This window comes from Lynx rufus, unplaced genomic scaffold, assembly GCF_022079265.1.
Source record: "Lynx rufus isolate CCGP_SWC_20201006 ecotype Redwood Valley unplaced genomic scaffold, mLynRuf1.p SCAF_2, whole genome shotgun sequence".
In the NCBI taxonomy this organism is placed as follows: Eukaryota; Metazoa; Chordata; class Mammalia; order Carnivora; family Felidae; genus Lynx; species Lynx rufus.
In genome coordinates this window covers 101,681,804-101,825,982 of record NW_025814834.1, presented here as the reverse complement: position 1 = coordinate 101,825,982, position 144,179 = coordinate 101,681,804, and the positions used below count along the sequence as shown (strand labels likewise).

Below are 144,179 nucleotides of genomic sequence, written 5' to 3'. Positions count from 1 at the left end.
CATTAGGAATTTATTGTCATCTACTTGGAAAAGGCAATTGTTAATTGTTCAACACATTGTCATTTAAATCAATCTATTCTTTTTGTGTCAGTGGCAATGCAAGTGGGGGAGGGGCAGAGTGAGAGAGAGAAAGAGAGAGAGAATCCCAAGCAGGCTCCACACTGTCAGCGCAGAGCCCAACGTGGGGCTCAGATCGTTTTTCAGAGCCAAAACCCTTGGAGCTACCCAAGCACCTGCTCCTAAATTTTTCAATCACATACTGGGATAGTTATCTCAGTCTCACTAGGACTATTATAAAAGTAAACTGAGGTACTTTACGCAAAGTGCCTAGTACAAAATCTGAAACACAACAGAGGCATAAAATAGTATATTACTATTAGTAATAATGATAATCATATCTAAGAAAACTCGGAGGAATAATCTGTTGAATAAAGAAGACAAATCTGAGATAGGTGCAGCCACTTCACAGATGAACAATCAATAATGGTGCTCTACAAAGCTTTTTGATCATGCACCTCATAAGTGAAAAAAAACTGCCTTGTGCACCACCAATATACGTATACGTAATTATAAATTATAAGCATGTACAATGGTTTTCATATGCACATTATAAAACTCAAAACTAGGGGCGCCTGGGTGGCGCAGTCGGTTAAGCGTCCGACTTCAGCCAGGTCACGATCTCGCGGTCCTTGAGTTCGAGCCCCGCGTCGGGCTCTGGGCTGATGGCTCGGAGCCTGGAGCCTGTTTCTGATTCTGTGTCTCCCTCTCTCTCTGCCCCTCCCCCGTTCATGCTCTGTCTCTCTCTGTCCCAAAAATAAATAAAAAACATTGAAAAAAAAATTTTTTAAATAAAATAAAACTCAAAACTAGAAATTTCAAAGGGATGAGATGAAGTTTTTAAAGTTCTGGCATTTTCTTTCCACACTGCAGTGGATTATCTTGAACACCCACCACCTTAGGTTCATACATTTCAATTTGAAGATTCCTGATGATAAAATATTCTCAACTGGGCCACCTGGGTGGCTCGGTCAGTTAAGCCTCCGACTTTGGCTCAGGTCATGATTTCACGGATCGTGGGTTCGAGCCCCACATTGGGCTCTGTGCTGACAGCTTGGAGCCTGGAGCCTGCTACGGATTCTGTGTCTCCCTTTCTCCCTCTGCCCCTCCCCCCCTCACTCTGTGTCTCTCAAGAATAAACACTAAAAAAAAATTTTTTTTTAAACATTCTCAACTACAAGATGGCATAGAAATGAGATAGCACAAGGATTTGCAGATCACTAACTGTGCATGGAACTGGGTAGTTCCATTACTGGTTAGTAAAACATCTCTGGGGCATGTGAATACCCACCTGTCTAGCACACACCCAGTTGCTCATTTTTAAGATTTGGTTCTAAGTCCAGCCCCTGCATGAAACTTCTGGCATTTCCAGGCAGAACTGACAACCGCTTCCCTTGGATTCCCCCATGCCTATACAGACAGCCAGCACGTACGCGTCTCTATCACCTGACTGCATTTATTAGCTTCGGGGTCTCTCTCCCCATCTTGACCACCAGCTTCTCAGAAGCAGGGATCGTGTCACGTGTTCTTCACCGATTTCCAAGTATTCATTGTACAGTGTTTGTTATACAGACCTGAATACATAGTTACTAAATGAGTGACCTAATAAAACTAGATCGCCATAGAGCACATAAAGATTAGTATGTCCTAGAAACACACAGAAGAAACAAAAGAAAATGCTATGAAATGTGGAGGACAACCTCTTCGATGTAAGAGTGTGTTTAATTAGATTGTCACGTCTGACTCTGCAGCAAATTTCACAGAATTTCCCAGTGAATTCTCCCGATACTGCAATGGAATTCTTGGTTGCTTCGCTCCTCTGCACAGCTCTCCTCTGCTCTACAGAGGAGGGGAGTTAGGCCTGGATGGGGATGTTTACGTACTTGCTAATCATACGTTTGTTTTCCCTCCAAGCTCAGTTCTGCCTGCCAAGAATAGCTCACGATGACAACCATTTTCATGCTTTCCGTCAAACAAAGGCTCCAGAAGGACATGGAAGAAGGGAACAGAGCCAGAAGTTTCACATCAACAACAGTAAGGGAAAAGAAGAAGAAAATAAGTGTAAATATCCCTCTCTCCCTTTTTTGCTATCCCATCTCAGCATTTTAGTACTCCAGTTCACTTGAAATTGGAACCTTGTGGGTACGTTGGGACCAGTAGACTTTAAATAGCTACAAGAAATAAGAAGGCTGCATTCCACCGTATACTTATGCCCAAGAGTCATTTGAGTTTTTAAATCTTTCTCTGTCTCACCACCCCCTTTGTCTTTCATGTGAACTTGAAGCTACAACTGGAAACTGTTTGCACTATTTATTCCTACGTCTGTTTCTTTCCAGCATTGTTTTCCAAAATGGGTTCCATGAAATGTTCATAGATTCTTCATGGAAAAAGATCCTGTGGTTAAATATTTAGGAAATTCATGGATATGCAAGTTAAACAGATTTCTTTGCCACAGGCCTTCTCCTATCCTTTAATTTTCTGGCGTACCTGGTCAACCTCTAGGAGGTAGCATAGTTCACACCACAGAACCCTTGTTTCCTGGAATCCTTTGGCCAGGCTAGTGTTCTGACTGATGTGCTTTTAGAAATGCCACCCTTTTGGTTTAGGGTTTGGTCTGAACTAGGACCTCTCGTCACCAGAGACAGACACTCAGAACTATCTTGGTCATTTGTATTCACGCGCAGCTCTTGACAATAGAAAACATTGCAAAGGAACTTTCCCAAATACTCATACAATGAATTTCATTCTTCTGAGATTTCTGTGAATTTCATTCATCTCTGTACCCTGGAGCCTGAAATGCCAATCCTGCAGAAAGAGATAGGCTAGAAACATAACAGCTTGCTGGAAAACCAAAAAGTCCTAAACAGGGCACTGTGGTTTTAGGAATGAGCATCTGAGGACCTATTTGTGCATTTAATCTCTCAGCAATTGCTTGTCAGAAAAGGAAATGCCCTTCCCTCTTGGAGTGCTGTCATGGAGAAACCTGTTTTTGTTTTGTTTTTTTTTTTATTCCCACTCACCCAACACAGAGTGTTATACATAGCCTTTGTTTACAGTGTTCCGAGAACATCACCTCTCTGCCTAATTCCCACATAGTCTTCAACCTCCCACTACTGCATGAAGACTTTCCTTTCCGCCCACTTTAACACTCCCTCCTTTCTCTAAATACCCCCACTACTTAATGGCTATGCCAGAGGTAAACAAAGCCCAGTCCTCTAGGCAGATTCAGCCTGCCCTCCATTTTTGTGAATACAATTTCACTGGACACAGCCACACCATTCATTTACAGATTGTCTATAGCTGCTTTCTCTCTATAAGGGCAGAACTGAGTTGATGAGCCAGAAACCGTATAACATGCAAGCCTAATATAATTACTATCTATCTTTTATGGTCAACTTTGCCAAAGTCTATACTGTTTCTTTAGTACTTACCAGATGCAGCCTTGCTCTGTGTTGGGACTCATACTTTGATGTTTCTGTTTGTTTCCATGAGTCTTAAGCCCACTGAGGGCAGGGACTATGATTTGTAACACCTAGCTCAGAATAGGTTATCAACGAACATTAGCTAATCAATAGATTTTCTTATTGATTTTTTTTTTGGAAAGAGTACAATATCCCCAAATTCTCTATAAGATGTTCCTGGTACCAAAAAGGAGGGAGAAAACAGTATCATGTTATTTTCACACCATTTCAGTCTAGTGGTTTGCAGTGGGAAGTGGACACAGGCTGTTCGTTACCAGTTCGCTTCAAGTTTTTTCTGAAAGTAAAATAAAACCTCAGACAGACATTTCTTCCTGGTAGTCTGGAAAATACTATACTTTCTATACACAAATGGCAGAACCTTACTACTTTGCCCATTCTACTATATACCGATTCCAAGTACGCGAAACAGCTGTAAAACGTGTGCACTTGCATGCACGTGCACACGCATATGCACACGAGCGTGCACATATGCACACACACACACACACACACACACACACTACTGAAAGGCTCTGTGAGCACTAGCAGAATGTGGACTGACAGAAGTTGATCAATATAGTTCTCTGATGGCCACCATGTTGATCCTGCTAATGGCCACTTGGTGGAATGAGTGGCCTGCCTGAGACCACTCATGGCTGAGACCATTCTCAGGGCTGGCCTGTCGTTTGAACATTGCAGGTTGCCTACATAAATAAGCCTCAGAGAGATCAGACTGGAGGAGACAAGAATCTCTTTGCACAGCCGTATCATCTATTCTGAAAACTTCTCCCGCTGGCATTTGTCAGGGCAAATGAAAATCCTAAGTTAAAAGTGATCAAAGAAGCCTCTTTTCAAAAGCCAACGAGGTAATCCTACTCATTCTTAGCAGCTCGTACACCCTCAGGGTAAAATCGGCCACTCAAAATGCTTATTTCATTTGTTCAGCGCCAAGAGGTGGGTCCTAAAGTTGCGTGCCTGATTGACACGCCCATATCTGCGTTCTCATGGCTCCAAGTGGTTGCATGTGCCAGGCTGCATGATTACTTTGTGTAAATCCACCTGCAATTTGTTCTCTACCCATGAATCCAACTGGCTGGGGAGAAAGGAAGGAACCATTCTCAGAGATCTCCTGCAGCAAGTCGGCAGCCCCATGACTTCCATTCAGGTTGCTTCACCTTTGTTCCCGAATAAATGTGAGGGCCGACCTGGGGTGAGGTGGGATGCCATCTTCCCCTGGTGTGGCCCGGGTTAGTGGCCCAAGCAGAGAGAGGCCGATTTTTCTATTGTGAGACTGCAGCAGCTGATAAGTTTGAATCTGCAGAAAGTAGCCTTTTTTCAATACTAACAATGTTCTGTAGTTATAATTTTCATGGCGTCTACTGGTTGGGAGATGAGAGGACTTATTCATAGAATTTACACTCTAGTGGTTTGATAAATATATAACATGTTGAAAAGGAGTTTCGTGAAAAAGTAAACGTTATTCATCAGGGCTTTGGCTCCTCTTATATTTTGCCTTCAGCTGAGCAATATTCTAAGTTGTTTGATTTTTATTTGTTTTTCATTTATTTGGCTTTCTTTCTAGATCCTGTACCTAATTGAATCCAAATAAGAACAGCACTGAAACAACCCTAAATATGGCATAGGGGGAAATGTGTATATCCTTTGCTTTATATTATCTTTTGTTCACATCCTGAGAGCTATGGAAAGCAAACTGTGGTGAGGTGCTATTTTATAGCATGTTTAATGCTTATCAGTAATTTTTCCCCCTGACCTTCTGCCTCAGACAATTAATTTTCTTGAACTGCTCACACACCAGAAGAACATTAGGGGGGAAAAATAATGTTAGTACTCGTGAATATAATCTTGGAAGAAAAGCTGTGCAATTATTCAAAGACCTAATCTTATCTCTTGTTTCATTTTTATATCATGAGTCCACATTTAAAAGTATTAGATATACTGTCCTGCTGTCCCACACCTTCAAACCCCAGTAAATAAATGCTGCTAAGTGCCACCAGGAGTGAAAGAGCCTGTAATGAGAAGTGTGGGGAGATATGTGCTCCATTCATCATTCTGTTCAGTCCAATATTGAGGCTCTTGTTATCAGCAGGATTCGTGGCGGTGTCATCGCGGCTGGCATAAATCTTCTGTCAGTGTGGGTCGGACTGATGCCCTATTAAAACTCTGCTTTCACCTAATCACAGAATGACCTTTCGATGTCTTTAATTAACCTCTGACCTGAACCATGCCAATGTCTTGTTGGTAGGTAAATCTATGGCGTGACATTTGCTTATGACACTACATTTGTCTTGGTTTAATCATTGTACCTTTCGGAGTATGGCTTGAATGAAATACAGTTGGGATCCCTGCTAATAGTTGGATTAATTTTTAAAAGGTTAGAACATAATATTTTCCTCTGAGCTCCCAGTGATATCTTTGCGGACATTTCCCCCTGGGGAGGAGGGGGTCCCCCCATTAAAGTAAATTCAGGTGGGCCTTCAATCTCACCAATGATGTCATCTTTGCTACTCAAAGTTATTTCTTTTGAATGGCTGGGAGAGCCAGAAGCATTCTAGATCCTACAGATGACCAGAGGATAAAAGCGTTAAAATATGAGCTATCCTCACTTGTCCAAGACAATAGAGTGCAGCAATAGCATGGGAAGAAAGAAAGAAAGAAAGAAAGAAAGAAAGAAAGAAAGAAAGAAAGAAAGAAAGAAAAAGAGAGAGAGAAAAAGAAAGACAGGTGTAAGGGAAGACCTCCATGTTACTTTGGGAATGTGCTTTTCTATTCTGTAATCTATGTGTGCCTCAGGTCTTGAGACTTCTTTGAATAATAAAATCTCATTCATATCTCATTCCTTTACTAAGAGGAACCCTATTGGTGATCTCCTATCTGAATTAGTAACTATCACAAATGTAAAATATTTATAAAGAAATACACTTGTCTTACATACAACCGTAGTTATAAATTGACTGAAGTGGTTACTAATTCATTTAAACTGAGTAGGTCTTTCAAAATGGCAAGTTGGGATTGGCCTATAAATCACGACATTATATGAATAAAATAAAAGTTTTGAGCTACCTAAGATTTATCTAATTTTATACTCAATCAGAAGCCCCATGAAGGGCTTAGACTAGATGATCTCTCAGGTCTTTTTCAGTTGTAAAAGTCTATGATTCAGTGTCTCAATATTATAAATTCTAGGTTTATTGAGTCTGAATTCAAAAGGTTTTCCTGCCTCTAAAATACAATTTAAAAGTTATATTGTAAAGACTTGAGGAGTTGGAAAGTTCTCAAGTGTCCCACCTGCCTTTGCTCTCCTCCGGGTCCCTTCCTCCTACCTGAGCCTTGTAAGGTGTGGAGAGTAATTCCTACTAGTAGAATAGCTTTGGAGATTAGAGAAAATACATGTATAGCACCTAAAACAGTGCCTGGCATGCAGTGATGCCCAATTCATTTTGGATGCTGGTGGATCTATCAGTATCTGCAGTGTTTGCCAATAGATATCACCTCTTAGATTGATGCACTAGCCCTCCCTAATCTCTTTTCTTTAAAAATTATACAATTTAATAGTTAACATCTTTGGAGTCACCCCTGGGTTCAAATACCCAATTTACTGGCTGTATGATCATGAGCACTTTACTTAACCTTCTACAAATTTCTCATCCATAAAGTGGGGAAAAAATTGTACCTAATTACTGGACCTATTAAATGAGAAAATACACAAAAGTCACCGTGTCTGCTCCATATTTTATATCCATTACCTAGCATACCACCTGGCATACAGTAAGTACTCATTAAATACTAAGATTTAACTACTAGGTAAAATGTTCTATTAGTTTAATTATATATTCATATTACATATATGTTACCTATCACCATCATCATCAATGAACTTGTTCTATTTCTAGCTCACATCTCCTTTGGTTTAGAAGTGGTAGCTACATATTTTAACAAAAGTGGGCTTTGATTAGGTCCAAGGCTGAAGTTGAGAAATGTTGACTACTAACGATATCAACTATTCTGCTTAACTATTTATTATGTAAGAAGTATTTACTGAGCAGCTATTATCTGTCTGGCTCTGGGAATAGGATAGAAAGGTAGAAGACACACAATGTCTGCTATTACAGAGCAGAGTTTATGACAGAGAGATTGACATGAAACAAACAAGGATACTAATAAATGAACAAATGAATCACTTGGCCAAGGACTATGACAGAGAGATATGCAACTCTGCAACTATACGAGTGGGCTTTGACATAGTCAGGGAAGTGAATCAAAGTCTGAAGGAGGAATAGCAGAGGATATAGAAGCCTAACCACGTGGGGATTTATAACATTTTGTTATAAGCTTTTGTTCTTATCCTAATGTGATAAGATGTAGGGAACCGTGCCTTATGAGCTTTATGTTTCCAAAAGCTGACCTTCATGACTACATGGAAAATAAATCTGAGGGAGACAGGGGCATACATGTTAAATGTAAATGATTTACTTAAATAAATAAATAAATAAATAAAATGTAAATGATTTACATTGTATAAGATCCCAAAGCAGTAGTCTCCATTATGATTCTTTCTTTGAATCTCAGAAAAAGTTTAGGTCGATACCTTCTTATTAGGCACAAAAAGTGGAAGAAGAGAAACCCCTGAATATGTAAACCTTTCCTTTTATAGTTACTATCAATACTAAGGACCAAGAGATCCCATATAGGCCTCTGAATTTATCCTCCTGTGCTACTTTTGCTGTGACTACAAGAGAACAAGGGTGTCCATGTTTTTGGACTTATATTATGGGCAGTCACTGGCTCTCTAATTGGAGGGTTGCAGGCCAAGCCAATGACCTAGCGTCATAAAACCTCACTGGTTATTATACCAATGGGGCTGGGCTATAAGGCAATTAGAGTTATGAAACTCCCCTCTAAAACAAAGTCCAGCAAGGGCGGAAGAAAGAAAACCACCTGTAGCTAGAGAGCTTTCAGGGCAACCAGCTTCTTAAAGAGGTAAAGTGACTTTATTTATATTTCCTCCCGCAAATATTTATTCGGTTCTTATTGGCAGCAGGTACCTTCCAGATGTTACATGGTGAACTAAGCCCTGCCTTGAGGAGGCATCTGCTCTGTGATTTAAAGGGAAAGATTAGCATTTACACACCTACCATGTACTTGATATTTTACATGGGTTATCTGATTTGATCATCAAGACAACTCCACAGAGTAGAAATTATGACCTCTACTATGGGAGAGTTAGGATTTGAACCTAGATCCATTGACCACAAAGCCTTTGCCTTTCCATTTACACCATGCTATTTGCCAAGTAGGTGCCCCTTTTCAGAGATAGCTCCCCACAGAGGGGAAACTACCAAGTTTCGCCCTCTCTCCAGTGCTCACTCTTTAAAGCCACAACAGGGTTTCTGAATCTCAGCACCACTGACATTTAGGAATGGATAATTCTTTCTTGTGTGGGGCTGTCCTATGCATTGTAGGGTGTTTAGCAACATTCCTGGCCTCTACCTACTCGATTCCAGTAACACTCCCGTTATGATGACCAAAACTGTCTCTGGACATTGCCAACTGTCTCTGGGGAGTCCAACTATCCCTGGTAGAGAACCACTGGAAGAGAATAAAGGCAAGAGGTCAACCAAAATCTAAAAGGAAGGCAGAGGAAGAGAAGCTAGTGGGAATGACCAAGAGAGGAGACTTTCAAGAAAGAAATGATTGGGAAAGTTAGTTGTTCCGCAGACATTACATGAGATACGAACAGAAAAAAAATTTTTTTTTTAATTTGATGATGAGGATGTTCTGGGTGACTGCACGAAGGTAGTTTCAGAGGATGAAGGGAGGAGGGGGCAGGACCCTGGAGATGAACAATAAATGGAATACATGGGATAGAGTTAGTAAGAATGAACTCTCCTTTCAATAAGCTTAAGAACACTGTAGCAGTGATGCAGAAACGTTGCGCCCAGGGCCTATGAGCCTGGAAATGTCTACTTTCCGTATCTTGGAGTACTCTCTGGAAGCCCCAAGCAGCTATATAACAAGTCCTAACACCCTTGGGGCGCCTGGCGGCTCAGTCGGTTGAGCGTCGACTTCGGCTCAGGTCATGATCTCATGGTTCGTGGGTTCGAGACCCGCATCAGACTCTGTGCTGACAGCTTGGAGCCTGGAGCCTGCTTCAGATTCTGTGTTTCCCTCTCTCTCTGCCCCTCTCCCACTCACTTTCCCTCTCTCTCTCTCTCTCTCTCTCTCAGAAAATTAACAGAAAAAAAATTTCTTTTAATTAAAAAAAAAAAAGAAGTCCTAGCACACTGAGGCCACCATATTATCACAGTCTCAACTGAACACCATCTTCCACCTTCTCTGCCAAGTGGCAGACATGCAACTGAAGTCATTTTGGAGCCTCTAGACCAGCCCACCCACCAGCTGAATACCACTAGGCAACCTAGATCAAAGCCACTTGGGGCAAGACTGCCCAGCTGAGTAAGTCCTGCCTAACTTCCTGCACCACAAAATCATGAGGCAGTACAACATAGACAGTTTTTCGGATGGCTTTTTACCCAGCAGTATGTACCTGGACCACGCTGTGGTGCCCATCCCAGTTGCCTTCTCCCATCCATGAGATTTAAGGAAGAAGGATGTTAGTCTAAATGCCATCCTGTCCCCACTGCTCTTGGACTAACTGCTAAGCATGAGTTTTGTGCTATTAGCATGTGATGGGCAAGCACCTTAGACTCGGATAGTCAAGGCATACAGACCCAAGTTTAGTTCTTAGCTTCTCTACTTCCTAGCTGGGCAACATAGGAGTTATCAAAGGTCCTATTCACAGAAGTGACAAGATTGAGTGAGATGCATTTCTACAAAGCACTCACACAGTGCCTGACACAATAGTGCTTGCTAAATGTTAGCTCTTATTTAAGTAATGAATTTTCCATGAAGGGTTAGTAAATCATCATATGCTTTATAAAATGACCCTGATTTTGACTTTACAAAAGTTTTCACCAAAAGTCTGATGCTATTGGTCTTCTTGGGGCTTTCAAACTCCGGCTCTCACTGTTTGACCTACAAACCTACACACACACACACACACACACACACACACACACACACACCAAGAGAATGCCTCGAAACCGCAAGTTCTCCTGTGGGAAATATAAGTATTAAAGGATTGACTTCTGAATGTCTTCTTAGCAACCACGAAAATTTCAGTTCCAATTTGTGTGACATGTGAATCATTCCTGTTGGAAATAACTAGAAAGAAAGAGAAAACTAGGTGTTGGGAATAGAAAAGAAAGAATAAAGGAAAAGGCACTGGAGGAATAGAGATTTTTGTAATGAAACATTGGGAACTCTGAAAGGAAATTGAAAATAAAAAGAAGAAAAAATACCTATTTCTGCCAGGAAGCAAAGGTTGAGCTATGTAGGAACAGGGTCAAGGACAGAGCTGAGGCTATAATCCTTACTACTGGACAGATATTTCAAATATACCAAATTAGCCATCAAGATAGCCCAAGGCTTTTTCCATATCAGCCACCCAAACTATTCTGCATTTCTGAGCCCAGGGGACCCAGGATCTTGGAGGTGAGAGTTAATAATTGTGAGTCATAAAATTAACAAACATTGAACATTTAGGTAGAGGACAAGCCTCGTAATGTGCATATTATCTGAAAAACCAATTTACAAACATCTCATTGATCTTCTTCAGGAAGGAAATCCTGCAAAGTTGCTAAGAAGCAATGGCTGTTAAGACAACATTAATTATACCGCATCCATTATGATTAATTTGAATAGGTGAATTGTCCACCAGAAATGTATTTAGTGTGTTCTTTACTGTTTTACCTTCCCAAACACAAAAACGTAAGGTAAGTGACATCTCTCTGAGACTTCACCCCAATTTTCACGTTGTCAAAAGTTCCTTATCCTCCATGGGCTTTTCAAGAAGAGGTCTGAGGATAGACATTACCGTGTGTGGACAGTTGGGGGGGGGGTGCCACACTAAGAAGGGATAGACTTAGCAGAGTGTTGGCCCGTAGCTAAGTACTCCATAGGACTCTTCCACTGGGGAATGGGCCGACTTTGTAGAAACAAAAAGAACTGACGCCTTTTGAGTCAAAGTACTTATGGTGTGTCCGCCTTGCTGAGAACAATCCCGCAGAGCACAGAGCGCAGGGCCATGAACCAACTGCTTCACATTTGTAGAGGTTCTTCTAAGCATTAAACTGACTCCGCTGAACCCCATCTAGACCTCCCTCCCTCCAACCAGGGCTCTATTTGGCAGGGTTTGCGTGTGAGTGAGGAATAGGAAGAGGAACAGCCAGACCTCACCTCATCAAAGGCCTGAAATTTAGACTTTTGACATTTTCTCCGAATAAATTTATGTGAACACCCTAATTTTGGAGTTTTAAAATATTAATTTTTTAAATGTAAACATTTAAAATCTATTCCATATGTACACCCTGTCTTGGCACCTCTTCATTTTTGGTATATCTGGTCCTCAAAACGGAGTGGTCTGGGTTCTTTTCCTCTGTGGGGGCCCCTAACCAACCCAGCAATCACCCATGGCTCTTCCCCCAAAATATCGAAACTTCTCAAATGAAAGGAGCTAGATAGATGTTAAGCTGAAAATGGGAGTGATAAATGAATATGCAGTGGGAACATGCAGGTCAAGAGAAAAAGACTAAATTCTATTCCATTAAGCCCAACTAGAAGGTATATCCCTCAAGAGCCTGGGCTCAATCTTTCATCCCTATATCCCTAATTCATAGTACAGTGCCTAGAACACAGTAGGAGCTCAATGCATGTGTGTCAAACGGGTGAATGAATGAATGAATGAACAACACTAGCCTGGACAGACTATTCTTTATGCAATATATGATACTGTCAAATTCAACTGCCTGCAAGGGAATCATTTGTCTATGGAGTAGGCAAATTTTCAATCTGAGGCTGACTTCAAGCCATTGCTCAGACCACATGCCCGGGTAAAGGAACATAAATGATTCTTAATATCTTACCAAGGAAAGCATAAGTGGGAGAAGAAGAGCTTCAGCTGGAAAAATCAGAGCATATTCCAAAACCAAAGAGAAATTCCTTTTGGATTGTCAATTATTTGGGATTACCTGGGCCTGGGTCACAGATCATTGGTGTGGATAATCAAGAATTGACTGCACATGTGGATGTTAAGCCTGCTTGGATGCAGGCATCCCCCAGTGGCCTGATCACAGCCTCCACTACTCCCCACCACACAGAGCTCAGGGTAGGAATGGAGGTGCAAATGCACAGCAAAGCTGGGGGGCAGAGACCTTCTTCTAAGACCCCCAAAGAGCAGAGTTTCCCCCAGAGCTATAGGAACGAAGTGGAGTTTGTTATGCACTCTACAGCCAGATAAAGGTTGACAGGACTGAGGGTATCCTAGAAGATAAAATCAGAAACTGTCTATGCCAGTTGCATTTTCCCAGTTACTACAATCTCAGAATTGTCTGTCCTAATACGTCACATGTATTCAAAGCAGGGACAAGTATGAGCAGGACCGAAGAGTGGGGAATTCTGCTTTGGGCACTGCCGCCATTTTCCTCACTGCTTTGTGCCTGCTACTTGGCCTCTGCTTACGTCCGTGAGCTGCTCAAGCAAGGTCTTTCCCTGACGCAGGCTTCCCCTGGGGATGCTCTACATCCCCAGCTTCTTCAACTGCCCCAAAGTCAATTTCCTGCTCCACATTCTGTTCTGCCAGAGGTCCTCCCTCAGTGCTCAAAGGTTAAAGCTAGGAAAATTTGATAAAATAATCCGGGCTTTCAGAGTAATGTGTTAGTGGGCACTCTTCCTAATACGAATTTTCAGAAGCCCTTTCCCCATTTGTGGTGGTGATCTAATGGAGCGGACCAGAAGGAGGGCAGCATTGGGAGTGGTTGGGTGTTGTCAGAGAGAAGGAGAATCTTTTGGGGAATCTGTGAACTGAAGCTTTCAAGACACTTCCGGCTTCCTATAGATGGATCTGTCTATAGAGGCAGGTAACGACCAGGATTTCCTGACTGAGGGACAAGTATAGAATGTCACTTGCTGGTTTTCTACCACAGGGGCCTCCTGAAAGCATTTTAGATGCTTTTCATTTTATTCTTCTAGTTCCCTGAGAGTATTCAAGCGAACACAAAGAAGGACAATTTGAAAGATTATACGTAGCATCATAATCAGTACGGGGGAAGGGACCCGCCATGAACTGAAAATTCTGTGGCCCATTCTACTGAAGGAGGGCACAGAGAGCTCACAAACAGAGAGTCTGCCCCCACAGTTGAGCTGTCTAAAGGAGTCCTTAGCCTCACCAGAAAGAGTGGGATAATTTATACGTTAACATTTTCTTTTAATGTGGATAGCGTTTTCCTCATTTATAGTTAATTAGGTTAAGCATGCATGGGGAGCGAGGGAGAAAGGCTTTTAGTGATGCTCTAAATGATTAGTAATTTGAATAAAGTAGAGAACCTCTCTAAAAGATGGAGTGCTGGCACATGTTAAACAGGCTTCCTTCTAAGTGCTAGAATCGGCCCACTCTGGTTTGGAAGATATTGTGGTAATTAAAGCACTAAGATTAGAAGATACAGAATGTGCTAAATATTTTAAGCAGGTTTTAAGCCATATGTACGTGTGATATAAATGAGACCAGAACAAATGGCTGAAGGCTGAACATATTGGGTATTTGGTATCCTGGGGGCCAGATCCCCTTGAGTCACGCCAACATGCCAGGGCCCAGGGACAAAGTGGCAGCAACGAGCAAGAAAAATTCCATTTTGAGCTTCAGGTTTCTCATTTGCAAAATGAGAATAAGCACAGTGCCCTCCCTCACCTTGGTGTTGTCATCATGACTAGAGATCGTGTATGCATTTCCCTTCAGTGAAATACTCACTTTAGTGAATAGCACCAGTAAGTTAATAACTGATATTGTTATAAGATCAATACCATCGCTCCTTTGTTTGACTGAATCAAACGTTTCAGGCACACTTTTTTGGCTTCTCCCGTGTAACAAATCCAGGTTTGTGGCAGCCAGTCTCATGCAAATAAGGTGAAACTCCTTATGTATACGGTTCTCCCCCAACATTAATCCAGCTGGAAGAGTTCCGTGTCCTGTGTCCTTACCAATAATTTCCAACGAATAAAAATACATGCAACAGAAAGTTTTTAGTGCAGTTTGCAGGACAACGTTTGTTCCTCTCCCAGGGCATCGGCTTCAGGCAGTTTTAGCACGTCGACCAACCTTCATATTCTACGTGCCGACAGGCCAGTGAGCACGGTGTCATGAAAAGAGCCTAGGGAACTTGGTCTGGTCCTGGCTTCTTCATCCCCCAGATGTGTGACCTGTGGCTGATTTCCAAATTCCATGGACCTCACTTTCACTCTCCGTAACATGGGGACTGTCTTCATGAAGTAAATCAAATTATTTAAGTGAAGAATTAGAAGCCTCAATCCTCAGATCACAGAATTATTTTTCTAGACAGAGTTTGTTTTGTTTTGTTTTTGTTTGTTTGTTTTAAGGAGAGAGAGTGAGCATGGAAGGGGCAGAGGGAGAGGGAGGGAGAGAATCTTAAGCAGGCTACAGGCCCAGCACAGAGCCCGACACGGGGCTCAAACTCACCACCATGGGATCGTGACCTGAGCCGGAATCAAGAGGATGCTCAACTGACTAAGCCACCCAGGAGCCCCTAGACACAAAGTGATAATGGCTTCAAAGGACCGTGTGCTCCCCACATTTCTCTGGTTGGCTCCTCTCTCAACTCTCTCTCCTTTATCAGCCTTCTGGTGAAGGCAATGATGAGGTTCTTTTGGGTGGAAAGAGTGTGGGCTATGGGGCCAGGGAGACTGAAATTCAGTTCTCAGTGCTTCCATGACTGGCCTTGTGAGTTTCAGCACAGGGCTTCACAGTCTGGGGGCCTCAGGGTGTTCCCTTGGCTGAAATGACACAGAGCTCCTTCCCATTGTCAGCATGAGGATAAAATAAGGATAAAGAGGGGTTACTGCATAGTTGGTATGGGACAAATTTTAGGTCCTTCCCTTTCCACAAGCAAACAGGAAAACTGGTGGCTTTTTAACTTCCTTCTCCGCTGGACTCTCACAGAGGCCCCTGAACTAGTCAGTAAAAAGATTATTTTTAACTGTCACACACACACATATACACACACAGACACACACACAACCCGCCACCCCCTAGCCTGTACCTACCCTCTTCTACCTTCCCTGCTTTCCCCAGAAATGGAACCTTCATTGGACCATTTGAAAGCACTGTTCAGACCCTGGTGGGGAGGGGTCATTGCCTTCCAGATTCCTAGCCACCCAACCCCCTGTAGGCAGCTGCCTGCAAGAGGAGAAGGCGATTCTTTTTTTCCATTGTTTTAATTTAATTCTAATTGAATGTATGGCTGGAGATACATGGAGTCCTTAAATGGACTCTTTTTTTTTTCTGGTTAAATTTCCTCGGGGAGTGTACCCCAAGACCTCTCTCTTTGTGATAACTTATTCTGGCCAGGGTCTATTTATTACATCTCCCAACCCCACCCCCCACCCCAAAGCCCTGGCGGAGGTGGGAGGGGGGGCGCTCTGCAGTTGCTGATGACTAGAGAATTACTCAAGTGTGAACTGTTTCACTGTCTGTCACTTTGCTCATTAGGCAAGTGAGAAAATGTATCTATGGCTCTGTCTCACGGTCCTCATTAGCTTAGCGGCACATTTTTACTTCCCTTATTTGTTTTAAAGATGAATGCATAAGAAACAGTACTCAGCCGGTGTTCCTCAGTATAATTTTAAGAAGCAAAAGCCTGGATAATCTTATTATCTTCCCAATAATTGTGTTGTTCAGATGATAGGGATAGGGTAATTGCCTCTATTGCATTTCCAGCCAGGGTATAGGGGTGTAGCTGTTTTCAGTTGTAGTAAAGATGGAAGTCTCAACACTGGGGTAAGATCATGGTGTTCCCAGAAAGACAGTAAACAGGTACTCCAATAAGACAGCTAAATAAAACAATGAGCCTGTACTCTAAGAGTGCTGCTTTTTTTCTTTCCAATACTCCTGTTCCTGTAGGTAGAAAACATACTATCACTATCTTTGTGTTAAATGTAGTTCTATTCCCACCTGGAGATTTAGCGAAAGGTTTCCTGGGGGAGGGGACAATGATATGGGAGGGATTTGGGGGGGGGGTGTCCATTTAAGATTTGATTTTTATGGAGCATTCTTCACAGGTAGTTATGGTTGTTTATCATCTCTAGATTTATTTACTGAGATGATAAAACAGAGCTGAGATCGCCCAGTATCATTCAAGAGTTTGACATTCTGGTTGCCTTCCTGATAGAAATGTGTCAGCCTATTTCTTGTTTGCTGCGCTTGACTCAGGGTGTTTAGGATCCATTTTTGTTCAGCCACATAAATGTTGTTTCGAATTCATTAGCATCTGTGTGGAGTTCCAGCCACAGAAACCCTGTGGCTGAAGATTTAAGCAAGGAATGTCTGTCCCACAGGGCTAAAGGGCGGAATTGCTATGCTCTTTTCTCCACCTAAACTTAAAACTTTTAATGCACATGTAACATGTCAGAGCTGGCATCAGAGGCTAGCATCAGTTCAAATATAGGTCCGCATAATGGAACAAATAGATGAACTAGACGGGCAAATATGCAGGGTATGTTTCTGTTTATTTGCATTTTCAGATCTAGAGTCAAAATTTAAGAAGTGTGGAGAAAGGAGCATTCTCCTATTTTGGGGGGAGAAAAAAACCCCTTGATTCTTTTAGTAACAATGCCAGCTGAAATGCCTGATTTTCTTCTCCCTCAACCATTTTCTTCATTCAGAGAAATGAGAATACACATAACCCATTCAAGGGAAATATAATGCATTATTATAATAGGACTTGGCCTAAGTAGCTAATCACTTTTTATTAACACTTTTTGGCCCAGGGAGTTGGGATTTCTCCAAGCTGACTGTCAGGGCAGGGATTCTGGGAGTCTATATTAGTAATTAGCATTACAAGATCTCGACTCCTGGGGTGATTCAAATTAATACAAAATAAAAGTGCAAATTTCCAAATAGCTTTGAAAGCCTTATCTATTATTAAATTTATGTTATTAAAGCTCTTCCCAGCCAGTATGACAGGAGTCCAAAGCAGAAGTTTTCCTGAAATACCTGCACAACTCATCTCAGACTCTTTAAAATTAAATAAAAGAGCACACAAAGAGAGATCAAAAGAATTTTCTGTACAATTGAGTTACGCCTTGGCAGTAAAGTTTTCCACCAAACCAAATCCCTACAAAGCAATATGAGTTTCATGGTCACAGTTGCTTTTGGAGCTTCCTTGATACATTTGGCAGCTATCTTGAGAGCATCCAAAGATCCGCTGGCAACATCAATCACTCATTTCGTAAGCAGGCACTAAGAGGCGACGGGAGGGCGCTTGGCACGTTACCATCTCTCCACCGTGGAACCCCTCCCAGGCAGGAAAACAGAGAAACAGTGCAGCATAGAGACATTATGGAATTCTCGTCTTCGAATAAGGTCCCACTAATGTGTAAATAACCTGCTTTCTCTAACCATGTCTTTAGCAGACTAAGTGGTTAATTGTTATTGATCAGCTCTGCCCACTGTTCCAATATCAGTCATTATTGAAAATAATCTCAGTATCCTTCATTAAGCATGCATCTGTTTCCATGGGAATGCATTTTCAACTCGGAGAGCTATTTGAGCGTTATTGGTTTCACTGGTTGTGCCGGCACTGAGGGCTGTGGTTGCCCAATCTGTCATAGTTAATCAACTCTCATCTCTTAACACTGGCTGCAGTTATCAATGAGGTAAGGATTAATATTCTGGGCGAAGCAGATGATAAATCATTTGTATATAATTAGTGTACAGCAAGGTTACAGCTGACATGAATTTTTATCTTAATTATGAGAGAAATTTGTTCCATTAATTTAATTTAGTTTGCATGAGTGGCTAGACACCTAACAAAGTTAATCTTACACCTGTCATTACAACATTAAGGAGAGAGCCTCGTGTTGAGGCGCTAGTCTCGGGTCCTCCCGCGATGAGGATAATGTTGTTCATCCTGATGTGAAAATAGATGATCGTAGACAGAAGATGTAAAGTCGACTCTCTTTAAAGATGTCCCCGGGGATTTATGGGAGAATATTGAAGCAACTCAACTGATGTTGCCACACTTTGGGTACCACAGTCCCCTTTCCAAATTGTCTCTCCCCTGCCTTGGAAATCAGACGGAAGACACCAGGCACAAGAAGAGATTTGTTTTGTTTTTAATGTGTACGTGTGAACTTCAGAGCTTTTGGTCGCAGAGAGCTTTGCTTCATGACAAGCTATTGCATTTGTATCAAATGCAATGAATTAAGAAATGTGTGGCATTCAGGCTGTCTATCCTAAGCGCTTCGTGTTTATGTTATAATTGAACAGAATAAATCACACAACTCGGTCTACTGTACAAGTGGTAATTATGCAGGCATCCCGAAGGCTTCAGAGTACTGTGCAAACCTAAACCCTGTCCTAATTATCCAAGTAATTACTAACTCTGATCAATCACACTTGATTGATAGATTAGGTGGGGCTGTTTTATGCAGCAGAATGTGTTTTGTTTTTTTTTTTATTTTCCACATTTAAGATTTTTTTTTTTAAACCTTGCTAACCAGGAATATTTAAAATGGTTTCCTTATAGACTTAGCTCTGTGCTAATTATTTTGCCTTGGATGTGTGACCTGGTGCAGGGGAAATCTTTAAAGGAAAAGGGCCGGAAAGTCACAGAGTCACCATACAAAATCTTTGTATACACTGGCATGCATTCCAGTGATGTTGAAACAGAACTAAACATGGGACCGTGGAAGAGGCCATTTCTGAAATTACAGATTTGTGATACAAGTTCCGAGGTTCAAAGGAAAAGGCCTTTGCATTTAGGAAACCCCCAATCAGCCAGCAACCGAAATGCTAATCACACAGTAACTCAGATTAATGTATTGTGATATTAGTCCACAATTATCACTTGGAGATAGGGTCAAGAAGTGTATAGTTGGTTATTCACAAGAAATGACTGATTTAAAAACAAAGAGCTCTAATGGAATTCAATAGTGCTTTTCAGTCATTCTGCTTGGCATCTCTATTACCTGAGATGATTCACAGTCCATTATGGGAGCTTCCCATGCTAATAGAATGTCTATCTTCTGTAATACAGACACATCAGAGCACTAACTGGGAATCTGTCACAATGAATTTCATCTAGATTTCACTTCATCTCTTCATGGACTGTAAAATTTGCTCTTGTACAATGCCTAAATTTACTGTGGGTAATTGAGAGAGATCTATAGATACAGCAGCACTCGGTAAGAAGCAGTTTTCCAAAGATCTATTGTAAATTGTGCAGCTTTGCCTCAGCTGGGGAAAGATTACGGTGAGCTGAATCTCGCCTTTACTAATGAGATGTTTTGGTGAGTTCAAAAGGGGGGTGGGGGGAGACGCTTTAGGGGATTCTGCCACGTGGAAAAAGGAAAACAAGAGAGGCACCTATCTTTCATTCTCAGGAAAGCTTTGCAAAGGGGACAAAAATAAGTTTGGACACAGGCTTCATTACCTTCCCCAGGAAGGAGAAATCAGAGTTGCAATAGGCAGACTGTTTTCCAAATCTGCCTGCATTTACTTGGCAGGAAAAGAATGTCTCCTGCACGACCCAGCCTTCCAGGAGCTTCCATTTCCCTCTGCTTGCAGCCGAAGGTACACTCCGTCTCTCATTTGCTAAACCTTCTGTTTCACAGATTGTTAATCCTTACTAAAATATTTGGTATTAAGCTATCTGCATGAATTGTTGATAAAGAATTAAGATAACATTTGAGCTATTAAATATAATGTGTGCTCATATTTTTTCAATGGATACTTGGGTTACTGCTCATAAAGTATACACACTAACCTTTTTTTTTTTTCTTCAAACCATTTCCCTTTCTTTATTTTACTTAGCCCCATCAAAAGCTAAACAGAATCGCTGGGTGCCCTTAACAATCGTAGGGTTTAATATTTGTTAGCCAATTAGAATTGTGATATATTCTATAGCTTTTTTCCTAAGCCAGGAACTGAATAACAGCATCATGCTTCACTGGCAGTGAAGTGAGCTGAGCCTTTACATTAGGAGAGAATCAGAATGGTATGACTACAGTTCATTACTGAAATAGGTAACTGATGAACTGAAAAGACAAAGGGCATTGTTAAATGAAATGTCATTATTAGAGGTGCTCATGTTTAACAAATGTACTGTAAGTTAATTCAGTAGTGTTTTCTATAAAGTTCCTCACTGAATGTTCGCTGCTCATTTTTACTGTCTCGGCATACCTAACATCTCCTTAAAATGTTTTAAAGAAACAACGTCAGCTCCCAGTCGTGGGGAGTAATTAAACCTAGGTCGGAACCCTCTTCTGAGCTCAGGTACCTACGCCGCTTTCACTGAAGACCCTGACCAGATGCCATTGTGGTTTTGTTCCTAGACATACATGCGATATGTATTTAAAAAAAAAAAAAAAAAGCACAATCATTTTCCAGAAGACTTGAGAAAAATGTTTTCAGCTTAAAGAGGAAAAAAAAAGGCAATGAAACCCCTTTGGCATCTGTGCGAAACTGTTTGCTTGGCTCTGGAGGTGATAAAAATAATTTATGAAGCTCTACGTTTTTAGCAAGAGGAAATGACCTCAGCTTTTGGCAATCTGATGCAGTTAGTGAAGCCTCTCTCTACTACTTTTATGGATTTCCTTGAGCTGCATATTCTGTGACCTGTATTTCAGATTTATTGGCAGATACATAAGGCACATTAAGTAATATAAAATGCAGTGAATGCATCAAACAACTCAGCAGGGACCGACTGACAGCGGGTAGGAGGCTGCCTCTTCGAAGAAGTTGCTCTGGAATCCAATACCTGTTTATGCATTTGTCTAACCAGGCTCTGAAGTTTTGTTTTAAATAAAGACATTGTTTCAAAACAAGAGTCTCTAGCTGAACACACAGTATAGTGGGTGGCAGGAAGAGGGTGTATGGCCAACTCTAAAATCTAATCAAACCCTCAGGATTTTGAGTGCGAACATTCTTGCCTCCAGTTTGGGGGAAAGCATGACTTCTCAGTAGGAGAAAGGGGACCCTCAGCATATTGTGTGTGGTTCCAAGCAAGACCATAAAGTGGCATTTTGATAAGGGAGATGCACATTGACCAATAATGTCTTTGGGTAACTACCTACCGCCCTGATTAAGAGAAAAAAAGTATCTGAGAGGACATGTGTATTAAACAGGGGCACGCACTCAGCACTTGAAACAGAGCCGGCGGAATTTTCGTAAAACCTACATTCCCATCCCTGTTGCCATAAATGGCCGGGGCCCCAAGTGGCAAGATGGAAAAAGGACCAGTGTGGCAGTGAGGAGGCCTGAGTTCCAGCTGGACCAGCTGTATCATCTGGGGCAACTCATACCCTCTCTCTGGAGTTCACGATGGAACTCTTGGCATCCCTTCCAGCACCCAAATCCCTTGATTTTTAAACAATGAAGTCCTAATGATTGATATAAGAGAAATGGGCTCACAGGATGCAGGGGATGCCTCGACCAGCAGTGAGTCACTTGGGAAAATTCAGGCCCTGGCATAAACTCAAACAGAAAAATGACGGATATGTGGTTTCATGAGGGGAACTTCTAACTCACCTTCTTGTGCCTATTATATTTTACTGTTAACTATTTGCCTTTTAAAAAAATTGCCCTGCCAGACTCAGATAAAGGCACTCCCTGGGTGCATTCCATCCTATGATGGCTTTTCCGTTTTCTAAAAGTAGACTGTTCTTGGGGCACCTGGGTGGCTCAGTTGGTTAAGTATCTGACTCTTGATCTCAGTTCAGGTCTTGATCTCAGGGTTGTGAGTTTAAGTCCCTCATTGGGCTCCACACAGGATGTGGAACCTACTTAAAAACAAACAAACAAACAAAAAAGGTAGACTTAACATTGCCCATAGGAACAAGTAAGTAGAGAGGGTAAAGGCCCAGGTTCTAGAGTCAGATGGCCGGAGTTTAAGTCTACCACTCTTAGCTGTGTGACCTTGACCTTGGGCAAGTCTCCTAACCTCTCTTAGCCCGTTTTCCTCTCCTGCAAAGCAGGAGTGACAATAATAGTGTTCATTTAATGGATTATTGTGATGATGAAATGAGATTCAATTTGTAAAGCATTTAGCACAAAGCATGATACAGAGTAAAATTCTCAATCTATATTAGGTGTGATTATTATTGACATTATTATTACTACTCTGTTCATGCTTTTTCTTAACAAGAGAGCAATTCATTAAAGGCAGAGCCGCAGCAGCCCAGTGTTGGCCTTACATTCTGTTTTTAGAACAGAAGTACTGATGGCTAAAGTCCTGATAAGGTGAAGAAACAGGAAGTAAGCATAATAGTAATAGATAAAAATATCTGTGCTCCTGTTGCGGGAAGAGCAATTCTAATAATGGCTACCATTATTAAACATTCACCTTATGCCAGACAATTTACATAAGTCATTTCCAATCACTACTCTGCAAGATCTGTATTATGACCCTTGTTTCACAGAAACAAAAATTGACTGTCAGGGGAGGTAACATATATTCATGAAGGACACAACACTGAAGTGAAGGAATGAGATTCGATCTCAGGTCCACCCGCGGCCAGTGTCCATTTCTATCATCTAGTCCCTCCACCCACAAAATACTGAACGACCAGACAGAATCTCAACCTCTGAACATGCATTACACTATCTCCTACTGGGGAGTGGTGGGAAGAAATTAGAGATGAGGTGGCCATAGGAGCCCTCAATGCTGAGTCAGAACAAAACGGATGGCCACAGTGGAGAGTCAGTCTTCAGAAACACACGGTATGAAAAGAAACACAGATCAGAGTCGTCTGGGGCTCACACCATATCACTTACCATCACCAGGGTTCTCTTTGAATTCTAACAATTGTCTTAACAGTGAGTTAAAGACAAAAGGTGCTAAACAATTAAGACATTGCATATGGATATTAAATAACAATAATACGATGCCACGTTACTCGGAAATACAATCATGCCTTACACTTACAAAACTCTTCTTCCCTAACACTCACTCCCGAGAATGCTCATCAGCATTAAGCTAGGAGTAATGAGTTGTGGGGGATTCATACTGGCAAAGTTGGGACACGGCCTGAGAAGACAGGATCGGGAGAGGCAGCCAAGACCAGCCGTAAAATCCCAATTGGAAGTGCCAGTACAGGTTGTGGCTTGGACTGGGGCCAAGGGAGAAACATGTGGTCCGCGCGTGACATGTTGGGGGCCATATTGTCAGGGAGGACACGGCATTATGAATGTCTTTGTCTGATGGAAAATATCTGGTCTAGTTAAGCAACCATTTCCAGACATGAATGTTGTCTACCTCCCAAAAATGTCTCATCCTAGACCTGAGTTATTCCCATTGTTTATCCAAATGCTGGGTAGAAATGCTTAAGGATAATACAGCAGACAACACAGGAGTACATCTGCCTTGGGTACATGTTCTTAAGGTGCTTCACAGCAAAGCAGTCCAAAGCTCTGCTAGCTAATTTAATAAGAGGGTTAAGGCAAGAACCACCTCTAATGATTCAAAACTAAAATTAGACATTCACCTGAAAAATTCAGGTAACCAAAACAAAAACGAGGGGCACTCTGTTTATTTAAATTATGAGGGCAATCGCCCCAATTCTCCAATTCCCCTCACTTGGGTAGACTTGGCTTGAGTATATCAGTATCCATGGTGACTCATCTAATAAGTAAACTGCATTAGCTCTGCTACTAGCAGAGAGGAAAGGAAAAGGTCTTGAAATCTATCTTTCGTGGCTTCCTTCCAGAGCAAGGGATTTCATTATATCCTGAAGACATGAGGCAGTTCAAAGCGATCTGAAATATGGAATGAGAAGGAGGAGGAGGAGGAGAGGTTTGGGCTTATACACTTGCTTTTTAGTTTTGTTTTTATATATGAGAATCAGACACTAGAAACAGAGACTCTAGGGGGAGGCTTTATTTTTCTGGTCCAGGATTTTGTTTTGGTTTGTTCTATGGTTGATATCTTTCCAAAGAGTTCCCCCACACAAGGAAGCTTTCACATTTCTCCTCATGTACATAATTTTAAATAAGTACGACAGGGGATCCTTTTAAAACATACACATACGTGATTTTATATTCCATGGCTGGAATGAAACTTGATGGAAGAAATGCATAATGGTACCTGTTTAATAAATCCAGACAGCGTGGAATGATAATAGAAATAATCCCAAAAGAGGCGCCACAGCAGGACAATACTTGCTTTGCATCCATCTACTTTTGAAAACCATTTTATGATTACAAGCATGTAAGCTATTCTAATTATTACTGTAAATAATTAATCATTTCCTTTACAATCACTTATTAATTAGTTGTCATAACACTGTGGTGAGTTAGGTGGAAGACAAGGATTCAATATTTGGTTATTAACACCTAATTAAAATATTCATTGTTTTCCATATGTTGTTTATAGCTTTGCTTCCTCACACTTGATCACAGAATTTCTCTAACAAGGAACAATATCCTCCATTTGCTTAGCGACGTCGCCATCTGTTGTTGGGAAGTGGGAAACGTCTTCTTGGTTTTTGGTTTTTGGTTTTTGGTTTGTTTTGTTTTGTTTTTCACAGAAACAATAGCTTAATCCTCACCTCAGCTTTTATTTGGAATTGACAAAGTTTGGTATACAGTGTTTCTTCCTGAAATATTTTTCTTGACTTTATGGTATTCTGCCGACTGATTTCAACAGCATCGTCTAAGTGGCAAATTAAGCGTGCTCAAGTCACAGTGAAAGATTCGAACTACGCCGACATTCATGAAGTCGAAGAGAAGAAATGAGCTAACTAGTGTGGTTCGCATAAAGTCATAAAAGGGGGAAATTTAAAACTGATCACCAAATGACCTACGGATTCACTCTCCGCTAACTTGTCTTTACAATGAAAGTTTACATTTGTTGAGGGATTGCTGAATGCCCAGCACTGTTCATCCTGCAACAATCCAGTTATGGAGACATTAGTGCACCCATTTTACAAATAAGAAAACAGAGGCACTGAGAGTAAAATCACTTGCCGATGCAGCGTTGGCTATGTAATTTGTGGGGCCCAGTGCAAAATGGAAATGTGGGGTCTCTCATTTCAGTAGCAAGTGGAAAATGTCATTAAAGACACTAAAATACAAAGCTTTTTCCTTTCTCCCCTGGTCTTTCCCCACCTTGCTGTGATTTTTTTTATTTTCTCCTTAACGTCATTCTAAGCAAAGAAAAAAATTATTTTTAAGTTATAAGTATGAATTTTATCATCTGTTTTCATATTGTGCAGTATCAGTTTTAAATGCAAATATAAGAACACTTAACTCATATGCAAAATCACTGAGATTACACAATTTGTTATTTTGTAGCTTATATATGTATTTGACTCTTACAAGAAGAGTGGAAAGGGGGCACAAAATTAACTCGGCTGTGTTTATTTCACCTGATCAGGGCACATTCTACCAACGCTGTCTACCTTTGGCTTGTGGATGAGGAAGGAAGGACTGAAAGGCAAAGGAACGATAATTCTTTTTCTTCCATGTCATCCTTAGCAGCAAAAATGGCTGGCTAATACAGAGAAATAATACGTGGCACGATCCCACAGGGTTCCCTGTCACTCGTGTATCTTGGAATGCCACTGTCTTCTTTCTGCATTGACAGAAAGTCCAGGTTCAAACAGAAAGTTGGTCATAGACATAACAGGCTTACTTTGCATGCATTTTGGGTCTCACCGAGCACCCACATTAGTGTGGGCCCACCAGAACTCTGTGCTCCTGAGGCATCACGAACCCTGTGAGGGAAGGAGCTGGAAAGGCACAGGGGGCACTCATACTGCACACATCTTCTCTACCCACATTCATGCTCCAACAACGCCTCATCGGACTTGACTTACAAAACCTAAGTTCAAACATAAAACTGTCAAGAATGTCAAGACAGCGACAGCCGAGCTTTAAGCCACGTGCAAGGCTCTCCGCACATGGGGTCCTGCAAGACTGCACAGGTCACACACCCACAAAGCAGACCCCGTGATGATGGCCATGTGCAGAACCCAGGCAATCTAAATCCAGAGCTCCTGCTCCTACCCACCATGCTCTACTGCCCCCAGACTGTGACCAGAGGCACCTTTAAGAGGTTCTATTTTATATATCCATTCTTCCTAGAATTAAAGTAAAAATTATAGGAGCTCCAGGGGCCTTGGGAGTCCAGCCTCCTCATTTTACAGACACAAGACAAGAGGCCCAAAGAGCCACGATGGTAGATCTGGTGTCTTGTATCCAGACCTTCTCAATCAAATTATCAAAATGAATGCAATATGCCTTTCTCTCCCTCTCCAGTCTTTCCCTAGCCCACCCTTCTTTGGTTGACCGACCTCTTCTTTCCTATGTGGGGAAAAGAGACACCCTCCTCCTCTGGGATCTTAAGCTGCGCGGACCACGAGATCACAGAGCAGCCAGCGGCCAACTTGTCACCATGTAGAGAGAGACGATGTGACAACAAGGACGACATGGAGGACAGCAGAGCTGAGAGATGCAGAGATAAACAAGTCTCTGAGCAAGTACAGCTTCTGAGCATCTTGGTTGAGCCCGCGGTCACATAAATGAGCTAATAGAGTCCCCTTGTATCCTGAAGTAAATTTGAATCAAGTTTCTGTTTCCTGCAATAAGGAGTCTTGACCTAACACAAACGAAGATCGAGATTTGAGAATCACCCGTACAAACACAGTAACGAAAACCATGGTGAGGGTGGGTGCAGTGCAAGAGGAGAAAAGATAAAGCACTAAGGAATGTTACTGAAGGAGACAGAAAAGAAAGAGAAGCCAGGAAAGAACACTGAGGGAGCAATCAGGGAGATTATAGGAGGCCCAGAACAGAACAGAATGTCCACCAGGCAGGAGTAGGCAATGGGTGTGGGCAAGGCTGGGTAATGCAGAAAATTGAAGCAAGATGAGGACTGAAAAAAGTCTACCAACCTAGGAATTAGGAGATCAGTGGAGACTCGTGTCAAGAATTCCCTGGGTGGTGGGAAACAAGGCTGGGACCTGGGTATGAAAAGAGTGAATGGTGGCGCCTGGGTGGCTCAGTTGGTTAAGCATCCGACTCTTGATTTTGGCTCAGGTCATGATCTCACGGTTCGTGAATTTGAGCCTTGCATCGGGCTCTGTGTTGATAGTGCAGAGCCTGCTTAGGATTCTCTCTCCCCACCCCCTCTACCCCTACCCAGTTTGTGCTCTTTTTCTCTCAAAATAAATAAATAAAACTTGAAAGAAAGAAAGAAAGAAAGAAAGAAAGAAAGAAAGAAAGAAAGAAAAGAAAGTGAATGGAAAAATCTTGTGTTTATAATGGTAGCTTGAGTACACAGATTGATCACTACCTCTTCCCGAGACACAACTAAAATGGTAAGAAAATCATATTAGAAAAGTTTAACCTACAGGGACAACAGAACAAGAGAGACCATGGTGGACGAAAATTGGCACCTGCAAATGGAAAATGCCCACAAAATCTTGGAAGTGGGAAAAGACATGGAGTACTAGTATCTGGCTTTATAAAAGGGAGGAAGAGAGACACTTGAAGTAATGGTGGGAGTGATTTAGCACCAAGAACCCCCAAAACCCCAGGGCTGAGGCACCAGGTGGCTTGGAGAGCAGGAGAAAAGTTCCAGGCTGATAACAGGAAGACTGTCTGAAGCCTTTCTTAGAGCAACTGGACACAGTCCTAATTTCCCACCCCCCATCTGTTACATTTGGGTCACTAACCCTCTGAATTCCCACCAGAAACCAGAGAATTATGCTCTGGAAACAGTGTAAGGGCCAGAGTCTTGACTCTGGAACCCCTAGGAGAGTGGGATCATGGATAAGGTTCTGTACCCCAAACTGAGAGATTAGGGAATGGCTTGTGGATTGTGACTGTGGGCTACAGCCCCTCCTGTCTCCTGCCTTTTACCAGAACACCAGCAGTCAGGTGTATATCCCCAAGCAAGACACTGAACTAACTTCTCTGCAGAAACAACACTGGGTACAAACAACGGTGGTCTGTATCGTGGCACTTTAGCTAAGTGGGAAATACATTTAGCAGAATCCCCTTCCGTGTGTGGTTCTGGATCAGGGTGACGAGAAATCTGGTGAAGTCTGGAGAGAGGAAAAGGGAAGCGGCCTCCTCCATTACGCTCTGAACATCAGCGTGGGGTGCCAGGTGCCACTGCAGCCCCAGCATGTTGTCACCAGTCCCCTGGCCCAGCCTGCTCCTGTTTCTTTGGCAGATCATCTGATTCATCGAGGTTGAGGTGGTGACAGCCCCCCTTGCGGCCCTATCCTCACCCACTTTCCCAGCACACAGACAACATTAAGGAGAAGGAAGAAGTCCTCACATTCAAATTACCCAGAAGACTCTGAAGCGTCCCTCCTGAGCTCAGTCATCGGGCAGCACAGCTCTGATACACATGCAATGACGGTCACAGCATGGCACCTGAAGCCAGTGGCCAATCGCACTCGTGGTGGTGGGACATCTGAGAGGCACATTCTCAAGGGTGCCACAAAGGGGTCATCGGCCACTAGGGTAGTAGGGAGGCTTGTGTTTTTCCTTCTTCCTACTCTATGTATTCGTTTCTGGGGCTGCCAGAATGAAGTACAATAAACCAAGCGGCTTAAAACAACAGAAATTCATTGTCTCACGGTTCTGGAGGCAGGAAGTCCAAGATCAAGGTATCAACAAGGACTTGATCCCTTTGAAATCTGGAGGGGAATCCTCCCTTGCCTCTTCCTAGCTTCTAGTTTGCTGGGAATCTGTGGCATTTCCTGGCACGCATCTGCATAATTGTATATGGTTGGATTTGTGGATTTGCTTTAACGTTAGCTTCATTTCTTTATGTTTGAGGTCCTGATTCTTTATCCATAAAACGAGAGCATTGTGTTAGCTTATAAAAATGATGAACACCAACACCAATAAACATGAAAAAAAATCCATTTTTTCCCACAAAAATTCTGGGTGCCTTCTCTTTGCCAGGCACTGTGCAAGGCCCGACGACCTTCCAGTCAACAACACAGGCACATCCTCTGTGGTTTCGTGAGGTTTACAGAGAAGATGAGAGCTACATATATTGAGAATAAATAAGTTGTGGTATATTCATACAATGGAATATTATAGCAATAAAAGTAAAATGCCCCTAGGGGTTCCTGAGTGGCTCAGTCAGTTAAGCTCCTGACTTTGGTTCAGGTCATGATCTTGTGGTTTGTGAGTTCGAGCCCCACATCAGGCTTGCTGCTGTCAGCACAGAGTCTGCCTCAGATCCTCTGCCCTCCTCTCTCTGCTCCTCCCCCACTTGTGCACTTGCTCGCTCACCCTCTCTCTCTCTCTCAAAAATAAACATTTTCTTAAAAAAAGTAAATTACCACTAAACACGACAGTCTGGGTCTGTCTCACAGCCACAATGTTGAGCATGTGTAAGACGTTCAAAAACAGAAAAACTAACCTATGGTGATAAAAGTTAGAGAAGAGCATCATTTATGGGAAGGCACAGCCTTCTGGGATGTTGGCAATGTTTTATAGCTCAATCCATTGCGGTGGTTCCTCGGATTTATGCACGTGTAAACATTCTTCAAGATTAGGTGCTTTGCTGGGTGTATGTCATACCCCAATACAACGTTAACAAATATCCCCACATATAATTAATCATTTGCAATAAGTGCCAGCAAGAAAAATCACAGTGTTCCACAGGGGACCCTATCTGATCTGGGGGGTCTAGGATGGCCTCTGCGGGAAAGTCAGAAGAAGCTTCAAAGAGGAGTTCACAGAAAAGAGCCTGTGGTAGGTGCTGGGTTGAGAACAGCTGGACCTCTGGGAGAGCTGAAAGGGTGACAGAAGGCCTGGCACAGGGAGCTACGAGAGGGAGGGGTGTGGGACAAGCATGCAGAGGTGAGCCTGGGCTTGAATTGGCAGCCACTTGGAACCTGTGTTAAGGACGTGACACTGAGCTCTGAGACCAATGGAGAGGCTTTCAAGGAGGAAACATATCACAGATTACTTAGAAAAGAGTAGATGTTCGGGGCGCCTGGGGGGCTCAGTCGGTTAAGCCTCTGACTCTTGATTTCTGCTCAGGTCATGATCTCAAAGTTCATGAGCTCAAGCCCCATGTCGGGCTCTGCGCTGACAGTGCTGAGCCTGCTTGGGATCCCACCCCCACCCCTCTCTGTTTCTCTCTCTCTGTGCCCCTCCCCTGCTTGTGCTCTCTCTCCCTCTCTCTTTCTCTCAGGATAAATAAATAAACTTAAAAAAAAAGAGTGGATATTCAATTCAGGTACTTTTTCTACTGGCTGGGTTGATGACTGAGGGTCTCTCTGTAGCAATACTTGACTCTCCAATTTGCACTTAGGGAAACCACTCATTGAATAAAGATCCTAACTCTTCTCCTTACTGCCCATCCTGGCCAAGACAGCAGTGCCACTAAGTCAGTCTCTGCTATACACACAGGATTAAGCACGGACACTCAGACGTAACCTCTGGAGATGGTCTATGTCTAAATACACAGACCAAGACCTTTTTGCATCACCAGCCAGCATGGTTTGCTAGTGTACTATTGCTCAAACAGGCTTCCATGGGAACACCAGGGCTCCGTGGAGCACAAATTGCTATCTGTAGTTAACCACGCTTAAGAACTGAGTGTTGGTGTGGAAGAAAAGGAACGCTCATGCTCTGTTGGTGGGAATGCAAACTGGGACAGCCGCTGTGGAAAACAGTACGAAGGTTCTTCAAAAAAATTAAAATAGCCAGTAATTCCATATGAGCCAGTAATTCTACTACCGGGTATTTACCAAAGAATACAAAAACGCTAAATCAAAAAGATACGTGCACTCCTATGTTTATAGCAGCATTATTTACAAAAGCCAATTATAGAAGGTGCCCAAGTGCCCAATAGATGAATGTATAAAGAAATGGTATATATACATAATGGAATATTACTCAGCCATAAAAGAGAATGAAATCTCGCCATTTGCAACAACATGGGTGGAATTAGATGATATAATGCTAAGTGAAATAAGTCCGTCAGGGCAAGACAGATGCCACATGATTTCATTCATATGTGGAATTTAAGAAACAAACGAACAAAGAATAAAAAGAGACAAACCAAAAAACACACTCTTCACTATAAAGAACACACTGATGGTTCCCAGGGATGAAGTGGGCAAGGGGGTGGGTGAAATAGGTGACGGGGGTTAGTGAGGACACTTAGCATGATGAGCACTGAACCATGTATAGAATTGTGAAGTCACTATATTGTACACCTGAGACTAATGTAACACTGAATGCTTATAATACAGGATTTTTTTTTAATCGAGAGATGTAATAAAGATGTTAGTTTGTACATATAAAAAACAAATTCAACTGGTCACACTTTAAAAAATGCCTGTGAAATAGTTGGTCAAAGTTGGGACAGTTTTTCTATCGCAGGATGCCTCTCAGGGGGTTTCCTACGTTAATGTGCATTACGATCCTCTAAGAGCGGAAAGCAATGTGCAACATTTCCAAACTTGCTTGAGCCACACAGCCCTTTCGTGGGGTAAACTATATTAGCAATTCAAGGAATTACTCAGTGAAACACACTGTGGGAAGTAGTGATCTGAAGTCTGACAGCACGGTGGTCAGGCACTTTTTACTAGTTAGGGACTTATGGCATTATGACAAGCAATAACCTCCTTTATCTTAATTAATTCCTAGCATACATGACAGAAAGCTGAGGTTGTTGTTTTATTCTTGTCTTTCACCAAGTTTTATTTCTTCCTTCACCAATACCTGCTCGTCTTCTGTATTTGTTCTTTGGAAGCTCATTCATCTTCATTGGCTGTAGATTATTCTCTTTTCTGGCAATTTTAGGTACCAAAACAAAAACAAAAACAAACCCCAAAACTTACACTAACTCCTTATAAATCACTTGAAAGAAGCTTTATTGCTTTTTAACCCCTTTCAAAAATTATCATAAAGCTACCTGGGCTCAGATCCCCATCCTAAGCATCACTGTTGGCACGTGAAATAATGCTTTTCATATCTCAAGTCCAAAATCATGTTATCTGTTGTAGACAATTTTAGTGGAACCGACGGCAAAGATCCCTAGAAATGTTAATTCTGCTGCATCTGACATACTGAGAATTTTTGGTATTCAACCCAAGCTTTGCATTTTCTTTGCCATTTTCAAAATGCACAGCCTCACACTCTCTTTCAAAGGCTCTGGTATTATCCAGAAGCAATTACGAAGAAAAACGAAATTACCTTTCGTCATTCTATCTATTCAGGGCCTTGGAAATGCAGACTGACAATGAGCTGACAATTATTTGCAATCCACTTTCAGTTAATTTCACCATAAATTGAGCCTGAGGACTGCTGACAAATAAAATATATTATTCATCTGAAAACATTCTCTTTGGGGCTCCAGATCTCCAATCTATTTCATTAGTGATCACGATCAAACTAAGTTGAGGATTGATTTATGCAATAGTTATCCCACTGCAATAATTAATTAGGAAAATAATAGTTTGGTGGAGCTTTGAAAAGGAGCAGTTTCTAAGGCTCTTTGATAAAATAGAAAACTTTTAAAATAATTATGAGGCAGTGTCCCCAAGGGAGCAGATATGCCTTGCCCTTGCCTATTTCCACAAGTCACTAGACTTGAATCACTGTCAGGGATGAGCTCCTTGAATCTCAATTCAGTTCATCTAACAGTTTTTTAGTGTGCCCTGCAGGCCAGGCCCTGTGTGCTGAGTCTGTGAGTGTTATAGAAACGGAGCATCCTCAATGACTGCACGTGGGCGGGTAACCATGTACGGTATGAAGGGTCCTAATCGATACTTATAATAGACATAATAGCAAAGAGCTTTTGCAAGCCAGGGATTAACTCTGCTCCCATCACTGGGGAATGCTGCATGGGAGAAAGTGGCACTGAGACTTGTCCTAGGATAATAGGTACACTTTCAGTTGCATGAGATGAGGGGCTGTGGCTGGAGGGAATACAAGAGCAATACCAGGCAGAGAGAAGAGTGTAAACAATTGCAAGGCACTAGGACAGTTGCAGGTGGGACTGAGAAAAAGTAAGAAATCTAGGGTGGCTGTGAGAGGTGAGGAGAGGAAGACACGCTGAGATCAGATCGTGACAGGGAAACAAAGGACACAGGCTACTTGTACTAAGTTGGTTTTTAAAATCAGGGGCTGTGGGGGCGCCTGGGTGGCTCAGTCGGTTAAGCGTCCGACTTCAGCCAGGTCACGATCTCGCGGTCCGTGAGTTCGAGCCCCGCGTCAGGCTCTGGGCTGATGGCTCGGAGCCTGGAGCCTGTTTCCGATTCTGTGTCTCCCTCTCTCTCTGCCCCTCCCCCGTTCATGCTCTGTCTCTCTCTGTCCCAAAAATAAATAAACGTTAAAAAAATTTTTTTTTTTTTTAAATTTTTTTTTCCAACGTTTATTTATTTTTGGGACAGAGAGAGACAGAGCATGAACGGGGGAGGGGCAGAGAGAGAGGGAGACACAGCATCGGAAACAGGCTCCAGGCTCCGAGCCATCAGCCCAGAGCCTGACGCGGGGCTCGAACTCACGGACCGCGAGATCGTGACCTGGCTGAAGTCGGACGCTTAACCGACTGCGCCACCCAGGCGCCCCAAAAAAATTTTTAAAAAAATAAAATCAGGGGCTGTGGGGTTCAAATGAGACATCCGAGGGCAGTGTCATAGGATGAAGGAGCGCTGGAAGGTACTGTAATCGTGCTGATGAGACACAATAAAGACTTGCAGAAGAAGAAAATAGGAATGCAAGGAGCTTTGGAATCATTTATTCAACCCCTTGGAATCACGGCACATTGCAGTCGGAGGCTGGAAGGGTCTCATGGGTGCTGAGGTCATGGAAGTTGTGAGCAAGAGAGGGTGAGGAAAATAAACTATGAATTAAGTGCTAAAGTCTTAAAGAGGGTGGGAGTATCTTGGAAGGTGATAGAGGAGGAGGATGTTCCTTCTGTCATTGGTTCATTTGTTCATTCAAAACCCTGTCATTGAAAACCTACTCTACTGGGCACTGGGAACACAGACACCAGTAAGACAATGAAGTCAGCAGCTTTGATCAAAGGGGGACTTAATCGTCTTTGTGCAGGAGAAGAATTCAAGGTTAGTTAACAGAACTGGAAAGTGGGAAGCCATGGAATGGAGAAAAATGTGGATGTACAGGCCAAGAAGATTGTGTAAAGACATGGGGGGAAATGCTGCTCTAACTCCAGCTTCGTGTCACTTTTCCAGGCAGGAAGACAAGAAAGGAAAAGGGTTAATGGTGTGAATGCTCTGGCTTAACCTCTCGGTAGTATTTTTCCTAGGATAGATCCACTGACATTTGATTTCTCAGAAGTAGATCACCTGTCTACCAATCTGCACGAAAGGCTGGGAAATGTAGAAATCAACTGAGCACATTTTTACACCCAATAGATTCTAGAAAGGGTGCAAGAGAGAATGAACATGGCATAGATACCCACAAGTACATTTTACATGTTTAAATGTGTTTTTCTTCTATCCTCCTGGATGATTAAGTCTTATCAGAGGACAGAATTCTAGGGTAGCAATAATTTTTTCTTTAGAATTTGGCTGCATCACTCCATTTGTGTTCTGGCTTCCCATGTTGCTTTGGAGGAATCATGCCAGTCTGATCTTCATTTCTTGTAAGTTGACCTGGTCTTTCTCTGGGTAAGTTCTTGGCATCTCCTCTTTATCTCTAGTGTTCTGAAATATCACTACACTGTGCATGAGTATAGATCATTTTTCCATTATTATACATGGCACTTGGAGGGTCTTTTCAACCTGGACACTTCTTTAATATTTCTTTGAAAATTCTCTCCTGCTGCCTTCTGTTGAGATGTCTGACCTCCTGGGTATTTCCTGGGCTTTGTCTTCCAGTTCTTCTATTGGATTTTTAATTTTAGCTATCACTTTTCTTAAATTTCCAAGAGCTCTAATGATTCTAGTGATTACTAGTTATCTAGTTATAATCTGGAATTGTCTATAATGATAATTATGTAATCATTGTACACAAGGCTGTTAAATGAGATTTGTAAAAATAAATTTGGAGTTTTGGCAGAGGCTTAAAGTCTAGTATGAAACGCACTCCAAAGGAAGATACCAGACCATTCATATAGGATTTGCTATATTACAATAAAACAAGTCCATTAGCCCACCTCCTGTCTGTATCACAGATGTGAAAATAATAAATAAATAAATAAACAAACAAATAAATAAATGAGCAAACAAACAAATAAGGCTGGAGACTCTTTGGAGTGGGGATTTTCTTTTTTTTGAAGCGCTACATGTGGAGGTGGGAACATTTAAGGTAGGTGTTTCTTTTCACCCCTTAGGCCAAGCAAGGGTCATGAACATATTCAAGATCCCGGAATAACCTGTCATGGATAGAGACCAACGTCTCACCGCCCCCCCCACCCCCCGCCAGCTTCTGCTGAGCTGCAGAAGCCTGTGGACCTACTCTATGTTGCAACCTGAACAAAGGGTGGGGAAAACAGTGTCCTTGAGAGAATTAGACCCATACTCTTGGGGAGCCAGGTGGGTGGGGGCAGGGAGATTAGTGCCTTCTACTTACCTGAGGCTGCCTCCTGGAGATGTCTGTATAGAACAAAGAAGGGACCAGAGTGGGAATGACCTAAACTTCCATAATTAGATTAGACAGAGATTCATGAGTTTTCCCCAGAACTAAGTAAGAAATCAGTAAAGAAAGACTGACCTTGAAAAGATCCCACCCAAGAGTTCTACACCAACAGAATGAGCTTGTACTGGGGGGATGTGTAAGGACAATTAAGGGAATATCATGAGATGCCAGGTACATGGTGGTTCACCCAGTGACGTGTGGGAAGAACAGAGCAAGGCCAAAGGCCCCCCAAGGCAGTGGGCAAAAAATCTCGTAAGAGCACCCCCCGATAAAGGGTCAGTCTTGGGGAACCTGCCACACAGAGGCATCAATGCCAAATACAAACAGCCCAGTCAAATACAGTTTTCCTTGTCTCTCCTAATGGGAGGGACAGAGGCATCAGTTAGTAACTGGGGGAAGAACAGGGGTGAAAGATAAAAGTATAGACCATGAACCTCTACTTACATTTTGCAGAATTCAAGGTCAGATCCAAGCTAGGAAAGGGGAGAAGACGTCAATTGCATGAAAGATTGAAGATTAGATTTGGCAGGACTCTTTAATAAAATCTCCTAAAATAGGAGACTCTTTTAATCTACAGAAGTATCCATAAGAGGCTTAGAATCTGCATAAGCTATCATCCAGGTGTGGGTGAAAGGAAATCTAGCAGAACGACTTTAAAGAAGATGAATGGGAAGAAAACCAGGTTGTTCCCTGCTTGCACCTTATCAAGTATAACCCATTTAATAAACTGATTACAATAGCATTTTCGTCTCCCTTTCTATTCTCTTGGTCCTTGTAGAATCATAATTTTGCCATCATTTTACTTGGGTTTCAAAAGAAAGAAAAGATGAGCACGTGTGTTCAGTCTCTTTTAACCACAAGTCAATACAACATACGTTTTTTGCACCAAGAGCTCCTTTTCCAGGAAAGACTAAGGACCTATTGATATCCAAAGTGAGAAGTCAACAAATAGCAGGATGATCTCAAATTTTCACTTAAATATTGAGTATATTCCACTTTATGCAAGTTAATTAAAAAAAAATTATAACTTGTGGCTGCCATTTGAACTCCTTTCTCTGAAAGGATAATCATTGCCTGTCACATCTGCCACCTGGTGGCCACTCTGATAAACACATTATGCTAATATCACCACACTACACCTTTTCATTCGTTCACCCATCCATCCATCATCTGTCCATCTCTGCATCCATGCATCCATCCACTCATCTGTTCATGGTGCATTTGTTCGAAGCAAGCTCTAAGCATACAGATAAATAGAACACATACAGCTCTTCCTGGAGGAGATGACAATCTATGGGGGAAAATTTTTTTTTTTGATGGAGAATTTTAAGAGCTAAGGTTCTAAGGCTCAAGTCTATGTTTTCTACTTCTTTTCCCCCCCTTGACTGGATTCTTCCTTGTAATGTAATGAATGATACTTAAGTCTTTGCCATCTTGAAAGAAAGCTAAAGAAACAAATCCTCCATCAATCATGCTACCGCTAACCATCTTCCTATCATCATCAAGCTTCTCCAAAGAGGAGTCTACAGGGGCGCCTGGGTGGCTCAGTCGAGTCGGTTGGGCGTCCGACTTCGGCTCAGGTCACGATCTCGCGGTCCGTGGGTTCGAGCCCCACGTCGGGCTCTGGGCTGATGGCTTGGAGCCTGGAGCCTGCTTCTGATTCTGTGTCTCCCTCTCTCTCTGCCCCTCCCCCGTTCATGCTCTGTCTCTTTCTAGCTCAAAAGTAAATAAACGTTAAAAAAAATAAAAAAAAAGAGGAGTCTACGTCCTCTGTCCCCTCTCTCTTGCCTCTAATTCACTTTAATGGCTGTCTTTATTTAGGTCATTTTTAGTATGTTTTGATTACAATGAATTTAAATACGCAGAAAATAAGAATAAAGTAATAACTACCCATCTATTTATCATATGCTTTATCAAATATTGGCATTATACCACATGTGCCTCATATCTCCTTTCCCCAAGAAATAAAACATTACAGATAGAATTGATGCTCTTTGGTCCTCCTTTCTGCTCCTGCTCCCTTTCCATCCTCCCTAGTGAAAACCACAATCATGAGTATAATTCTCATGCATACCTTCATACTTTTCTCACACATTTCTGTATATATAAGCATTGAATAATATTATTTTGAGTGTTTGTAAACTTAGGAAATCATTATGAATGCTGTTTTCTTAAAAACTTAACTTTACATTTTCCATAGTTATGTTATATTCAAACATATAACTCTAGATGATTTTCACTACTATATACTAATCCACTGCATGGAGATATCACAAATCATATATCCATTCTTCTGATGAATATTTAGGTCATATTAAGTACTTTTCTATCTTAAACCATGCTTGCTACGGGCAGTTTCGTGCACATCTCCTTGATCTCATGTGCAGTTCTTGCGAAGATGACCCTCTATCCTTCCCCCGGTTCTGGAAAGTAAGGAAGAATCTCTCAGGAGTTCTCTCAACTGAGGGTCTTTGCTGGCCCATCACATCCTCTGCTAGCAACAAGAAACATTACTATTCCAAGCACTGGATTTGATCCTCTGTCCACACAACCCCAAACCAGAAGTGAGTCACCTTCCAAGTTGATCCCACTTACAATGAACGGCCACAAGATTTTTTTTCTCTATCAATGTAATTCAGATTTCTTTGTCTCTTTCCTAGCTATAAAGTGATGATATAATGGTTCAAATAAACACTTGTTAGAATTATAATTTTTAGGGTGATGTTTTACAATTTCAGATTATTTCACTGCAATTTCATACATTAATGACTTCTGTGTTAGTCTTTTTGTAGGTAGAGTAATTAGAGTATTTTTGGTGTTGTTAACAAGTCCAGTAAAATAATCCAGAAACATGACAGTAATTTTTGTCTTTATCAAGACACATGAAGGGTCTTAGAAATTGTAGATTTTAGAAATCTACAATATATGTGTGAATCTTTTGAGTAAATTATTTTCATCTTATTTGATTTCAAGATAATGAAAGCATAATGTGTGTTCATTGCTACTTAAGAAGTCTCTCCTATTGATCCAGAAAAAGAGCGTTCTCGGTTTTCTCTTCTAAAGTAATTTTGGATTTTTTCTCATTTAGTTTCCCAAGGAAGCTTGACTAAACTGTAATTCCTAGGGTAATGTTATATAAATGTAGTTTATTTAGCAGTTAATTTCCTGAGTGAATGGTTTCCTTTTCTTCCATTTCCAGACACTGTAAGTGTTGGATTTTTGGTTGTGGCTGTTTACTAAGTCCTCATAACAGGAAGGGTAGTAGGAGTTTTACATGAGCAATCTTGCCACTGGGGACATTTGAAACTCAAAGTCCCTTTCTATAGGCCAAGGGCTGAATTGATTCCAGAGTTAGGGCTAACATGTTTACCAAACAATTTTTCTTTAAGCCATCTGATTGCTCTCATGGTGCTTCAGTGAGATCCAAACCCCTTCTGATGGTCCAGCAGGTCCTGCCTGGTCTGGGCCGCACAGCATCATCAATTGCCTTAAGCCATCTGTGCTCCAGCCCCTCAGGTATGTGGAGCTCCTCTGCTGGGGCGTTCAGGTTCCCTCAGCCTGAAATGCCTTTCCCTACTCCGTATCTAACTCTTACTCAACTCCAGGTCTCTACCATCTGTCCTTGGAGAAACTTTCACTGACTTCTCACTCAAAATCGTACCTCCTACTCCCCTTTTTCATCCCACCTTTCAACTTGCCCTTAAGAGCACTCACTTCAACATGCAAGCATATAATTATTGATCTGATTATTTGTTGACGGTGCATGTTCACTCCACAACTCCTCTTGGTTCATTTTCTGTATTCAGTGTTTGCCACGCAGAGGGTTGCAGGGGAGCAGAGGGAGGGCGCACGGCATTTGGGGGGACGATTCTTCCTCTTACGGTATACTAGTCAGGTTATGCCATAATGACCATAGTTAGCAAACAGCCTCCAAATCTCAGTGCTCAGAACAAACATTAATATCCTGCTCATGGACTTAGTTGGGCTGGGGTTTCAGGTCCCCTCCTTTCTCTCCTGTCTATTTCTCAGTCGGGGGCCCGGGCAGAGGAAGCAATGGCTGCCTGGATACGTTCTCATGATGGGTGGAAGGAGATAAGAGAGTGATGGAAATATGGAAAGGTTCTTAGCACCTCAGCCCAGAACTGACACAATCTCAAAGCTTCCCATATTCCTGTGGCCAAAGCAATTCTTATGACTCAAAGTCAGTGCAGGACACGTGACATCCCTAACAGCTGGGTGCTAAATGTTGGTGATACTTTCCACTCACTGTGAAAATTCCAAATGCCCCCTGGGTGCCCAGTCACTCCTGCCACCCCCATTGATATTGCTTCCCAGTGCCTGGCACACAGTATGCGCTCAATGGAGCTTTGGGGGAAAATTAACTTTGCCAGATCACCCTCTAGCACCTTTGTAAAAACGTACTTAACAACTAAGGAGTGCTATGGCATTGATGTCCTTTAAACAGTAATTATTACTTCCACGCAAAGGTACCTCATTTTAACTTTTTAATGTGAGGCTGAGAATTTTTTTTCATGCGTTTAGGGACAATTTCTTTTAGAAATTCTCTCCTTGGGGGCACCTGGGTGGCTCAGTCGGATAAGCATCTGACTCCTGATTTTGGCTCAGGTCATGATCTCACGGTTCGTGAGATCAAGCCCTGCATCAGGCTCTGCACGGACATTGCAGAGGCTCCTTGGGATTCTCTCTCTCCCTCTCTCTCTCTCTGCCCCTCTCCTGCTCTCTGTCTCTCAAAATAAATAATTTTTATTTAAAATAAATTTTTAAAAAATTCTCTCTTCAAGTCTTTTGCTCATTTAAAAAATTTATTTTATTTTATGTTACATTATACTATTCTTTTGAAGTCAGACGCTTAACCGATTAAGCCACCCAGGTGCCCCTCTTTTGCTCATTTTTGTATTAAATTTTCCTTCCTCATTTGTAAGAACTCTTGTCACAGGTAATGAATATTTTTCCAGTTTGCCTTTTACATGTTTTATGGATTTTTTGACAGGCCAGGCCAGACATTGTTCATATTTACATAGCTTCGTCTCTCACCCCCTTCTTGCACGGCCTGCTACAGTGAATATTTTTCCCCCCCGGCAACATGATGTTACACAAAATGGGCACATTGAAACGTATCTAACCATTCCTTTTCATGGGCTACTGACATGGTTTCCAGGGTTTCCTCTCATCAGTGACACTGTCATGAAGGTCTTTGTACATAAGCCCTAAAAGTGGAAGCATCCCATCCAAGGATATTTTTTAAGTTCTTGGTACATTTTGCCAAATGACTCCTGAGACTCTACCCCCCAGGACCCACACCGCGGACCCTCACACCATAGGTGCCCACATACGAGGCTCTGCTGAAGAAGCCCTTACCAGTCAGCTTGTCTGGCAGCAAGCAAGGTGAGAGGGGTGACAGTGGGTCTTGGACTAGGGGACCCCAGATGCTCCTTCCGCCTGGAATGTTTTTCCCTGAGATCTTTCCATGGCGCCTTCTTGAGATTCAGATCTCCCTTCAAAGGGTTCCTGAGAGTCCTATCCTGACCCCCCTGTCTAGGAGAGCCTCCGACTCCAGCTACTCCCAATCACATTCATTATGCTGGGTTTTTTGTTTGTCTGTTTTGGGTGTCTTTTTGTCTTTTGCTTTTTTTTTTCCCTGAAGAGCACTTATGTAGCCAATATTAACATATTAAGTGACACGTTTCATTTCTGGTTGTAACTGCCTTGTCCGGCTCGCTGACGGCAGTGTCTCCAGCACCAGGAACTGTTCTCTGGCACGGAGAAGACTGGCTCTCAAATTGGCGGCTCACTGGGATCCCCTGTGAAATTTTAAACATTTAAACATTTTAAAAAGTCTGCCCCTCCTCAATAAAAACTGTTTGTTAAATCACTTTTCCGAGGAAATGTGAGAGATCATTTTCTACAGGAGATACAGACTATGGCAGGTGTTCTCCGGCAGGCTTATTCGTTGTTGGGTAGCTGGATCCTTGTCAAAGCCTTCTAATGTCGCTAAGGGAGTATGGTTGTGAAAATTATGGGGATTGTTGGGATCCATTAATAAAACTATCATTTGTTGGGGGAAATGAGCTAAAACTCATTCCTGTGTGTGTGTGTGTGTGTGTGTGTGTGTGTGTGTGCTGGGTTGCATCCAGACACAGAGGGGGGTTAGTTTTGTCTGCACCAGTCTTGCCTCAATATGCTAAATATAGGATGGCATGTTGTAAAAATTTTACTGCTTGAGAACAGATCAGCATACGATTAAGAATTTTCAGAGAGAACTCATTTAACTTAAAGACTCTTAGTTCATCTTAAATTTTGTGATCTACAAAGAAACAACAATAATGAAGTCACTGTTCACTACCATGCTGCATGTAAAACAATATACTCCAAGGGAAAAAATGCCAATATTCCTGTGTCTCCCCAGACCAGTTAAATCAGAATCTCTGGGGGTGGAACCCAGGAACTTTTAAAACTCTCCACATGAAATCTATTCCCGAAGCCAAGAACACACTGCCTACACTGTATGTTAGCTAACTTGACAAGTTATATTACATAAATAAATAATTTTTTTATTTTTTTAACGTTTATTTATTTTTGAGACAGAGAGAGACAGAGCATGAACGGGGAGGGGCAGAGAGAGAGGGAGACACAGAATCTGAAACAGGCTCCAGGCTCTGAGCTGTCAGCACAGAGCCCGATGCGGGGCTCGAACTCACAGACCATGAGATCATGACCTGAACCAAAGTCGGACGCTTAACCGATCAAGCCACCCAGGTGCCCCATTTTTTTTTAATTTTTTTAACCATAAATAAATAATTTAAAAAAATAAAATTCCCCACATAATTCCAATGTGCAGCCAAATTTGAGAGCCATTGACATAGAAGGAACTCAGTACTGTTTGTTGGATGGATGAATGCTTGATAGATGAATAAAAATACATTGTGAATCAGGAATTTGGGGCACTGGTCTCAGCATTGCCACTAACGTCTGTGTGACCTCAACACCCATAGTGTCACTAGATGCCTTTAAGATCCCTTCCTGTTTCAAGACTTCATGATTCTCCTTCTTGGTCACAGCAAGTGCCCAGAGTTGGAAGGGCTGGGAGAAATGAGAACAGGATGATTCAGGCTTTACAGAAAACTTCATTTAGGATAAAGGTGAGCCTAACAGAAAACTCTTTTGCTATGGCACCCTTTTACCCAAAAAAGGAAGGTATTTTGAGGTTCCTGAGAATCCTGCACTTACAAAACGTCACACAGCTCTGTACTGGATGTGCAGAAGAGAGAATGATTCCTAATCCCCAAAGATCCCACTAGAGAGACAAAATATGTGTATGGGTATCCTGAGCCAGGGGAGGGAGAGAGATACATTTACTGGAGCAAATACTCACAAAATTCCTTCTCCGACATTGTCTGTTCAAGGTCCGCTCCAAAGCTGCGCTGGGGTTCCTCTCTCAAACATGGGAAGCCCAAGCTTTCTTGACTGCTGCCATGGCTGTTTTCCTGGGATCTTTAAAAAAAAGAAAAAAAAAGGCATAATGCCAGCCCAACTCTGCTACTGTCACCCTACACAGACAGTAAAACTGGGAAAGTTAGCTGCTCATGTTTATTTAAACATTGCAAAAGCATTTCCAACAGGGAACTTGTGTGTGGCCTACCTGAGTTCTATTATTCTCCAGACCCTATTCCCTGAACTACTTTATATACAGCTATTTAGGCTTGCCTGCTATATGAGATTCTGCTACTTGTCCCTAGGCATCAGTACTTTCTAGTCATTTAACAGTGGCCACAAATTACCCATCATTCCCCTTCATCCTATACCATCTGGAGGAAGGATGATTTTTAAATTATAAAACTAAATACATTTGGTAAGTTGAGAATGGGAGGCCTAAAGACTGAGTTTCATTGGCTTCCCAATGGATAAGTGCAAGATGTCACATAACTCTAGGAGAGTTCCCATCTCAACGCCTTAATTTGCACATTCAAATTTCTCATACTTGGGGGGGGCGGGGCGTGGCACACAGCTTTGTTACAAGTATTTGCCAACTGCATTTAAGAAGGAAATGGCCCTTCTTAGGGCCTTTCAGATGGTAGTTTATTCTGTCAGGACAAACATCAAGGAAAAAGTACAAAAAGCCCACAGAATTTCTTCAAGGAAAAACATTTACTGAGTACTGTTTCTACTTTTTAAGATGTTAGGTATGCGGAGAGGAAACACACACACACACACACACACACACACACACACACACAAAACTCTTAATCTCAAGGGTCTAGTTTCACATCTCCCACTCTTCCCTCCTCCCCCAGAAGGAATGATCTCTTCTACAGCAAGTTTTCACATGTCACCTTCTTCATCCCCGATAAATAAATAAATAAATAAATAAATAAATAAATAAATACTGGAGAAGCCATCATGAAGCAAGTGCGTAAAGTGCGGAGGGGTGGGGGGGGGGCGGCTTGTGGCCCAGGAGACAACCTTTTATATAACTGCCATCTTCTGGGACACAAAAAGGGTGCATCATGTAAGTGATGTGGCAACTAAAATGACATCAAAACCGGAGTTACACTTTGAGATGACTTTTCCCCAAGGGAGACCCAGAACTGGGTATGTTGGGAGTGTAGGGATATTATCCCAAACCAGGTTTCCTGGAAAACAAGATGCACTAGCTGGAACCCTGGGAGTCAGCGGGCATGCAGAAGCCTTCCTTGGGGGCTCCGTTCCCTCGTCCGTATATATATAGCGAGAAGTTTGCCCGAGTGCGCTTAAATCAGGGGACACCCCGATTCAGCTAGTACTGGTCCGGTGTCCGGAATTCCCAAACGCATTCATGCTGGAATTCCACACGAGAATTGAGGGGGCTTCCGAAGTCCCGCTCGCGGAGCGAGCGGACAGAACCCCGATTTGGGGCATCCAACGCATGTGAAAAGCAGAGAGGGAGCCCAGTGCAAAAATTCCCCGAGATGGAGGAATCGACCCTGTAATGCACCTCGGAGAAAACTGCGGAGCCCGGCGCGAAGCACCTGCGGAACACTGGTCCCGAAGCCCGGCAGGACAGCAGCTCCAGCGCCCCCCCGCGGTTCGGCCTTGCCAGGGGTGGCCCTCACGCAGGCGCAGTCGCGATGTGCTCGCGTCCCAGTGCGCATGCTCCGCGGGGCCGCCGCGCTCCCGGCCGGCGGCGGCGGCAGCGGCGGTGGCGGCGGCAGAGGAAGTTCCCGCTTTGCCTCCACCCCGGTAGCAGCTTGGCGGTCGGGGACAGCTTCCTCCGGACGCTTTGCGGGCTCTGCTGCCGCCGCACGTCTGTCACAGGACCATGGGGTTGCCGAAGGGGCCGGAGGGCCAGGGTCTCCCGGAGGTAAGGACCCCCCTCTCCCTGACAGTCCGGGTTCGTGGGAGAGGGCCGAGCCCACCGAGCGGCCGGCTGAGTGGGCCCGGGCAGCGTTTGGGGCGCCCCGCCCCCTTCCTCAGGTGTGTCCCCGGCGGGGAGCGCTGGCCCTGTGCGCCGGGGGGCCGAGCAGGTCCCTCAGCCTGGGCAGGGGCGGGGACAAACTTCAGCCGCTCCTGGGTCCCCCGGGACGGAGGCGGTCTTTCCCAGCCCAGTACCTAGCTCCACGCAGCCCCAGGCGCCGTGGGGCTCGGGGTTCCGCCTCTCCCGCTCTCCCGGGCAGTGTGCCCCGACCCCTGGCGCTGCAGGGCTCGCCTCGAGGCCCGGGGCTGCTGCGCCCTGGAGTCACGAGACGCGCGCTGGGACCGTCCGGGCTCGGGTTGTGCAAAGGGCGGTGACCTTGTGGCGCCTGCCGCCGCCTCACGGGGCCCGCGGGGACCCCACGGCCGTCCTTACCCGCCTTGGTGTGTGCAGGGAATGCCGCCCTACCCACCCCGCGCCAGACCCGGGCAGCAGAAGTTTGGAAGCAGTGCGCGCGCTGGGCGGTGTGCGGGAGGCGACGCGCTGTCCAGTGGGGCCGTGTGGTCGGGCCGAGCGCCTGGCGGAAGCGTGGCTGCTTCTCCAGAGCATAGCGGGCACCTTGCCTTACAGAGGTGTTTGTTATTAAATACTCAGTCGCTCCTGAGGGACAGGGCAGTCAGTGGTTTCCGGATTTCCACGTTGTCTGCGATTAAAAGGAACGTGCATTTCCTTTAGGCTGCAAGTGTCATTTAGCGAGGCGGTTTGCCAGTGTCTTCTCTTCCAGCTGATTTCCTCCAAAACTAGTCTAGTTTACGAGACTCAAGAAATGAAATCCACACTGAACCTCTGTCCCCCTCCTAAGGTTCTGAAGCAGGCACTTGACAGGAGGACATCACAGCTGCCTGTGGCCAATCTTGCTTCTCTGCGTGCCCCCCCACCCACCCTACTCCCTGCCAATCCTCAGTTCTTTCATCTCATACGTACGGTACCCACTAATTGAGGGATCGCTGTTCCATGCATAAAAGCTGGGGATATAATATAGTGCTGGAAGAACAGACTTACCTGGCAGTGTGTGCTCCCAGTGGATAAATCCATTTTGTTGTAATCTTAGGAAAACCTAAGAAATGTCATGTTGTCAGAACTGTACTAGGTAAAACCTTATGTGCAAATTACATTGATGGAAGGGGGAGGGGATTTGCCAAGATGAGAACTGTATTGTGATATTTGATGTTTCTTTTTTGTTACTTCTTTATTCTAGGCTCTCATCAAGTTTTTGCCTGGTCTTTTGCTGTAGACTCCTTTCTGGTTTCTCAGGTTCTACCTTGAATCCCTCCGTTTCAGTGTCCTGCAGTACTACAAATGGGGGTCTTTCTAAAATAAAAAGCAACCTGGTCCTCTGTGTCCTTTGTTTAACCCTTCTCTGACTGCCAAGAGGCTGGGTCTGACTTGTTAGTTTTCCAGGAGCCTAAGACAGCTCTTGGCAATTAGGAGGCATACAGGGTAAATATAATCAAATTATTATCATTTAGTTCAAAGACCAGTACATATGAATATGGATAGTCTGTGTCATTAAACTGTCACTAATCCAGTTAATTCCTTAAATTCAATTTTCTAAACCTTTTACTGTAGGTTTGTGAAGGATGGGAAGATAGCTAGACTTGGGCTTGCCTTCCAGCTTACATGAACTATAGTACAGGGCAATTGAAAATTTAGTGTGCCTGGTTTAAGAGCTCACAGTCATTCATCTTTATCAGAATTTTAGTTTTTTAATGGTGAGTGTATCAACCAATCTGATGGCTTTTTACACCCTCAAAAGAGGGTATTCTTTGAGTCGCTGTGTGTTAGTCAGTGGCCCTTTTCCATATTGTTTCAGTGTTGATCTGTGAATTGAATGCGGAGTCTTAATTAACATTCTCCATTCAGTGTCTTGTGCCAGAAAGTTATTGCATAGGTTATTTCGCAAAAATGTATATACTTCTCCATTCTGGGGGTGAGTAGATAAAAGCTATGGGCCATGCATCTGCCATGGGGTTGGCCAGCAGGTTCTCGTTAGGTACAAGTTGAGGAAGGAATGACCCTCCTGGGATGAATTGTCCTCTTCTTGGAAGTGTTTTCATGATAAGTGAAGATTGAACAAATGAAGGGTTCCTGTTTTACATCCTAGAAGCTATAAGAAAATACTTCTGTCATCCCATTTTTCTTTTCTACTCCATCTTTGTAAACCATATTGCTCTTCTCTTTTCTTGGAGTCTCCCTATTTATAGATGTTGCTTAACTATCCCAGATGTTTTGCAAAGGAAGAGACTGAGTGAATAATTAATATTACTTTATTTTTGCATGTCCACTAAGAATTAGGGTAACGCTTGAATAGGCTGGGCCAGGGTGGTTTGAGATTAAGAAGTAAAACGAGCAGTGGCACGAGGCTGTCACTGTCACACCCCATATTGCAAGAGATTGTCAATCACTTTAATAATTCTTTGTTCAACTATATGTTAATATGTGAGCTCTCTCTCCTGGCAATTTGTACTTCAAAATAAACTTGAATTTCCATTATCAGTGTCATGACTATGAAAACATTTCGTTAATCCATGGCTGGCATAGGTCATGCACTTTATGTAATGATCGAGCACGTCATTCCATATTTAATTGTCCTTTGAGCCTAATGTTACTTCAGAAGAGGTGTGAACATGACTGAATAATATATGGATCCTCTCCTAATCCAGCTAATAGCCCATTTCGAAAGACAGGCTTGTACATTAACACCAGACGTTTTACTCAGAAGAGGTTGATACTTAATTGTATGAGTGGCATGAACTATAAATGAAATAGAAATGCAGAGGAGTGACCATTTCAGGCTGCATTTGTCAGGGTTGGCGTCGAATAAGAGCTGGAATTTGAAGATGGTTTCTGGGTGGTTAGAGAGTATCAGGAGAAGGGAAGGGGTGGAACAGTGAAGAAATGGGAATGAGCCATGCTTGAGCTTGGCCAGAGCCATGACTGGATTGTTTTGGAGGGAGGTAAAGGATGAAGCTAAAACTATAGGTTGCAGCCAAAGATCTGAATAGCCAACCAGGAACTTTGGAGTTTATCTTACAGACAGTGTGTGATGCATTAATGATAAGGGCTGGGGGATGAGCTAAGAAGGGATGATGTGAAAGCTGTGATTTAGGAAGGAGTGAGGAAAACAGATTAAGAGCAGAAAGATTGAGATAGTTGAGGCAGCTGCAGTAGTCCTGGCATGAAGTGTAAATAAAAGGGAGGGGAGGATGGCTGTGACACGCAGGGTAAAGGAAGGTTGCACAGACATTGTTGGGTGAGGGAGGAGTCAGAGGTGGGTGCCAGAATTTGAACCAGCTATACGTTGCTCATGTTTTATGTAGAGAAGTGGTTTTTTATGTTCCGCAGTCATGGAAGAGAGGGAAGGTACAGTTCATAGAAGTAGATGGAGGCAGTACTACTAGAATATTTAGATGCTTTTTAGTTGTAGGTCAACACCTAGGAGTGAAAGTAGGCTATAATTTAAAAAATTTAAATCAGTTCCCTATTTAAATATATTAGGTGAATTTATTATTTTTAAGGCAATCCCGTTATGCGGTAGTCAGCATCCTTTCATGTATCCAAGTTGAAAGCCTTTCTTAATTTACCTTAGAGATCAAAAAGACGATTGAAGAGAGAGATAACGTGTTTAAACTCCCTTCTTGGTTCTAGCCCCATTTGTAAGTTGCTTCTGGGACCAAGATGCACAAAAAGTTAAAACAAACAAACAAAACAAAACCTTGTTTTGTCTGTAAGGAGTTTATAATTTAGTTGGGAGCCTGTGAAGTAAACCTTGTGTTACTGAACCAGGAGGTACCGTGCTATCATCTTCCTTTCCCTGGATTCCTTCCCCATCCGATGAATAATCTGTACTGCCTGTGTGTGTCTTCCCCCACCCCCTGCCCCACCTGTGACGGTCAACACAGCTCATTGAGGCCCAAGGACTCTGTTCTTTGTGACTCTGGCAGCCTTGTGTCCCCATGCTTCCGCATGAACACAGTGATACAGGCAATGTCACTTGCACCTTGGCAATTAAATTGTGGCATCGGGAGATATGCCTGGTGTTCCTTTATCCTAAGGTAGCTTTTATGAGCCTGTCTTTTACCTTTTGTTTTAGGTAGAAACAAGAGAAGATGAAGAACAAAATGTCAAGCTAACTGAAATTCTGGAGCTCTTGGTTGCAGCTGGGTATTTCAGGGCAAGAATTAAAGGCTTGTCACCTTTTGACAAGGTAAGAGGAAAGCTTCCTGACCCTTAGGCTGATTTTTGTTGGGATGGCATGGTTTACAAGCACAGGGAAAAGAGGAAGAGATTGTGTTTTTACTTTCTCCAGTGCTTCTCTCTCATTCAGGTTCGTTACTGGAAGTGTTCCAATTTCCTATTAAAAGAAAACACAAATGTATCAGTAGGTATGCCTTGAATTCCTTTTCTGTGTACAGACCTTTGGGAAGTGCAAAGAGGCATCAGAAATAGTTCCTCCTTTTAAAGAACTTACAGTTTGAGTGAAGAGATAAAGCTTACGTAAGATAAAATAATCTGAGCTAGTAAGGAGCTGTCCTAGGTCAGTGTGCTCACAGACAATTGCCAGCTTTTCTAAAGATGGTCAATTCTGAGTTTGGAGGAGGGAGAAGTCACTGTGGGATGAAGTGTGTTAATTCAGCAGAACCTAGAAGAATTATTATGCACAAGGCATAGTAATGAGTGTTGAGGGCACAGAGATAAGACCAAGGCCCTGTACTCAGAGAGCCCAGCTTCTATAGAATAGGAAAGGGAAACAAGTAAAGCAACATACATAGAATAAGTGGCATGTTGCAGCAAAGGCAGCAGCCAACTGTGCACAGAAATGAAGCTTGCAGATCAGCCAGAGCAGGACAGGACAGTTTCCTGATGGAAGAAAGTGTTGAGTGCTCCAGTGGGCCACAGGCCCGGCTCTACATAACAATCACTGTGGACTGTTTCATAATACAGACATTGAGGCCTCACCCTTTGATATTTTGCTTAGATCTGATCTGGGGCCTGGAATCTGTATTTTTTTTAAATGTTTTTATTTATTTTTGAAGGAGAGAGAGAGACAGAGCATGAGCAGGGGAGGAGCAGAGAGAGAGGGAGACACAGAATCTGAAGCAGGCTCCAGGCCCTGAGCTGTTAGCACAGAGTCCAATGCGGGGCTTGAACTCACAAACTGCGAGATCATTACCTGAGCTGAAGTCAGACACTTAACCGACTGAGCCACCCAGGTGCCCCTGGAATCTGTATTTATTTATTTATTTTTTTTTTAATTTTTTTTTTCAACGTTTATTTATTTTTGGGACAGAGAGAGACAGAGCATGAACGGGGGAGGGGCAGAGAGAGAGGGAGACACAGAATCGGAAACAGGCTCCAGGCTCCGAGCCATCAGCCCAGAGCCCGACGCGGGGCTCGAACTCACGGACCGCGAGATCGTGACCTGGCTGAAGTCGGACGCTTAACCGACTGCGCCACCCAGGCACCCCTGGAATCTGTATTTAATAGGCATCTCACATGTGTCTAAAATACAGCCAGAGATGAGAGTCACTATTGTTTTTTCTAACATCAAGGCGTGTCTGAAGAGGATTTTGTTTTGTTTCAAAGTGTTTTTTTAGCCTTAGTCTCATTTGCATCTCTGAGAAATCCTATGAGAAAAGTAGACCAGAGATTCTCCTCTCCTTTAGATATGTGAAAAATATATATATGGAAATTAAGTAATGAACCACAAATGTCAGCCTTGCTACTCACCTGTCTGGTCTGTAAAACACATAATTCCTCTGGAATCTGGCACTTACCTGAAACTCGAGTAAGACTTCTCTTGGCTGAGAATTAATGTCCGTCTCCCTCAGTATAAAGAGGACCTATGAATGATACGTCCATTTCGTAATATAAGTCAGCTTCTCAGTCACACTAGCCACGTTTCAAGTGCTCAGTAGCCACATGTGGCTGGTAGCTACTGTATTGGACAGTACAGACACATTTTCCATCACTGCGGAAAGTTTTATCGAGTGGTGCTATTTTAGATGAATTGTAGTGGATGAAGTCAGAAGGGCACATATACTCTCTCTCTAAAGATAAATAATTTTGTAGGGTCACTGATTGTATAAAAACTACTTATATTTTTTCCTACCTTCCATTTCCCCTCTCCCCAAACCAGGAAGAGAAAACAGGTATTTTCTTTGTGTCTTGCAGGTAGTAGGAGGAATGACTTGGTGCATCACCACTTGCAACTTTGACATAGACGTTGATTTGCTCTTTCAGGAAAACTCTACAATAGGTCAAAAAATGTAAGTTGCCAGGGTTTGCCATGGAAGAGGCTAAAGGGGGAGAAGGGAGCTAACTTTTGAGTGTTTGCTATGTGCCAAAAGTTGTGCTAAGACACGTTACATATTTTAATTTTCATTACAACAGATATTATCATAGTTTTATAGATTATAAAACTGAGGTTGTTAGAAGCCACGGTCACACAGCTAGCATATAAGTCATTTAATGTTCAGGCTGTTTCTAACATTATCTCTCTCTTTTGTTCCTAGTTTCATTGAGATATAATTTTCATGTAACATTGTATTATTTTAAGGTGTACAACGTAATGATTTGATGTATGTATGTGTGTGTGTATATATATATATATATATATATATATATATATATAGCAAAACGTTCATCACAGTAAGTTTAGTTAACATCCATCACCACACAGTTACAATTTTTTTTCTTGTGATACGAACTTTTATCATCTACTCTCTTAGCAACTGTCAAATATGTGCTACAGCATTGCTAACTGTAGTCACTGTGTTCTTCATTATATCCCCAGGACCTATCTATCTTATAACTGCAAGTACCTTTTGTACTTTTTTGTTCCTCTTCACCCATTTCCCTCACCCCCCACCTTCACTTCCGGCAACCACCAATCTGTTCTCTGAATTCAGTTGTTTTGGACTCTGCTTACAAGTGAAATAACACAGCATTTGTTTTTCTCTGATTTATTTCACTTAGCATAAATCTTATCCTCAAGGTCCATCCATGGTGCTGCAAATTATAGGATTTCCTCTTTTCTTTTATGCCTGAATAATATTCCTGGGTGTGTGTGTGTGTGTGTGTGTGTTTACATGTACACCACATCTTATTTATCCAAGGATGGACACTTAGATTATTTCCGTATCTTGGTTATTGTGAGTAATGCTGCAGTGAAGATGGGGGTTCAGATACCCTCTTTGAGGTACTGATTTCATTTCCTTCTGATTAATACCCAGAAATGAAATTGCTGGATCATATGGTAGTTCTGATTTAAAATTTTTTAATTTTTAATTTTTTGAGGAAGCTTCATACTGTTTTCCACAGTGGCTGTACCAATTTACAATCTCACCAGCAGTGCACCAGATTCCCTTTTCTCCATAGCTTTGCCAATATTAGTTATCTTTTATCTTTTTGATGATAGCCCTTCTTTCGATTTGCATTTCTCTGATGATTACTGATGTTCAGCAACTCTAATCCTTTTTCTAATACTCTCTAATAGTTTCCAGTTACTTCTTAGTTTAATCTCTTTCCAGGGGCAGCTGGGACGAATGTATTAAATTGAAGTTGAATATTGAATAGAGTGAGGAAGAGAATCTTCCCCCCCCCCCCCCCCGCCCCCGCTCTTCCCCATTGCCTCTGTGATCATGCCTGCCATCGAGGAGGCAGCATGGACTCCTTGCTAGAGATTTCACCTGAGTGTCCCACCCAGTCTTCCATAGCTCACTAGGGGCTTGGTGATTTCATTAGACCACTTGGGATCCGCAGTTCTGCCCAGCCCTGCCAATGGGCAGCTGTGTGACCTTGGGCAAGTCACAGTTCCCTTATTTGTCAGGAGAGGGATTTGTGATTTCAGATCTGTGTGTATTTGTGGCTTATTTCATCATTTTTCTGAAGCCTTATCCTCCTCCAGGAAAAAACTATTCCAAATGGATTAAAGCTAGTTTACAAATATGCATATGAAGCAGTGATAGAGAAAAGGGGAAGCGAAGCAAAAGGAAAAAGAAATGGGAGTTGGGGATAAGGCTACAACATTTGTCATAGGCCACAAAATGCCTTGTTTTTCTAAGGGTGGGCCACAGATTTGGCTCTAAGCTTTCTGGCAGCCAACAAAAAAGAGAAAAACATGATGAATTACCCAATTCTGTTTCCACACAGAAGAAAAATCGGTCCCACAGAATCACCGAAATTCTTAATAATAAGACCAAAGGACATCTTTTGGCTCCTCATTAAAGAGGACGTATTGTTCTCTGTGACACTGTGCTCATCAGTGCTCAGCCATGAATAGCAGAGCTCTACATCTCCAGCATCTGTCATTCTGGGACTGTGACATCGCATCCAGTGACCTATCGGGAAAAGTCCTTCACTGGGGACAGTGTGATAGAGTCTAGGCATGTGGCTCTGCTCTCTGCTGGTCAGGCTAACTCCAGGGGTAGATTTTTATTCCTGCATCTTTGTTTGTTTGTTTTTCTTGTATAGGTGCTACATCCATGAAGTAAAAAATTAAAATTAAAAAAAAAATTCAGATACTGCCAAAGAGCACAAAAATACAGCTGATGTCTCTCCCTGTTCCCATTGTATACCCTGGTTTTATTCCCTGGAGAGGATCATCTTTGCCTATTTAGGTTTTAGATTTTTCAGAGAGGTCACTTGTGCATCTCCAACTATTTATGTTTCATTCAAGTCTAATAAGAGGAGGAATTTAGCTCACTATACTACTCACCATATCCCCTTTGTCTCCCATTATCCAGTCTTATGATTATTATCTGTTGTCCTGTGGTCACTTGTATAGCTGTAATCTACATAAGCTTCTGTTTCTTGACTCATTAATATAAGATAGTTTCTCCTGGTTCCTAGCTACTTAGGGTAAACATTTTGGTATCTGTTTTTCCTTCTTCCTTTCAGCCTCCATCTACCATCATATCATCACTTTTACAATGTTCAGGGCATAATATTTACAATCTGTTCAGTAATAATAGCAATTAAATTGTCCATGCTTTATCTACAGGTAAATTGTAAAAGTAAATTTATAAAGAGTGTTTACAATAAGAACTAAGAGTTGTGATGGTGTCAAAGAAAAGGAAATGTGATCTCCTCGACCATAATGGTGCCGTTTGATGGGAAATATTCAAAATATTACAGTCAAGAGGAATATCTTCATTTATTCATTGACTCACCAAATATTTATTGAGTCCATATTATGGGTCAGGCATTGTTCTGGGTACTTTGGATATATTCATGAAAAATATCATTCCCTCACAGAGCTTAGAGTCTTTTGGGGGAAGATAGACAATAAACAACTAATTTAATAAAAAATTGAGTTATTTATGGAAGTAATATGCACTCTGAAAAAAATGAAAGCTGAAAAGGTATATGAAGAGGGACATGGTTTGGAGGCAGTTGTAACTTTAAGTCAGTGTGGCCTCATTGACAAGGGAATATGGGAGCTAAGACTTGAGAGAAGAGGGTTCCAAGCAAAGGGGACCGCGAGCGTGAAGGCTCCAAACAGAAGCGTGCAGTGAGGTGGGGGAAAAGGGCAATAGCAGAGGTGCAGACAAGTTAGGGGGGCCAGATCGGGTAGAGCTTTGTAGGTCAGAATAAAGACTTTGAGTTTACTCTGAGATGGAAATTCTTGAAGGGTTTTGAGCAGATGAGGAACATAATCTGTTCTGTTCATAATCGGTTTTAGAAGGAACTCTCTGATTACTGATCAAAGGGGTGAAGTTGGCAGCAGGGAGATTCTTTAGCACACTGTAGCCATGCTCACAGAAGGATGGTGGCCATGACGGGTGGCTAGCAGTTGATGGGATTCTTCATCTATTTTGGAGGTAGAATCAACCGGATGTCATGACAGATTGGATTTGTGTGTGAGAAAGAGGGGCTCAAGAATGATTCTCAGGTGTTTGGCCTGAGCCAGTGGAGTGGTCTCTATGAAAAGTCACTGAACATCAGGCACTTTGTAATTTGCCTTGTCTGTATACAGCTTACTTTTCTTGAGTTTCTGATTGCCTTTTTTTTCCTTTTTGACCAAGAAGCACATAGCTTTACCTGTAGCTAAGCTCACCCAGATCCTTTAGCTGTTTACTAACATAAATTTACTATCTTCTTGAGGACACTCTTGATTGAGGCCTCTTTCTGTTCCAGTATGAGTGATTGCTTTTTATGCCTGTGGCACCCCTGCTATGCTGGGATGTCTTTTGCATTCTTTCGATTTCAGCTGCATTCTTTCTGCACCACTTTTACCATCTCCTAGATTCTGTGTATCCCTTCTTTGCAAATTCCCTTAGAGTTTTACAGTGGTTCTTAGCCCCTTTTCACCTTGGTGTCCTTGGGAATTATGATACTTTCCTGTCACTGGCAGTGCTCTTAGGAGATATTGGAGCATGGTGGGTTTTATATGGATTCTTAATCCCTTGTCCATGTTTCTCGAATCTAAAAAAAACCACTGAAAACAGGTCTGTTCTTTCTAAGTGTGGATACAAAACTCATTTGGAAACAAAACATGACCTGAACCTACTTAAGACTATTTTTAGTCTTTATTGATCCCACTTACAGGAATTTTCATAAGTTTTGCTGCAGAAATAATAATTTCTTCAAGTGTACAGTTTGCTCTAGATTTCACTTGGGCCTACATAATATGTAGTATATGCCTCTTATGTCCACTAAAGTGCAAACATTTAAAAAGTTCTGAATTCTGAAACACCTATGGCCCCAAAGGGTTTGGATAAGGGGCTGAGGATGTACAGTATTATGTTCTCTGGTAAACACTTGATGTGTAGCTTTTTAAGTGCAGAGCCATGAACTGTAATTGTAGGTGAAACCGGGGCCGGGGGTTTGCATGACTGAAGACTCAGCAGACTCCTAGCAATGCATCAGAGGGTGGGGTCTCTCTTACCTGTAAGGGAAATGCCATAGCCACAGGGCACCGAATTATTCAAACATCTCTTCTGTTTGGTTTTGGAATGTGTTCTGTGTTTGAGGTTCCTCTCCACAGAGTTTCTTGGTTAGGTGCAATTTAGACTAAAACTGGCTTATGTTTGCAGTGTTTCAGTATGTCCCAGCTGAAACTGTGTGGTGGGTGGCCAGGTAGCACTGTCTGAGGAGGGCATGATTATCTTTCAGGCTGTTTTCTGTACATGCCCAATTGGGGCCTTTTTCTTCTTGTTGATCCCTTTTTCTTGAGGGTTTCATGAGCTTCTACCCTCTGTCTACATCCTCCTTCTACCCTCCTAGCCTGTCGTAAAGCCCCATGACTGCAGATTCCTATGCTCAGAGGTCCATAAATGAGATTTCAGGCTTATAATTGAGTTCATTTCAACAACACACGAGTAGGAGGCGCCTGTGTGCAGAGCACTTGTACTTGCCTATGACTACCTAAACATCGCAACAAGTTTGAGTAAATAGGACAGGCATTATTCCTCGTGTATGATGGGAGTATTGGACAAGAGGGACCAAATGACTTGCCAAAAGTCCCAGAGCAGGTGATGGAGCTGGAGTTTAGACCCTGGTTAATTCACTCTCTTTCAAACTGTTGGCAGTGGAAGAGGAAACCGTGTACTGAACACTCTTAAAAACCGCAGGAATCAAACCAATCACCTGTAGTGGCAAGTGGGCATTGTTAAAATCTTAGACTAAGAAACCTCACGGGGGACCTCTGCAGTGGTCACTTACCCAGATTTTCAGAAAGTCAGAGGGTCTACCCTGACCTCCAGGGAAAAAGAGAGAGGGGCTGGTGGGTTTCAAGAAGTCCTCCTGATTTTTGTCCCCTACCCCAGGCTGCCTGTATGTCCCGCACATCCCTCCCTTGGCCCAGCAGTGGTTCTGCCTCCAGTTGCTTCCGTATGCTGTTGAGTGAGACCTCAGTCTTGGCAGTGATTTCTGGGAGGAGGGTTAAGAGGCTTGTAAACCCTGAGATGACCCACAGCATCCTTCCCTCAGGGCCTTTATGAACTGGGAAAGGAGGCAGTCTCTGAGCAGTGGCCAGACACAACTTGGTCTGAAGGTAGAAGTTTGAGCTAGATGGTACTGGGGGTCTCAGCCTCTTGTTTTCAAGCTACTGACTGGTTGTTACGGACCAGTAACCCTATGCAGACTCAGATCTGTAGCCACTAGGGGGAGCTTTCCTCCCGCTGAACCAGAATGTGACTGAGAGGAAAGGCCCCATGGATATCAACAGTTAAGACTTGCCCTAAATGAGGATGCCAAGTGAGGATCATCTGTATTTGCTAAGCTTGGAGTTTAGGGAGCAGTGTCAATTAAGCACCAGAGTCTTCCCCTCACAAGTTTCAAGCAAATGAAGAAAGGCATGAGAGTCTGATGGAGATTAAAATAAAAGATAAACTGTATTATAGAGAGAGCCTTAGATATGCTGCCAAATGGGTTCATTAATACTTGCCTACCAAACTATCCCATTTGAGCCCCAGAAACAACTGGACAACCATAGGGTTCCCCACTGGGACAGCCACATACCTCGTGACAAAAAAGACACGTGTATCCTGAAGACAGGCTGCTCAGAAAGGAGGGACTGCAGTAGTGACTGAGAGGCATGTGACATTTTCCTTCCATGTCTCAGACCTTTTGGATGAGTCACACACGTGCCCACTCTGTTAGGGGTGAAAATGTTCTCCCAGAGGCCTCCCTCCTGGGAGGTAGATGTTCCCTCCTTTTGTAAATATGTGCAGTAGGGTATCAGTCTTCTCCTCTCCATATTTTTGTCTCTTAAACCTATCAGACTTGACATTGATATTATGATCCATATTTCCTCAGTAGTTCTAACATTGGTGCCACCTTGTAAAGCTTCTTCCTGGGAATGAACAAAGTTTTGTAGTGTGTTCTCCAGGGACCACTCCCTGGGAAGCCATTTAGCTTTTCTCCCTGGATTTCACTTAGTTCCTACCAAGACCAAGAGGATAAAACCTACTAAGGGCAGCATAGGTAAGACAATAATTGCTCTGACCCAGGCCTTTGTTAGATGTCAGTCTTAAGGGTGTCTGTCTCTTGGGAAGGATTATGGGACTGCAGAGAGATAAAAGCATACAAGATTTCTTTGAACAAGGAACACCATGAGTAGACCCACTTGCTGAATTTGAAGCGTCTAGTAAGAACTGGGGACCTTGTTCACTAGGGCTTTCATCTATCAGAAAATAGTTCTCACTTGCAGACAAGGCCACAGTAGCTGCTGTAAGGGGCCAAGATTTTTTTTAAGGGTTTTAGAATAGGACTATAACCTAACCTATCCACGTAAGCTGAGCCAGAAGCCCCCATTTCTCCATATGGCCCCACAAGGTCAAGCCTGGTGACTGTTTTCTCAAGGCAGACCCACTTGGTAACCTCTGCTCTCCCCTCTTGAACCAAATCCAATTGAAGTGTAAGAAACAGGAAGCAGACAGTTGGAGATCAAATACCAGCCAAGTAGAGAAGGAGGCTTACGTCTGTGGTGGGGTGGACTTGTACACAGACCCTGCTGTCGTGCCTGCCTTAAAACTGTCCCACCCAGGCCTGGGCAGGAGCTGTGGAAACTCGCAGCAGGCGGAGGATGCTTGCCTCCTGACTGGGCTACAAGAATGCTCTCGGGCCTCGGGAAGCCCCATTCTTCCCCTTATTCCTGGACGTTTCACAGGACTGAAGCAAGGTGTTGGAGAGCGTTCAGAATGCTCTTGATGAGAAGCAGAATCGTTCTCCTCTCTGGAAAAAAAGAACAAGGACGTGGTTCCTCCAAATCTAGGATTAATTTGAAAGTAGTAAAAAAAAAAAAAAAAAAATTTAAAGGCTATTTTTTATTTTAAAAATACTTTTATACCAGAGTGGAGAACTCTAAATTTTTTGTTTTAGCGTCAGGCCCCATGTTTTGTCTTACTATTATAGGCACCCAGCACAGGGTCTGGTAATTATTTGTTTCCTGAATGATATTTAGAACAATTTTTTTTTTTTTTTGAGAGAGAGAGAGAGAGAGAGAGAGAGAGAACACGCATGCGCACGGGGGAGAAGGAGAGAGAGAACAATTTTTTTAATGTGTAACCTAGTGGTTCCCAGATTTTTGGAAAAAGTAGGTCAGTAAAATGAAATGTAAAAGAACTTGGGGCACTGATAACTTTGTATTTTACAATGTAAGTATGTTAAAAAATAATAATTATTACCTCAAACATCACCATAATGTCGTAAGTAAACGATATGTTTTAATATAAAAAACGTGGGAAGAACAAAACCGTAGAATAAAGAAAGAAAGCCGTTTTGTGGCCTTAGGCGCATGCACACAGACACATCTGAATTGTGCCTATTTTTCTCATTTTGCAGTCAGTCGGGAGAAGCTTGGTCACGGTCTGGCGTTGAGAAGCCCCAGATTCTTCTGGAATACTGCCCAGACTTGAGAGATGTCTTAAGAGCCACTTAGTGTGTTCTCACTCTTTGCTGTTGTTTTTTCCAAACAGAGCACTATCAGAAAAAATCGTCTCAGTCCTGCCAAGGATGAAGTGTCCACACCAGCTGGAGCCCCACCAGATCCAGGGCATGGATTTTATTCACATATTTCCTGTTGTTCAGGTGAGAGCCTCTGTGTGGTTTCTTGTCCTCTGAACAGCAGAATTCCTATAACGGGTCTGGCTCTTGGGCCATCTGGCCTAGATCCTGGATTTAACGGGTGTGGCGTGGAGTTGGTGGAGCAAGACATGATGGGACTTCCTGACGTCATCCTCAGAAGTTGGCCAGTGTTCTTCCCTAGGTTCACACTGTCACCTGTTGTGACCTTTGAATGTTCCCATTAATTGCTTTTCATTGTCCTTTTGGTAAAGGTAGAACTCCAGAGCCCTCCATGTTCTGGTCCTGTCCCACTTATGCAGCCTAACTTTATTCCTTGCTTTTCTTTATTCTTTCTGTTCTAGCTTCTCTGACTTTCAGATTTCCTCATCCATCTTGTGCTTCCTCCTGTCACAAGGCCTTTCCCTCAAGCTGGAAAGCTCTTACCTTTCTCTCCCTACCTGCTTAATTCATATTCATCTTTCTGATCTCAGTTCCACCCAACCTCCTCAAGAAAGCTTCCCATGAGCCCCTAATCTAGAACAGGTTCCTTTGCTGTATCCATTCATACCGGCCATATTCCTTTCCTTTGTAGGAATCCTTCCTTACTATTGTTTGTAACCATGTATATCTGTCTGGTTATTTCTGTCCCTCCTGTCAGACTAAGCTTCTTGGGGGCAGGTGCCATGGCCGTCCTGCTCACTGTTGTGTTTTCAGCACCTGGTGGAATGTCTGGGACTGTGTAGGCAATTAGTCTTTATTTGGTGACTAGGTGTCTAATGGGAGGCTAATTTCCACCGTGGCTATTTCCCAAGCTTCTGTGAGTAAGTGGCATATGCTGTACAGCCCCCTATATTCTTGCAGTCTTGTGTCTCACCGTCCCCTTCAGGCACTTCGAGAAGAGGAGGAGCAAAGGAAAGGGCCTGCTGTGTGAACAGCGCTTTGCAAATGATCCTGATAGAGTTGTTGGAAGCATCTATTATAATCCCAGTCTTATGTCTGAGGAAAGTAAGACTCAGAGCGAGTAACTGATTTACCTAAGGGCAGAGAACTGGTGAGCTGTCAAGCAGGATTCCAGTCTAAACTCCTTGTCACTAAACCTTGTGCTTTCCCACTCTGCCATTCATGCGGTCCTTGATTCAGAAGTCTTCTAAGCCTGTGTTAAGACTATAACAGTATGGGGGCACCTGGGTGGCTCAGTCAGCTAAGCATCTGATATCAGCTCAGGTCAGTGATCTCACAGTTGGTGGGTTCGAGCCCTGCATCGGGCTCTGTGCTGACAGCTCAGAACCTGGAGCCTGCAGCCTGCTTTGGATTCTGTCTCCCTCTCTCTCTGCCCCTTCCCCGCTTGTGTTCTGTCTCTCTCATAAGTAAATGAACATTAAAAAACTAAAAAAAAGATTATAATAGTACAGGCGTTGAGAGCATGGTCTCCAGTGACTTCCTGGGTTCAAATCTTGCCTCTGCCACTTAGCTGTGTGACCTTGGGCAAATGACTTAACTTCTCATCTGTTAAATAGAAGCAATAATAGTACTTACCTGATAGGATGAGAATTAAGTACTTCAGTATGTATAAAGCACTTAGCTGAAGGACCAGCACATCTTAGTAAGTGCTTTGTAAGTATCATATAGTTGTTTCTATTTTTGTTACTGTTATTGGGGGCTTTCCCCAAACTAGACTTTCAATCAAATACCATGAAATTTGTGAATTGGAAGTTAAAACTTTAACTCAGAATTTGACCTGTAGGTTCATTAGACTTTCTGACGCAGGAGGATGATACCTGATTCCTTTTGTGAAAACAGGAGCTAGCGACCCTGTGTTGGGTATTACTGAAACTTCCACTACCACCATAATGTGAAGTTGTTGCCTTTCCCCCCAAAGCCGAAATCTCTAGTGATTAGGCCTTACTCAGCCCTATGCTAGAACTCTGAGAGCAACAAATCTGATCCAGAGAGGAAAAGGCAATGAAAGGGAAGTGATCTTCTTTCGCTAGCTTAGGCATTTTGAGCATCTGAATGTTCCCTGTTGTACGTGGAATGCTGAAAGGCTTCCTCTCTGGATGTGAGAACCTAGGTTAGTGGTTACCAGATTTCTTAATTAAAGCACACATGGAAGTTGGCCTATGGTTGTCACCTGTAATTTGTCGAGCAAGAACATCTTTCAAAGTAACAACTGTCAAACCAAACAGACTCTTAAATACAGAGAACAAACCGGTGGTTGCCAAAGGGGAAGTGGGTGGGGGATGGGCAGAATAAGTGAAGGGGATAAAGAGGTAAAGACTTCCAGTTACAAAATAGTCACGGACATGAAAAGTACAGCAGTGGGAATACAGTCGATACCATTGTAATAACATTGCGTGGTGACAGAGGGTGGCTGTACTTACTGTGGTGAGCACTGAGTAGTGTACAGAATTGCTGAGTCACTATGTTGTACACCTGAAACTAATATAATGTATATCATTTATACTTTAATAAAAAAGCCATTTTTTTAAGTGACAACTATCTTGCTTTATCATTTCCTAAAAGAAAGGCGTTTTAACCCCCAGTCTTGGAATAAAGGACAGTCCTTTGAATGGACAGTCCCTTAAATACATGAAAGTATTATGAAAAAGTAACCACAGCTTGTAGTTTGTGCCTGTTTTGCCGGAGACCGGTGAAAGAGCAGTCGTCAAGTTAGTTGTCTTGTGTGATTTTTTTTTTTTTTAATTTTTTTTTTTCAACGTTTTTTATTTTTTATTTTTGGGACAGAGACAGACAGCATGAACGGGGGAGGGGCAGAGAGAGAGGGAGACACAGAATTGGAAACAGGCTCCAGGCTCCGAGCCATCAGCCCAGAGCCCGACGCGGGGCTCGAACTCACGGAGCGCGAGATCGTGACCTGGCTGAAGTCGGACGCTCAACCGACTGCGCCACCCAGGCGCCCCTGTCTTGTGTGATTCTTGAGGCTCACCTCCAGGTTTGCGCTGTTTAGTAGTAACGCATTGAATGCCAGCCTAGAGAAGAAGGGATCTGACTTCAGGCCCCAGTACTTCTAGGTCACATCTTCTTCTCCCAGGCCAGACATGTGAATCCTGTGAGGGTAGGTATTTTTCTCAAATGCTAGGGACTTGGGGCAGAGCTTGGCTGTCCAAGAGGTTCCCTCCACAGCCCTTCACTCTAGGAAGTCCACTACAGCGATCAATTCTCTGAATCCTAAGACTCTCTTACGTTCCTTATCTGATCACACTTGCTAGGATCCAGCCAAATTAACAGCTCAGTGTAGATCTAATGTATGGAGGAGCATCTGAGAAAGAGACGACTTTGAAAGTCCAGAAACTGGATCTTCCCATCCAAAGGGAAGTAGAGAGAAACTGAGTTGAGCAAGGAGTCAGCCTCCGTAGTTGTCCTGGGCCATGGTGCTGGGTGGGGGTGCGGGAGAGGGTCTGGAGAAGCTCTGAAGGCTGTGTGAGCTTCTGCCCCTGCTTCTGGGTTTTAGTCAGTGCCTGAGGCTGTTGTTTGGAGGTGGGGTGGAGTGGAGTGATGGAAATAAATGGAAGATACTAACAACAAAAGAATATCCCCCAGAGTTATTTGCAGCCACTCCTATCTTGGGCAAGTACTTCCTAAATACGTCCTTTCCTCGAGCTGGCTGCCCTCTGTGAGCAAGCATTCTGCCTATCCCTGCAGGAGCACCAGCCCATATGCCATGCGTCTGCTGTCCTAAGTAGCTAAACCTTGCCAAGTGTGCTGTGCTCCAGAAGAAATACTACTACTGTCCACAAGCTGCTTTGGGGATGTAGTAGCTCTTTCTGGAAAGAGAACGGTGACTGACAGATGGCATCCTCCCTCCATAATGTTCTTCAGTCATATAGGGACTGAATGAAGAGCCAGGGAAGAGAAGCAAAGGCTGTTTTCGTATTTTACATTCTGTCCGGTCTTCCCGTGTGGAAGAGCCTGTGAGTTGTGACAGCTTTGTGCTTGCTACCTGTGGAACAAGAACAGACAGATTCTGTAGTGGCTCTGAACTTCAGGTTCAGTACAACATGGCCAGTGCCAGTTGCCATATTATGTGTGGTTTAAGAGAGCAAATGCTGTGACTGCCTCACTCACCTGAAGTCTAGGGCCGGGTATTCGGCAAACCTGTACTCAAATGCGAGTATTTGAGGGATTTTTCCATCGATGAAAGAGGGGGTTGTACTAGATGTTCTCTGAGGCTCTCTTCCCTTTCCCTGGTCTGTGGTACAGGCAGCACAGGGAGAGTTATGTTAAGATCTGCCACTGGAACCGGGGGGTTGTGGGGAATAACTATATTTTTGCTGTGCTTTAGTCGCAAAGTATTCTGGTCCTTGTGATTTCCTTTGCTCCCCCGGTAGCTCTGTGAGGTGAAAGAAACTGATACTCTCACCTCGACTTTGCACAGAGCGAAACTGAGGATCTGAAGTGAGGCTTTAGAGCTCCTACACGGCCACTCTGCTCCAGATGCCCTTGGCTCTTAGCCTCTCAGACGCCCGGCCGGCTGCTTTTCACATGGGACAGCATGTGTACGTGGGTAGTTTGTCGTCACCTAGTCAGTTCAGGTGTGGTGATTTGGGTTGATGAATCGTACCGTCTCTGAGTTGGCCTCGACCGCAGTGGTGTTTCACCCCTGTCCTCACATGTCCTACCTCTCTTTCCCAGTGGCTGGTGAAGCGAGCTATAGAAACAAAGGAAGAAATGGGTGACTACATCCGCTCCTACTCCATTTCCCAGTTCCAAAAAACCTACAGTCTCCCCGAGGTCAGTATTCTCCTTCTCTTGTCCAACTGAGAACAGTGCACCAGCTCAGAGGCTCCCTGGGAAGGAGCAGGGGAAGCTCAGTCTCCCCACCCCTCCATGTGGCATCTCTGCCCCTACCGGGTCAGCTTTGAAAGGGGGCCTCCTGCTTCATAAGAACTGCCTCTTTAAGCAGGCACTGAGTGTAAAGCCCTGTGGTTTTGTTTCTTTCTCTCAACTTTGATACTTGATTCAGAATGTTTATTAAATTATAAGAATGAGTATTTTTTTATAGCCATATAAAGCTTTTTGAGAGATCACCTAGGTCATTGCCAAGGGCGTTCCTATCATAATAGTTTAATAGCAGCCACCAGCACCACCACAGTAGTAATAACTGGTAACTATTGAATGTCTACTGCATGAATTCCCAGCCCCTTGCATGCCTACCCCTCTTTAGTCTTCACAGCCGCCCTGGCATAGGCGGCCCCATTTACACATGGTGAAGCTGAGGCTTAGAGGCGAGGCAGCTTGCCAGGGTTTCAGAGCTCGTAAGGATTTGGGTGAGAGTGGTTCTCTTCACCAGCACACTCTGTGGGCCCCCTCACTGTCACCGGCTGTGGGGCTCTGTTTCACAGCCACCTGCAGAGGCCCTAGCTTCTTCCCACGCAGAATATATTCCAGTCTGTTAGACGATAGAGGCGTCTGCAGGCAAAGCTGTGACGAGAAGTCAGTTTGTAAGACAGGGTTCTGAAAAGTCCAGTTGAGTTCCAGTCTTCACACAGGATTTGTTTAATCGCTGTGTTTTGTCTTACAGGATGACGACTTTGTAAAAAGAAAAGAAAAGGCCATCAAGACAGTTGTTGACCTTTCAGTAAGTTCCCCTGCCTGTATTCTTCTATGAGGGAAGGACAGGTTCATGGCCTCCCAATAGCTCTGTGATTCAAATCCCAAAACCCTTGCCAAGGTCTTCCTGGGATTGCCTAGGATTGGACCTCAGGTGTGAGTGTGAAGGAAGCCCTGCCTGCCCCCATGCCCATATCTGGATGCCAGCATTCATGGGTAGAAAATGCCACAACCACGTCCTGTGTCCTCCTTACTTCCAGTTTTACGGGAGAAACTTTCCAGATCCAAAGCCTTTCCTTACTTGTGCCAGTGGCAGGTGTAAACTTTGAATAGCTCCAAAGAGTAGATGATGAGCTGGAGGTGGCAAATTGAGATTAGCACCCCGTGATGGCTTTGGAGAGGAGCTACTCCTGAGCTTTGTGTGGGACACACGGGGATATCCTTGGTCAACACACACATTGTATCTTAACCGTGGGATCTGCACTCGCATGCCCACTCTGCGCTTCCATGCCCAGAGAACCATGGGATCTCTGCTTGCAAGGGCTGAGAAGAGCTTTTCAGAATATTCTGGGCCAGAGCCCTGTAGAACCTCATCAGTGCCACCACCCCACCCCAGCCCCAGCCTTCCTACCTGAGCTGCTGGGAATGAAGCCACAATGCCTGGGGGTTTGTTTGCTTTCTTCCAAAAATAACGTGTAGCGTTTTTTTACTTATTTTTTCTACTTTAAGAGTCTTTAAGAGTAAATGTGTGGTCTTCCAAGGTGATCGCTCTAAAAAGAGTAACAATCATTTGGTGACATGAAGTGCTCCTTTAAAACAAGAAAGCCTTGGGGCACCTGGGTGGTCCAGTTGGTTAAACGTCTGGCTCTTGGTATCAGCTCAGGTCATGATCTCACAGCTTCGTGAGTTCAAGCCCCGGATCAGGCTCTGCACTGATGGCATGGAGCCTGCTTGGATTCTCTCTCTCTCTCTCTCTCTGCCTCTCCCCCACTTGCGCTGTCTCTGTCTCTCCCAAAAATAAACTTTAAAAAAAAAAGAAAAAAGAAAGTCTTTGTCACTTTATAGTTGTAATTTGTATCTTTTTCACAATTCTATTTTGGAAATGGAAGGAGTAGAATACCATCAAGATAGTTATACACTAAAGCCAGGTACTATTTCTGGTTTCAGTGGCAGTATTAAATAATAATAATAAGAGGATATGATATGATATCAGAGTAAATTTTTTCCTGGTTATGAAATAGTCATTCAGTTTAGAACATCCTTCAAAGTTTTTTTGTTTTTTTTTTTTTTAAAGGTTGATAGAGGGGCGCCTGGGTGGCTCAGTCAGTTGGGCGTCTGACTTTGGCTTGGGTCATGATCTCATGGTCTGTGGGTTCGAGCCCCACATTGGGCTCTGTGCTGACAGCTCAGAGCCTGGAGCCTGCTTCGGATTCTGTGTCTCCCTCTCTCTCTGCCCCTCCCCTGCTCAAGCTCTGTCTCTGTCTGTCTCAAAAATAAATAAATATTAAAAAAAAATTAAATAAATTAAATAAAGGTTGCTAGATACAGACGAAGAGAACCTTAATCTCACAACACAGAAGCAGCTTCTTTTGGAGCTTAGACATATTTCTTCCATGTTTTTAATGTGCATTTTTATACTGAATTGGAGTCCTATTTTGAATACAATTTTGTGGGCTTTTTTTTTTTTTTAGCTTACCAATGTAGAGTTTTGTAGGCGATTAAAGATTCCCCTGACTGCATTTGTCATGAAAACTAATAATCAATTTGTTGGATATGCTGTTGTTTTTTTCTTGTTTTATATTATGCTTCATTTCTGGAGAGGTACAAGAACCAAGTGATGGCATTACCTCCCATACAGGGAATGGGGAGCCAGGAGCAGGAGAGGAGGGGAAATGCTCTTCTCCTTGGAAAGCCTGTACTATCTGGATTTAATACCAAGTCTGTGCGTTACTTATTCAAAAACAGTAAATAAAAGTAAAATTTCCGAAATGCTTAATTGAATATCTTCTTATGTAAATCTCACTCTGAGCCCTGGGTATAGAGTGAGAAACAGTACAGTTTTCATTCGGCCTTATCACCGTGAAGGAAAGGCCAGCATAGCTGTCTGTCGTCCTACCCACGAAGTTGGGCCTGTCATCATCATGCCCACTAAACATTTCAGGCCTCTGGGGACACATTCTCCCCTCCTCTCATTTGTAGTGGAATTTTTAAAGAAAATCGTCTTCTGCTTGGTAATAGGACTGCATAGAATTGAAGGAGGTAATGATAATGACAAATACATGGTACCCAGACATTGTTATAAGCATTTATATATAACCTACGCAGTCCTGACAACAGTCCTCTGAGGTAGTAGTATTTTTTCTTGTTTTTAACAGGCGAGGAAGCTCAGGCACAGATAGGTTACAAGTTGCACAAGGTCACATTGGTGATGATGGAGCCAGGATGCAAACCCAGTCTTGTAACTGTGGGCCTCTAGATACAGTGCTGTTTGCAGCTAATTACAAAATAATATCAAGATAAAGGAAAATGGAAAAAATTTGCAAGTCTCTTTGATAATACTCAGTTTATTTCCTTTTTTATGTGTGAATTTGTTCCTCAGTTGACTGTCCATACATTTGTAGCAGGAATGATAAAGAATTTTGATGGATGGCCAGAGCTGAACTTTGGGTTTTGTTGGTTTGCTTCTTCGCCTGTCTATTGGAAATACCTCTCACTTCTGGAAGCTGTCTTCGTAGGTTTCTTAGCTGAGCTCCATTGCCGTTAACTTCCATCCCTTCCACCCACCACTTCTGCAAGTGCTTCTTCACTTCCTTGCCTTGAAATGAGAGTTCCAGAAGCTTACAAGAGACTCCAGGGCTGCAGTGTCTGTCCCTGGCTTATCCTTGTGAGTCACATAAGAAATGAAGCCGCTTGCTGTTTTTCATTCACTGTCACTCTCTCTAAGGGAAATGTCTCCCTTCGCAAAGGGAATGAAGTCTTTCCTAGACCACCAGGGGTGTGGCTCTTTGCAGGTCTTGGGTTCTGACGCGTGTTTCCTTCCCTGCCCACCTTTTTCCCGGCACTGCCCTTCACATGCCTCCTCAGTTTTTCTTACCTACTCCTTATTGACGAATCTGGAATCCCAAATTTGAATTGTGAATAGTAAATTAAGGATTCAAATAAGGTCAGACAATGGGTGCCTAATTTCTGGACCCAGCCTTTTATAAAACATGTCCCTAGCCACCCTGTACTGATTGAGGGCCTTCTGTGTATTTGGCACCTAACTAGATATCTTACAAGCATTGTGTCATTAACTCCTCACCAACAGTCAGGGAGTTACATATTATTATTTCTATATTTTTAAAATTATTTTTAATGTTGGGGCGCCTGGGTGGCTCAGTCAGTTAAGCGTCCGACTTTGGCTCAGGTCATGATCTCACGGTTCGTGGGTTCGAGCCCTGCGTCGGGCTCTGTGCTGACAGCTCAGAGCCTGGAGCCTGTTTCAGATTCTGTGTCGCCCTCTCTCTCGGCCCCTCCCCCACTCGCGCTCTGTCTCTCTCTGTCTCAAAAATAAATAAACATTAAAAAAAGTTATTTTTAATGTTTAATTTTGAGAGAGAGAGAGAGAGCATGAGCAGGGGAGGAGCAGGGAAAGAGGGAGAGAATCTGAAGCAGGCTCTGCGCTGTCAGTGCTAAGCCCGATGTGGGGCTCGAACCCACGAACCATGAGATCATGACCTGAGCCGAAGTCAGTTGCTCAACCAAGCCCCCAGACACCCCTATCATTGATTTGATTTTAAAAATCAGAAATTCAAAGCCAAAAGAGTTAACAAATTCCATACATATTTGCAAAATAGGAAGAGACAGCCACGTTTTGATTTTACATCTGACTCCTCAAACGCGACAGGCATGGTGCTTCTCCAGCTTCCTCTCTTCACCTGGACTCTGACTTCCTACATATTTTTGGCACCAGTTTTACAGCAATGTTCCTGACTTATTTCAGGGCTCTGGGATATTACTCATCTAAGTCCCAAAGATTCAAATGTATCCAGATTGGCTGGGTGCTTTCCCATCACCTCTTCAGTCCCCTGTGGTGGCATTTACTATGACTTTTCCACTAGAAGAGCCTTTGTCCAGCTAGAGAATGTCTGCCAAGTGGAGACTATCATGTTGTTTTCTTTCGTCATCTACTAACATAATACCATATTCCCTCAACCAGCAGGCTTTGACGTATTCGTACTTAGCTATAACCTCTTTTTAAAAAATAACTATTAAAGGGCCTGGGTGGCTCAGTCGGTTGATCTTCTGACTTCGGCTCAGGTCATGATTTCGCAGTTCCTGGGTTCAAGCCCCACATCAGGTTCTGTGCTGACAGCTCAGAGCCTGGAGCCTGTTTCAGATTCTGTGTCTCCCTCTCTCTCGGCCCCTCCCTACTCACACTCTGTCTCTCTCTGTCTCAAAAATAAATAAACATTAAAAAAATAAAAAAATAACTATTAAAATATATTTTAATATTTTTCAAAATGTTTAGCTTATTTTTATCCTTAGCCATCCTTATAGGATGCATTTGTCCTTGGTTATGTAGCCCAAATCTTTTGCATTTGTCCTTGGTTATGTAGCCCAGCCATTTTTTTGTGCATAATTTTTTGTTTTAAAATAGCTTATTTATATTTTGTGCTGGTACCTTCATAATAATAACAGAAAATTAAGAAATGGGAAAAAATACAAAGACTAAGTCACCATGATATCACCAGCCAGGGATAGTTACTGACTTATATTCCAAGTAGGAAATATAAAATATGTATATCAATGGAGAGAATTAGAGTTCTCTAAAAATGGCGTTATATTTTACGTTCTGTTTTGGTTTTTGCTCAAGAATGTATAATTTTGCTCAAGAATATGTTTGCATGCCAGTAAATATACCTCCACATCATTTTTACTGGCTGTAGATTATTCATTGTGTGGTACTGATCTAACTAGCTTAGTTTGTATCTTTTTTTTTCTTTTGGCCATTATGTAGGACATTCTCATAGCTAATTTTTTTCTTTTATCTTTATTAACCTAGGATACATTTCACGAAGTGGAATTGGGTCAAAGTTTATGCCTAAGGCTATTGTACCTCTTGGCAGATTGTCAGGCAGAAAGACTGCTGTGAACTTGAATTTCTGAGCTCATCACTTTGTGGTTCTCTCTCTTTGTCTTGGCCTCGTTGTTCTTCTTCCTGGGGATTGTTCCCAGTTCTTTGGCTTTCCTCTTTGAGATGTGTTCCTTTTTGGCTTCTCCATTCCTCCTTTAACTAGCTGCTTTCTAGAAGGCCTGCTGATGGTAATATTTTCAAAGCACATAAGAAAACAAAACTATTGCCACCCAGGACAGGTTACCCCTTACCACCTTCTCTTTGTCGTGTCATAACATAATCGCTCATTTGTCTCACTTCTTGTGCTCATGTGCGGCTTGCTTCCTCCTTTTCTGTGCTGTCAGCCTTCGTATTCCTGAAGTACCTGCTCTGTGCAGTGAGGTCTGTCCCTCTCTCTTAACCCTGAGTAAAGAGTACTGTGAATTTTTACCTGAAGTTCCAAGAAATGTTTACTATTCACTGAACATTTTTTGGTAATGTTTAGAATTTTGTTTGAGAATAGAGGGAACAGGGGTGGGTGGGGGGAGAAGACTCCAAGAGTTTCCAGTCTAGTTGAAAGAAAATGCTTTGCAGAACTTATCGGATCACCTAAGAGACCATGTCATTTGAAGTAACTACTCCCACGTGTTGTGTTCTACCACAGGAGATGCTGTGAGGAAGGCCTTTCCATTCAGCACGTACAGTATAAATGTGGCAACATACGTAAAACAGTATTAGTACATTTTATTAATATATATTCATACGTAGGGTTCAAACGTATACCTTAGCCCTTACTGTGTGTCAGATACTATTAAATAATTAAACCTCCCAATAACTCTACTTATACCTTTTTTACAGATGAAAAATTACATAGGTTAAAGTAACTTGCCCCAAGTCAGACGGGTGGTAAGTTATGGGGTTAGGGCTAAAACCTTGCTTATGCATGTATTCACTCACTCTGTGCCAGACCACACCGTAGGAGAAGAGGTAAAAGCAGTGATGTTCCACCAGGAAAGGGTTTAAGGGAATTTGGGGTCTCATCGAGGAAAAAGATATGACCGTCAGGGGGCAGCAGCACAAATAAGCTTTATTTGAGCGATGCTTTGACAGGTTTGCTTGTAGGAGAGGGCAGTCCCTCACAGCGAGCCACTGTCCAGAGTTTTAGGCTCCAAGGCTGCATCTAGAAGGGGAAGGGAGCAAGGGAACTCCCCGGGGGATCCTGGAGATTGTCCGTGTGCCTTGGCGATGTCACTCAGCACCGGCACAGGGAATATCTGCATCAGAGATCTCTGAAGGGCAGCAGTGATCTGGGGTCTTTACAGTTCCAGGGCCTATCCAATCTGTGGTTAGCAAATGCAGTTTTATGGAGTATGCAACATAGGCTGTCAGTGGCTAAAAATCTGTTCATCTGGGCCGTGTTTAAAAGAACGGGATGCGTGAAAATTTCAGTTTGGCACTGGCACACTCCTGATCCATTCGGTCTCGGCCTGCTGTGAGGAACACGAACCTAAGAACCAACATGCAGAAGCCGCGTTTGGCTCCTTTATTTAGTGCAGTGACCTTAGTCTTACCCAGCAAATTATATTGTTTGATTCAAGGAGCCCTGAGGTGGGATGTGTGCTGGTCCTCAAGGAGCAGAGCAGAGCTCAAGTGAAAGAGAATAGGAAAGGAACAGAGTCTGGAGAAGACTCCACCTCCCCAGCTAACTTTCCTCCCTGCAGACATGTTTCTCTCCAGAAATGGTCGCCATCCATTTGTCTCCCATTTCCTTCACCCAGTACCCAGGGGTTTTGTTCTGTCTGTTATTTTATTAACATGAGAATGAAAAAAAAATATTTGTCCCAGTTACAATAACTTTTTCTTACAGGATCTTTCAGGACATTGCCCTTGATGGTGGAGACCTCTGTGGAGCCCCGTTAGGCAGAACCAGAGTTAGTCTGTGGGGCTCCTGGGCTGAGGTGTATCTGTGAGAGTTGGTCTGGGCTGGTGAGCCCTGAGATGATGTGTTCAGGTCAATAGACCCAAGACAGGAAGATGTCACTTCCTACTGGCCTGGGTGTGGCCCCCACTGGAACTGTCGACCATAGACGTTGGTGGGGGTGTCTCGCTGCCTGCTCGGTATTCCATAAAGGAGGTACCTGCCGTAACTGAGGGGGCAGTGATCAGGCCTTTGCTCCAGACACTGCCCCGGCGTTGTGCTCTTCCACTTCCCTTCCCGGCCTTTTGGAGATGACTCGGGAGTTACTTCACCCAGTGACTTACAGCCAAACCTGTAAGGTAGAAATATGTGACTCTCACAGGACAAGAGTTCTCTGCTTTACAAAAGAGTCACTTTAATATTTTAACCCGGCTCATGTGTCCTTTAGCACAGAGAACAAGGGACTGTCCAAGAGCTATTAGTTCAGTCCTCATTTTGCAGATATGAAAACAGGCCCATTGAAGGAAATCCCCCAAGGTCACAGAGCCAGTTAGTGGCAGAGACCACGCTAGACATCAGTGTTCCTGACTCCCTGTTGTTTTAAAGGGTGACTTAGCAATAGCTCTCTATAGTTGCCCTGAAATTTAGGTCGTTGTCACTTAAGCAAACCACTTAATGACCCGTGTGGCAGCCTCAGGTGTATGATGGTGTCATGAGAGGACTCATTTGAGATGGCTGGAGGGTGGCAGGAATGCCCACCAGAAGCAAGTCAGTGCACTGGAAAATTCCTGGGGCCAGCAGCCAGGGGACCTAGTACTGTCTCAGAGATCCTGGACAAATTATCTAATCTCTGCTTCTTCAGTAGGAAAGTGAGGGTAATGGCACCTGCCTTGCCTCCACCTCTTAGTGTAGTTATGAAATGCCAAAGGTGAGCGGTATATGACATGGTGCTTTTAAGTAGAAGGAATAATTATGCAAAGGCCAACATTGTCACTGTTTGGCAGAATAAAAGGTCCTCGTAGCTGTTGGTTTCGGTATGCTATTGTTTTGGAGTCAGCCCTTTTTTTAGAAGAATCCAATTTCCTGTCTTGGGTCATTGACTCTATCAGTGGTAACTAAGGAAGATAGCAGTTAAGCTCAATTATATAGTACTGCTATAATAGTAGAGCTCAGTGAGAATTAAATCATGGGCAGTAACTGACGTCATGTGGGTTCATTATATTTTGCATTTCCCCATAAATCTGTTTTACATTATTCATAGCTTCCTATTCATGTCGACAGCAGGAGCGAACTAGGGATTATTTCTGGCAGCAAGTTATAAGAAAACCACTCCAGCATCATCCCAGACCCTATTCTGTTCCTTTTTTACAAAACTGTTAAGATTATATAGTATGTCTTACAAAAGAATGTTTCTCTGTGTGTTTGAAACTTCTCATAATAAAAAGTACAGTACTAAAGTTAACCAGAAATATCAAGGGAGGAACGACTCTAATTGGAATAAAAATGCCACTCTGTGGAGCATCCTGCTAGTAATGCTTGTCCTAGTGATGTCCAGGTCGAGGATAGTGATGATGAGGTCTGGTGGTGGAGGAGAAAAAATCCAGGGACAAACGACTGGAATACCTTCCTTGGCATAAACATTCACCTGCTTGCGTTCAGAGGCCTGAGCATATTTTAAGATATGATTTGGCTGCCAGCGTGGCAGTCAAGGAGGAAATTCACCTGGGGCAAAACGCTAAATCAGGTGGGGGTAAAGACCTGCATTAATTGAGCACCTACTACATACCACGTACTTTGCTTAGGAGGCATATATGTACATATGTGTAGTTTCAGGATGTGTCCTACACAAAATAGATCTATGTTTGCTTCCACATTTGTACAAGTCAGTGAAAGTTGATAGAGCATTTTATTTTTTTATACACTTTTTGAGGGTAAACCTCAACACGTTTGTAAAGAAGATATGTATTGCTGAAGGGTTTATATCTACTCCTCTGCTATTTTTGAGTCTAAGAATTGAAATCTCCTTGACCACTTGAGGAATTTGTTTAAAGGATTCTGGGTTAACATACACACCTGTGACTGTTGAACTGGTTTGTGGCTCGGGTGGTGAAAAGGTCTGGATACGCAGTGACTAGAAAATTTGCGTTTTTGTTTTGTTTTGTTTCTGGAAAATTTTGTTAAGGAATAAAATAGATCTGAATAGAGAGATAAACCTTGCTTCTCAAGGCAAGATTCAATATTATAAATATGTCAGTTCTTTCCAAAATAATCTGTAGATTTGTTGTGATTCTGATCAAAACTCAACTGCTTTTTATTACAAACTTGACAAGTTGTTACTAGAATTCATTTGGAAGAGAAAAAGTGTAAGAATAGCCAGGAAATTTGCAAAAGAACGGTGGAGACAGGATAAAGGTTCCTAAAGCAGGAGGAGTAGAAGAGGGTAACACCGGTACATGGTATACATATGCATGCCATTCAGATCAGGGGAAGGCTAGACTATTAAACTGATGATGTTGGCATTCTTAATTTTCCATTCAGGAAAAAGACTTCTGAGTAGTTTAAAGGCTAAATATAACCCATACAAGTAACATACAAGAACTTTTTTTTTTTTTGACAATCCCTGGTATAAGAAGTAAGATATAAAATGATTACGTTTGACCACATAAAGTATTAAAATGGCATAGGACAAAAGAAACCCACCAAGTGAAAACAAAGTTGAGGGGCAATATATTGAGTGGAAATACTTGCTACCTATGTGCACATCAAAGGAGCAGACTCCTTGAGGGTGGCCTCCCTGAGCGCCCCCGGCTCTCCTGCAGGAGTGGGGTACGCTCGCCACGATGGGGAAAGACTAGCCTCCCTGACCGGCCGGGATGCACCCAGCGGCCAGTTCAGGAGGAGGGCCCTCTCACACTCAGTAAGTCCTCTGTCTCACCCACTCCTTAGGATGTTTACAAGCCCCGTCGGAAATACAGACGCCAACAGGGAGCAGGAGAGCTGCTGGATGAAGAATCTCGAGTCCATGCTACGCTTTTGGAATATGGCAGGTAATGAAGGGGACCCAATCTGAAGTGTCTATTTTATAAAACCATTGAAAAGAAAAGCTGATTTGGATTGCCTCATTGAGATTAATTTGGTTGGCTTTTACCTGATTGAGTTTACCGGTTTGGGTCCGAGATTTCCATCACCGGCGACTTTTTTCCCACGCTTCTGTGGGTAGCTTCCTGACGATGGTGGTGGAGGCCTTTTCTTTGCAGTGCCCCTCCGGAAATTTGCGTGTAACTGTGTGCCCTGTCTCTGCCCTCCTCAGAGTTGGGGGGCTGGCGGTATTTGCAGAGGCTGGGGGTGGGCCACCCGTCATACCCCTGCCATTTGTTACAATCTTTAGGTAAGCTAAAGAATCGAACGGTTACAGTGGTTTTACTCGAAGGGTTAGAATAATAGTTTTGGTTTCCTGTGAGGAATTGTCCTGAGCAGGAAGATGAAGAATTTAGAAGTATTTTGTCACTTCTTAATAATCTAATGTTTTACAAAACCAGTTATCTTGTGTCCTCATTTTTTTACTTAAAAACTCACAAAGAAGCACTCTCCTTGGTGAGTTTCTTGGTTGACCTTGGGTATTAACCTTCATTTATGTCCTGCGTTTTCTACTTAGGGTAGCTGACTCCTTGACGTGAGTATGTCGCCTTGTGCTTCCTTTCTTTGCCCTGGGAGTGGTTGCCGTGTGCTGCTCTGCCTGCTAACCCAGCCGGCTCTGCCTCGAGCACCTCTCTGAGTGAACATCGGTCTCATGGCCGCTCCCTCTGGAGGGGCAGTGCTCCAGTACTAGTGCTGGAGAGAATGAGAAGGAAAGTAGGCTTCGTTGGTTTATAGACACTCCACCTTCCAAGTGGAAAAACACTTCAGAAAAACTTGCCACGCTTCTTTCCCTCTTTGTTGTTGAGGGGGTGGTGTGGTGTCCGGTCCCTCTTCCTAAGGATGGAAGCCGGTCCCTTCCATTCCAAGGAAGGTGTTGTTCTGGCCCTAAGCCGGGTGTGCCGGCCGCTCCACGGCTCACCAGTTGCTGCTGTGAATTGAATTCCTCTTCTGAGTCAGGCACCACCAGACCATCCACATAGTTTGTAGGGCCCAGTATAAAATGAAAATGCAAGGCCCCTTGTTAATTAATCATTATTGATAAGGCTTAATTGTTAAGAATTTCAAGACAGCAGCAACAACCAGGTGTGGGGCCCTTTCGGAGTTTTGGGCCCTAAGCAACTGGCAGGTCGCAGGCCCCGGGCACTATGATGGGGTTTTGCAGCCACGCCCCAGTGTAGGTAGGCATGTGAGTCTGGGGGAGCCAGAGCTGGAGAGACCACCTCCCTGGGTATCACATGTTCCAGGGCCAAAGAATACTCAGGAGAATGTTGTGGTTTTCATGGTTTCTGTTGTTGATACCTTCATGTTTTCCATTGTCATGGATGCTCCAAACGTTCCTGGGTGTGTAAAGGAGTCAGGGATTCAGTAAACTGTCCACCTCACCGCGACCAGGCTGACGACATTTCACCATTTTGTTTTGAAAATCCCAGTTTTAAACTGGCTCTTTTGCATGTGTTGTAGAGGGTAGTCATTCTTATCATACGATGGCTGGGCAACTTCAGGACATCCCTGCCCAGAGTCTGGTGGGGCTTTCTTTAGGGAAGGGAGCAATCCACAGGTTTTCTTTGTGACTCTCCTCAAACTTGGAGTAAGAAAGTGCAGAGTGTGTCCCTATCAATCTTAATTCCTGTCGGTGGGGTAGACTGACTTCTGTGTTCTAAGCTTAGGGTAGGTATTTGATGAAGGATTTTTTTTTTTTTTTTTTTAGGAGAAGGATGGTTTTGCTTTCTTTTTAGCTTTCCTGATGAGGAGAGGGTGAGTTCGTGAGAGGTGGGGAAGTGGGTACTTAGGACATTTTGATGGTTTAGTTAGCTCAGTTTTCTCTTTTGAGAATGGTAAAGACAGCATTCAGAAAATTTAAACAATAACTTGCCCAAAGTCCACTGTTAACTACTACTAAGAACTATTAAGAGCCTCACACTGGGACTTGAACTCAGGTGTTGTTGGGACTCCAAAAGCGTGCCATTGTCGTTATCTACAAATACTGTTTGAACCTCCAGGGGAAGTTTGGCTCCTCGTTTTAGAAAGACAAGCCCAGTCTTTGTTGTTTGGTCTGACACTGAACAAAGAGAGTGCTTATTAAAACTGATGGGGCAAACTGGAAAAAACTTAAAGCCCCAGCAAGTGTGCATTTCATGCCCCCTCCTTGGGAAGGCCCTCCCCTCCTTTCTGGCTATCAGACTTTTTCCTCGGGGGTTCTGTCAGTACCATCCCCTCCATGGAGGTCTGGCCCATTAAATGAGGATTACGTTAACAATATAAATGTGAAGAGCTTTGGATAGTTTGTCCTGTGTGGGAAACAGTAAATGTCGGTTGTTAGGCTCTGCCCTCATCATCCTCATCACCATAATCATCGTTAACAGCAGCAGTTTTCAGTTCTCAGATGCCCTTAAATATGACCCGTAGATCCAAACACGGCTCTCCTTTCAGCTTTCCTTGTTCCTGTGTGCTCTGTACCCCACCACGAGCCCTCCCCCAAGCCTGAGAAGTCTTGCACACTCTCCCTTCCCTTCCCCAGTCAGGCAAGGCCGGGCCTTCACTGGTCCCGGGACTCACTCACCTCTATCCTGTCTCTCCCTTGAGTATCAACATCGTGGCACCCCTTAATTGCTCATCCCCACCTGGGAATCCGAACCCCCATCTCTTGTCAGTGCCTCTAGTTTCCTCATTATCTCACCTTTTGAAAAGAGGGAAAGTATTTTGACTCCTGGAGTTAGAAGGTCTGAAACTCTTTGGGGTTGAAGATTACTCATTAGCTTGGGCCCACAGTGGCTTGGAGGTCAACATTCCAGCTGCTTCCACCTTTTTTTAACTCTCAGTCACTAAAATGAAGTTGAACTTTGAGCCTGGTCACCCATGCTGAAGGCCTTAAGGATGGTGTGTGCCTGTTAAAAACATGTTTGGATAGGTTTGTTTAAATGTTATGGCTTTGGAAAAACAAGACTCGTAGTTTTGACTTTACACTTAAAATTGTAAGTCTATAATATTTCAATTTTATTATGGGTCCAATCAGCTTTTAGGAGCTAAATTAAAACACCTAACCATGCTTTAAAACTGCCACTGTGGGGAAATGCATTTTATGTGCGGTATATTTGACTTTGTTTAAAAAAAAAACAAAATTCAGCGGAGTACATTTGAAGATCTAATTGGCTTTATTAAGTGACTCATGAATCCGGCAGCCTCCCATCTAGCAAGTAGAGATGAGCTCCCAAGAGCTGTACAAAATGGAAGGTTTTTATAGGAAGGAAGGTAAGGCAAGAAGTTATTAGCAATCCTTAGAAAGAAAGGATTGTTTCAGGCAAGGTCACCTTCCTTTAGGGGGAAAGGAGGGAATCTTATTAAGTGGATTACCTCATCTTCTTCTGGAAGATGGGGAGAGTCCATATGACAGATTACCTCTTTGGTGCTGACCAGAAGATTTCAGACTGATTGGGTTAAAATTCCACTCCTAGAGAGGTTGAAGCTGCAGTTAAGTCTTGGTTTGTTCACAGGGGTGAGGGATTCCACCTTGGGCCCATGGCTCTCTTTTTAACAACTTGCAAGTGGAATTTGGAAGCACTACCACTAGAATACTGGTGTTGGCTTATTCCACACCATTTGAGGCCTAATTTTAGTTGCTTTGAATTATTCTGTACTTAGTAAAGGAAATATGGCATGTCTCTCCCAACCTGTTTGGATCCTCTGTGATGGTAAGGCCTGGGACCGCTCGTAGTTAAGCAGATACCTGTGAAATGAACAAAGAACAGGGCCCACAGCCCTTAGTATTTAGAGCTTTTTTATGCCCTTGTTTTATTTCACATAGTTTGGTACCTGTCTTAATTTGCCCTGGGGCAGTTGTTTTTGAAGGTTAGTTTGTTTTCTAGAACTGTGATGTCCAGTATGGTAGCTATTAGCCATATGTGGCTATTGTGTACTTGAAATATGACTAATGTGATTCAAGAACAGAATTTTAATTTTAATTAAGTAGCACTGAAAGACTCAGGCTTGATTTAGTTATTGGAAAATGTTCAAGTTTGTTTGGAATAACCTGAATGTGTGAACCTACTTATTTAAAGTAATATATTTAGCTCTCATTATATGTTTTTCAGACTATGCTGTTCTAGAAGGTGTATATCCTTGATGTTAAAGATCAAGTGTAAGGTGTAGGGCGTGAGGAAGTCAAGTGGGTGAAAAGAGACCAGAGCTCTGTTGGTGCTGACAGTGTAAGACATCAGCAGGGCTGGTTGGTCAGAGCTAACAGAGGGAAAGGCAGAAACAAATTGAAGCATGTGGCAGCACAGATCAGACTGACACTTGTGAGGCAAGGGCAGGGCAGACAGGGTAAGAGGAGAGGGAGGTGGGAGGAGAGAGCAGCATACCTATGAAAGATAAAAGAGAAGTAAATGCTTTGTAGAAATAAGTTGAAGCATCCCGTTGTTCTTTTTGAGGGGTGATAGGCCAGAAAGGGATACCATGTTCTCTTGGTGAAGCTCAAGCAACATGGAAGTCTCCCAGAGACCTCTCAACCAGTGAACATAATGAGACAGGAATTAATAGGCATCTGGGGACAGCTCTTTGTCATGGAAGTAGTGTCACCATGTCACACGGAGAAGGAGGGCTTTAGAAAAATCAGCCAGACTCTTCATTCAGTATACATTTCTTGAGTACCTACTGTGTGCCAGGAGCTGTCCTAGGTGCTGAGGATACAAAAGCTGATGGAGCTGTCTGTGAACATTCATAGCAGCACTGTTCACGAAAAAGTGGAAACAACCCAATTGTCCATCAGCCGAGGAATAGATAAGCAAAGTGTGGTTTATCCATATAAAGGGATATTACCTAGTCATAAAAAGCAGTGAAGTACTGATTCATACTGTAGTATGGATGGACTTTGAAAACATACTAAGTGAAGAAGCCAGTCACAAAAGGCCGCATAAAATTTAGTTTATAGGATATGTCCAGAATAGGCAAATCCGTAGAGATGGAAAATCGGTAAGTGGTAGCCAGGGGCTGGAGAGGGGAATTGGGACTAACTGCTAATAGATACAGAGTTTCTTTTTGAAGTGATGGGACTGTTCTGGAATTTGATAGTGGTGATGGTTGTACAAAGAGTGAATCTACTGAAAATCACTGAAGTATATAGTATCAAATGATAAATTTTATGTTATACAAGTCATATCTCAATTTAAAAAATTATTTTAAAAAAATGAGTGAAGCACTCTTGTTAAAGGAGTTCAACAGAGTTATAGGATTAGACATAATTATCGCACACTGTGAGATGAGCACGTTGATGGTGTAAACACAGAAGTGCATACCTGTGGGGCCTAACCTAGGCCTTTGGGTGGTCAGAAAGGCCTTCCCACAGCCTCTGTCTTTATGAAGGAGTAGAAGGAGCCTAGAAATCCAGTCTCCCACATTTAGTTGTTTACTGCTTCATTTGGAAAATCCATAGTTTTCAGGGGCCTTAGATGAAGGCTGTCTGCCTAAGAGCATGTCTTCTGCCCCAAGGGTCTACATGAACTAAAGGCCTGGAAAACGAAGGAACACCCATGGTGCAGGATTACTTCTAGGAGGGGGAAACTTTGGTGAGACCCTCTGTTGGCCGGGGTTCACTGGGTGAGAACCTAAACCCTCTGGCCAGTTTCAGCAGAAGAGGTTGACTACATGGATCCTTGGGAAGGTTTGAGAGGTGGGACCTAGACCAAGCCAGGGTCACTCCCCAAGTAGCACATCAGAACTGGGCCTCCAAGGATGCTGCTTCTTGCCTCCACCACCGGGAAGCTAGCTAGTGGCCTGTGGGGTTAGGAAGCCGATACGACAGCTGCTGACAGAGAGACCACAACACTTCCGCCAAAATCAGAACACCACTGTGACAGCTGCTGGCCCCCAACCAGGGTATCGGTGTGACCCACAGTCATACAACACACCCTTCATACCCTCCCTCTCTCCTCACGTAGCTGCTGCACATTCAGATCTCCAGTAAGTGCACCTGACAGGTGGAGCCTACATAGCACTCCAGGCCCTAGGTGCACAGGAGTGTAGAAAATAGAGTCTTGTTTTCCAGCCTCTGCAGTACGGGAGGGTGCGGAGATATCGTGAAACCAATTCACAGGATTTGCCATAAGGTCCTGTAGAGAGTGTGTGTGGATCCTCAGAATTTAGCCTCAGTCTGCTGCACTTTGGGCCTACAGAGTTATGCCTAATGAGTGGGCACACTGTGCCCGGCCTGGACTCTTTCTTTGGTCTCTCCAGTTACATGACAACCTACTGCAAGACCAGGTGATGCTTTGGCTTCTTGATTTCTGCATTTTCTTCCACTTATCTTTAGTTTATTTGTTCTACATTAGACATACTAAATGTAAAAGTGGCTCCCATGCCCTCTGGGAAATGGATGCACACGTGCATACAGGCAGTTGGACATGATTGTCTCTGGGAGGTGGAGGAACATGTACAGGTGTGGGATGGATTGGCCCAGGCAGAGTGTCCACGCGTGGGGGATGCTTTGGGGAGGAGGTAGCTCGAGAGCTGAGGTGCGAGGTGTGAATAGGAAAGGAGGAGAACAGCCCAGGATGTGCAGAGCTCTGTGTCAGGCAGTGGATGCCCAGGAGGGAAGAGGCCTGCCATTGACTCATGCGGATGAGGCCACTGGAAGCCAGATAGGAGGTGGGAGGAAGAGCGGGAACACAGTGGGGCTGGAGGCCAGCGTACCGACCCAGTGACCAACACGTGGTGTCAGCATGGTGTCAGTAAAAGTAGAGCAGGAGTCTTTGATTGGTTTCTCTTAAGTGGCTGCGTGTAACTTTATTTCCTTTTAACCTATTTGGAAGGTAAGTGAGGTAGGGTGTTTTGCATAATGCTTTTTGTCTTAGGTTGAATGGATTTTGCAGTGTTGCTTAACAGAAAAAAAAAAAGAGCCTAAAAATAAACTAATTTAAACTAAATTGCATTTTTGAGTTTCTTTGAATTTAAGGTTGCCTGAAGTGAACACATAACACTGTTGACATCCTGCTTGGACTATGTTTGAGAATGAAAAATGGGCTGGACCCCAGATTCTGAATGTAGCCATTAGAGAGCATGCTTAGCCCAAGCAAACACACTCCCGTTTGTACAGAAAGTTTTAAGGCTTTTAGTTTAAACCGTGGATCTGCAATGCAGCTCCTGGTTCAAAGAGTAATGGTTGTACTTAAAGAAAATACTGTACTCTGCACCCTCTGAGAGTTGCCATTGGTAGTATTCACATGACAAACAGAATGGCTGGCCCTTTGTTCAAGAACAGTGGAACATGTTTCTGGTTCAGGCATTTAAAACATTTTCTCCAGTTATTATATGGCCTAAATTTTCTTTGGTACTTTGCGTATAAAACTCCAACCAAAATGCATTTGACCAAATTTGTGTGACTTTTGAATAGTAATTGAACTCCCCTTTTTTGTGGCCTGCAGGAGATATGGATTTAGCCGCCAGAGCAAAACAGAGAAGGTAAGACAAGCATAGATAATGGGAGAGAACATTGGAGAGATGGAAGCCCCCCCCCCCCGCCCTTGTCTGTCTGACACTGACAGGCTGCCCGCCTAGCAAGAGTGGGATGTCCGTGCTCTGGTCGCTGGGCAGCCTGGCGCACGAGGGATGTACCAGCTGCCTTTGGCCACCGCACCTCCCTTGTATCTGCAGCCAGCCACCTTGGCAAGTCGGGGAGCTGAGGCAGCAGCCTCATCGCAGGGCTCAAAGTGAGAGGTGATTGGAAGTCATGGCCCCGGGGGCAGTTCTGTGCACTCTGATAACTCCAAAAGTGTGACGATGAAGTCCATTCCCAGGGCCCTGAGCACTCCCCATCTGATGAGAGAGACCCTAGACAGATGTGAACAGGATGTTCGCAGTGAGCTAGAACACAGCCACATATTACAGGCCTGCCCTAAGACAACCTAGTACCTAGCGTGGAGAAATCAGGTAAGTCAAGAGGGGATTTCTAACTTCACAAAGCAGTCTCAAAACTTTCTCTTAATTCAGATATTTCCTGATGATCTTCAGTTGTTGGCTGCAGGGCTGTCATGTCAGTCTTACAGTGCCAAACCTTTACTGTGTTTCAGGCCCTTTGTTCAGGGCTCTGCGTGTATTTGTTTCACTTACTTCCCTGAACATCTCTATGAGGAGGATGCTTGCTACCTTTTTTCAGAAAAGCTGAGGTCAGAAAGCTGAGGCCCAGAGAAGTTCCCTGATTTGTCCAAGATCACGCAAGCTCCTAATTTGCCATGATAAGAATCTGAACCCAGGTCTGTGTGACATCAAAGTCTCTGCCCTTAATCACTCTTTTAAATAAAGCACTAACTAATGTTGTCAGTGGCCTCTTAAAAAGCAGAGTCCTGTAGTTCAAGATCTATTGATACCATTTTTTTCCTCATTCCCCATCAGACACCCAGATAGTCTTGCATGGGACACTTACTCCCTCAGCTCTGTTCTCCTGCCACCCCTGCCTCCGTCCAGAACCCCATCCCTCAGTCCTTCCAGGAAGCCTTCCCTGGCTCCCAGCCTCCCTCTGCTTTATGTAGGAATTGTTGCCTCAGTCAGCAGGGGGCCTGAATAGTGACCAGGAGCATGTGTTCTGAAGCCAAACTGGCTGGTTTCAAATCCCTCCACTGCGTGACTTTGGACAATGTACTTAATTGTCGTGCCTTAGTTCACAGCATCTACAAAATAAGGGCAGTAATCGTATTGCCTCACAGCATTGTTGTGAAGGCTGAAATGTAAAGGATATAAAATCACCCATCACAGAGATATCTATAAGCAATGGCTATTTTATCTGTAGCAGTAGTTCATTAGTAATCAGTCATGGACTGATTATGATGCCTTTTTGTTTGTTTTCTCATTATTTATTTTTTTTCACATTTGTGTTTTTATTCAACTCAACAGTCGTTTCCGCCGACGCTAGGTGTTTTCTGGAGTTGAGTAATGTCAGGTAGTGTCTGATATAGAATAAGAATTTGATGTGTACATTCGATATGATATGTAATTTAGTCTGAAAAAATTGTCTATGCGTATGGGTATTGGATGTATTAATTATGATTGGAAAAATCATGCAATGCCCGTTAAATAGTATTCACTTTGGGCTTGTCTTGTCCCCTATAGATACAGGTTTCTTCCAGTATCATAAAGCAGAGCATATGTATGAAGCCTTTTATAAGCTAAAATGGAGTAAAGGAAAGAAGCAGTTGCCATTCATTTATATGAAAAAAATTTTGAGTGTTCCTACACCTAAAAAAAATAACCTCTCGTAGGCTTCTCTGATACTGTGGAACACACCTCGCTAACAGGTACACAAAATAAATTGAGATGAAGCACAGATGTTCAGATACAGTTCTGAGCTCTGGCAGCTTGATGCTGAGATGCCGAGAGTCAGTCCCAGGGCGGGAGCTCGGTGGGCCGCACTCACTGCCCAGGGCACGCGCTGCCTCCATAATGAATGGCTCACTGCTAAACCAGCCCTGAAAACTGGTTTCACTTGCACCTTTTTTTGTAAAAGTGAAAATCCTTTTCAGATTTCTTTTGGTTAGCAACAACAGGTACTCACGTAGGTCTTCTGTGAAAGCAAAGTGGCCTGATGTGAACTTTGAAAAGCAGGGGATACGTGTGTAGATATACCTGTATAGGAGCTCACGGTGCTCCCTGGGGTCAATTATGGGCATGTCGTAGAAAAGCATCCTAGCACTGGGATGGTCTGAGAAGGGTGTCTGAGACCAGTTCTCTTTTTCCACCCTAGAAGACCCTGATATCCAGAGAAGGTAAGCCTGAGGTCATCTAGCTGATGGGTGGCAGAGATGGTATTAAAACAGGGCACTCTAGACTTCCAGCCCATGTTTGAGGAACAGCATCTAATCCGGGTGTCTTGAGTGTGGTACATTTAGAGCCTGAGGCTGGGTCCGGAGCATGAAGCTTAATCACCAAGCAAAGCAGTTTAGATTTTTATCCTTCACACAAGAGGTTTTTAAACTTCATTGACTGCTTCTTGGCAGTAAGAATCCTGTTTTTCATTGTGATTTCAGTACCCACGCGCAGACACCTCAAAAACAAAAGCTTCCCTTTTGTTAACAAAAGTTAACCCTTTACTACATGTAAAACACTCTGATATGTCCTGTTCTATTATTTTTGTTCAATTTATATAGATGCTGGTCATACCTGCTAAATTACTTTCATATCCCACTGATGGGTCTCAACTGGCAGTTTGAAAAAAGCACTCTGTTCGGCAGTGATTTACTCTCGAAGGCATTAAAGTAGGGGAGAGACCCTGTCAAAGTATAAGGCTGGCAAATGTGTACGACCTGATAGGAATTTAATCAGCAAGCAGTTCAGAAATGGATATAGGCATTGGCCAAGGCCTGGAGCTCAGCCTGCTTGGTCTGTATTTGAAATGGAAGCTCAGGTCTGTGGATTTTCCACTTGTCAGGGACTGCTACACCTTTCCAGATGCGTGTGCTTTCTTTCCCAGACTCGTGCCTTGCATTGTTGTCCTTTCTCTGCTGAGTCTTCATCTCGAGTGCTCAGCTACTTTTGCATCTTCCCTTCCAGGCCGAGGACAAGAAAACGACACTCCCTGTGGGGCTCTCGGCTGCAGAAAGAGCCGATGCTCAGGAAGAAGATGAGCTTCAAGCTGCGGAAGAGGTGTGCGGCCCACATGAGTCCCCTGAGGCTTCTGTTTAAATCATCTGGGGAGAAATTTCCCTTTCATCCCCAGCTTTGCAAAATGGCCAGCTGCCTCCCTCAGTCACCTGCTGTTAGCTGGCCTGTCACACCCTTTCCAGTTTCCTTTTCTCACCCCCCTCCTCTCCTGCCCCTGCCCCGTAAGGCTCACTATAACAGATCACGTAAAACAAGCCTTGGATTGTGGCGCAGAGATCTGTTTAGACATGTTGTGGAAGTCTTATGCAGTCGGGTCCACTCACTGCTACTTCTCCCACTCCTCTTTCAGCAGCGAATTCAGTCACTGATGACCAAGATGACCGCCATGGCGAATGAAGAGGTGAGGGGAGACTGTGTGGGGAGGGCGCAGTGTAGAGGTGGGGACTTGGAACTGCCCTGCGCTGTTCTGTGGGGCCTCCTTACAGGGGGACCACCTTTAAGAGAACCCTGTGTTTTCAGCACTCAGTGCTTCCTGTTTCCTTGAGATCTTTCTTTTAGGAAGCTTTTTACCAATACATAGTGTCGCTGTCCATGGGAACCTCTGTGGGGCTTGAAGGACCCTTGTGAGAGTGGAATGTCCCTGCTGAGACAGCATCCCAAGGGCTTCTGTAGAAGAGCCATGGTTCAGCCCTGCCTCTCCATAACCAACCATTCCAGAAGAGCCCTTACTTTCTGTTTCCTTCCCACACGATCTAGGTAGAAAATAGAATACTGCATTTATAGTTGGTCTGCCCAGACCTCAAGGCCTGTCCAAAAGGTTTAACCAAGGGCTTTGAAAGGATCCTTCCTTTTTAGGCCAGAGAAGGCCTATGGCAGTAAAGAGATATTTGGGGAGTTCCGAGATTCCTCTATATTTCCCATTTGTACTTCTTTTTTCCCTGAGTCCTAAGCCCTCCAAGTTCCCTGTAGGCTCTGTCAGTGACCCATAGGAAGAGACCTTGAGATGGGGTGTGTGAGGTAAGGAATGATTTTCCAGAGGTACCCGGGGACCAGGGAGAATCTGGCACAGTTGAATGACTCAGGAGGTAGAGAGAGGGCTTAACATTTGTCCCGAGGATTGTTTTCTCCCTTCCTTGTTGATGAATGCCTAGACAAAAGCCAGAGTACTTTTCCCCCAGGGAATATTATCTGTTTTGGTATACTACTCAGAGCATTTTCCAGTTCTGTGAAAGACAAGGCATGGCCTTACACACACCCCATCCCTGTGATTGCAGAGCCGTCTCACCGCGAGCTCCGTGGGCCAGATCGTGGGACTCTGCTCCGCAGAGATCAAGCAGATTGTGTCCGAGTACGCGGAGAAGGTATGTGGGGGCCTGGCTGGCATCTTTGCCTCAGGTGATGCCTCAAGGATTTGTTCTCTGCCCCTACACCCTTTCGCAGCATTGATGGAGTCAAGTTGTAATTCATCAGCAACATTTGTCAAAAACATGCATGCCACGCAAAGCCAACAGCATCTGCCCGTTAGCTCAGTAAATTTTCCTCTGCAGTGCCTATTTTTCTATACATATAAAGAGAAAACCTGTCTCTCAGAGCGATTATCGCATCTGATAAATCGATGCCGGAGGTATAGCACAGGCATTTCTCCTCTACCAGGCTTCTTATAACTTGGGCCCAGTTTGGTGATTGGGTCGAGGAATAAGCTTTGCCGCTTAGGAGACAAACCCCATAACTCAACCAAGCCCAAGGCAAAATTTTTTGTTCCACTTTATTAAAAGTGTATAGAATGAACTAAAGCCTGAAAGTCATATTTCAGTGTTAGATTTTTTTCCCTCTCCTAAGAATGGGCAGCAGGACCTTGACTATTTCAGGGAGACAGTGATTAATCATTTTGCACATAACTGATTCTGGTCTGGCGGAGATGTAGTATCGGTAAAATCAGATTTACAGGGCATTGTTTCACATCCTTCCTTCCCCAGCCGTACTCCGTCTATCCCCCTAAACCGTTGATGTCTGTTGAAGCATCCAGCTTTGCTTTCCCTGTCTCAGGAGCCTTGACGACAAATTAGTTCTGCTCTGACCCGCCGTGCAATATTCTTCTCAAGTGATTGTGCACAGATGGTGTAGTTGGGGAAGGGATGTCTCCCGAAACTGGGAGTTATGACCTACTGTAAACACAGCAGGTGGCCACCTCCCACCAAGTGAGGGGTCTTCTGAGCAGGACAGCCAATACAATGGCTTAGAATGTCTGGGGGTAGGATTCTCCTGTTTCCCCCACTCCCCCAAGTCAGTGCTTCTTTGCATGGGTTTTTAATGCAACTTTCATAGAAAGACTTTGTTGTAGATGCTGTTCGCTTTATTTGTTTGCTCTTGTTTTGCCAATGTCCTCCCACCAGAGACCACCAGGAACACAACTGTCACTGAACAGTTAGGTTTATTGCTGGTGGTAGTGAGGGAGACTACTCACCAGTGAGGAACCAAATGGCATCTCAGTAAGGAGGCATTAGGAAAAACTTACTATGGAATTCGGGCTCACTTTAGCTGATTTGAGGAAGGACCAAGAAAGTAGGACTTTGCTCTGTGTTGGATGTTTTAAGGAAGGGCAGTTCTATAAAGGAGTGTCTAAATAAATTGTATCAGTAAGATGGGAGAGATGAAAAAAATTCTAGAAAGGTGGGAACGAATCAAGGTTAAAGCTGTATGCTCCTGTTAGCTGGTATAGGGGGATGGTTGGTCATGTTTGTGGTTTGAACAGTGATCAGGTTTTGTCCATGCTCAGACGTGATTACAGAGTGGTCGTGTTTTTACCTGTATCTGTAAGACCTTGTGTGATGTTGACACTCTTTGGAATTGTTTATGTTTAACATGAATACCTAGTATGCACAGACCGGCTCCCACACATCCAGGCTTTGCTGAGAGTGCCAGCTGGGCTCACAGATGCCAGAGGGTGCTTTTCTCTTCCTCTGTGTGTATATTCAGTTATCTATTCCAGCATAGCAGTATTACTACACAGGTTGTAGCTTAAAACAACACACATTCATTATCTCACAGTCACTGTGGGCTAGCAGTTGGGCACAGCTTAGCAGGGTTCTTTGTTTCAGACTCTCACATGATTGCAGTGAAGGTGCTTCCCGGGGCTGCTGTCTCATCCAAAGCTCAACTGGGGCAGGATCTGCTTCTCAGCTCATGTGGTTGTTGGCAACATTCAGTTTCTTGCCACCTGTTGGCTGAGGTCCACAGCTCGTGCTGGCTGTCAGCTGGAGACTTCCCTCCATTCCTTGCCACGTGGCCTTCCCCAACATTGCCCCTTGTTTCATCAAAGCCAGCGAGGGGCAGCAGCTCCTCATGGGATAGACAGTACAGCTTTATGTAGCATAGCTATCTATATGCACTTACATACATCCCATCACCTTTGCTGTGTTCTCTTGGTTAGAAGCAAGTCACAGGTCCCACCCCCACCCAAGGGAGGAGATGACACAAAGGCCTGAACACCAGGAGGCAGACACCATGGGGCTGCTGTCAGGTTGTCCACCGCAGTATGTTTGTTCTTCACTGTAATCTTACTGCCATAAATTGGGCTGACACCAGGCACTGGCAATTTATCTAAAATCCATAGCCTTCCCTTCCCTTCAGGGTTTCAGTAATGAACCCCTCGGAAGTGGAGATAGGGTTGAGGGATGCCCAAAAGGGAAGCCATCAAGAGGTACTTGAAAGAAACCCAAATTAGGCTGTGAACAGGATGGATTTTTGCTTAGTGAGGAAAGGGGACAAGATAGTTTGGGGAGGAAGGAAGAGTGAAAATGATTTTGTGACCAGGGGATGAATCGAACAGCCTGCCTGGGACAAGTTGGAAAGTTGACAGGCATTGGGATATAAAAATGTGGTAAAACACATGTGCAGGCTTCTCTTTGTAAGGTTCACAAATTCTTATAACAGTGTAACGTGATAAATAACCCATGTGTTTCAAAGCAATTCCCTGAGGTATGTAACTCGATTTAATATGGTTCCTGTAGAGCAGCAGGGAAGAGGAATGTAAAAAAGCTCCCAGATATATAATTCATGAGTTCACGTAGGCTCTTGGCCAAGGAGCACCATCCCCCTCTTTATCCAAAGGGTAACACTCTTCTCAGAAGGTGCTAGATGAGACACCAGTGTGCTTTTTGGTGCGGATGTCTAATCTGTTCCCTGCATCTTAGCATTCACTTTTATAAGGAAGGAGAGTCTGTGACTGTGATTTGCAGGCAACTAAGAAGCCTGACTATCCAAAAACCACTCCCATTCCACTGTCCCCCACTAACCTGAGCCAGAAGAAAGGGAAGGAAGCTGAGCCAGGCAAGGCTGGGCCAGGGGAGGTGCCTGGTCCCTGAAAGGGTGAGAAGGGACTCTCCCTAATGCCACATACCTACCAACCTATATACCGTTTCAACCACTTTAATACTTGACAGCCAGCTAAATCATTCCTTGGTCAGCGTCTTCCTGAACCAGAATCTTAGCACATTTTATAAATCTAGATGCACAGATCTGTCTTGGGGAATCAGAAGAATCTTTCCTGAGTGTGCCAGGTACCTTGCATACCATTGTCTCATTTAATTCGCAGCAAATCGTCTGCCTTCCTTTATTACACTCATCCACATGCAGTCGAAACTATCTGTTTATGTGTATGTGGACCACCTTTTACTCTCTCTGTAACTTTGAGGCCTTGCCAAGAGCCTGGCAGTGTTGGTGCTCAATACATAAACGTGATATATCCATTTTGCAGATGAAGATACTAAAGATCAGAGGTGTTAAGTAACTTGTCCAGTATCTTGCAGCTGGTAAGTTCCAGATTTGCATACAGGACCATCTGACTTTGAAACCTGTCTCCTTGGCAAGGTGACGTGTTCATACGGGAAAGTGGGGAAGGCCTCCTTTGCCATCATCCTTAGTGTCTGCCTTCCAGGCTTCGCAATGACAGCCTCTTTAGCGTCTTTCCTCATCCAACTGCCTACCTTGAGCTAAGTAGAGAGAAGATGCCAGATCATGTTGGGAACTAGCCACAGAAATAGGTAAAATGAAAATGGTGTGTATGTGTGCATTGTTTTTCATGTCATTGGAAAATAACATCCTAGCCAGAAGGCTGTCAACTTCTCGATGAATTTTGGACCACCGAAGGACTTATTTGTGGAAGGATTTTTTTTTCCTTAATAGGTTTTGGAAATTTTCCTTTCCAACAATTAAGAAGTTCTGACACCAGGACACCTGGGTGGCTCAGTCGGTTAAGCGTCCGACTATTGGTTTCGACTCAGATCATGATCTCACAGTTTGTGAGTTTGAGCCCCACATCACTGTCAGCACAGAGCCTGCTTGGGGTATTCTCTCTCTCTCTCTCTCTCTCTCTCTGCCCCTCCCCTGCTCGTTTTCTCTGTCTCCCTCTCAAAAATAAATAAATAAACTTAAAAAAAAAAAAAGTTCTGGCACCATTGCTTCTGACCTGTTGATTATGAGGACCATTCTCTATCTTGCACTTAATTCAAAGCCTAGACTGTCTTGAAATGATATCTTTCAGGAGCACTTGTGGGGAGCTCAGGTAATTAGAGCTGGGTGTAGCCAAAAAGAGGTAATGGCCAGAGTATGGTCAGGGATGCACGTAGAAAAACAGAAAGGAAAGAAAGTCTCTAGAGAATGCAGACAATCACATTTGATTAGATTTTGTCCCTTTCTACCATGATAATTTTTTTAAACAGTTTTTTTTTTATTTTAATTTTTTTTTGGAGGCTTGTGGTCATTGTTTCATTTTTTTTTATTACTCTTTTTACTGGTACATTGGGCTATGTATTTTTTATAAATAGTATTTATTGTCAAATTGGCTGACATACAATACCCAGTACTCATCCCAAAAGGTGCCCTCCTCAATGCCCATCACCCATTTTCCCCTCTCCCCCACCCCTTCATCCGCCCTTAGTTTGTTCTCTGTATTTAGGAGTCTCTTGTGGTTTGCCTCCCTCCCTCTCTGTTTGTAACTATTTTTTCCCCTTCCCTTCCCCCATGGTCTTCTGTTCAGTTTCTCAAGATCCACATATGATTTGAAGACATACGATATCTTTCTCTGACTGACTTATCTCACTCAGCATAATACCAGTTCTATCCACGTTGCTGCAAATGGCAGGATTTCATTCTTTCTCATTGCCAAGTAGTATCCCATTGAATATATAAACCACATCTTCTTTATCCATTCATCAGCTGATGGACATTTAGGCTCTTTCCATAATTTGGCTATTGTTGAAAGTGCTGCTATAAACATTGGGGTACGTATGCCCCTATGAATCAGCACTCCTGTATCCCTTGGATAAATTCCTAGTAGTGCTGTTACTGGGTCATAGGGTGGCTCTCTTTTAATTTTTTGAAGAACCTCCACACTGTTTTCCAGAGCAGCTGCACCAGTTTGCATTCCCACCAACAGTGCAAGAGGGTTCCCATTTCTCCACATCCTCGCCAGCATCTGTTGTTTCCTGATTTGTTCATTTTAGCCACTCTGACCAGTGTGAGGTGGTATCTCAGGGTGGCTTTGATTTGTATTGCCCTGATGAGTGACGTTGAGCCTCTTTTCATGTGTCTGTTGGCCATTTGGGGATATCTTCTTTGGAAAAGTGTCTATTCGTGTCTTCTGCCCATTTCTTCACTGGATTATTTTTTTTCGGGCGTTGAGTTTGGTAAGTTTTTTGGATACTAGCCCTTTATCTGATATGTCATTTGCAAATATTTTTTCCCATTCCATCAGTTGCCTTTTAGTTTTGTTGATTGTTTCCTTTGCAGTACAGAAGCTTTTTATCTTGATGACGTCCCAATAGTTCATTTTTGCTTTCATTTCCCTTGCCTTTGGAGACGTGTCGAGTAAGAAATAGCTGCGGCTGAGGTCAGAGAAGTTTTTTTCCTGCTTTCTCTTCTAGGTTTTTGATGGTTTTCTGTCTCACATTTAGGTCTGTCATCCATTTTGAGTTTATTTTTGTGTATGGTGTAAGAAAGTGGTCTAGTTTCATTCTTCTGCACGTTGTAGTCCAGTTATCCCCCCACCATTTGCTAAAGAGACTTTTTTCCATTGGATGTTCTTTCCTGCTTTGTCAAAGATTAGTTGGCCATATGTTGTGGGTCCAGTTTTATGTTCTCTGTTCTATTCCATTGGTCTATGCGTCTGTTTTTGTGCCAATACCATACTGTCTTGATGATTACAGCTTTGTAGAGGCTAAAGTCTGGGATTGTGATGCTTCCCGCTTTGGTTTTCTTCTTCAATATTACTTTGGCTCTTCAGGGTCTTTTTGTGGTTCCATACAAATTTGAGGATTGTTTGTTCTAGCTTTGAGAAGAATGCCAGTGCAATTTTGATTGGAATTGCAGTGAATGTGTAGATTGCTTTGGGTAGTATTGACATTTTAACAGTGTTTATTCTTCCAATCCACGAGCTTGGAATGTTTTTCCTTTTCTTTGTGTCTTCTTCAATTTCCTTCATAAGCTTTCTATAGTTTTCAGCATATAGATCTTTTACATCTTTGGTTAGGTTTATTCCTAGGTATTTTATGGTTCTTGGTGTAATTGTAAATGGGATCAGTTTCTTTATTTCTCTTTCTGTTCTTTCATTATTGGTGTATAAAAATGCAACCTATTTCTGCACATTGATTTTGTACCCTGAGACTTTGCTGAATTCATGTATCAGTTCTAGCAGTCTTTTGGTGGAGTCTTTTGGGTTTTCCATGTAAAGGATCATGTCATCTGCAAGAAGTGAAAGTTTGACTTCTTCTTTGCCAATTTTGATGCCTTTTATTTCATTTTGTTGTCTGCTGATGCTAGGACTTCCAACACTATGTTAAACAACAGCAGTGGGAGTGGACATCCCTGTTGAGTTCCTGACCTTAAGGGGGAAACTCTCAGTTTTTCCCCATTGAGGATGATATTAGCTGTGGGCTTTTCATATATGGCTTTTATGATGTTTATGTATGTTCCTTCTATCCTGACTTTCTTAAGGGTTTTTTTATTAAGAAAGGATGTTGTATTTTGTCAAATGCTTTTTCTGCATCCATTGACAGGATCATATGGTTCTTATGTACCACGTTGATTGATTTGCAAATATTGAACCAGCCCTACAGCCAAGGAATGAATCCCACTTGATCATGGTGAATAATTCTTTTTATATGCTGTTGAATTTGATTTGCTAGTATCTTGTTGAGAATTTTTGCATCCATGTTCATCAGGGATATTGGCCTATAGTTCTCCTTTTTTGTGGGGTCTCTGTCTGGTTTAGGAATCAAGGTGACGCTGGCTTCATAGAATGAGTCCAGTAGTTTTCCTTCCATTTCTATTTTTTGGAACAGCTTGAGAAGAATAGATATTACCTCTGCTTTAAATGTCTGGTAGAATTCTCCTGGGAAACCATCTGGCCCAGGACTCTTATTTGTTGGGAGATTTTTGATAACTGATTCAATTTCTTCACTAGTTGTGGGTCTGTTCGAATTTTCTATTTCTTCCATTTGAGTTTTGTCTACCGTGATAATTTTTATGCCACTTGTGATGCAACAAGCAAAGAAAACTTGTCTCTTAAGTTCTGCCACTCACTAACCTGGACAGTACGCTGTGTGGGAGCCTTTTGTTTGCAAGTGATAGGAACTGTGTCCAGAATGGTATAAACAAAAGGGAGCATTTATCAGCTGTCATAACTGGGAGGTCCATGAATGCAGGGCTCCTAGAGACTCAAACAGCCTTGTCTCATCTTTCTGCCTTTGTTTCACTCTGTCTCTCTCTGCATTGTCACCTGGTGGCTTCACCACAGACTGTCAGTCTTCTCACACCCACCGCACTTCTGTGTGTAAAGTCCTAAGGATGACCTCTGTTCGACATGGTTCTGGCCTTGATTGGCAGCCGTCTGGAATGAAGAAGAATGGTGATTGTGAATCCCCACAGGAACTGTTATGAACCAAAGGATGCTGGGCACACGCAGTGGCCGGCGCCTCCTAAGCCTTCGCTCCCGGTAGGACCGCAGAGAATTTGTCTAACTAAATTGGATGGGATTGACCCAGAAGAACCCATTGTTAATATGTCATCTGCCTTGTTGAGGTAGCTGCCTTCATGTTGTAATTTCTCTACGCTGGTTTTATATTTTCAGTTAGTGCTATTCCACTTAGCTTTTTAAAACATTTACAAAGAAAAGTGGCATCATTTGGGGGATATTTTAAGTCTTCAGCTTGATTTCTTTTCTGCCGAGAACTGACAGAATTGAGCCCCTACATGGGATGGTCTCTTCTTGCAGCAAACACCTGTTGTGCACGTACTGTGTCCCAGGCAGTGTCAGGTATGGGGGCAAGGACAGAGTTATGAGAAGATGTGGACGCTGCCTTGAGAAGCTCCTAGTTAGCAGTCAACCAGCCCATAAAGAGAGAAATTGCAGAAGAATATAGCCTGGTGATCTCAAGTGGATGCCAGTTGTTGCTTGGTTTGTGTTGCCATTTGAAACATCAGTACACGCTCGAAGCAAATTGGTTGTTGGTATAGTTGATACTGAACTTTTTTTTCCTGGTAATAAATAGACAGAATGAATGACTTTTTAAAACTATACCCAGTTGAGACAAAATGGAAAAGAATAGACTAAGGGGGCTGGGGACTGAGGAAAGATAGCACGCCCCAGGGGCCTTGCCAAGATTAGCAGGTCATGGGGACCTTAGCAACCAGGCGACCCTGACTACTTGTTGAAGAGTCAGGCCTGAACTAGAACTACCGTGGTTTCTGGTAAGTGTAGATTCAAATGTTTCTAATCCCGTCATCTGGCCCCTCCACAGAACAGCATTTTTTACCATCTTCTAGCAGCACTGGCATGTAGAGTTAGGGAACAAGTATGGTATAAGGAAAGAGTTGCCTGCCCTCTTGGGAAGCTCCTGCTGTGACCACAGACAGAAAAAAGAGTTTTTTTCTAGGGGTGGATTTTTATACCCCTTCCTTCTGGACTCCATTTCTTCACACAAGGTCACGAGTGTTTGACAAATCACATCCTACATCTGTAAACTTCTGGAGGGGCAAGATTTCATCTTTGATCCCTGTATCTCAGTTGCCTAACACATAATAAATGCTCAGTTGAGGCTGACAAGTGACTCTGACAAGATTCTGCCGAGACTCGCCCAGGGGCCATTCAGGGTGACTTTCCCTCCTAAGACAGACTCTTCTGAGATGTTGCGTGGATCAGTTCCTTGTAGTTTCCTTCCTAGCGCTGCTGACAGTGCCCTGTGTTGCTTGTCTCTACCTGCCTCCCAGGACTAGGATGTCTGTTGTAAGTGATGGCTGGGCTCATTGAATATCCCCAGTGCCTAACGTAATAGGGTTTTCATGAACGTTTGTGGAAGAAAAAATGGAAGGGAGGGAGAAGAAGGAACAAGAAGAGCTTTCAAAACTCTCTTCCTCTGTGGCACAATTTAGACTTGAGGAGTATGTGGAGGATAACCCCTTTATTTGTGGATAAGGCTTTACCTGACTGGACTGTGAAGGTCCAGGGGTAAGGTCTGTGTCTTTTTCCATGTCCCCGGTGCCTACCACTGTGCCTCATACATAACAGGGTCTGAGTGAAGGTTACTTCAACTAAGCAAAGGAAGTTGGGATGGAGAGATTTAGAACGGTAATCAGAATCTGGAGATTAAGGAATCCTGTGAATCCGGAAAGAATAATGTTAAATATATGGGATTTCTAAAGTGTTCCACAGTCTCCTGAAATCTGCATGACTTAAAGCAATAGATAGTAACTAACAGCAACTAAAGAAGAAAAAAATGGTATCAGCTAATGAATTGTTGACCTAGTAGGATGGTCTCAAGCTGCACAGTGCAGCCCACAGTCTCAGGATCTGTATCAATTTGGATAAAGCATAGAATTTGTTTTGTCAGATTTGAACATCATTGAAAGCTAGAAAAGAAGAGATGGCTAGCACTCTGGAGAATAGAATCAACATTCAAAACTTCCTTAGGTTGAAATGATGAGCCCAAACAAATTCATTTTTTAAAGAGGATAAATGTGAACTTTGATTGAATTTCAGCAAAATCAGTCATACCAATTCAGGATCAGGCGACCTGACAGTAGTTCATGGGGATAAAAGTGAGAGGTATAGGATTCTGCTCATGCATACTAAATGCTAAGCGCATTCCAGGCAAATACTGCCCGCCCTGCAACCCAGAACTGTGCGTTAGACTCAGCAGTGTTACATGAATATGGGTCTTTGAAATTCACGCAGTTTCATTAGTGGGAGTCAGAAATACTGAAAAGAATCTACATATCTAGTCTTATTAGTAGAAGCGGAGGGGGATGAGCGAATAGTCCCATCCCATCTGCAGCACTCAGACTCCAGTGAAAAGGTCACTTGTAAGCTGGAGAATGTCTAGAGGACCGTAGCCAAGATGGGGAAGGGTATTGACGCACCATTACAGGAAGGGGAGAGGAAAGAGCGATGGAGGAGACTTCCTTGTCAGTAATTCTAACTACTATGCGAAAGAGTGATTACACTTAATCTCTGTTGCTTCAGGGAAGAATGGACATGTATGTGTTTGTGTCTCTGCAGATCTGATTCTGTCTGTTTTCTGCTGGATTTTTGCTTGTGTTTTGTACGTGCTTTCAAATTTTGATTGTGAGTTCATATTCCTTGCAAATTTACCTACAGAAATTCTTTGAAGCCTAGAGTTGAATCTCTATTCTTTCAGAGGAGATTTGCCTTTTTGTATTGGCAAGCACCCGGAGACACCCCAGCCCAAGTCCATTGTATACATAGTCTTGGGGCGCCTGGGTGGCTCAGTCAGTTAAGCGTCCGACTTTGGCTCAGGTCATGATCTCACAGTTTGTGAGTTCGAGCCCCGCATCGGGCTCTGTGCTGACAGCTCAGAGCCTGGAGCCTGCTTTGGATTCTGTGTCTCCCTCTCTCTCTCTGCCCCTCCCCTGCTCATGCTCTGTCGCTTTCTGCCTCAAAAATAAATAAAACATTAAAAAAAATTAAAAAAAAAAACAAACATAGTCTTAACTTGAGGGTTTTGTAGACCATACAGGTAGTGTGTGGATTTAGACACACACTGCATAAGGGCCAATCTGTCACAAAAATCTGGCTGCAGACTTTTCTTTCTTCTTTCACCTATTTCAAGGTTTATGCAAAGCAATTATTGAAGTGTAAAAATCAAAGTTTGAGTTCACCTGGTGTTGACAAATACTTTCAAGAAAAAAGCCAACTGCAGTGGGTATACATACCTTCCTAGAGTTCCACTTTCACTAACTTTTGGCTTGACAGGTTTCTTACATTCTTGCTAGCTCATAGCTTTTTTAAAAGATTAAAAAATTAAGTATTTTATATTATCTGTTTACTTGTCTTCAGTAGAAGGGTTCATCAACGTGCCAGAAACTGAAGCCCATCTCTTCAGTATAGAGAACTATATCACGAGATAGGGATCTTTGTTGCTGACAGCTTTGTGGCCATATTTTAGTAGGGGAAGGAGGTAACATAGGAGAGATTTCTATTTTAGGAAGAAGGTTTGTATGTAGATAACCTTTGGGGTCTCTTTCATTATAAAAGTATATAGTTTTAGCTAAAGTAATCATTTTTTGTTTCTCTTAGGAATTTACTATTTTGAACCAGACTAATATTATTGAATGACATTTAAATCTGGTTCCCCTAAGAGTGGAAGTTATGAATATCTATCATTTATTAGAAAACATTGAATCTGTACTAGAAGTCATCTTAATCCACACTGTGGTTTTAAAAGCACGTTCTTAATCTGAAATTGTTGAACAAAATTAGATTGGTTCTTTAGTCCTCCCTCCAGTGTAAACACAAATGGAATATTTGTAGATGATTGGCATTCTTTGAGAGATATTACACTTTTCAAGTAGAAATCAGTTAAGATGCCCCAAGGATTTAATTTTTTCTGTGAAAGATTTACTATAAAGTTTCCTCTCCATCGGTCCAACTTTGTCTCATCCTTCCAGATCCAACGTCGTCATCTTCAGTTTCCTTCTCACTGTGACTCTCAGTGACCAGAATGCTACATGGGCCATAATGCTGTAAAGAACTGCTTCTGCCTTTATCAGTCTCTAGATTGCTTAATAAAAAATATGTTTAAAAAATAGGCTTTCCATTGACTAGGTGAAGACTCTTTAATTCAGCTTAAGAATAAATGATTATATCTGCACAAAAATAACTTCCCATAAACAAAGCACTTTGCATAGCACCATCACTAGACTCAAAGGCAAACGGAGGGACCCACAGTTCATATGTGCTCTGAGCCATGTGCATATATTACCCATTTTAATTGGGATGGAGAAATGTCAGATATGGAATTGGCATATAATATCCTGATATTAATGTACATTAATGCTTTGAAGATTCAAATTTAAGGGGCTGCACCTGGTGGAATCAGAAGGAACTTTCCTCTCTCTAGGTTATATAAGTTATAGGTGGGCCCACTCCACTGATTGGAGCTCATTGCTAATAAGGTGGCCCCAATCAGTGATTGGGACCAATACAGGATTCCCAAGTGGGCCAGGCCCCTTAGATTAAAGTAGTGGTTCTCAAAATTTTCAGTTTCAGGACCCTTTAAGAACTCTTAAAAACTACCGAGGTCTCAATAGCTCACATATTAATGCATTTACAAATAATAGTAATAAATGCATTACATATTAACATCAAAGCAATAATACTACATGACATGTAACATCTGAGAAACTTCACAGTATAATCATGAGAATGAGAATGAACAAGATGACATTTTAGTATTATTGTGAAAAAGACATTGACCTTGACGACCCCTGGGAGAGTCAGGCCATGTGGCTAAAAATTTAAATCTAGATAGAAAGGGGCACTTGGGTGTCTCAGTCAGTTGAGTGTGCAACTCTTGATTTCAGCTCAGGTCATGATCCCAGGGTCGTGGGGTCAAGCTATGCTGAGCATGGAGCCTGCTTAAGATTCTCTCTCTCTCTCTCTCTCTCTCTCTTTCTCTCTCCCTCTCCCTCTCCCTCTCTCTCCCTCTCTCCCTCTCTCCCTCTCTCTCTCCTTCCCCCTCTACCTCTCCCTCTCCCCTTCCCCCTCTCCCTCTGCCTCTCTCTCTCTCTCTCTCAAATGAAATAAAATAGTAAAATAAATCTAGGTAGAAAGATTGTAAAATAGAGAAAGAGATAATAAACCAGTCTAGATATCTTTCCAGATATCGAGGTAGCCACTGGTTTTCCTGCAAGAAGCCTTCTCTGAAGTGAAGTCAAAGGTCTTGATTTTAAAACAAAGCTGTACGTATGCAGGTACACAGGTAAGAGGGTGAAGAAGCCAGGTTGGAGATACACTTTTCATTACCTTAGGACCTTAGCCATAAAAGCAGTTCATCAGCAGGAAAACTTGCTAAAAGTTGGAAACACCATCCAAGCCATGCCAAGGTGCAGAACAGCCCTGAATGAGTATGTGCTCGCCCCTGCAGACTGGAAGAAGTCTGGGGGATAAGTGAGACACTGATCCCCTGGAGCCTGCCTGCATAGGCCACTGGAGGAGGTCAGAATACTCCAGATAATCATGATATCAAACATGGGGACATACCTGTGGGGTAGTTCCAGGGGACAGGGAATCCATTCTGTTTCAAATGCCAATAAATCATTAGCTAGAAGCCTTATGTAATTCTACTAGTAGAGTTAAAAGCTCTCAGGATATGCCAGAGACATGCTGGAAATCAGTGTCAAGGAATCTAAGTTGGGTGGTAAAACCCAAATCTGAAAATTAACTATGAAAAAAAAAAAGCTATTAAATATATATAGCAAACAAAAGTGGCCAAATAAATAACATTGTTCATCAGTGTAGAGGAGATATAATTGGTTCATAATAAATCCGTTTCTGACAAATGATTTGAAAATTGAGAGGGAGTCGTCCTTCCTCCTCCCCCATTTTTTATACTCAGATAATTTTCAGAAACAGTTCCCCGTCTCTAGACTATAGGTTGCGAATCTCTTTATGTGACCAAATTAGTTGTATTTGCAAAAGTTAACTCTAGGGGCGCCTGGGTGGTTTAAGCATCCTTAAGCCTCCAAGTTTGGCCCAGGTCATGCTCTTGTGGTCCATGGGTTCGAGCCCCACATCGGGCTCTGTGCTAACAGCCCAGAGTGTGGAGCCTGCTTCAGATTCTGTGTCTCCCCCTCTCTCTGCCCCTCCCCCATTCTCTTTCTCTTTCTCTCTCTCTCAAAAGTAAGTAAAAAAAAAATTTTTTTATTTTAAAGTTAACTCTAATTCCCAGAGATCCAAATAAGCTAGAGTATGTTAGTTGACATTTTTTTTAAATCCCTGGTTTCAAGACTAGATATGTTGCATTACTGAGTGCTTAGTTTTTCTATTTCTTTTATGGCCCACCAGCCCACGAGATGGAAAGTGATGGATATTCCTTACTGTTTTACGCAGCCATATCCTGCTGGTTGTTCCCCACCTCCGGAACCGTTAAGCGGCAAAAACTCATCATCTGTTAGTAGTGCTGCTGAATTATTCAGGGAAGTCCTTAACCAAAATAAATGGTGACTGTTCCGTCCAATTTCTCCTCCTCCTCACTTCCCCATCTCTTTTCCCTGTGGGCAAATCTTCCAGACTTTTCAAGCTTATGATCACTGTGAAAACATGCAGAGAAAATCAAATACCCAAGTAGTTGTGTTGCACTTGGGCTTAAAGTCACTGCTTAGTTTGGAACTGGGATACTTCCAGTAAAGAAGGAAATGTGGTTGAAATGGGCATTTGTTTAATAAAGCTTATCTAAGCTTTTTATGATTATCTACGAAGTATGGGAAGGACTCCTGTTGCAACAGGATCAACCTTTTAATTTGTTTGTCCTAAGGCTTCTCACTAGGGTGAGGCTGCTGGTTGTATTCAGTGTCTCTACCCAGCTGCCTCCTCCTCTGTGTGGTTTCTCAGTGCCGTTGCTGCGTTCACCCAGAAATCTCTCCCTTACCCACTTCGAGTCCTGACAGGTCTCTACTTCCTGCACAACCTTTTTCTCCCTTCCCTCCTCACATACAATTTTAGGAATCTCCTGCTGGCCCCTCACCAACTTTCATCCCTTTCAAATTTATCCTCTGTGAACACCAAAAGAATAGAAAGGGAGTGGATCCATAGGATGGAGAGAAATAAGTTGATAGGCTGTGGCTTTTCATTATAAATACTTGCAAAGAGTTAAACTTTTTGACCATATACTTATAATACTTCAGTGAAAGTGAATCAGTTTGCCATTCTTGATAACTCCATTGTAGTCTCATGAAGATATTGATATGACTGTGTTATTCCTCTATTTAAAACCTTTTGATGGTGCCCTGTTGCCTATATGACCTACATGATACCAACATAACTACAGTTATGTATTCCTGTGCTTCTGCACATGCTGCTCCTCTGCCAGGAATGCAGACTCTGTTGGTGAGGAACCTGATCATTGTGTCAGAGTCTTCTCTGGACCGGGGTTTTGCCTGGGACCCCATGGCTGCCCTGGCTTGGTTTTGACAGGCTGCTTGTAGTGCTCTTCCCAGGGTGAGCAGGGATGGATCCGTCTCACATAAACTGAGATGGGCTAACTAAATCCTTTGGGCTTGCCCTCCGTGTTTCCCACAGCAGTCTGAGTTGTCAGCAGAAGAAAGTCCAGAAAAATTAGGAACCTCCCAGCTACATCATCGGAAAGTCATTTCCTTGAACAAGCAGATTCTGCAGAAGACCAAACATCTGGAAGAGGTTGGTGGCTTTTTTTTTTTTTTATAATTACATTCAAGTAAAATGAAGCTATTCTTCAAGAAGGGAGAAACTGGGGAGGGAGTGAAGATCTTCATGTTAGAATAGAAGTTCTAGGGGCGCCTGGGTGGCGCAGTCGGTTAAGCGTCCGACTTCAGCCAGGTCACGATCTCACGGTCCGTGAGTTCGAGCCCCGCGTCGGGCTCTGGGCTGATGGCTCAGAGCCTGGAGCCTGTTTCCGATTCTGTGTCTCCCTCTCTCTCTGCCCCTCCCCCGTTCATGCTCTGTCTCTCTCTGTCCCAAAAATAAATAAACGTGGAAAAAAAAAAATTAAAAAAAAAAAAAAAAAAAAGAATAGAAGTTCTAGAATAGGAATTAGCCTACTACAGCCCTTAGGCCAGTTCAGCTGCCACCTGTGTTTGTAAGTCAGGTTTTATTGGAATACATGCACATCTATTTACATACTTTCTGTGCCCACTTTCAAGCTCCAGGGGCAGAACTGAGTAGTTGCTGCAGAGATCACGTGTCCCAGAAAGCCCAAGATAGTTTACTTTCTGGCCTTTTCCAGATGTGGTTCATAAAGCTTAAAATATTTATCCTCTGACCCGAACTGAAAAGTTTGCCAACGTCTGTTCTAGAAGAAGGTCACATGACAAGAAGAGCATTTATTGGCTCACAAATGTTAACTGAGCACTACTCTGCTAGGCCATGGGGTTAAATGAAGAACAAGTTATCCCTGCTTTTAAGGATCTTAAGAGAGCAATGAGGGAACATATTCTAAACAAATACATCACACATACAACACCATTTAATTACAGCTGTGATAAGTGCTTGAAGGAGACTTCTAGAGTGATAAGATAGGGAGATTTGACCTGGCCTCAGTCACAGAGGACTCCTACTGAAAAGATGAATAGGTGTTTGCTGGGCTGGAAGGCTGCATGGGAAGTAGGTGGGGGCTTGGCTGGGAAATTATGGAACAACATGAGCTAGGACCTGGAAGAGGAAGAAGGGTCCTGGCCAGTTTCTGTTTTGTGGCTGGAGAGTCTTAAGTGGGGCAGTTAGTTAGCAGAAGCTGATCAGACAGGACTTCCCAGGGCATGATAAGGTGAGTGGAAGCCATTGGAAGGTTTAAGGAAGGGAGTGGCATTATCAGCTTTGCATGTTTCAGAGACCATTCTATTTGTTGTGGGAGCATGAGTTCATTGGACTGACTGTTAGGTTGCTGATCCAGTAGTCCAGGCATGAGCTCTTGATGGCTTTGATGAGGTAGGGGAAATGGAGGAAACAAGTTTATTTTCAAGGGAGCTTTAGGACATGGTATTCTGTATACTTCGTGATGGATGGGACTATTTTGGAAAGACCTTCACATATTCATTCTAGAAAGTAGAGTTTGACTCAGGAACAATCAATAGAGGATAAAAAGTTGTTACATGCTTCAGTTGCATTGGCAGTACGCTTTAATTAATTAGAAAAGCACGTGTAGCAGAAGATTATGGGAATGAATACAGCTTTGTAAAGAACCGTTCACCAGTAGTTCCTGTAACAATTGATTTCCAAAAATGGGTGCCATTTGGCATTTTGAACTTGTACATTTTTTATCCTTTCAAGTCTCACGTATTCAAAAGATATTAATACATCAAATGGGCTTGCTCGATCATTTTTTGTTTGAATTTGTTCTGTTAGAATTTGTTCTACCATAGCTGAACAAACAGTAGGTTGGTTTTGCCAAAATGCCTTGGATAATAAGCAAACAAGGATACAAAGATTGTGATTTGATTTCTGTTTTATTATTTAGACATTTTAACTCATAGCTCAGAGAGTATCCTCTCTACTCCTGACCCTTGCCATTATGATAAGAACCTGAAAGTGATCGGTTCAAAAAGAACTCATCACAGAATCAAGATAAGCCTGAATTAGGGATGATGCTTCTTTATCATAATGTCTTTACCCTCAAGAGGGAGATCGTTTTGAAGATACCACAGACCCCATGAGTCAGAGTATCTCAGCATGAATGTTTGCTTTTTCTCTCCCATCTAAACTTGGGGAGAAGGGGTGCTAAGTGTCATTGCAGTGGCAGTCCCGGAGCATACTCAGCTGAAGGGGCAGTCCTCGCTGACTCGGGTCTGTTTTGCAGTTGGTCCAGAACCTATGGGTACCATGCACCTGTTATTTTTCAGGCACACTGCCTGTATGTGGCAGACTCTGTAAAGGACAGCGATAATTATTACTGCAAGTAGTGCTCTTAATGATGACCAGCACGTACAGTAGTCCCTAGCCACGTAGCTAGTCAGCTGGACGAGGAAAATGATGAAGGGAGGGAAATATTTGCCAAGGTCACTTATCACGTATGAGTTAGGGGTCTCAGATGATAAAAAGGGAGAGAGTTCCAAGGATGAAATGAAAATATAAACAGGAATGCACTTATATGAACCAAAGCCTTATGCAGACATAAGGAATAAAAGATTAGAAAGCTTCTCAGATAAGTATAGAAATGAATGTAAAGATTGAAAACCAACATCAACACTTTCATAAACATTTTTTCTCAAAATGTTTTGAGCTATAATAATATGCCTTTTTCATTTCTAGATAATTTGCTACACCCATTTTAATTTGGAATGTCCTATCAAAATAAATAAATAACAAATAAACAAACATTGTTGCCAAAGTTTAAATTTGACTTTGCTCTTTGACAAAATGTTGCTCTATCTAAATTTGCCCTTCTGCAAAAAGTTGTCCACCTCTGGACTTGCTGGTCTGCAGAGTTCCTTCACCTCCTAGTAGTCTCTGATTCTGTCCACCAGAAGTCACAGCGTCGGCAGCAAGCCTCTTGTGTGAGAATCCAGGTCTCTGGAGCGGCAGCCCCAGCTCCTTCCTCTGTCACCCTCCTGGACTGCCTCCCTGGCCACCTCACCCGGCCTTCACTCACTTCTTGGTGAGCACTGAACAGCGAGTCATAATGAGAGACCATATACTCCACACGCCTGTGTGTGAAGGTCTGCTATACACATTTTTTGTCCCTATCCATTTTTAATAGCTTTAACCACTTTTAAAAATTACAGGTATAGTACAAGCTCACTGTAAATAAACCAAATAGTATGGAACTATATCATGAAATGAAGGTCTGCCCTCCCCCAAAATATGACAGTCCTCTCTACTCATTGAAAAGGCCACTGTTTTTGAGACCTTTGCAAACACTTGTATATGCCCATTTACCTGGGGAGAACAGGTTGTCTGACTACAATATTCAGTTCATTTTTCACTTATTCTAAGACAGATGTCTCTCCGTCAGTAGTGATAATGGCTAATAAGGACTTTTTTACTGAGTATTTACAAAGTGCTTTTCAAACTCATTCATTCTTCTCACACAACATCCTTGTGGAAGGGGTACTATTATTTTCCTCATTTTACAAATAAGGAAACAAACACAGAGAAGTGAGGTAGTTTGGCCTGTGATCACACATCTTTCTAATGGTGAAACCAAAACTTTGACTATATAAATATACCTCATTCTTTCTAATTGACTGCATAGTGTGACGTAGCGCATGTGTAATATAATTTATTGTACCTGCCCCCATTCATGGGTATGTAGATTGTTTCAGGTTCCCCCTCTCCACTGCAAATTTATGTATCTCTTTGTACAGTCATCTTTGTGCAAATATGTAAGTATTCCTGTAAGATAGATTTTAGGAAGTAGAATTGCTGGGTTAAAAAATATATGCATTTTTTATTTTGCTACAAGCCATCAAATTATTCACCAGTTATTTTGCCAGTTTATATTTCCACCAGTAGTATATGAGAGAATCCAAACTCCTTAAATCCAAGAACTCCTCATCCAAGGTCATGCAGGTGGAAGGCAACCCGGATATACTCTCGTGGCTTTGATGATAACCCTGGGGAGGGTTCTAGCCCAATAGACCAATGGGAGGAGGGGCAAAAGCAAGAGAAGGAATAAAGAGCCTCTCTGGGTACAAGGGAGTGCGCTACAGAGGCATAGAGCTGGGACGCAGCTAGTACGTAACTGAGAAGAAACCTGAGACTGAGGAAGGAAAGAGGAACCCAGAAATGGAGTGGTAGCCAGCTACTGAATTTAGGGGTGAGTCTAAGGTTTAATGATGAAGAAGAAAATAGGGGTAGGAGAATCATGAAGGATTCCAGTAAGATGAAGAGCTCAGCTAAGCTACTGGGACATCCTGTTTGAGAAAAGATGGTCAGATGAGCAGATGAAAAGACCTCTTATGAAATCAGTTAAAGAGGAGAGATGAGTCTTCTCTAATTAGAAAGCTACATCTCTGCCAAGACCCAGCCTGCTTGAGTCTTTGTTGTGATGCCTTCCTTAGACTCCCCGTGAGCCAGGCTCTTTCCTTGGGCCTCCCCCAGGTCTGGCCCTGCCCCAGCTATTCTCATACTCTAATCCCCAGTTTCCTGGTCCAGCTCCTTGAGTGCAGGGACTGTTCCATGTTCATCGTCTCCTCCCACACACCTCATGTGAGCGGAGCATGAGGTAAATGTCAAATGGCAGCTGGTCAGGCACATGGTTGAGAGGTGGGCAGCAAGGTGGGTGAGGCAGGTGGGAAATGCCAGGAGCCCTTCCTGGAGCCACAAAAGAGCTTCAAGAGTTCAACCACTAGTGTTTCAAGAGAAAAACTTTCTCCAGAAATACTCTTCTCTACCAGTTATACAACCAGGCCAATGGAAGTTCTCATTGCACAGATGGCTCCTTTGAAAAGGGAGAAGCCAGAGCCCACCTGCTTCCCTCCTTTGTTACTTTTGCTCTCTGCTTGAGTTGGCTTCTTGATAGGCCTCGTGGAAGTGTAACCATCCATCAGTCATGGAGACTAGAAGCATGATTTAGGAGTCATGATTCTGAAGGCAACATAACTGTTAATAGGTTGCTTACAGGTTCAAGGATGGGGCACGTTATTTTTTTTTTTTAATTTTTTTTCAACGTTTTTTATTTATTTTTGGGACAAAGAGAGACAGAGCATGAACGGGGGAGGGGCAGAGAGAGAGGGAGACACAGAATCGGAAACAGGCTCCAGGCTCCGAGCCATCAGCCCAGAGCCTGACGCGGGGCTCGAACTCACGGACCGTGAGATCGTGACCTGGCTGAAGTCGGACGCTTAACCGACTGCGCCACCCAGGCGCCCCAAGGGGCACGTTATTTTGAAGCAATCATTGAGACTCAGAATAAAATTTCTCATTGTTAATATGTACTCAGGTAACAGCCAAAGAGCCCGATATCATTTTCTGCCACTTCCCCTTTTCAGAGTGGAAATGTACAAATGCTCTGGGCTTTCGGTGAACGTTTTCAGATTTCTGAAAGTTCACAGACAGCACAAGGATATACCTTTTAGTAAGGAAAAGCGACATGACATTTTGCAGATGTACGTTTACAATTATGTAACTTTGAACAGTAAAGGTAATTCATTTTCTTTCTCTTAACGTTGGAAGTCCTGAATTCTTTCTTCTATCTGAGATTGTTTGCCGGCCTGTCATAGTCTGCTAGAATCCTGAGTGCTGAAATGCAGTTTGTATTCTGTGAATGGGCACGCTGGTTGGTTAACCAAACTGAGTGTAGACAAGCAGAAACATCAGACCTGAATTTGAATCCTGGCTTTATCAGTTAATAGCTGTGAAACTTGCCATCAAGTAACTTAACCCCTCTGAGCCTTTATTTCCTCATCTGTAAAATCAGAATAATGTCAGAGCGCCTGGGTGGCTCTGTTGGTTAAGCCTCCAACTCTTGATTTAGGCCCGGGTCGTTATTTCACAGTTCCTTAGATCAAGCCCCTTGCCAGGCTCTGCACTGACAGCACAGAGCTTGCTTGGGATTCTCTCTCCCTCTGTCTTTCCCTCTCTCTCCGTCTGTCTGTGTCTCTCTCTCTGCCCTCTCAAAATAAATAAGTAAACATTAAAAAAATAAAATAAGAATAATGTCTTCTTCCGTTGAATTTAAGGATTCAGTGATAGAACTTACGCAGAATATCTAGCGTATCACCTGACATGTAGTTGGTGCTAATTATATGAATTTTTTTCTTCACTTGTTGACAGCCATTCTAAAATTCCCACATTCGCTCAGTTTAAGTGTCTTCTGAGTTTCCATTTTCCCGTGTGTGAGACGGGGATCCGCCCATAGCTGTGCTGCTGTAAGGATCGAATGAGATCAGGTATCTCCTCTTTGTTTTATAGCTGCAGGCAAGTCACACCAGCCTACAAGCCAGATATGATGAAACCAAGAAAACTCTGACAGAGGTGAGTAGATCTGCAGAGCTGCTTTTGGCCTGCACCCCTAATGGAATGCCTTGTATCATCAGTCTGTGGGGAGGCATCACTGTCCACTTCTCAGGGCTCAGGGCCATCTGGGGACATGGGACCAGCTCACAGTATGACCCCTGCAGCCAGTTTATCCACACTGTTGTGGGCCGTGAAGCATCGGGAAAGGCTTCCCGAGGAAGGCCAGCCCAGTCAGCAGGGCACAGGCCACATAGAATTTGGGGGGGCCGTGCCCAGTAAGTGGGCCCGGCTCCTCTACAAGCCCGCAGATTGTATAATAGCTTCAAAGTACTGAATTCCTTAAGAACGAGAAGGCTTCTTTTCATAAGATGAGAGAACTACAGAAGGCTGTAATTTGTTGTTCAGCATTGCTGGTTATCTTCCGGGCCGAATGGGGGGGCAGGGGGGCGGTGGGTATATTTCGAAGCACATGATGCGTTTTCTACCCCAGGTTTGGAGTCTGCCATCTCACATGGGCATTTACAGTGTGGCTCACCTACTACTTGTGATGGCCTGGGAGACCAGGCCAGGAAAACAAACGCTTCTGATGCCAGCCCTGTCATGAGAGGAGTTTACATATTTCTGTCCCTCGTGTTTCCATAGAGAGCTATCCTCCTCTGGATTGGCAAAGCTCTCCTCATGGTGATTTTGGTGCTCGAGCGATAGCCACACTCTACAGGGGCCTCCTACAGGGGCCCCACCTGGTACTTTCTGAACCACATGGAAGCAGGACTGGTCTTAACAACCTCTCTGACACTAAGGCAGTACCCCCCTCCCTTTTTTGTAATTTCACACAAAACGTGCCCGTTTCAAATTCTTATTTCTGTAGCTATATGTAGCACTCAGCTCACTGCCTTGCTGTCAACCTGACAAAACTTTTTAATTCTGACCTGGGCCAGTCTTTTCAGTTATTGTCAGAACGTTTGAAAAGGGCAGGCAAAAGAACGGCAGAATGAGGTTTTTTGTCATGCTTCCCAGAGAAGCCTGTGTCGCATTTGGACAGATGCGCTTTCTTCACACTGCTCTGTGACTACCTTCCTATGGGCTGGATGGCAGACTCCTAGGGCAGAGCCCCTGCTGCTGTCTAAATGTTACTGCCACAGAGTCTCTGGCATGAAGTTTGCCAAGTCATGGATCAGTTTTTGTATAACCATCTGGGAGAGATTAAAGGCAAAGCATCTTGATATCAATTTCCTAAGACACTTGTATGTCTTAGGGTATAAATCCCAAGTGGCTCTAAAGGCATTTCTTTGTACTAAACACTAAATCAGGTATTTGCTGAGCTCCATGTGCTGGGAGGTAGAGGAAGTGATTTAAGTCAGTGATAGGAGATAGCCTCTTATCCACAGGTAATAATCGCAGCCACCATCAGGATGTGCTGGCTGTGCTCTGGACCCCTCACCTGTATCAGTCCGTGGACTGTCTGTAACAACACTAGCAGCACTGTTTTCATCCCCGTCAGCTACACCGAGGGTGCCGGGATTCCAGTGCTGGCTGTCGGGCACCAAAGACCTTGCTGAGAGCTCGCTCTCTCGTGGGGCGGTCAAACTAAGTCCCATCTAGGAAAATGGGAAGCCGTATAAAACCTAGCATTCAGCAACTTCTGAAGAAGCCTGGCTGGTCAGAGTCCTGAAGACCAGACCCCTGAGCAAGCAATGAACTTCACCTTTGGGCCTCTGCCTCCTTATCTGTTCAAGTCAAGGATTGGGCAAAACGAGCATTCTGACCCCTCTCACCTTTTCAGCAAAACCTGCCCTTCCAGGATAACCTGGTGGCACTGAAAACCTGGGGAGACCTGTCTTTCCAGTAAATTTAGTAAAGTAGAGATGGCAGGGAAGGTCAAGGACAGACGACAGCCCATGACACCTGTGGGGAGGCTACGTGCTCCTGCATCACCAGGCCGCCGGGTTCTGGCCTGTCCATGTTTTAATTTCAGCAGTAGCAGCTTTAATTTCCTACGTGTGAGGTTTCTTCTTTGTAGTATGTGCAGTATTCTCTCCCACCTCTTTAAGGGCATCCATCATGTCGAAATTTTTTCTTGATCTATAAACAATTTCTTCAGATCAAAATTGATTTGTTCAGTTTTATCTTTCTCATTTGTGGTTCTGTCTTACATGTTGGGTAATTCTTGGTGGTATGGTTATCTTTGGTTCTGAAACTTCCTATTACCGGCTGTGTGGATTCTGTATCCATTTTATGAAGCCTGCTTTGCTTTCCGTGATTGTTCTAGAAGGGTGGGTCCTACTGCTGGGTGAGATCAGCCGGTAGTATGTGATTTGGGGGGGCACTCCACCTTTCTCCTGGGCATTACGGAGTCTGGGAGCCCGCCTGCCTCTGAGGCTTGAGCTCCAGCTCATCGTTAGGGGAGCCAGGCTTCACTGCTTCGCGCAGCTGGCTCTGCTACTGCGATGCCAGCCCTGCAGACCATCCTTCCTGTGTCTGCTGATCCCACCCAGCAGGCCTCCTCAGCCCCGCCTTTCCAGCAGCCGTCTTCTTGTCCCTGCAGTACCTGCTCCCATGTTTAAACATAATCGTCTGTTTTTTCTTAGGACTTTGGCAAGAAGGGCTTGTTGCAACTTGTGCTTGGTCTTCCGTTTTCAACTAGTACCCTTAGAACTTTTTATCTTGTTGTTTTGAGTAGGTAACACATTCACACAGTTCAAAATTCAAAAAGTATAATAGTTGTATCACTGTAACCCAGCCATATAGTTACCCTCTCCAGAGGATCACCAGTTTCTTGTGAATCTTTTTACAAATACTTCATGCGTATATCCTTTTATACATGTACACATTCGATATATACATTCCTTTATACACATTGGAAACACATGGGAATCAACATTTTGTACGTCATTTTCTTCCAACTAACAGTAGATGCTAGAGGTCGTCATAAAAGAGATGCTTTTTTCTTACTCTTTTTAGCACCTTTGTATTCTATTGTATACGTGTAGACCTCATAAATGGAAATCTGAGTTTCTTTAAAATTTCTTTTTTTAAATCCTCACTCTGACTCAGAAAAAGAAAGTGAAATTACTCAAGAAGATAGATTTAACCCTACCCCTGCTGATAGCCATGACATTGGTGTTGTGGAATTTAAGCCAGGTCTGTCTCTCATAGCCTATTTTACTTCCCTCTTCGTACCGACCTACCGAAAGGCACCTGCCGTCGGCCTTACTCTGGCTTTCCATCCGTGTGCTGCTGTGATTTAAAGTTATTGTCAAGATTTCCTTCACCAACAGAATGTGTCCCAATGGGTCTGGTTTTGACCATGTTATCCTCTCCACCCCCGTCCTGTTTCTCTTGTGCACCTGTTTTCTCGGTGTACATCTGGGTCCACTGGGCTTGGCCAGCTGTCAGAAGTGGGGCACAGTTGTGAGCCGGGGGGGGGGGGGAGGATGCACGCGCTCACTCTCCTGTCCCCCCAAGTGTCTAGCAGCCACACCTCTTTTCTGTCTCACAGTTGAAGAGCTACAGTGAGAGACTGGACAAGGAGCAAGCAGCCCTGGAGAAGATAGAATCGAAAGCTGATCCAAAGTAAGACGTTTCCGCATGTGTTTACTTTCCCTTTGAAGAAAGTGACTCTGCCTGGTGTTTACTTTCCCTTTTCCCTGGTGTTCCCTTTGAAGAAACTGACTCTGCCACAGTGCCTGGTGGCTTATTTTGTTTGAACACAGGACTGAGGAGCTGAGGGTCTGGCCCCATGCGGGTCGGTTCGGTTCACATGCCCCATGCAGAATGTGGTGACTCCCCATTGCTCTGGCACGAGCTGAGAGGCTTGGGCCGCACTGAGTTGGCCACCTCGTTCTCCTAATTCCTGTTGGGAGCAGAAGCAACACACTTTTCGTTTTGCTTTTGCTTTTTTGTTTTTCTGGTTTTTTAATTTTCATATAGTTTTTTATTTCAGAGAGAGAGCATGTGCAAGCGGGAGAGATGGGCGGGGGGGGGGGCGCGGGGGGGGAGGGGGGAGAGAATCTTAAGCCGGCTTCACACTCAGCACAGAACCCTACCTGGGGCTCGATCCCAGGACCCTGGGATCATGACCTGAGCTGAAATCAAGAGCTGGATGCTCAACCGACTGAGCCAACCAAGCGCCACCTTTGTTTTTCTGGTTTTAAAAACCAAATAATCCGTTCACAGAACAAAAAGGCATGTGGTGAAAGTCTCCCTCTCACCCGTGTCCCCAGCCACCCAGTTCTTCTCCTTGGAGTCAACCCTTGTTGCCAGTTTTTTACTGGCAGCATTCCAGCCCTGCATCCTTGGGATTCAAGGTGCAGTCTTTTTTTTTTTTTTTTTTTTTTTACTCAAAGAATAGATGCTGGTTTTTTTCCTTCATTTTTATTAGTTTTTTTAATTGTCTTTAAACAATTTAAATAAAGTGTAAGACACACTGACATTTGACTTTTTTGGCACCAAAGTGTTTAGGTGCCAGGTAAAATCTCCCTGAATGATACTGTAAATCATAAAAAGCTTCAGGCACAGATTGAGCCGTCCCAGATTTGAAGGACATTTTTAGCAAAGAAGGCACAGATTACTTGGCTTTATAATTAGCAACGCTTCTTTCATGATATGGAGCAAAGTATTGTCAGATACTTGACATTTTTATTTTCAAATTAATTCTTCTAATGACCGTAAGTAATTTGTCTCCTTTTCATGGAAATTAAAAACTGTGTGATGCCGTCTATGCTCTGAATACTGTTGAGTAATTGGTACAAGTAGATGCAGTATTCTTGAAACTCATTGATGTTTCTGCAGTTGACATTTTAATTCTGGATTCTGTGATGTTTGTTTGGATGTGGCCTGATGGACTTGAGTATATAAATGAATGATAATGTCAGTTAAATGGGAGTCATTATCATTTGTGGAGAACCCATTAGACACTCTGGAGAGAGACAAAGGAAATTTAAAAGGGAGTTTCTCTTTAGCTGGGGACTTGGTTTTAGGTGTGATTCATAAAATCATAATAGCTTTCCACATGTCATTGTTTGGTCTTTTCTCTTCAGCATCCTGCAGAACCTGAGAGCACTTGTAGCCATGAATGAAAACCTGAAAAGTCAGGAACAGGAGTTTAAAGCACATTGTCGAGTAAGTGTTGCTTGATGTGAGCAGATCTTGAACCAGGACTCTTGTGAAATGTCACCACCCCTTGTGCTGTTGTGGCATCCGACTCCAGTGCAGTCTAAAACGTAGATTCATGGAGCAGTTCTGTGTCAGTTGTGTAAGATGAACGGGGCCCTATGGTGGGTACCCGCCACCCTGAGGATACTGGAAGTGAGTCACATAGGTCACTGTGTGTGTCAAACCCCCAAACTGAGAGCACAGCCTAACAAACACTATGTTCTAATTTATATGTATATTTAGAAGTCTTTTAAAGTGTGAAAGAATAACATCACGTGAACCCAGGCCTGTCCTGTAAACCTGGGATGTCTGGGGGTCCTGTGATAAGCCCTCACTCCTGGTGGTCACTAGAGGGGTGGTGCGGGCACAAGTCCATTCGCCAGCTTGTCTGCATTTTGTAAATGTTCGTATCGCCTTTAAAGGAGGAGATGACGCGGCTGCAGCAGGAAATCGAAAACCTGAAAGCCGAGAGAGTGCCAGCTGGAGATGAAAAGGTAAATACAGGCTCGGAGGGAGTCCTCAGGACTGTTAGGTGCTGTTGTGACTTATCAGTGGGAGGATTTCTGGAGGACTGGCCGGCAAAAAGTCTGATACTAAAAAGGACTGACCAGTTTCCCTCAACCTGGTCCTCTGAACACATGCTTCTCCACTGTTTTCATCACAGAATTTTCTTAGATTTCCATCCCTCTCATTTACCCTCTGGTCTGGCCTCCGCCTCCACTTAGGGAAGGGGTGTTTCTAGGAACTTCTTCAGAGAGCAACCTGTTCTCTAAATTTTGTTCCAATTTACTCACTTCATCCTCTGCTGCTGCCTGGGGACATGCCCTGCCCCTAAAAGGCAGCAGTAAGCAAGGAACGAGGCGTAGTGTTAGAGCTCCAGCATGACTGGAGCATTGCTGGATGTCACCAGCTGGCTCTCAGGACACAGGACTTGCTCTTCTTGAAACTCATTGATGTTTCCGCAGTCGACGTTTTAATTCTGGATTCTGTGATGTTTGTTTGGATGTGGCTGGCTCTCAGGACACAGGACTTGCTCTTCTGAGGAGCCAGTGGGAATTTCTGCTGAAAGTTAAGTTAGGGGCAGCTGGGTGGCTCAGTTGGTTAAGCGTCTGACTCTTAATGTTGGCTCAGGTCAAGATCTCACAGTTTGTGAGTTCGAGCCCCACATCGGCCTCTGTGTTGTCAGCGTGGAGCCTGCTTGGGATTCTGTCTTCCTCTCTCTCTGCCCCTCCCCTGCTCACTCTCAGTCTCTCTCAAAAATAAAATAAATAAATAAACTTAAAAAATAATTTTTTTTTAAGTGAAAACACAGGCCAGAAAAAAAGTTTGTGTCTCTCACCAAGTAAGACTAGGGATTACTGGTTTTGTTTTTCCTTGTCACACTTCATTCTAAGCTCTTCCCCTGAGGCCCCAAGTGCTTACGATGCAAGACACAGGAGCTGGTTGTCTCAGAGCCCATTGACTGCACCCTCTCCCTTTAGATCCGGTTCAGGCAGCTCAAAGCTCAAGGAGGGGAAGAGGCTGGTTCAAGCCACCCAGCATCAGGCTCAGGGACTGTGCTCCTGGCTGTGCAGGATGTATGTATTGGAGGTGTCTCCATGCTGGCAGGATGGGACTGGCACGGGAGAGTAGCAGAATCTGGCCGTGCAGTGCAGCAGTGTTCTGGAACCTTCGTCACACAGCCAGCCTCTCTGGTTTTTCTAAAACTTTGAGGCTCAAATCATCAGCTCAGCCACTGAGTTTGCATAAATCAGACTTTCAAGATCATATTTCTCTTCTTAGCAATCACATCTTGTTGGAGGGATTATTACATTCAAAGACAGTTGCAGTTTGTTTGTTATGACACACATGTAAGAACAATTTAAAATCTGGGGCCCGTAGACATGGTACATGAACTGACCCCCACCCCTTCCTACATCCAGACCCTTAGCTTCTGTCCCATACCCCTTACTCAGGAAGGATGTTCATTACTTTTCATCATTTCAGACCCTGTCTTCTGGAGATCCACATGGTGCCCTAACCCCTGTGATGACTCATAATGTAAGTACGTACCCAATCTCAGGACTGCCATTGCCCTCCCCGGGAGTGGCCGCCAGCGTTGTACCTTCCCCTGACAGTTTTCACACCTGCTTTAATTTTCACTATGACCACGTCTTCGTGTGTGGGCTCTCAGGGGCATTGCCCCATTTCACACACCTGGCCCCTCAGACGGAATAGGGTCTAACCAGTGATTGCCCTGAAGGCCGCCATTCTGGGGGGTTTTCTCCCAGACTTTGTTCAGGCGTTCTGTGTTTGCTCTGGTATCCCAGCTGAGAAGGCGAGAGGCCTGCCCTGGCCACACCTGCTGGTCCCAACCCACAGGCTCGGAGGGGTGGGGGTGATGCAGAGCGAGGAAACTGTCCCTGTGGTACTACATTCCAAGGTCAGCACACCCTAAGGGACCCAACAGGAAATAGCTTCAGCTTTGTGTGCCAACTCCGCTACCCGAAGCCACGGTCCCTATGTGAACGAAAGGACATGGCTTTGTTCCTATAAAACTTTATTTACAAAAATAGGCAGAGAGGTGAATTTGGCCCACAGGTTGTTAAACCAGTTAAACCAGTTTCTTGTAATTCAGTGCTGCCCAAAAGAACGCTGTGCAGTGATGACCGTGTTCTGTGTCCACACTGTTCACTCTGACAGCCACTAGCTCCTTGTGTGGCCCCTGAGCACTGGAAGCATGGCTGTCGTAATTGAGAAACTGAATATTTTTAAAATTTCAGTTAAAGTAAATTTAAACAGCCACATGTAGCTAGTGGCTCTCATGTTGGATAGTGTAGCTCTAAGTAGAAACGTAGAAAGCAAATCCAGCGTCACTGTAAACGCAGATACCTAGAACAAGAGATTCTTTAATAATTACTTCCTTATCATTGTAGATTTTGGTGGCAGGCATAAATTTGGGGGATACTCCACTTAAGAACACTAGATTTCACCTAGACCCCAGAAGAAGGAAGAATTGTAATAAAGTGATGTGAAAGAGCCTCAAGGGTCTTACATAACACAGGGACCCAGACCCTAAACTCAGCCATTGGAGAAAAGACATTTGGGGCCTCAGAATGGAAAGATGTGACAAAAATATTCAATTTCTGGGGTATCTGGGTGGTTTTGTTGGACGTCTGACTCTTAATTTTGGCTCAGGTCGTGATCCTAACCTGACTCATGGGATCGAGCCCAGCATCAAGGTCTGCACTGAGTGTGGATCTGCTGAAGATTCTCTGTCTCTCTCTCTCTCTCTCTCCCTCCCTCTCTCTCCCCCTCTGCCCCTTCCCCTACTCACGCTGTCTCTAAAAAAAAAAAAAAAAAAAAAAAAAAAAAAAAAAAAAAAAAAAAAATTTCACTTTCAAAAGACTTCATTGAAGAATCAAAGTTTCCTGCTCTTAGATGGTTGTGTCCTTTTCCAATTTTTAGGAAGACCTAGACAAACGGTATAATATGGAGAAAGAGAAACTTTACAAGATCCGTTTACTACAGGTAAGTGAAAGCATGAACAACAAGATAGATAAATACACCTAACTAGGTATGAATGTCCTGTAGCAGAACTAGGAATTGTCAGTATCTAAAAACAAGGTTGGTACTGAGGCTGCCTTCTGGAGGGTAACTACGTGGTTTAAGATAACAATAACACCTCACTTCGGTGTGTTACTTTCCTTCATGTTGATTGATCCTGACCCGGGGTGGAGAGTAGGTTTTAGCCCCATTTTCTGTATGAAGAAGCTGACTCAGATCCGTTCCGCGCCTGTCCAGAGTCAAGCAGCTGGTGAGTGCCAGAGCCGGCATTCAAGTTCTAGTGCTCTCGTACAGTGCCCATTTTGGCTGTCTTGTTTGATAACCTTGGAGGTTTGTAAGAAAGCCATTAAATATGGGGGAAGTAGGTTTTAGAGTTGGTCCCAAAGATAAATGGACATAATGTCAAAATTGCGTGGTAAAATCCCTTACATTGCCAGGATCTGACTCACGGAAGCTCAGAAGCCAAGACCTAACTTGTGTTGTACTTTGGCTTGGGCCTACTTCCTGTTCCCTGGGAAGAGAAAGCCAGGCTCTGATGGGAATGGCCAAAGGGCTGCCAGGGCTGGTGAGCCCTCATTTCTCCTGTCTCTGGCTGTTGCTTCTTTTGCTGAGCTATTTGGTGAAATTCGGATATGTCAAATTCATCCTTGATAAAAGGACACTGCTAATCTTTAAAGAAACAGAATTAAATAAAATCAGGAAAACACAGCTGCATACTTGAAAATTTGTGACTGTGTGCTTACAGTATATTCAGGGTTGCCTTAGGTCCCAGGAATAGTAAATGGGATGCCAGGTCCCAGTCTTCTAGGAGCTGGCTGGCTGTTTGAGAACCAAGATATGTGCATATACATCAAAGTACGAGGGTGTTTATATGCAAACTGCCTATTGTGGGCAGCTTCAAACTGGCTAAAGGGAAGCTACCATAGTCCTGCTGAGGGGCTGAGCCAGAGCAGGGGCCATGGGGATGGGCAGAAATGACCTGGCACAGGAGAGACTGAGGAGCTGTATCTGATAGGACCTAGCATCAATTGGATCAGAGAAACAGAGGAGTCAGGGATGGTACTTGAATTTCTGACTCAGGCTGTAGGGTGGATACTTGTGTTATTCACTGAGTGAAAGCATTAACAAAAGGAATAAGCTTCAGGGCGTGTGTGTATAGGAGTGTTAACGAGCTTTAAAAGTTGGGGCACTCGCACTCGACCAAGTAGAAATGTCCAAGAAATGATTGGATGTCAGGTCTGATGCTCAGAATAGTCTGGGCTGGAGATATGGATGTTGGCGCTGTGTAGGTGATAACCAAAGCTGTGGAAATGGGGCAAACCCTGTGTGGGGACAGGCAGAGGGAAAGGAGGAACCCAGGAGGGAGGGAAACCAGATGGGCAAGTGCAGGGGCTTGCAGAAGCTGAGCAGGGGGCTCGGCAGAGAGAATAGTGAATTTTGCTAGAAATCAAGAAAGCTGGAAGCTGATGGTTGTCCATGAGCTGTCTCCCAGAGGAGACCTGTGGTGACCTTGGTGAGAGCAGTCCAGTGGGAGTCTGGAGAAGCCAGATGCCGTGAGGATGACCACAGGGCGTGGGGGCAGCAAGAGGCACCAAGAGGTTAGGGAAGGTGGGCTATTGTTGCAGAAGAAGGAGGCTGAGGGCTGAAAGGTGATCAGAGCTTAGGGAAGGGCTTTTGAGGGATGAGGGACTGTAGCCTGTCTAAATGCTGGTGAGAAGGAGCCAGTAGAAAGGGAAAGGTTAAAGATGTATTAAAACAGTGAATAATTGTATCTTAAGATTCCTGGGGGGGAGAAGAGGGGAAGGGGGCGGGGACATAAGAGTCAGAGCCTGAGCACCCAGAGGGCAGGGTAGTCTTGGCCAATAGAAGCACATTTTTGCCTCTGACCAGAGCCTCAGAGACCTGACTTTGGGTGTGGTCTCCAGAGGGGCTGGTGAGCTTCTCTCCCGGAGGTTTGTATTCCCCCAGTTCTTCGAGACACACACGTGCTGTCGTGAGCAGGGCAGGCCAGAGAGATGGGGTGGCACAGAAGAAGGGCAGTGCCAAGAGCCTTTTAGTCCTGGACCATGAGTGGGAGTGGGGAGCAGTGTGGGAACCCAGCCACTTCCCACTGGTACTGCCTGCCAGGCCTCGGGAGCCTAAACCCTCCCTGAGCCACACAGCACCGCTGTGCCTCCCCAGGTACAGTCAGCAGCCAGTTTGGCTAACGTACCCCGAATCCATGGTAGGGAGAAAATTCTAGGAAGGTATTGGAGGAGCTTATCAACAGGCTGAGGAATTTGGAACCCATATGGAGGCAGTTCCTCATCACCTGGGAGGCCTTCCTTTCCGTACCTGTTCCGCACCTGGTGGTGGTGGAATCCACTACTCTAGAGACTTTTGGGGCCTGGAGGGATGGCTGAGAGCTCTCCACAAAAGCCTTAACTACTCAGGATTTTCCTTGCCGACCCATTAACATCGTGCCTTCTCTGGTTCTAGTTCATAGCTACGCACACCTCCGTGTGTTGCAAAGTGGAGGAGAGTCCGTCAGAATCTGAGATGGGGGCCTCAGGCCACAGCAGATTTTTGGGTGTGTGGCTGTGCTCAGAAGGAGATGGGGGCAGAGAGCATGTAAGACCTTTTACCAAATAGTACTGTCTCCTCCTCCCTTTTGCCTTTAGGCTCGAAGAAATCGAGAAATAGCAATTTTGCATCGCAAGATTGATGAAGTTCCCAGCCGAGCCGAGCTAATACAGTATCAGAAGAGATTTATTGAACTCTACCGCCAGAGTAGGTGCAAACACTCCTGGTGGTAGGAGGCTCAGGAGGCGAGGGTCCTGTCCTGCGGGAGCATGGTGCAGTGTGCATCACAGCGCAGTCCGTGAAAGCCACCACCAGAAGGGGCTCCGTGTCGTCACCAGGCCCACCGGGCGCTCATTCCACAAAGCTCACTGCTGAGTGACCCTTAACCCCGGGAGCAGCACTGGGGGGCTCTGCTGCCCTCTCTGTGGACAGATTGAGCTAATTGAGCTCTTAGCATGATGTTTCAAACCCGCACACCTCCTGGTCAGCCATCTGGCTCCACTGAGCTCTCCATCCGCTTTCCAGCTTCACACGGGACAGTCAGCACCCCACAATATAGCATCTCTGGATGAATCCTCACTCATTGTTCTTCTCTACAAACTTTCTTGCCTATGTGGTCCTTGATTTTGACGGCATTGTGTTCACCCAGTAATCTAGGACTGGGTGTCCCTCAGCCTGAATCAGCGAGCACAGCTCGTCAGGTCCAGGGTGGCCCTCAAATTGTCATTGCCTCTCTCCCACTGTGATAGCCATTCTGACTTGTGTCGTAGTCAGCTGAACGACCACTAGCTGGTCTGTATACCCTTCCTTGAGTCCCTCACCCACCCGTCTGTCATGTCACTTCTCTCTCTGCTGACCAGTCTTCAGGAGCTCCCCGGGCCAGCCTACTGAGGACAGCATCTCTCCATATTATCTCCAGATCCTTCTCAGTCTAAGTGGCTGCCTGGAGGCCCCCTTTTCCTTCTCTAGGTTCACATTCTGGCTTCCCCTGCCCACACACTACCCCTCAACATGCCATGCACTTTGACATACATCTTGGGCCTTGACTCCTCTTGTTACCTGTGCCTGGGACTCCTTCTCAGCTCTGTCAGACCCAACTCAGATCTAGTCTGTAAACGGGTCCTGGACCATCACCCCTTCTTCTAGGTCCCCACTCATGCATATGCCCTGGATACCTCCAGCTCAACAGATACAGAACCGAATTCAGCCTCCCTACCCCATTTCCCCTCCTGCTCACTGGGATCACTGTCCAGCCAGGCTCTACCCCCAGCCCCTTAGTCTCTGACTCCGCTGCCCTTCTGGTTCTGCTTCCAAGAAACGGTCAAGTCTGTTTCTTCTGAGCCACTGCCATAGCCACCTTCTCAGCACTGCCCAGAGTCTGCACTCTTGTGTGACAGGTCTTAACTCAAATGGAAGTTGGACCATTTTACACTCTCACTTTAAAGGCTCTAATATCCAACAGCTCCCCGTAACTTGTCAGATGATCTTCAGAATCCTAAGTGCACTGGTCAGAGTCTTGCATCAGGTGGGCCAGCTGCCAGCCAGCTTCCCCTGCAGCCCCTCAGTGTCTCACCCCTCTCGCAAGGGTGTCTGGGTTTTGGCCTCTGAGCTGGTCCCCAAGTCCACAACGCCACTGTCCTGCAGCTCCCACTTGGCTGGCACCATTTCTTCTTCCAAAACCTACCTCAGACTTCACCTTGGGGTCCTGGCCTTTCAAACATCCATGCTGGTCCCAGCCAAAGCAGTGTCTTTGCTTGAGTGAGGGTTACACTTTTTTTCACGCCTGCCCCCATCCTGATGTTTTCTGTGGTCCTCAACCATGCTTCAGCTGGTCAGAGGCAGACAGCAACACTCGTAGTTAAATCTTTCCCCTTTAATTCTCTATCTCTGCCTACTTTCCAGCTTTGAACAATAATAATATTCAATAATACCTTGCATCAGTGTATTTCAGAGTAAATTTGACACTTGTTAAAGCCCTTTTGATAGGACATTTTTACACCAAAAACATTTCCAAGCAGTTGCATCAAAATATCTGTATCATTTCCATCATTAGTATTTATCATTGTCAAATATCCGCAGCCTCCACCCAGTCTCTGATCTGAATAGAGGAAAGGTGACAGGCACATCCCTGAGCAGCAAAGCTAAAAGTTGATTGATTGATTGATGGCAGCGATTTTCAACTTTAACTATCCATTCTAATCACCCGGCCCCGCCTCCAGAAAAATCTGACTTAATTGGTCAGGAGATTTTATTTATTTATTTATTAACGTTTATTTATTTTTGAGACAGGGAGAGATAGAGCATGAATGGGGGAGGGTCAGAGAGAGAGGGAGACACAGAATCTGAAACAGGCTCCAGGCTCTGAGCTGTCAGCACAGAGCCCGACGCGGGGCTCGAACTCACAGACCGTGAGATCATGACCTGAGCCGAAGTCCGACGCTTAACCAACTGAGCCACCCAGGCGCCCCTGGTCAGAAGATTTTAAAAGCTCCCCAGGCTATTCTGTGTTTCAGCCAGGCTTAAAATCCCCTGTTCTAAAGCTCTTAGCAGGAATACTACTTTATACTGAGTAGTTCATGTAATGATTTTTATACAAATTAGACATTTCTATGTTGGAAACATTTTTAACTACTGCCTCAAAATACTTGTATCAGATTATTAACTTCTGTTTCCAGTTATGTATGGCAATATCGCCAGCCCCCACCCATCTTTGGGCTGCACAGCTTGGGGGAGAGACAGCTATCACTGGGTAATAAAGTTAAAAGTTGGCTGAGTGGCTTAAAGAATCTGGTTTCAGTGTTAGTGGCAGTTGCCCAAGGAAACCACAAGTGCCCACCAGCCTGCTCTGCCTCTCTCTCCCCTCCCCCAGTCATGCTGCTCCAGAGGGAACCTGTGTTCGGGGAGCAACTGGGAAACCAGACCCCACTGTCATCTGGCCAGTTACCTGATCAGAATCTTAGACATCAGAATCTTTGGCTACGGCTAAATTGCAGGGCTCAGTTTAGGCCCAAAGGCTGATTGTGAATCCAGGTCTTGGGATTTTGTCTCCTGCTAGAGACAAAACTCAGAGCAATGAGGAAGGCATTTAGGCTCAGAGTCACATGGGGGGACCGCCCAAGCACCCAGCCACCAAACAGGAGGAGGAACTGGGGCAGGAACCGTCCCCACCCCCTCCACCCCACTAGCCTCCCCAGTGACCTCGTCCTCTAGTGAATACGGCCCACTCCTAGTCCTGGAATTTGGTGCTTGCCTCCTAAGTCATTCTATCAGGAAGAGTAAAGGTGGAGAGGTAGGCAGAGATGCAGAGGAATTTTGTAGGAAAGGATGTTGGGAGCCTGGTAAATAAGACCTCCCCACCCCTTAGTCATGGGCCCACAAATGGGCAGAAAAAGGTACTCTTACTGGCACGTACTGTGCCCTAGGTCAGGCACGTCGTTCACCCAGTAGGTATTCTGGAGGACCTGCTGTGGGCCCGCACCGAGCATGGGGCTACAGAAGTGAGCAGGCTGTGACTCCTGCTCCTGAGGGTGTGGGAAGGGAGGAAGCCACACAAACAGGAAGAGCTGGCGTGCCCTCCCACACCATGCACACCAAGCGTCCTTGCCACCGTCCCCCCAGGACCCCTCACCTGAGAAACTACCTACCCCACATGCTGACAGGTTCCTCTGGCCCCTCGTCCCGGCTGGGCCAGTCACAACGGCCAGCTACCATCCGCCTGCAGCGGCTCCGCACGGGGTCGACTCTGGGGCTTCCGCACAGATGCCCCGACAGGCCGCGGTCCTGGGGGTGGGCTTCCGGGAGGAGAGGGTGCTCACGGCTGTTCTGATCCGTTTTCTTACATGTGTGCTGATGTCTTTGCATCTACAGTTTCAGCTGTGCACAAAGAAACCAAGCAGTTCTTCACTTTATATAACACCCTGGATGATAAAAAGGTTTATTTGGAAAAAGAGGTAAGAATCTGTATAAAAAGAAAGTAACTTAATCAGATGAGCAAAGACCAGGGCTGTCGACCCCAGGAAGTTTGAAGGATGCAGTCAGTGTGAGCAGAAGGGGCACGCACCGCATGCCCAGTGCTGGGTTACAAAGTTAGTAACAGACACCTTGCTGCTCCTGTGGCCTGTGCCAACCTGGGACTGCTCAAGCTGTTTTGTCATGCCCTGTGAGAAACGGGGTTCACATGGAGGGGGCCTGGGTCAGTGAGGCTTTCATTTGAGTTTTAAAGGAAGGAAAGGGGGGCGCCTGAGTGGCTTAGTCGGTTAAGCGTCAGACTTTGGCTCAGGTCATGATGTCACAGTTTGTGGGTTCCAGCCCCGCATCAGGCTCTGTGCTGACAACCCAGAGCCTGGAGGCTGCTTGGGATTCTGTGTCTCCCTCTCTCCCTTTGCCCCTCCTCCACGTATGCTCTGTGTCTCTCTCTTTCAAAAATAAATAAACATTAAAAACAAATTTTTTGGGGGCGCCTGGGTGGCGCAGTCGGTTAAGCGTCCGACTTCAGCCAGGTCACGATCTCGCGGTCTGTGAGTTCGAGCCCCGCGTCGGGCTCTGGGCTGATGGCTCAGAGCCTGGAGCCTGTTTCCGATTCTGTGTCTCCCTCTCTCTCTGCCCCTCCCCCGTTCATGCTCTGTCTCTCTCTGTCCCAAAAATAAATAAACGTTGAAAAAAAAAAAAATCTTTAAAAAAAAAAAAAAAACAAATTTTTTTTTCAAAAAAAAAAAAAAGAAGGCTAGATAAAAGAATCAGCTAAATAAAATGGGGATGGTGGGCTTATTACAGTATACACGAGGAATCTAGCTTTTTAATCATCAGGGGCCAACAGCAGTGAAGGCTCGCCATGGGCACAGACACCCCCTCTGCATTACTCTGACACTCAGAATTCAGGGCTCCCTCACAGTGGACAAGTGATTAGAGCAGGGTGTGCAGCTATGTTTAAAAAAAAAAAAAAAAAAAAAAAGGAACAATGTGGTCTTCGCGGTGGCAGCACAGTGGAGCAGAAAGAACACACGCTTTCCAGTCAAACAGATTTGGGTTTTAGTCTGGCCTTATTTTCCTCACCCATAAAGAGGGCCATGCCGCCCACTTCATACGATCGTGTTGGAGACAAAACAGGAAATGACTGTGAAGTTCTTACATCTGGTGGGTCCCAGTGCATGTTAGTTCCCACCTACCGCCTCACCTCGAGGTCAACAGAATTTTTTTCCATTTCATTGTCACCTTGCAAGCTGCCCTGCCTCTTTAATAAGAGCCATACTGCAGCTGCGTCTTTTTCCTGTCCCCAGATGGAGGCATGTGTAATTAGTGCCACCTTCATTGGCTATTGTCAATCAAACCAGATCAATCTCTCTCTTCCTAGAGGACGCTTCTTGAGGGAGGGGCATTGAGTTCACTTTTTCTCTGTCCGGGGGTTGTACATAGTGATGGGCACATAACAGGCATTTGAGAAATGCTTGACTGTACGAGTGGAGTGCATTTGATGGGTTTTACATCAGACCCGGGAGATAGTTCTGCCACACACCTTGGCCTTGGGGTCTTTCTACCTAGTGCGGAAAAGACTTGCCAACGAACTTAGGGGCAGGCCAGAGCCTTCTTAGAAAGCCCATCACCTTCCTTCAACAGCAGTGTTTAAAGTTGGTCCATTCTTTTTTTTTTTTTTTTCATGTTTATTTTTGAGAGAGGGAGCATGAGTGGGGGAGGTGCAGAGAGAGAGGGAGACAGAGGATCTGAAGTAGGCTCCATACTGACAGTAGCAAGCCTGATACGGGGCTTGAACTCACGAACCGTGAGATCATGACCTGAGCTGAAGTCAGACCCTCACCCAACTGAGCCACCCAGGTGCCCCTGGTCCATTCTTTTAAAAACTAGGAGTATGCGGCAGCTGGAAGCTTTTTAATTCCAAGCCATATTCACATAGAACTTTGCATTTGGTTAAATTGTGCCTTTTATTCCAAATCCATTAAGGCCTGTGCTATTTTAGCTTTCAAACATCCCTGGGGAGTCGCAGGGACAGGAATATCATTTCCGTGTTACTAACTGAAGTCCAAGTACAATAAATCACAAGTTGAGTTAATAACACAACCAGAAAGAAGATCTAGGGTTCTAGACCCCGAGCTCAGAGCCTTGCCCTGGACTGCAGTATTGGGGCAGAGAGAGGGTCCTGTGCGTGTGGGCTAAGGTGTTCTCCACGGGAAGGGGGCCTTGAATGATGGATTCCCGCAGAGACTCTCAGAGCCGCCCAGCACCTGGCCGCATTGGGGAGCAGCAGGATGGACATGTCCTCGCTGTGCACCCTGACTGACCCTCCGCTAAGCTGGTAGCCCTGAAAATAAAGTACAGTGTTTGGCAAGAGAGCAAGGACTGTGGCGGTAGCTGCCCGAAGAGCCCTCATGTTAGCTTAGTGTTTTCTCAGCCGGAGTTTAGACCCTTCTGTGGCCCGTCTTCCTGCATTCCTGGGGTCCTGGGCTGTCGGAAGGTAGATGCTCTGGGAAAAACTGGGGGGCTTGAGACCGTGTTGCTCTTTTTCTCATGTCCTTTTTTTTTTTTTTTAATTTTTTGAGAGACAAAGTATGAGTGGGGGAGGGGCAGAGAGAGAGGGAGACACAGACTCCGAAGCAGGCACCAGGCTCCGAGCTGTCAGCACAGAGCCCGACAACCCACGAACTGGGAGATTATGACCTGAGCTGAAGTCGGACACTTAACCGACTGAGCCACTCAGGTGCCCCTCTCATGTCCTTTTATTTCCGGAAACAAGGTGTGTTCCTCTCAGGAGCAGTGTCCAGAGACAAAACCGTGTGTGGTGGTGGGGGCGGTGCAGGGTCTTTCAACCTTTTGCTTACAGTCCCCCCCCCCCCCCCGCTTTCTTCCTCAGATTAGCCTGCTGAACTCAATTCATGAGAACTTCTCCCAGTAAGTACCGGCCCCCCTCCTTCCCGTCACGACCTTGGTGCCCCCTGCACTTTGTACTCCTCTCACCTTCGATTTCACAGGGGTGTGACTGAGTAAGACTGTGCTAGACATGTGGCTTTTACACTTTCCCCCTCCTGCCAAGTCCAGGCGTGTCTCAGCTCACGCGGTCTCTGCGTTCTTGCAGAACTACGGTGATGTTAGAGTGAGTTTGAAAGACACCAAGGAATATCTTGGTTTGGAAAAAGTTAACTTGCAAGTAACTTGACCGCCTCACTACCGTAATCTCTTTGTATGTTACTTTCGTCTTGTTAAGATTAGATCAATACCATTTGTTCTGGGGCACATAGAGATGCTTTAAGATTTAGATAATGAACTAATCTGATTTTTTAAAACGATTTTTAAAACCTTATGATAGATTTTGTTTTTAAGTCAATGTGCATCTTCTAAACCACTTTATTCAGATAAGAATTTTTTTCTCCAAAAACTGTGTGGCAAGGCCTCCCTGTACCCAAGTCATACCAGCCCTTAAGCATGCCCAATGGTAGCCCCAGTGCTTGCTGTCTGTAAGCACCCTTCCTTTGCTTCCAGCACAAACCTCTCTTATCCCCTGGCAGGTGACCAGTGACTAAGATCTTAATGAATTACCAACTCTAGATTTTAAGCTTCATTTCTAATTAAAAACAAATCAAAAAAAAAAAAAACCCACAGTTCGGTGGTAAGATTCAGCTTCAATTAGCGAGTTATAACCCTGTGGCATTTCTAAAAATGGCGCCTTCATCATCATTTCCTGATAATTGGGAGAGGCTGCAGTGTTGGAGTGTGTTTGTGATGAGCTCTGCTCTCTGTCAGCCCATCCTTTGGAAAAATTCTCAATCCTTGCGTCCGTGTGCTCTGACCCTTCTGGTGCCATTCCCAGTGCACAACAGGAAGTGAAGGACACCAGGAGAGCCACTGGTTTAGCTGCTGCTTTTAGAAACAGGACCAGGTTTCCCAACCCCAGTTTTAGGAAGATCTCAGAATATGTCTGCCAGTCTGGAGCAGTGCCTGCAAATCCCCAGATTTCTAAAAACAAAATGGAATCCATGTCCTAGGCAGTGCATGTCATTGTCAAAGTAAAAAAAAGTTTTTGTTGGAAAAAAAAAAAGTTTTTGTTGATTTTAATGATATATTGTTTTACTTTAAGAAAATACATTATCACTTAAGAAAATTGTAGAGAAAGTGACAAAAAAGATTAATATTCAGTTAAGAGATGAAGCTAATTTTTGTGCCTTCCTCGGAGTTTAGAATCTTTAACTGCTGGGGACCTGGGTGCCTCTTGGGGCATCATCTGGGTATGGGGAGGACTCCCTGACACCGCCCCCTTCCTCAGCATCCTGTGTGCGAGTCATAACTCCGCTGATTTTTCTTTCAGAGCCATGGCCTCCCCTGCTACCCGGGACCAGTTTTTACGTCAGATGGAACAGATCGTAGAAGGAATTAAGCAAAGTAGAATGAAGGTCAGATGGCTTTTTTCCTATAATACAACCTGGATTTCATACTGGTTTTAGAGAAGGCCCTGGGAAGAGCAGGCCTCTTCTGGTTGACCTGGGGATGTGCTCCCGATCCTGAAGACACATCTTCAGTGTCTGCAGAGTGGGTTCCCACCATACCTCTGACCCTGCAGTGGGCAGGGCCAGCTCCAAAGGCAGCTGGTGTTCCAAGGCAGCTCCTAACAGTGGCTCCTGTGGACTGAATACCCACTGTGAGCTAAGCGTGGTGCTATTCCTCCTAAAAGCCTTCTTAAGCAAGTAGTGTTACCCCCATTTTATAGATAAGGAAACCCACTTTCACCAGTAGGCTTCCTCTCTTACCCAGAATCTCTTCTTCACTGGATCTTTGGCCTGAAATTCTACCATTAGAGATTCATTTCTTAGGATCTTGAGAGTATTTTAGTTTTCAGAAGTCCTCTATAAAAAATGCATATAATTGTCAAACTGAATTCTAAAGTGAGAGGATATTATGCCTCAGAAATCAGAAGAGAGAAGAGGAATTGATAGGTGTTATGGGAGTTCTAGAGATCGTTACAGAGAATCATTCAGCCTGGGGCCAGTATGGGGTTTTCATCGCTTTGTGGCTGTGCACTTGAGCCATTTTGATAGTAGTAAGGAAGATTTGATGACTGTCTGGAAACCAGATGTAGTTACAGTTTTCTACTGTGATAACCAGATGAATCCTAACTAATAGTTCCAAATCTCTTACTTTTGGTCCACTTAAAAAATGGATCACACCAGAGTGGTCCTCAGACATGGCAGTAAAACCTTCTGGGGACTTAGGTCATCTCCTCTCATGAGCTAGGGGCAAAGTGGTCCAGTGAGCCATGCCAGAATGTAAACACATGAAGGAAAGGATACCGGTAGGACTTGTCATCATAAGAACTCACAAAAAACAGACATTCAAGCTGCCTGTAATCTCATCTCACAAGAGATGAATTAAGGGCAAAATATCTTTATATCCCTTTCCCTAGAGAAAGGATTAATCTCCCCATTAACGACTTCAATAAAATGATGTCAGTGGAGCAAAAAATAAAATTATCACTTAGTGGCAAGACTATTCAGCCACAAAAACGAAAGCAGTCATGAGAATGTACACATACCCAATGCAAGACAGTCCCTTGATGACCTAGGGTGTAATGTAGAAGGAGGACAAAGAATCTAGCTAAGTGCAAGCCTTTCACAACCCAGATCCCAGCGTGGTGGACCTTTCCACCCTTGCCAGGCTCCTCCTTGGGGAGCTGCTCTTGTCCGTAGGAAAGAACACTAGGAATTTATTGGGTTTTTTTCCTTTGGCTTCCCCTTCCTGTTTACCAGGAGATAAGTTGTAAAGATGTGGCGTACTGGACAGGTGGTCAGGACCATGGGCAGAGAGGGCTCTCTTTTTCATGTCTGCATCCCCAGTGGCAAATACAGCACCTGACCGTGGTGGGCTTTTAAGAACTCTTTGCTGAGTGAATGATTTCATTCAGTTGACTCTAAAGGCAGTTCTCAGAGAGGGTTTGGGGCAAGTTTGAATATTGACTGGCACTTCAAATGCAAGAAGTCTGTCTTTGCAGAACAACATTCATTCAGATGCATTTCTTTTGATGTTTTTGAAAAACCATCGCTCTCCCTATCCATGGTGGTACCTGCTCAGAGTGTATGTGGCAGGGGAGTCGGGTCCTCCCAGAGCACGGACGTCCCCAGGCACAGAACTGGCAGGTGCAGAATATACACAGAGTAGACCATAGACCAGCAGTGCCTACAAATGATAGAGAAGGTGTTTATGGTGCATCGAAGGGTTTCTGAGTAAAGAGATAGTCACATACTGGCAGGCATTTTGACCTGATCCTGAGGAGAAGTCTCTGGATTTCTGGAACACTGAGAGCAAGTGCCCAGCGTAAGAAGGGGTTCCTGACCTAGAGTGTGAAGGGGGATAAGCAAGGCATGAGAACCATGTGCCTGGGTTAGGGGTGCTAGGACAGTGTGAAAATAAAACTCAGCCCTAAGCCAGCTCCTGATTCTGAGAGCAAAGAGGACCCTTACACTGCTTACCACCAGCACTCTAGGGCATCCAGTGTGAAGACAAAACAGAGTCTTTGCTGAATGGCTATTGTAAACCAAGTGACATGCCATTCGTACAATATTTAGTCCCACATATACCTATATACACAGGTAACAAAACCTGTGATCTAGGTGATATTATCCTTATTTTGCAACTAGGGGACCTATCTTTCAAAAAGGTTAAATAACCTGCCCAGGGAAACACAACAAGTGACAGGGGTAGGATTGCTCATTCCATTTCAGGGTTGATACACCACCTCCCATGTGGGGTCCTGGATACACTGAAATTAAATTGATTATAGGGCCATGTTTTTTTTTTTAATGTTTTTATTTATTTTTGAGACAAAGAGCATGAGCAAGGGAGGGGCAGAGAGAGAGGGAGATGCAGAATCTGAAGCAGGCTCCAGGCTCTGAGCTGTCAGTACAGAGCCCGATGCGGGGCTTGAACTCACGGGCTGTGAGATCATGACTTGAGCTGAAATTAGACACTCAACCAACTGAGCCACCCAGGCACCCCTATAGGACCGTGTTTATATCACTGGGACGTGGTCAGGTATGGCCAGACTTTCTGCTGGAGGACAGAGCAGGCAGGAAAGGCCTGGGGTCGATCTGCCTGCTGTGCTAGCTAGGAGGTAGGGATCCAGTGGAAAAAGTGTCTGGCAGCTGTGAGAACTGGGGTCCAGCAAGTAAGAGCAGTGGGAATTGTGGCAGGAACCATTTTCATTTGGATGGTATCAGGAAGCCTGCCAGAAGGGAGCACGGGACACACTGGGAAAGGCGGGTTACCAGACTCCAGACCTGGGCGCAGGCATGCGACAGGTGCCCACGTGCAGACCTATAGAAAGAGGAGAGCAGGGTCTCAGGATTAGGTCACCAGGAGACTTAGGAGCTGTATACATGGTCAGGAGCAGACCGGGCAGATGAATGTCCATGTGGGGCGGGCCCTCCCCCAAGCAAGGTTGGAAAGGGCTGGGGGGGTGCACCGGGTCACACTTCACCCACGTGATCAGCCCATAGCATGGCATGGGGCTGAGTGCAGAATATGGTACAGCCAGTTCGACGTTACCCTGTGTCAACTGTGTAATCCCTCCCAACGCGTCACTCAGAAGCGCTGTTCGGGCATCAGAAGACCAGTGAATTCATCCAGCGTGCTCTTGACCACCTGCCACCAGCCAGGCACCAGCTCACCACCATAACTTTCTGCCCAAAGGTCACTTCCTCAGAGAGCACTCCCTGACCATCCAGTCTGAGGATGCCACGCATGCTCCTCTCTGTCTCCCAACCCTGTCATTCTCTTCACAGTACTGATCACGGGTGTGAATTTGCACGCAGAGCTCTGTGTAAGGTGCTTGGTTAGTGTCAGTCCCTCTAGCATGCACCCTCCGTGGGAGCAGTGACATTGCCTCGTCACCACAGCATTTAGTGCCCAGGGTGTCCACACAGTATTTGTTGAATGACAAAGCTGTTAGGTACCTTAGGAAAGTCTCTCTAACCCAAATCCAGCCTTTATTTATGAGGTCACCATCCTGGAAACAACCTTAATTGTGTGTGACTAGAAAGATGGGTGAAGTTAGCAGGGTGATCAGGAATATTGTATAGTTTTAATTGTAGGAATTGTACAATAGTGTGAGAAATACTTGTGCTAAATGAAAATGAAAAGGGAACTCAGTTATTTAAATAGGAGTTTCTCAGGCTCAACACAATCAATATTTTGGACCAGGAATGACTACTCCTTGTTGTGTACGTTGTAGAATGTTTAGCAGCATCGCTGGCTCCTAGCAGCACCCCTTCCTCACAGGTGTCTGTCCCCAGACATCGCCTCATGCCCTTTGGGGGGCAAAATAGCCCATGGTTGAGAACCACCAACCTGTTTGTTGTGAAACTATAATCACACATACACACACACACACAGGAACAGTTAGTGCCCAATGATAGGAGAATTGCTGATTGAAGTAGACAAGCCTCTATGTAATGTCATGCAAAGAATAAATCCCAGAAGTAATGTATAGAAGGTAAATGAAGTCCACAGAAATGTTGGTAATACTCACCTTTTGGATGCTGCCAGCAGCCCTTGGTCACAATAGGCCTTTTCATCACCGTTTCCTGAAATGTTTTAACAGATGGAAAAGAAAAAGCAAGAGAACAAAATGAGAAGAGACCAGTTGAATGACCAGTACTTGGAACTGTTAGAAAAACAAAGGCTGTACTTCAAGACTGTGAAAGAGTTCAAGGAGGTAAGAGGAGGGTTGGGGAGGGCATGTAAGGCTATGGGGGTGGGGGGAGGGGGGGGGAGGGGGGCACTGGGAATGGATTCTCTGGTTTCCACTGGTCCGTAATAGCAGCTTGGCGGTGTGATCCCAACAGTAACGCACGACATCTAGGTGGTTCAGAACTGTGTCGTTCGGGGGCCCATCTTGAGTCTCGAATTGAATGTTTCAGAGACAATGATGTCTTTATTTTCATTCCTCTGACATCTAATGAGCATATCAAACTCACAAGGAAAAGCACTATCGGCCTGCATCCAGAGTCACTTGGAAACAGCAGTTCTAAATTCAGGTCTGGAATAAGATGGGGAGAGACCTTGAGAAGCCTGTGGAAAGAATGAATTTTGAGCGTGGCAGGTTTGGATTCAAGCTCTACCTTTACCACTTACCAACTGTGCACTTGGCCAGTGACTTAATCCCTCCAAACCCATTTCCTCGTTGCTGGATTCTGTTGGGTCAGGCGAGGGATGAAAGCATCTAGCACTCTGTCTGGCTCCTGTCGTGCCCAACACTCAACTAAATTTTGTTGGTCTCTGTCATTTCTGCCTGCATTTGGGCAGGGTTTCTCTTCATGGGTCCAGACAGAAAAGTGTTTTCTCTTTGCTTAAGAGATTTTCCAGAAAAGAGACTTCATTTTGTCACTTTCTAGGGTATCAGACACTTCATTTTCAGGAATTCCTACCCCCTTTCTAACCCAAATCCATGTGGTTTCAGTGAGTTTGGAAATGGCTGAATATAGAGGAGCCAGAGGTGTAGTTGTATCCAGGTGTTTGGTCTACAGAATAAAAAATATAATCTATTCATACCAATAATTTTGTTCTATATATTTTTAGACTTTTCTCTCTTCCTTCCTTTCTACCCTTTTTCCTTTTCTACTTCTCTTTCCTTTTTTTTTTTTTAATGTTCATTTATTTATTTTAAGAGAGAGAAAGTACATGTGAGTAAGCAGGGGAGGGGCAGAGAGAGAGAGAGAGAGAGAGAGAGAATCCCAATGCAGGACTCGATCCCAGAACCATGAGATCGTGACCTGAGCCTAAATCAAGAGTTGGATGCTTAATTGACTGAGCTACCCAGGCAACCCTCCTTCCTTTTTTTTTTTTTTTTTTTTTTTTATTTAACTTTTGGGAGCCACAGCCCATAGACATTTTGAAATCTTTATACTTTCCATAAATGTTCTTCCAGCTCCTACCAGGCCCCTGGAGGTATATCAAGACCCAGTCCCTATGTCAAGGAGCTTATTTTGTGGTTGGGGGGACAGATAACAAGCTAGGAAACAGAAACCCTAGTAAACAAGTATTAACATATAAGAAGTAATTTCACTTTTTGCCAGGGGGTTGGGGGTACTAATGGAGATGGTGTGGTTAGGGAAGATCTCCCTCAGATGAAGATTTGGCCATGGGCAGAGCAGGAGTGAGACCTAAGGCCAGGCAGCATGGGAGAGTGACCGGGTGGTGAGGTGCTCTTGGTAGGAGCCCCTTGTGGTTAGCAGAGGTTGGAAGGGCTAGTGAGCTAGCGGGCAAGGATCAAATAGGACCTAGAAGAGCTCTTTTTTGCCCTTGAATGCAAATAACTCACCAAGAGAAAAGGCCCAGTGGAGAGGAATTACATTTCAAATATTGTTTGGACATGTCAGCACTGCCCTTTTGACAGCAGAAACAAAAAGCAGGTAAGTTGGGGAGGATGAGTATAAGCTGTCAAAATCAAAGCAAATAAAAGCGAAATGGAAAAGCTCAGGGCTAAAGGCTTAGGGTGACCTCCAAAGGAAACAGTTCCTTCAGATACATTAAGCATCAAGATTTCTGTCCCGGCCTCCTCAGGCACAGACACTCGCATGTCAGAGGGCAAGGGAGGGTCTCTCCAAGCCGGCTGAGACTACTAGACCATCTCCTTGCCCATGCCTATTTTCTTCGGTCCAAAGCAAGTTGGAGAGATAAAGGGGAAGGAGAATATAATATGTCCTTCAGACAGCTACATATATTTCATTTAAAGGACTTACCTTTTGGGGAAAAAACGCATACTTTCTTGTTTTTCGACATTAAAACTGATAGTATGTACTCCTTTTTTTTTTTTTTTTTTAATGTTTTACTTGGCAAAACTTTAAAATTAGCCATCTCATGTCAGTGTCCCCACATCTCAAACCTTTTCCATAAGCTCCTCTGAGGTAACCTGGCCCCTCTTGGGGCCCCCACAGGTTGAGGGAGAAGCGACAGTGGAGGCCGACTCCCCTCCAGTTCCCACCCCATCCCTTCAGCCAGGCTGATTCTGCTATGTTACGTATTGCGGTACCGGTCAGATCTCATTGGCAATAGATGCACAGTTTGGGAAGGCAGACTTTCATCCCAGGGCAGAGTCTGGGATGATGAACCCTCTCTGTTCTGCCCTCTTTCTTTGTCTCTCCCCAACCTGCCTCGTCATCTACTCCTGGGTTCTAGATTCCCACCGTATGCTGGTCTCTGGCACTCATCACTTCGTGCAGAGCACAGTTATCATCGTCCAGAGCATGGCCCTTGGCCACATTACTACTTCCGCTTCATTGGATTTGGTTTCCTCCACATTCATCGAGCTCAGTGGTGCCCCTCGTCCTGACTCCCAGCCTCCTCTGGTATCGAGACCCCTGACCGTGTCCAAACTCCCACGGGCTTGCTCGCCCCAGCAGGGTTTGTTAACAGCAAGGCTGCCAGGAAACAGCACATACTCTGAAATCAGTTTAATGGCCAAATTGCATTAATTAACTACGTCCCTGAAGCACAGCCTCTCCTAAGGTCACCGACCCAACATTTCAATTCTAGCCCAGCACTGAGGAATGCAAACCATACATTTTCACGAAGCTGGCTTTGAGCGCATAATTTCGAGGGGGCTAAAGTGCCATGTCTAGCACATAGTGGGCCCCATACGGTCTTCAGTAGGAAAGAAACAGAATCAAGGGAGGTATTTTCCCTTTTCTTCTAGAAAGAAATGCCTAAGGGACCCTTTCTGTATTTGCTTTGAACAGACAGACGGTGTCATTCTGTGGTTTCCCAAAAGGCCTCCAGTAGCTTGCATGAAACTTAATCAGGGCTCACACATACCAGGTACAGCCAGAGAGTTCAGGCACCGTCTGAGCGTAGTGTGGTCCCCAGAATTATCCCTGCTGGGGACCCTGCCACAGGAGCACTTGGATGCTTCTGAGTTGTTTTTGCCTCGTTTGAAAGTTGAAGTGGGTGACAACTGAATGTATTTAGTCATTGTTTTGTTGTTTTATCTTTTTGTTATGGAAATTTTCAAAAAATACACAGAAGTAAAGACAGTAGTTTAATAATAAATAGTATGACTACCTGCCTGTTCTTGTTCCATCCCCCCCCCCCCCCCCCCGCCACACGCACGCACTCAGTCTTTGGCTGGAGGTTTCCTCCCCAAGCAAGTCTCAGTAACCCGTTTTAAAAAGGAAAACTTCGTTCTCTAGTCCAACAAATGTTACTCAACTTCTTTCTCTTCCCACCCCCAGGGAAAAAGTAACTGCCTCCCCCTCCAGAAACATGTACTCAAAAAGTGTTAGAGTACTCTGCTTCTGACAGAATAATTCAGCCTTACCCCAGGCCCAGAGCCCAGCTATTCCCCAGCTCTGAGGAGAAAAATAAGTACCTACAGGGGAACTGGCACTTAGTAAAAAAAAGGGCCACTGCAGACATGAGCCACAACACTGCCAGAAAGAACAAAGGGCCTCCGGAGAGCTGAGAGCACATAGCCAGGCCCAGAAAGGTGGAAACATTGACTCTTGGGTTCTTGGATGCAGGGGGTTGAAGGGTGAAAGAATTTCTTCCCCACTAGGAGAATCCCCGAAGCAGGGCTACTGGAGGCCTGGCCCTCCAGCTTGTGTGTCCAGGCCCTTCCCACTACCATGTGCACCTCTCAGTTTAAACAGGGCTCCTGGTGACATGGCCAGAGGAAGGAGGGGACACTGTTTGCTAGCAGATGGAGGTGTCAAGGATATCCTGAGCTGTCGAGTCCAGAGGGAAGGAGGATGCCTAGTGAGAAGCTTTGGAACGTGTTTAAGGAAGGGGGGATACAAAGCGATGCAGAGGTGACCTTGCGCCACTGGACATCAGATTCCACACACACAGGACGGCACCCATGACCTCCCTCGGTCATCTCCCTCAGGACGTGCAGTAATGGATTTCAGACAGCTCAGTGTTAAAAGGGGAGGTGTCCCTCGATGCATTTCTCTCACCCTGTGTTCTGTGAGTTTCTTTCTTAAAGCCAAGGATATTCTTGACCTTCACTGTTGTCAGAGTAAGAACTTTGCTGTGTGTTCTGCTTGCTGTGTGAGCTGGGTCACTCCTTCGGCGGCTGGCTCCAAGGACCTTGCCCCTTTCTTATCGTAGTGGTCCAAGATTGGAACATAAAAGTGTCTGCTTTCTGCTGCTGTCCCCTTGAGCATTTCAGTGACTTCACGAAGTCTTGCGATGACTGTGCCTAATCCTCATCCAGTTCTCAGTCTGACAGCCCAGAAGCCAATTGTCATTATAGTTGTTTTGGCACTGAATCAGGTGCACGTCTCCAGGAAGTTCCGTCGTGCTGGTAGCAGCGTGCAAGGGGGCCGGTTTAGTCAGTCAGTAGCTGTCTCTCCTGGGACTGGGGAAAAGGTAGTAAGACCGTCAGGTTCACGTGGGAGCTCATGTGGTCACCACCTCTCTGCATGCCGTCTCTCTGTTCCTTTCCAGGAGGGCCGCAAGAATGAGGTGCTGCTGTCCAAGGTGAAAGCCAAGGCCTCCTGAAAACTCCCAGACGTCATCGTATGTCATTGTTTTTTGTTTTTTGGGTTTTTTTTAATGCCACGTATTGACTACAGGCTGGTGAAGTGGTTCCAAACACTACAGTAGAGAGATGCACCTCAACACTCTGGGTACTTCCTTCCTCCCATTTGCTTCCGTTTCATCTCTCTGATGCCGATGGAATCAGACAGTGTGCACCTGATGGCTTGGATAATGCCCGTCGTCCTATGAAGAAATGTGGGCAGTATTTGTTCTGTTTCGGTTCAACTTTTGTTTCTCCAGTAACATTGCACATATGAAGGTACCTGTATCTGTATGGACTCTCTGAATAAAAACGAATTCGTTTGTTCAGCAAATGTTAATTGAGCAAGCAGTGAGAAGTAAACCCTGAGGGAAACAGTCGTGTAAAACACAGGCCCTGCAGCTCAGGCCCCAGCAAGGAGCCTGGGGAGCAAACGTAGCCCGCTGGACCCCAGAGCTTGGTCGGCTGAGATTTTTTTTTTTTTTTAGTAAACAAAGGCTTTTAGCTGAACGACCAGCCCATGTGAGTGGTGGTCTTGTAGGCCCTTCAGTTACCTGTGTGCCTTTTGTTCCTGCCCCCCCCCCCCGCCAGATGCCAGCCAGCGGTTGTAATGGTGTAGCAACAAGAACGAGAGCTCAGTGGCCGCCGCTGCTTCTGTTCTTACACAGTACTCAAGTTTACTTCACCAAAAATTGCAAACAGGGGCCTCACACTGAGGACACCTAAATAAGCATGACACCTTCAGACCCTGTTTCTCTCTTGAGTCACGGCCAGATGTGGCTGGTCTTGTGCACCCCCCTCATTAAGAGCACATTCTGTGTGTGCCACATCTGGGCAGATCATGGGCGGAGCACAGAGGTGAGACACAGACACACCATTCACCGAGGTCCAGGGCAGCATGTGATAGATCCCAGAGCAACTGGCCATGAAGAGAAACCAGAGGGCGCGGGACGAGGCAGAGCAGTGAGGTGTGCAGAGATCCGGGAGGCTTCGTGGAGGAGGCAGGACGTGGGCTAGGTCTGAACGGAGAGTTGCATGTTAATAGGCAGAGACAGGTGGGAAGGTCAATTTGGATAAAGTACAACCATAGTTAAAAACACGAGAGGGTGCAGGGGGAGTACAAGTGTGTTTGTTGGGAAAGGAGTAGATAGGCCCGTCTCTGCAGGAAAGGCAGGCTGGGATCAGCTTTTGGGGGCCCTTGAAGGAAGGCAGAGTGGTGGACTGGACCCTCTGAAAACGAGCGGTCCAAACCAGACACGGAGCTCCGCCTGCCGTGGTCTGGCAGCTCAGTCGTGTTCCGTTAACCCCCGTGTGAGGTTTGCTTCATTCCGCATAAACCTTGCACCCGTACTCATCAGCAGGTTTGGACCATGAAACAGAAAAGCTTACACGTGTCAGGCAGGTAGGGCATTCGGGGCAGCCTCAGGAACACCATGTTTTAGTTCCCTAATGTATGCATTAAGCAGATGTGATGTGGACAGCCTGAACGCTCTCGCACTGGGTGAACAACGCCCGTTGGTGTCTGCGCCAGGGCAGCGAGGCCTGTGTGATGAGGCTGGAGCAACACTGTGTGATCTGAAGCGGCCCTGTGCCGAGTATGCTCTTCCCAGGCCACGTCTGTCTCCCTCCGGCTGCTCCCTCGGCCATGATCATGTGCAGATTGATTTTTGCAAGGGCCCCGTGAAGCTGAAGCAAGTGACACAGCCAGAAAGCAGGTGGCTCTCTGAGGACAGGGGAGGGAGATGGCAGTTTTACTGCACATTGTTTTAGGTTCAGGGAAACATGCGTGTTTTCTTGTCGAGAAGCTCGTAGACCCATCCCTGACAACGCAGGAGCAGTTATGAGATGATGTGTGCAAAGGTGATGGGAGGAGGAGTGGGTGGTATTCTGGGGTTCGGTCGCCCGCCTCTCTGCTATCGGGGAACGTATGGCATGATTAATCCAAAGCAACTAATAATGCTTTTTAAAAGCGAGGGCGTGTATTGGGCTATGTTTCCAAAAAGTTTCATTTGATTGTGTTTTGGTATAGGGGGGTATCAGAAGATCTGTTTTCCCCTTTTAATTCTACAAGACCTAATACAGGTTAGTTCCTATTCCTTGGATGCTTCTGGAGTTAGACCACAGGAGCCAGTCTCAAGAACTCCATGTTTGCCACAGATGACCCACAAAGTGCTAATTGTCTTTGTGAGTAATTAGGACACTTAAGCGTGCCTTACAGCCAGGCCTTACAGGTTCAAGTAATGCCCGAGGCCCCCTTCATTTCAGAAGCGACTCAGGGGAGTTCCTCCCAGGACATCTTATGTGCCCAGAGTATGGCTGCGTATTCAGCTAAGCCCACAGACTGTTCTGGAATTTAAAAAAAAAAAAAGCAGCAGCAGCAGGGACACATCCTTAAGTTACTTTTATGAAATGAGGAATGAGGTTTCCCCAGGAAGCATTGAGTTGTCCCTGTTCGGCCAGAGCAGTGAGCTTGTTTGGCAGCCTTCCCAGGGCTGGCCGCCAGGTGCCCTGACCTTCTCCGCCAGCCTCTGGGCCAGGGGCTGTCCTCCCCCACATGCATCGCACGGAGTGCCTGGGGCTGCCTTGGTTTAAACCCCAAGCAGAGCTGCTGAGCAGTCCAGACTGGAGGACCACAAGGCACCATATCTCTTGTCCTTGGCCCGGATTCGGTCTCAGGGGTCAACTAATTACACTTAGAGGGAGGTGCCGAATGTTAGAGAATGCTGCCCAGACTCCACAGGAGGGTCTGTTTCCGTTTTGAGCAGAGAGGGCAAATTCTAAGTTAGGCCTAAGTCCTTGATAGAGCCTCAGGTGTACATTTGTAACTAGGTCCTGGTCCGTTGCCCATATCCTGCGGGTACCCAGGTCCTGCCACTGTCTCCGGAGTCTGGCAGCAGGCCCGGAAGGCAGAGGGGCTGGTACCGAGAGCAGGCCCCTCTCAGGCCGAGGAAGCGCTCTCTGACCAACGGCGTAGCTCTTAGGACCTCCCGAAACCAGGAGCAGAGGATAGGGAAGGCCTCAGGCAGCCCTCTACTACCTCACCAAGCACCGTCCCCAGGACCTCAGGCTGAATATTGATGGCCCCAACCACATCTGCAGGGACCAAAGCAGACCTGCTGCAAAAGGCACTTTGGGCAGCAAGCAGTGGCCCGTAAACCTGTGCCGCCTCAATTCCCGTCACCTGGGCATGGCCTTGTCCTGCCCTCTGTGCAGGTGACTGACGATCAGTGCACAAGGGAAGTAGACGTTCTAGCAGTAAGCTTTAACGGTTATTTTGACTGGGCCTGAGAGGCAGAGTTGGCTTGAATATGCTTTGAGGAAGAACATTAAGGAAGCACTTTATGATTTACTTGTGGCCGGTGTTGGCTTCAAGGCACAGCAGTACAGTGAAGAACCCCAGCAGGGTGAGGTGCCCGTCGTCTGTCCGTGTGGCTGGGCACGAGTCGGGGGGTGCCCTATGTGAAGTGTCTTCAGAGCCCCCCAGGCATTGTCTTAGTCCTTTTCCCCAAGTCCAGAGCATTTCTTCTAAAGCACATGGCGGCAGGCCAAAAACACTGTGTAGAAAATCATGTTGTCACGTCCCCAATCTTCTCATGAGAAATGTGTAAAAGCATTGGGGGGATCTAGTAGCCGATCTGTGGCTCATTTGACAATGTGGGGAATACTCTGGGTTTTCCACATCAGCCTTACGTCAGTTCCTCAAAGGCGCCAAGCTCACAACCTGCCCGTGGCTCTTGTCCTTGCTGTTGCCTCTGCCTGGACCGCCATCCACCCAAGATCGCGGGCAGTGGCTTTCCCTGACGGCCCCATCCTCCGCAGACCCGCTCACTGTCGGCCTGCAGCCCTGACCACGTTCTGCCCTCTCCCCTGCCTTCTGTCTTAGTGGCACTGTTTGATCTCTCAGTCCTTTGCCAAGTCTGTTGCCTTCCGCCCAGAGTGGAAAAGCAGTGAAAGCCGGGACCTTGGAGTCTCCCCAGAACCTGGCTTGGGCGAATGGCCAGGAAATCCTGGTCGGATAAAAGAGCTTCTCTAAATTGTGACTTTGCATCCCTGTATTAGCAGAGTTCAGACGGAAACTTCATCTGATTTACACTTAGTTTGAGTACAGGGAGACCATTTGATTCAGCACCTTGAGAGGATCTCTCAGAGTGTGTTTGTCATAGTCTAGCCTCGAAGCTGGGGATGACAGGGGTGTCAGGGTTTCAAACCTTTCAGAGGAATTGCCTTTCACATGTTTTCTCCCCCCATACGGTGGGAGGGAAGTAGAGGGAACATAGTAATTTGAGAGATCAGATCGCGAGTAGGCTTGGCTCATGGTATGTCATGAACCTAAAGGTAACTTGACTGGTTGAAATGACTCAGCCGCATGAAGCCAACAAGTGGGGCACAGCGCTGGGATGCCGTGTTGGCAGAAGTAGCAGCCGCACAGCGTCCGTGGAGGGCAGCTGACTGTATCTATGGCAAGTGCCAACGCACACACTCTTTGAGCCAGCGATGCTGCTTCTAGGAGTGTTTCCTACGTACGAGGATTTTCACCGCAGCATTGTTTGGAATAGCAAAAAGTCGGAAACTGCCACCAACATAGGGCAATGGTTAAATAAAGTATGGTGAATCCACACAGTGGGGTGTTCGGTTTATAAGAACAGAGTCGCTCTGTATGTACTGCCATGGGATGATCCCTAAGGTGCATGATCAAGTGGGGGAAAAGGGGCTCTTGGTGTGCTAGTGTTTGTTTTTAGAAGGAGGAAGAGGATGGAGAAAAATGTGTGTTGATGGGTGTATACGCGTGTGTGCGCGCGCACACATGTATCATGCATACCTGCTCGCATATGCCTCGAATATCTCTGGGAGGGTGCACGCGAACCTGTCAGCCTTGCTTGCCTCTGGGGAGAGGGGTGGGAATGACTTTTCACTGTATACCTTTTGTACCTTTGGAATTTTATACCATGTACATATATTATCTATTCAAAAAAATAAAGTTTTTAAATTTTAATTTGATTTCATTTTCTACAAAATAGCAACACAACAGAAGATTCTTGTTGGGTAAATCTGCTCTCCTTAGGAATTTAAAGCCCTAGCCCAAAGTAATTAATCTCTCATGTTCTTGGGTCTTGGGGGAAATAGGGAAGCAAGAAGGGAGCTACCTTCTAGGTAGGACAGCCCTAGGGAGATGGTTCTACTCCAGGTGTGTGTGTGCATTGAGTGATGGGAAGGGGACAGGAACAGGGAAATGGGACTATGAAGTGGCTGTACCCTGGGAACAGGCCAGGGTGGCTGGAGGATTGCTTCTCTCTCATGAGGGTCACGGCACAGCCCCGTTCCTCTGGCTCTTGGGGTGCGAAAGATGGAGATAGCACCCATGAGTCCTGGCCCAAGGGAGCCATGCCTGCCCCCCATGGAGACCTGCTGTGGGTGGGCTTTTCCTCACCCCTCTCTCCGGCAGAACTGATTGTGTCCAGCCCCAGGGGAGGAGTCATGATGGCCATTCTCAAATAGACTGTTTCTGTTGGCCAAGAATTTGTTTGCGATGGGCATCTAAGCCCATTTTGGCCCCATAATGCTTAGGGAGGGGAGCTTCCTGCTTGGTGGTCAGATGCATTCGGAGAGCTCGCGTTCTTGCACATTGTCGGGGAAGGACGAGGTGTCTGGAGCAACCTGGGCCACCTTGAGACCGTGAGGAGAGAGAACCCCCACGGACTGAGCTTGGCAGATGGAACAAGCCGGACTTCCTGAAGGCACGGCAGGCCTCTGAACCAACCTGGGGACCCCACGCCCCCATATTTCGGGTTCCATGAGAAAAATAACTCCCATTCAACCAACAAACAGTTGAACTTCGACTGGGTCAGGCTCTGGGAATGCAGCAGTGGACAGAGCAGACAAAAGAACGTGCCTTCACTACCCTCCCGTGGGGGAGCCGCGCAA

At 44.4% G+C, this 144,179-nt stretch overlaps 1 protein-coding gene across 1 annotated transcript; it reads left to right on the top strand.

The window, feature by feature from the left end:
• Positions 1 to 45,470: 45,470 nt before the first annotated feature.
• CCDC93 (coiled-coil domain containing 93) lies at positions 45,471 to 138,398 on the top strand. The gene is made up of 24 exons (XM_047082888.1): positions 45,471 to 45,613; positions 49,818 to 49,931; positions 51,899 to 51,993; positions 60,148 to 60,259; positions 64,889 to 64,987; positions 65,778 to 65,834; positions 75,766 to 75,866; positions 83,373 to 83,409; positions 86,491 to 86,583; positions 86,891 to 86,941; positions 87,816 to 87,902; positions 103,136 to 103,252; positions 109,439 to 109,501; positions 112,983 to 113,056; positions 114,523 to 114,604; positions 115,060 to 115,131; positions 116,624 to 116,677; positions 118,085 to 118,147; positions 120,844 to 120,952; positions 124,613 to 124,695; positions 127,608 to 127,645; positions 129,057 to 129,141; positions 133,341 to 133,454; positions 138,185 to 138,398. Exons 1-24 carry the CDS (start codon positions 45,572 to 45,574, stop codon positions 138,236 to 138,238), a joined length of 1,896 nt encoding a protein of 631 aa, XP_046938844.1. The 5' UTR covers positions 45,471 to 45,571; the 3' UTR covers positions 138,239 to 138,398.
• The last annotated feature ends 5,781 nt before the right edge of the window (positions 138,399 to 144,179 follow it).

What these genes read in the sequence shown, in the direction of transcription:
- CCDC93 (XM_047082888.1), top strand. Translation starts at nt 45,572, where the DNA reads ATGGGGTTGCCGAAGGGGCCGGAGGGCCAGGGTCTCCCGGAG. An exon ending in GCTTGTCACCTTTTGACAAG is followed by an intron (nt 49,932 to 51,898) that starts GTAAGAGGAAAG and finishes TGTGTCTTGCAG; the next exon opens with GTAGTAGGAGGAATGACTTG. An exon ending in GAATCGAAAGCTGATCCAAA is followed by an intron (nt 113,057 to 114,522) that starts GTAAGACGTTTC and finishes TTTTCTCTTCAG; the next exon opens with CATCCTGCAGAACCTGAGAG.